At 37.4% G+C, this 144,179-nt stretch overlaps 4 protein-coding genes across 4 annotated transcripts; 2 read left to right on the top strand and 2 right to left on the bottom strand.

Annotated features, from left to right (window-relative positions):
* Positions 1–2,884: 2,884 nt before the first annotated feature.
* On the top strand, positions 2,885–9,678 carry RBP4 (retinol binding protein 4; the record flags this gene model as incomplete). The annotated part of the gene is made up of 5 exons (XM_082486431.1): positions 2,885–3,022; positions 3,671–3,807; positions 3,967–4,073; positions 5,713–5,925; positions 9,665–9,678. Exons 1-5 carry the CDS (start codon positions 2,894–2,896, stop codon positions 9,676–9,678), a joined length of 600 nt encoding a protein of 199 aa, XP_082342557.1. The 5' UTR covers positions 2,885–2,893.
* A 1,241-nt stretch (positions 9,679–10,919) lies between these two features.
* Positions 10,920–16,500, bottom strand: FFAR4 (free fatty acid receptor 4; the record flags this gene model as incomplete). The annotated part of the gene is made up of 3 exons (XM_082486576.1): positions 10,920–11,327; positions 14,994–15,122; positions 15,970–16,500. The coding sequence occupies 3 exons, from the start codon at positions 16,498–16,500 to the stop codon at positions 10,920–10,922; spliced, it is 1,068 nt and encodes a 355-aa protein (XP_082342702.1).
* Positions 16,501–26,958: 10,458 nt separating this feature from the next.
* On the bottom strand, positions 26,959–41,159 carry CEP55 (centrosomal protein 55). Its single transcript, XM_082486676.1, has 9 exons — positions 41,103–41,159; positions 40,715–40,907; positions 38,804–39,088; positions 35,590–35,655; positions 34,270–34,411; positions 31,843–32,159; positions 29,925–29,996; positions 28,948–29,073; positions 26,959–27,378 (listed from the first exon to the last, which is right to left on the bottom strand). The coding sequence occupies exons 2-9, from the start codon at positions 40,895–40,897 to the stop codon at positions 27,172–27,174; spliced, it is 1,398 nt and encodes a 465-aa protein (XP_082342802.1). The 5' UTR covers positions 40,898–40,907; positions 41,103–41,159; the 3' UTR covers positions 26,959–27,171.
* A 1,849-nt stretch (positions 41,160–43,008) lies between these two features.
* MYOF (myoferlin) lies at positions 43,009–114,159 on the top strand. The gene is made up of 54 exons (XM_082486618.1): positions 43,009–43,238; positions 49,249–49,304; positions 50,193–50,284; positions 60,559–60,667; positions 61,948–62,032; positions 64,136–64,296; positions 64,825–64,953; positions 66,411–66,473; positions 66,586–66,636; positions 68,225–68,255; positions 68,724–68,839; positions 70,054–70,180; positions 71,497–71,600; positions 72,543–72,611; positions 72,735–72,778; positions 73,212–73,294; positions 76,373–76,411; positions 78,935–79,059; positions 79,530–79,646; positions 80,017–80,194; positions 81,046–81,170; positions 82,007–82,113; positions 84,337–84,529; positions 85,573–85,728; positions 86,758–86,889; positions 88,264–88,427; positions 89,046–89,160; positions 89,278–89,383; positions 90,303–90,445; positions 90,744–90,917; positions 92,041–92,152; positions 93,567–93,644; positions 95,442–95,623; positions 95,717–95,875; positions 96,042–96,140; positions 96,438–96,599; positions 97,124–97,289; positions 97,914–97,990; positions 101,625–101,636; positions 102,948–103,046; positions 103,701–103,826; positions 104,602–104,757; positions 104,866–104,957; positions 106,306–106,476; positions 107,010–107,158; positions 107,382–107,521; positions 108,503–108,591; positions 108,677–108,772; positions 109,388–109,529; positions 109,844–109,943; positions 110,862–111,055; positions 112,089–112,198; positions 112,557–112,704; positions 113,484–114,159. Exons 1-54 carry the CDS (start codon positions 43,151–43,153, stop codon positions 113,517–113,519), a joined length of 6,177 nt encoding a protein of 2,058 aa, XP_082342744.1. The 5' UTR covers positions 43,009–43,150; the 3' UTR covers positions 113,520–114,159.
* Positions 114,160–144,179: the final 30,020 nt, after the last annotated feature.

Genomic DNA, 144,179 nt, shown 5'->3' with positions numbered 1-144,179 from the left:
AACTGTGACTCAGGTAGGCAGAGTTGGAAGTATAGCTAAACCAGGAGAGACATAGAGCCAAACTTTTATTATGTAACCTTCAATTTGTTCTGACTTGCCCAGGTCCTCTTCTGCAGTTGTTGAAATCGGGCTGGGAAACACTGTAGTTGCGCTCCTACAAATCCACAGTGATTGCCTAGAGTTTGTAGAGATCCCAGACTTGAGAAGCTGAATGAATGAAAAGTCATAATTACTCAGTCTCTGCCAGGCACCTCCACCAGATATGAGTTGCTGAACGTTGTAGAGGTCAGTGGAGGCACACAACTGAAAAAATGCTGTGCCATGGCTAGTACAAAATTAAATGTTTCAGATTTATTTTTGTTGATGACCTCGGATTAATTTAAGAGACTGTGATGGCTCTTGGACATATTTAGAACTGATCTTATTAAAAATTATTAACAGAAATAAATTTTTGTTTCAGTGAAACCCGGATCAGTCTCCTGTCTGTAAAACTGCTGAGGACAACATGCAGTAAGTGTAACGGGACTACTGACCTAGATTTTCAGAGGTGGTCAAATTTAATCTGGTTTTGATTCCTTTGGATGAATGACTGTAGACTCCTTTGAAAACCTCTGCAATAGAATTTTCATGGATAATTATATCATTGACAAAATTTTATAGGAATAGATTTGTTCCTGAAAGAACCTCTCTGGGAATATAAAGCAGTATACAGATTTTTGAAGAGGACAAACTTAGGAGAAATAACAATATTTCACAAATTGGCAGAGAATAAAGAAATAGTTAGGTTTTTTGGTATTAAAGAAATTAATAGATTTTAAAGGTTATAAATTAAGCTATAATTCCTCTTCATACTATCAGTCGTGTGAGACACTGAACAAAAAAAATCCATGTTGATTTTGATTTTGTATGAATTCGTATATTAAGACTAGTGAGTGTTCTGTAAAAGTTTTGTAAAAATGCATATATATATATAACTGGCATCACCATTTCCAGGGGCTGGAGCAAGGTTCTAAAAGCCACCAGAGGGATATAGATTGCTGTTTCTCTTCAGTCTGTGTGGGAATTAGCAAACTTGAAAATCTCAGTTTAAAAATGGAAATGTTGGCTTATTGAAAGACTACTGTTGAAAGTTTCAGAACAATTAATATGCAACAACCTTTCTGGTTACCTGTGTTAAAGATGTTCTTTACTCCAAATAGAAGCTTAATATTAAACACAATGGAATTTTTAGTGTCTGATGTTATCCAGGTAATCAAAGGCTTCAGAGCAGACTTGGAACAGCTGTGAGCATTTGATGCTTGAGAAAGTGAAGAAAAATGTACTTTCTATGCAAAAAGGGTCCAACACAAATAAGAACAGAAAGAAAAAAAAACAGATAAATCAAACAGACTGTGCCACGGTTTACATTACATATGAAAAAGATTGTAAAGGGCAGCAACAGTAAAAAGTTTAATATTTTTATGAATGTATGAAAGGAATAGAAGGCTGAAGTAAATTTCTCGGAAAAGCCAGGCTGAATAAATTGTTTTAATTCTGTACATCAGCTACTGTTGAAGGATCCTTTTATACTACATCAGTACCTCCATATTTAAATTACATTTTTACTTGATTCTTAAAGTAACAAGCACAGACCTTTCAACTAACAAGCTTCTGCCTTTATTCTTTTACAATTGGAAGGTGAAAAAAGTAGGTGATTTGTAACAATCATTCCCGTCCTGCTCTGGTTACATGTCTAGAAAATAATTAACAGGTTTTCTCTAATGCTTCCTAAAGATGTTGAAACTATAGAACAAATATTGACTGAGGGGCAGCAAAACTTGCCTGAACAGGAGAAAACAATAATGGTTTATATAACTGAAAACAGTTTTCCAAAAACAGAATAAAAATTCTGGAAGCTCTGATTTAAAATTGATGTCAAAAGGGATAGATGTGGTGCATACATGCACCCGGGTATTTGCAAGCCACACATATGTCCTGACAACTTTTGCAGTACCCCACAAAAGTGCTCCTTTGCCTTCCTGAAGATTTGCAGGGCCCCAGTTCCTGTCCCTGGGAGCTAATCATGAGACAGTTTGGCACCCAAGCCAGCCTTTGGGAAGCAAGAGGGAACCAGTCACAAGGACCTGAAGAGGTTCTGGCATGACCAGGCTTTCAGAAACGTTAGCAGAAACTTGCAAGTATGATGTTTGCCACTGTTTATCAGGGGAAGAGAGGAAAGGAATTTGGGGAGGAGGTGGAGGAAACAAGTTTGCATCTTGTAAATCGGTTGAGTGCATTGGGAAAGAAGGACTTTGGACTGCAGTGTGTAAAATCATGGAGGAGGTGGAGGCAACTTACTCTCCCCCATGCAAAGATGGGGTGCTTCTCTTTTCCTTTGTTCTCCCCACACATGTGCCCACCCTTTCCCCCAGATGTGAGCTCTGCCTTTGGGTTAGGAAAACCAGAGAGAGGCATTTGCTCCTAGCGCCTGCTGGGCTACAGGTCAGGGTCAAAGACCACCTGAGCCCATGGGTGTTATGCAAGAGGCTGTTGTGAAGGGGCCCCAAGCCTGCAGCATGCATCAACCCGCCTCCCTACTCCCCCTCCGATGCTGGCTTTGTACCTCAGGGGGTTGCGAAAGCCCCAGGACTACATAAAGCATTCCCTGTCTGGGTGCCCCGCCACTGCTATCAACGCTTGGGCTCTCAAGAGGCTACAGGGACCGGTGCTGTCTGTAAGGGACGCTGCTTTGGTGGGATGGGGACAACTGGGTGCCTTCACTGCACATGCATCAGGGAAAGCTGCACGATGCCCTGGGGACCTGTCAGGGCAGCCTTTCTCCCTTACCCACTTGTGTGACAGAGGCTGTTTCTGATGCTGTTCTCTCTCTGTTTGCTGTTGCTGCAGGGACGAGATGGCTCACATGGAGAGAACTCTTCCCTGGCTGCTGCTGCTGGCACTGGCCTTGCTGAGCAGCACCACGGCGGAGCGGGACTGTCGAGTAGGCAGCTTCAAAGTCAAGGAGAACTTCGACAAGACCAGGGTAAATCTTCTTTCTCTCCTGGATCTGTGATGTCTTGCCTAACTTCTCTTCCCATGCTACAAAATCTGACATTCAGTAGCACCAGTGTGTTCACATTTTCATTCAGTCACAGACAGCAATACTGAGAAACAGCAGAAGTATGTGATGTTGCCCACACCTCCACAGATGCTGGATCCTGATGCATCTGATAAAGGAATACTGCAGAAACTGAAGTTTAGCGGACTGGTCTCAAACTGTATGGTCTGAACAGAAAAGGAGTGTAGTGACTCGGTTGTTTCTATGAAAAATTAATACTCTGGTGTTTTCAGACATCATTGCAAGGAAAAAACATTTATATGTAGATCTGTCAATATCTGCCAGTTGTTATGCTCTTCCCACCAAATTTTGTATTCTAAATACTGGAGAACAGCAGATACAAATAAGATGTCAAAAAAATGTCGATTCTTTCACAAACTCTGGCTGCACTAGGACATATTGCTGGGTTTATGCTGTTGGAACAGCTAGATTTGCTTCTTACATACAATTTTGAGGCATGGTGTCAAAGATCTTAATGTTCTCCCCTCTGTCACCTCCCCTAGTTTTTAATGTCTGTTTGTATTATTTTCCATACTTCTAGATCTAACTGCAGCCTTTCTTATTTCCTTGCAGTACAGCGGCACCTGGTATGCCATGGCAAAAAAAGATCCTGAGGGGCTGTTTCTGCAGGACAACGTGGTAGCCCAGTTCACCGTAGATGACAATGGACAAATGACTGCCACTGCAAAGGGCAGAGTCAGACTCTTCAAGTAAGTTGTTTGCAGTCTTCCTCTTGTTCCATTTCACTAAGCTTCTGCTTCACTTACTGGTGCTCTAATCCTACCTGCTGTCCCTGTCCTAGTCATACAGTCACACTGAATGTATGCTGTTAGGTTTGAATGTGATGGTTTCTTTCTCTCTGGCTACAGTAACTGGGATGTATGTGCTGACATGATTGGCTCTTTCACCGACACGGAGGATCCTGCCAAGTTCAAGATGAAGTACTGGGGTGTTGCCTCTTTTCTGCAGAAAGGAAGTGAGTACTTGGCTTTAGAAGATGCAGAACTACTTGGGAACCTAGTTATGCTGTATGTCCATGCTGGGGAAGGGAAAAGTAGTGTTGGATTTCTTAAACACACTCAAAACATGTAATAACTGTCATACAGGAAAGCCTTAATGTGAACAAGGTAATCACTATTTTTTATATGAAACAGCTGGTTGGCTTTCTTTAAACAACTGAAGACCAGGCCTTTGTATATCTTTGTATTTCTTTTGTTTGTTACCCAACAATATAATCAAAGGCCACAGTTTGGAAAGAAATGAAAGGCAGAGGAAGTATTTTAAGTCTTGTTTTAGTTCAGAACTCTGAAAAGTCTAACATCAGACTTGGTCAAGCAGGGAAGAGAACTTTGCAATTGTTTTTTTTGCTTGGTCTGATGTCTGCAAATGTAGAGATTTATCTGTTTTAAGAAACAAATATGATCCAGTATATATAGATTCATATTTTCCCATCATCTGTCACACCCTATGCAAAATTAGTTTATTAAGTCAAGTAGAGATTTAGATACTTGTCGCTCAAGACATTTCCATGGATTGTTTCCAAGAGAAGCAGGTGCAATTTGGAAGTGATTGGAGCTCCATTCTGTCCAAAAACACAGTTACAAAGAATGCTTTGGATGTCAATTGCTTTGAATTGTTGTCAAATCTCCTCACAGCATGCTGCTGAATCATGTTTTCATGGATACTTCAGATTGCTGGCTGACCCCAGACTCTACCTTTCTAAAAACTGTGGTCCCCAACCACAGGAGAGATGGGAAGAGAACATACAGTGTTGCCTTCACCAGCCCAGACATAATGCAAGGGAGGATCTTTTTCTCCAGGAGAGGAAGGTGCAGAGATGACACTTTTTACAGCAAACACCTAGGGTTCACTTCTGTTAGCACAGGGTGTCTGTGTAACCAGGTAATTATCAGATTACGTAGCTAAATAGTTAAGGATTCCTGGAAATTGTCACTGTGTTTTGAGAAGAAGGTTTATGATAGAGCTTGTAGCAAATACACTTCCAACATACATAGCAACTGCATGATAAGTTTTTCCTTAAATATACAATTTAAATAACATCCCTAGTAGGAAAATAGTTATGGTTTTGAGTAATCTGGAGCATGACTAGCATGACCAAGAGCACATTTAGCTTTTCTATTTTTTTTTTTTAACTCTTTTCTGTCTGACTGTTCCCCTTTTTTGGTTAAAATAAGAAAACTTTCTTTGTACTTCATGGTTGCTACTGTAATACATGGTTCTTTTTTGTGTTTGTTGCCACATTTTATAATGATGTTCAGGCATGGATTTGCAGGGCATTTATTAGCACTTCACGCTGCTCTTGTTCTGTGCCCGTGTTAGAGGTGAAGCAGTGGTGCCAATCATTTCCTCTTCTCTCCATCACTGTCCCTGATACATATGCTTATTTTCTTTAAAAAAACTGCTCAAAACACCTTCCCACAAAACATTGAATTAAATATCGGACACAGGAATAAACTAAGAACTAATCTGTTATCATTTATATCAATCTTCACTGTATTATTTTCTTTACAGAGTTATGGCAGCTATCTCTTTAGATTTACTGGATTTGATTTGTGTTTCTAACACCTTTGCTTCTTTGCCGTGGTTTCTTCCAGATGATGATCACTGGGTAGTGGACACAGATTATGATACGTATGCTCTTCATTATTCCTGCCGCCAACTAAATGAAGATGGCACTTGTGCTGATAGCTATTCCTTTGTGTTCTCCCGGGACCCCAAGGGATTGCCTCCAGAGGCACAGAAAATTGTCAGACAAAGGCAGATAGACCTCTGTTTGGACAGAAAATACAGAGTTATTGTTCATAATGGTAAGAACATTTTTTTCTGAAGAATTTTATTTCAGGGTTTAATGTCTAAAGCACTGGGAGTCTCTTGCTCATTAAATAGCAAGTGCATGAATTCTTTTACCTAGCGGTTGTAATATTGTCTTTTGAAAGCCAGAGCTTGTAAGTTATTTATTTCCAACTTTTACTTTCCTTATCTGAAGGAGAGCTAAGGTGTACAGATTTTTAAATAGCATATCACAACAGCTGAAGCAATAATTAGAGGAAGTTGTAAAACAATTAAATCAATGTAGTATGAGTAAACATAGTAAGGATAAACTTCATAGTTGCTGTAAAGAGAAATTGTGTCTCTTTAATCAGAACTCTGACTTTCTCAACGAAATAGTTGTTGAAGGGAATAGAATGTATTTTCAAAAACTTATTTGAAAAATTCTTCATAAAAGGCTTTTGAGTAAAACAGAAGTCTTGGAAAGGATATCTCTGTTCTCACAGGTCCGCATGCCAACCGTTTCACAAAGGGTTGTGGAAGAGGGACATATCCCTCATACTGGAAGTATGACCCTATCTTGCATCATATAGTCAGACTGAGCTTGCAACCCAGGGAAGGATACAGATTAGCTCACTTGTTCTCAAGTATATTAGAAAAGGCCAAATGATAATTTATGCTACTTTAATCAATGATCTAGAAGAAAATGTAATATACTTACTGATAAAGATTACACCCAGAGTGGGGAATAGTAAAGAACGAAGAAGACAGGTCAGAATATTTAGGACAAGTAAAATAGTAGTGTACCCATCCCTACCCTGCCCTTGCATTCTGGAAGACACGCTGTCTACAGAACACTTGACTGGTGAATCAGCTGAATTTGAACTCCCAATGTAATCCTGTGGCTGAAAGAATTAATGTGACTCTTAGACACATAAACCAAGGATGCAAAAGATGAATTTACAGACTCATATGAGACTGTTGTACTTGGCATAGGTCTGCTTGCTATGTCATGTTGGACAATAATCATAACTGGAAAGGGTACTGAGGATGAATTAGAAGTTTCAAAGGAGAACAGAGAAAATGATTGAAAGTTTGTAAAATGTGTCCTCTAATGAGTACTTCAAAGACCGTGATCTTTTCTCATCAGAAAGAGGCTAAAGGCTGGCCTGAGCAAAGTCTCTGCTTGCCCACACAAGCAATGAGAATTGGATAATAAAGGACTTGCAAACATAGGAATAATAAATTAAAATGGATGGAACTTTAAACTGGACACATTCATAGCAGAAATAAATAGCCATTTGTTTAACTCCAAAGGTCATTAACCTTTGGAACAGTTTACCAAGAGTTGTTGTATGCTCTTCATCACTGAAATCTGTAAATCAAGATTAAAGGCTTTTCTAAATGACATGTTAGAATAAACTGGGATTGACTGAAGGAACTTTTGTGTATTATAAAGAAAGTCAGAACAGATGAGCACAGTCAGCTCTTGTGGCTCTATTACCTGTTCATCTGATCTATAAACAGAGAGTTATATATTGCCATGTTGTAAAGTAGGTATGCTGATAACCAGCTGCCTGAAAGATCTGCTAAGGGGGTGGTGTTTAGAATACTGATTAGTGACCTGGAAAAACTGCCTGACAACAACAACAACAAAAAAATTTGTCCCGAATGAGAATTTGGAGACAAGGTAAAAGACAGTTGAGATTGAAGGCAGTCAAGACTAAGAGACATCATAAATGCAAATGAAATTGGCTTCTGTGAATGATGATTGCATAAATGGTAGGATAGAAAAGAAACAATGTCATTATATAAATTGCTGGTACTTTCTTGTTTTGAATGCTGCATTCACTGCTCTTCAAATGAAGTACAGAAAGAATAAAAATTTCTGAAGGTGAGAAAACAAAATAATGAGATGATTAGGGATCGTTTTGGATCAAGTCTAAGATGAAGTGTTGTGCTGTGACTTTGAGAGGTGTGTGTTATGGTGGTTCCTTGCATTTCTGTCAACCCCAAAGTATTATCCAACTGTAAAATCAGGATATTGGGCTAGTCCAAGTAGTGTTCTGATTCAACATGGCTGAATCTGCATTTCTATTATTTCTACACTATATGAGGCTTCCAAGGCAATAAATGTATTGTCAATCTTTGCAAGAAAGTATAAACCAAAAAGAAAAATTGAATATATTCATTTCCTCGTAGTTTGTGATACAACTTTTTCAAATACTTCAGAACTTCTGTATAATACAGTGCTTGTGTTTTTTTCACAGAATATAGAACCAATAGTGTAATTTAAAAATAAAAACTCAGAATGTCTTTTGAAAGTTCAGCCTTAAATATTCTTTGACTTCCTAACCTTAATTTAAAAGTTGATCATACTACCTCATTTGTTATAGAAATATCAAATCTACCAAGTCACACCAAGTGCTATATTCTTTGTCTGCTATCCTTATTTATATTCAGATGTTAGGTGTTAAGTGCAGTGTCTGATAAGACTATGTGAGTTCCATAATGTTTGTAAATGAAAAAGAAACTTAAAGCCAAGAATTTGCATTTTCCCCTTACTGTGCTCAGGTCCTGTAGTTACCATGGTGTTAGTTGATTCTGAATTCTCCAGTGTCATTAAGCCAAAGTTCCTGCAAAGCAAGTACATTTGGAAATGCAAGAATGATTGTGAGCTAAACTGAAAAAGACATTTATTGAAAGCTTTATATCAGAAATTCTTCCAAAATTCCTTATGTGTGGATTGGAAGCCTTGCTACTTTAGTTTTAATTCTGCTATTAAGACCTACAGAATTGGTAGCAAAAAAAAGCCAACTTCAATTGTCTGTACTGCATTCAGTTGTTATTGTGGTAAAATTCTGATTGATGTTAATAGGTCCTACAAGAATAGACTTGTATCTGTTCCTAATTGATTGTGCATACTCTATGAAGTATTTTTTTCCCCAAAGATTTTTCATTAGCTTTTTAAATTAATATTGTACACAAATTAAGTTCCCCCCCAAAGAACTAATAGATGTACTAAGCTTACCATGATGGAAAAAAATGTCTAAAATATCTGTTCTTTGTATACTGGATCTTTAAGGCAAAAGAGAAGCCTAGGAAATTACGAGTTTTTTGGTTGTAACTTACGTTGCATTTCTGATGGCAGCTGCTTTCCAAATATGGATCAGGCTACAATACGCTTAGTCTCTCAGAGTAATAGCTCAAAGTGCTTTAAGTTATGCAATGTGAGTGCGTATATCACAGTGGGACTACTTGTAAGTACAATACGATGTCATGTTAGTAGAGCTGAAAGCTGAATCTGCTGTTTGCATTTACTAAAAGCAAAAATTGTGAATCAGAGAGTGGTATATTCCTTCAGGTAATTTACTATTTCCATTAGACGTTTTGGAGGTGAGGAGATTCTTGTTTTGTTGAAAGACATTCTTAAATTAATAATTTTTAAAAGGCAAATAATTTGAAGGTTGTTAAAGTAAATAAATAACTCTTTTATCACTGATCTATCCAGTACCTTGTTTGCCAAAGTATTAAAATGCTTAGAACAGGTGTAACAGATTGGATGAATTCCTGTCTTGTTCTGAGTTGAAAATTCTTTGGAATTATAAACTGTGGAGCGAGGTATTGGCATTATCATTACAAGTAATAGACTGCTGGACTTAAGAGCATTTTAAAGAAATCAGACATGACTGCATTTTAAATTTGGTGAAAGTTTTTACATTTAATTTTGTCTAGTGTGGTTGAAAAACAAAATTTTGTTTTTTGTGTGTGTTTCAGGATTTTGCTCTTAAGGATATCCAAAACTATGGAAAGAAGCCATGTAACAGCACCATGGATGTAAAGTTAACACATTGATCGGGTGTTCTCTTGAAAACCTTTCGAACGGCTTCATTTAGATTTTGAGTATATTTATCTGAGCTATCTAGCTCACCTTGTTAATAAACCAATGAAAGATTTTAATAAACTTGGATTACAGGGGATGCAAATTGTTTGTATGCACATCTGTACATATGTAGACATTGGTTTTATTAGTAAACCATTACCTTAATGCACTATTTTGAATTGGTGACAGATGGCAGTAACTAAGAATTTAATCTTTTCTTTTTTAGTGGTTTCAATTTCTGACTAAAAGAGTTTTAATTAAAAAAACTAAAATATATGCATTTGCTTTCTAAAACTTTTAATTTATTTTCAAATACAATGTCATCTTTTTTTCTAGGAAATACTGGAAATCGTTCCCAATATCATTTTAGAATGGAGGAAGGAATTTCAGGGACCCTATATGTCACTGATTAACTTTATTATATGACTATTGAAGATATAAAAAAAAATGTATCTTTTTTAAAGAACTATTTTACACACGACAAGTAAACATTTACTTATTTATTCTTTATTTATAAATTAACAGGCATTATGTCCTTATTTTTAATTTGAGATGGAACCACCTTGCTCATTCACTTGATGATAATACATGTTTATCATCTTGTTTCCTACACGATATCGGTTAGTCTGCCCAAATCTATGTTCAGGCAGTCAGTTATCTAAGTGCCTTTTTTTAAATGGGATTGAAAAAAAGAGCAGACATTTTCTGAGGATGCACATTTTCACTAGAAAATTGATCTCACTTACTCAGTAGAAATTAGAGTAAAAATGGATCAGGTGCCCTCTTGATATAGATTCTTTGTATCTTCATTAAAGTTAATGACATTTATGCCAACTGAAAATGTACTCTCATAGAAATTAATTCATCTGGTAAGTACTTATTTCAACTATTTTACATTCACCAAGTTCACAGCCATATTCTTATTTATTTCTGTGTAAGTGGAGAATTCAATCCATTGGATTAAATTGTCCAAATCTTAGTGAGGCAAACCAGTGAAGTCAAGAGAATTTTACCTGCAGGAATTAAAAATACAGATTTAGCTTTTTTACCCCTTCTCTGGCATTTAATACTATAAGACAGTGACCTATTCAACCTGGGATAGTGTAGATATTAACATCCAAAGTGTGGCACAGCTCAAACTTTAAATAATTATCTGGTAATGAAAGACAAATTTGGTTGTTCATGGTTACTTCTTCTTACAGTGGTTTCTGTACCAGCCCCATGCCTTACAGGGTTCCCTGTACAACAGAGAAGAATTTCCTGACATTTACGTCTGAAATGGGCAACATTATACAAAATTGGATTGACAGCCGAGTTGGCAAAAGTGAATAACACTATCCAGAAGAAAACTGATGGCAAAATATTTAAATCTTGTTTGTCTTTCTGGACTAAAATTAAAAAAATTATTATTATAATTGGACTCCACATGATAAAGAAAGAGATCATCAGCAAAAAGAGGGCTCGGAATAGTTTGTAGTCTTGCTGGGAAACACGAATCTGATGACTTTCTGAGTAGGCTAAACCAGCATTTAAACTCCTTCTTGATGCTTTTGTAATCTGCAGTGAAAGAGGTGAAAGAAGAATTATTAACACATTTTTACAAGTGCAAAAGTAAATCTTGCCACATGATGCTTCTGTTTTGAAAAGTGACTACAAAAAAGGCATTGCAGAATTCCATTTTTCCTTCTTGTCAATGGTTCCATTTCAAACATTCTCACTTTATTAGCAATTTTTTTCCTCTGAGCTGTGAACTCACCTCAGTATGAGTCAAGCTGGTTGTTCTCCTCATGGCTCTCTACCAGCCATAAATACTTTTCATCATAAACCAGAACTTTAATGACTCATGAAATCCCATTAACTTCAAATTATGACCTCATTTGTTCTACCTAAATAAACCCATTGATTTTTTTCACAACTGCAAACTGGAACATAGTTAACAATCTTGTTGATGCACAAGACGGAATGCAATCTAATTCTTTTGTGGCCATGCTGATATTATAAGGTAGGTATTAGAAGGAGCAGGAACTTATTACAGTAACTATATCATTATACATTTTAAATTTGAATGGGATTTTACGGTGTTTTGTGTAAACTTCTAGGTTTTCAGTCAGTAATCAGAATTGCCTCCTAAAAACTAACCTGAAATCTTAGGGATCGTTTTGTCACTATGAATATCTATGTCTTGTAAAAGTACTGTCTGATATAATACACCAGACTATGTGTAGTTTGGGAATCTAGTATTCATGGGTGTGAATTATCTGTCATTCAGGGAGAATATGGCTTGCAGACAACTCTAAATCTCATGCTCTGTATCCCTGTCTTCACTGAAGTTTGCATAGCACAGTAAGTCGGTTACATTCACACATCTGAGGCAAATAAAATTAAATATTTAGCAAACATTTAGGCTAAATAATTGAGATGCAATTTTACCCCCCACATGGGTAAAGAAGGGGTACTTTCAAAAGCCTGGATCAATTTGGTGGCTAAGTAGGAAAGTCAAAAGTTGTAAGACTCTTCCTGCTACTTTTATGTGTGACACTTCCCTTTAGCAATAACTAAAGGAAGGATAACTCTAATACTAGTAATACTTAATAGTTTCCTGGTTCAGGTAAGGTTGAAAATAGTTATATATATTGAGCAATTGGTCATTTTTTCTGCAGTTTTCTGAATTTGTCACACAGATAGATGATAAATAAATATTCATTAAGAACCTAGACATCTACCAAAGATTTCAACAGAATGTAGGTGTATAAATCAAAAGCCATGATCCAAAAATGGACTTCTCAGCAGCTGCCGAGCCTGAGAAGGGGGCAGTCTCACTAGCTGCTTCCCTGATTTAAAAGGGGCAGAGAACTGATGTTTTGAACATGTAAAACTATTCCAGCCTGATCCCACTTGGGATCCAGAAACTAGGTTAACTCCTCCAAACAATCTGATCCAAGAGTTGTTCTCAGAAAGCACCTAACCTGCCTTAGTGAGAATGAAGGTTTCATAAAATACAAAGGACTAATAATATCCACTTCTAATATTAAAGTGGGAAAAAGTGGGAAAACCAAGTTCTCTACCCTCCTCGGCCTCCACTGTTCAAAACAGCTACGGAATGTCCTCATCAGATTCTTTTGTATCTGTCCCATATAGGTACCCTCCATCTTTCCTGCTGGAGCTGCACAGCCTAGAATTAAGAATGCAAGAATCACCAGGACTGCAGGAAATAAGATGCAACTGCGTCTTATGGAAGTGCTCAACCGAAATGGGGTGGCAGTTTTGGATCCCTTTTTGGTCTGCCTAGGATAAGGAATCCAGACACCTAATGTGGGCATCTGGACCATGCTCTGAGAACCAGGAACTTAGAAGTCACGTATATACAAGTACATAACTTCCAGAACATGAATGTCTTTACTAGTTCTAGCCTCTTATCTAAGTCTTGCCTGACAGGGGGAACAGTGCAAAACCAAGTAACTTCATTACAAATCAGGGCTTCTAATCTGTTATCTTTGCCAGGGTTCTGGGAAGTACTACGCAAAAATAATACTGTTTCAGATTAAATTGTGAAGGATACATTTCTAGAGTATATTTGTTAACAAATTTGAGGTCTTATATCTGTAGTGAATCTTCATCATCATAGGTGCTGTGTTATTTGAATGCTTTGAACTGCTTCCAGCAGCAGTGAGCATTGTACTCTGTGTGCACTGGCACCATAGAGCCTTCTCACCAAGTGAGAGTGAATCTGCTCTTGGGAATGACTCAGGGATTAAGACATTCTCCAGCTGAGTTCTGGTTGCTTCCTGGAGAACTGTGTGAGAGAGAAGATTCAGTTATAACAGATGGGATCCTGCTATGGGCCTCGTTCGTTTTTCAGTTCAGGAGAAATGGTAACGCATCTTAGCATCTGTCTTATCAAAGTGGAAAAGAAATGTGAGCATGGCAGCATGGGACTGTCTTGTAATCCAGTATTCCAAACACTTTTTTGGGCTCCTAGCTCCCTATGTGCCATTGTGTTTTCTAAATTTACTTCTTGTAATCTGGAGTCTGCAAGGACAAGAGGAACACCGTCCCTGTCCTGCTCTCTGACCAAGGACTGTGCCATTCCTCGGCCTATAGTTTTTTGCAGTTCTTTCAAAGGGCTCAGACTCCCCACTGAGTTACAGTATGTTCTTTGCCTACAGCAAATACGAGGTTGCAAAAGACAAGTGCTTTACTTCACTGGGAGAGGTTTGCCTAATGCATTTACCTCAAGGTTATAACAAGCTTATAGAGCGTACAGAAACTAAGAGCTGATGATTTTGAGTTTAAGCCTGATCAATAGGCAAGTACATGTAGAGCCCCAATCATCAGTTGATTTCCTGTTCAATAATCTGTGTATTTTGAGATTCTTTTCCAAAACCTATAATTTTCCTTATATACAGTATGAGAATTTTAATTACCTAATACCAGAGTCAAGAATCTTTTGGGGACAGTTCCAAAAAACTAGACGTTGGCAGCACCTAGCTTGAAGATTTCTAGCTCTTTCTCATTCTGTGTTGGAAGAGGAAGGGCTACGAAATCAGATGTTTTAAAAGGAATTTAGGTAACTCATATCATGCTTGCTAGAATATAGATTAAAACTCTGTGGCGCCTGGTATCTTGGCTTACATTTCAGCAGTTAAACAACATCCATGCAGAGAGAAAGTGGAAGCAGAGTGTTTAATTTACAGTTTTTGTTCACAAAGTTTGAAATTGTGGAGGAATAAGTGTGATCTAACAAGATCTGTGTACTAAACATACATGGAGAAAATCAGTAGATCTAACAAGGGATGGATATTTTATAGTCCTGCCTCTCTTTGCTTTCTTACAAATCCCTCGTGACTCTGGGGTTTAGGCTCAAAGAAAGCATGATCTAATTTTTAGTTATTTCAAATGCTTGACTCTTTTAGCATTTAGATCGACAGTCTTTAAATACGAATAGCAGACGAATGGAGAAGTGTATTAAATACAATATATAAATGAAGACAAACTTTGTGTGGGGCTTCTGGCAATGTGCTGTTCAAGCATATTTTCAGATGAAATGTACAGGCTGTTATGTACAGGTTGAAGTGCCTCATTTTACATCACATACTTACCATTTACTGAGCAAATGATGTTTATTCCCTTTGGTGTATTTGTATTCAGTGACAAATGTTGTTGCCTAGTGAGTTACTGTATATTTCCCTTTGTTCTACAACAAAATTTAAAGGAAAAACATACCTGTAAGATTTTGGAATAACTGATGACAATGACTATTCCTGGTATTAGAAAGAAAACAATGGCAAAGGTCACATCCCAAACTATTTCTCCTGCAAAGCTGGGCCAAACCAAGGTGCAAATCTGAACCTCCTGTTTACAAATAATAAAGAAGGAAATTAACATTGTACTGTCATTTTTCCTACAAAGTTGTCCGTATCTCCCTCTATGCCTACAGAGAAAATGGCTGCAGACTAAACCAAGCCTGTGAGAACTTTCTACTCAAACAGAGCATCAATTAATGTATTCCTTCATGGTTTCAAAAGCCCATACAACTACAAATAGATGTGTTGTCCACAATCTAAATATTGCCATAAGTTTTATATCACATGCTAACGGCAACTTGAAAATTGAAACTTACAGACCTTCAACTTAATCATGTATCTGAGTGTCATGTTGGATGCACTTTTGTCCACATTTCAAAATACTAGGCAGAAAAATCTGTGCATGGCCATTTCGTCCCGAGGCTGCCGCATGTGCTGGGCAGCCACGCAGCTCTCCCAGGATGCCGATACCTCGACAAGGGGCAAGATTACTGCAAAGGGGATTTCCGAGCTGCACAAGGAACGCAAAAAAAAAAAAAAAAAAAAAAAAAAACCAACCAAAAAAAACCCAAAAAAAACCACCTCAAACCCCAGCCGATCTACCGGAGGGGCCGCCGGGAGAGCGGGACGGGAGGGACGGCAGCGCTGCCCACGGCGGCAGCGGGCGCGGGTCTGCCGGGCTGCGGCGCCGTGGGAGCTCCGGGCGCTCCCCGGGCAAGACGCCACCACCTGCCCGGAGCACAGGGCGCTGCCCGCAGTCTCCCCTCGGCGGCGAAGGCGGACGAGCTCCCCCTCGTCGTCTGGCCCCGCGCCCGCCTCACGGCGCCCGCTCTCCCCCGGCGCCCACCGCCCCGGCCCGGCCCCTGCGGGCCCTCCTCGGCGGCGCTCGCCCTCACCTCGCCGGCGGCGGGCAGCCGCACCACGGTGAAGAAGCAGCAGAGCGGGAGGGTGGCGAGGGCGGCGAAGCCCCAGATGAGGAGGAGGGCGGCGGCCAGCGCCTTGCGGCGGCGGAGGGCGGCGTGGCGCAGCCGGGCGATGCTGACGACGCGCTCCAGGCTGACGGCCGAGAGGGAGAGGATGATGACGGTGCCGCTGAGGCTCACCACGTAGAAGAGCATGTGGCAGACGACGTCGCCCAGCACCCAGGACTCGGTCCAGCGCACGACGGCGATGAAGGGGATGGCGGTGATGAAGAGCAGGTCGGCGCAGAAGAGGTTGAGGACGAGGCAGTTAGCGGCGCGCAGCCGGTGCTGCCGCCGCACCAGCAGGCAGATGCCCCAGATGTTTCCCGCCAAGCCCAGCAGGAAAATGGAGGCCAGGGCGGACGACTCGCCGACGCGCAGGGCCGTCATGTTGTGGCCCCTGAAGTCCGAGAAGAAGGGGAAGTAGGTCACGTTCCCCCCTGGCACGACCCAGGACCCCGGCATGAGGGTGGCCAGTGGGCATGAGAAGGCCCAACCGCCTGAGAGGGCTAGGGGAAGGGCTCCGCTCCCAACCACCACGGCGGCACCCAGGGTGCCCTCCCGGCACGGAGCAGGGGGCTGGCCGCCATCCCCCTCCCTCCTCTTCCTCCTGCTTGTGCTGCTGAGGGCTCAGCTGTGCCAGCCGGGCGGTTTATGGCCTTCGTGCCGGAGTGGAACAAGGAAGTGGGAGGGTAAACACGGTGCAGCTCACACAAAGGCGAGGCCGCCGTGCGTGGGGAGGCAGCGAGGGGCCAGGGGCGAGTGGGGCTGCTTGATGCCTTCCCAGGGAGGGCGTGGGTCAGCAGGCTGCCAGCTCCATGCCGAGGGGCCCAGGCCCAGCCACCTCCTCCAGGGCCGGCCCTGGTCTGCCCTGCTCTGCAGGCAGGGCCCCGGGGTGCCAGTGAGCCGGGGAGGCCGCCCAGGCTGCTACCCTCGGCTGGGGGGCTGTGCATGGCTTAAAGCAAAGGGATGGATGTCAGACTGCTCCGAGAGCTCTTCTCGGGAGCCCGGGGTAACCAGTGCTGCCCTAAGGTAAAAAAGAGGAATTTACCTATTGCTTCATGTCTGGACAGTGCAGAAAAAGCAGTCCTGTGCATTGCCTGTGCTAAACGTGGTCTGGTTTGGAGGGGAAGTGTCACTGTCTTGATTATTGGGATCCATTTACTAATTTGATCCAGAATCTTACTGACCTGTGTTATGAGTTCTTGCTGAAGAAGCCTGGTAAATTAAGACATACTTAGAAAATACCATCTTTTCTCTGGACTTCAGTTCCTGAAAGCCATTGCTCAAATTGTAAATGAAAGGAGGCCTTTCCGCTTACGCTGTTCATTCCAGATGATTTAGAAATGGACTGGGAGTGAAGTGCAAAAATCGTCACAGACGAGCAGATAGTGTCTCATAAAAGAAGATTAAATGTTTTCTTAAAGTATGTAAACAGTTGTATAACTGTAGATGGCTCTGGATTAATTTGTTTGACTCAGTGCCAGTGTAGGTGTTTAAGGGTGCAGTGACAGGCTTGGCAGTATGGGGCTACACCTTTTGATTAGGTGAGAGTTATTCCAAACCGGTGTGCCAATGGGACCAGGTGACCGGGCTCTGCGGTACCCTGGGTGTGACCCTGCCATCAACCACTTACGCAATGGCATTAGTGGGGATTCCAGATTAGTGGAGATTCCAGAAACTCGGTCCTTCTAAGGGACGATCTCCTAATGAGGAATGACAAGAGTGAGATCTTTCCTGGACTGCTTCCCACGTCTTTGCCAGTGCAGAATTTACATTGATTTTAGTTAGCATGTTTTCTCTTGAGCTATAAGTGGTTCTGACTATCTATGCTGTCTCATCAAATAGGGAGTTTGCATGGCAGCTTAAACTGGTGGATGAGGTGCTCCTACTAATTCCTGCTGATTTCTTTGACTGTATGAAAGGTGGGCAGATTTGCTGTTAAGTGGGTGGCTGCTGTGAGCTATGAACTCAAACGAAGACAATAAGAAAACTTGGAAAGATGATTTTTTTGGCAGCCAGCAACACAAGTGACTGGCAAGTGCCTCAAAACACATATTTTGTTCTACATCATTTGCTGGGAGAAAACATTCTGCACCCATATTGCAAAAGTTTCAAAAAATGTAGTAGAACTATTGGGATGATTATTCATATTTATGATCAAAGCTTGACAGATCTAGCCACAATTTATGTTGACTTTGCTATGGACTGTTTCTGTAAAATGATTAGTGAATCTTGAAATATAGCAAAAACCTTCCAGTTGACACAGCCTCACAGGTCTGGGACTTTATACAAGCTGACAAACTAGCCCCGAAGTTCTGGGCAGGTGGCAGTAGCAATGATGTGGTCAGCTCTGAATAGAGGCTGGGATTTGGGAAAGAGCCATCATTAGAAGTCTGGTTGTACCTGTGTGAAAACTTGGAAGGCATTAACAGGGAGGGTGGGGGACAGCTGGAAATGGTAGCACAGGTAGATGCAAATTGTGTTATGAATTAAATCTTTAGCCCTTTTGGCATTAGTGGAAAATGAAATTAGAAACTGGTCCTGTCAATTCAGGGTAACGTAAACACATTTGAAACAGAATGGGGGAAGGAAAGTAGGGAGAGAAACATCCAAAGTAGTATTATTGAGGAAATGAAGATGTTTTCAGTCAGGGAGGAAAGGAATGCCATAGAGGAACAGTAGGTTTGAAAATGAGAGTATGTGTGGAAGTATCTGGATAGACCTGTGATCTTCTTTAGAAAGGATCGCCTTTAGCTTTGCTCCTTAGGTGTGAAAGAGGACCTTCCTTACTTGGCGTAAGCCTGTTGTTTGCTCAGGAGGACCAAAGCAACATGCTGCTTTTGGTATGTTGTTAGGGAGTGAGCTTCACACTGACTTGTGTACAAAATCCTGTGCCTGGGGAGAGCAGAGGTGTGAAGAACCATGCATGTTTCCATGGGGTTTTATCAAATAAATGGTAGCTCCTTGCAGGAACAAAACCAGTCTGATTACTCATGGGCCTAATGGATCCATTATCTAAAAAAGTAGTTTTCTTTTCCCTCCCATGCAGTACAAAAGCTGTATTTGCTGTTGGGTAGCTGCAATCATAGCAACCATCACAACATGCAATCTGAGGAAGGGAGGAATCATAACCTTGATAGAGCTACTCTGGCATTACTGTAATAGGTGGATGCTGTGTGCCGTATATGCTCCACATGTGCTTATGACAAGGAAGTGATTAACAGAATGCTTGGAAACCTGTTACAATTGCTGAACCTATATCATTTCTTCAAGCTATGTACTCTTTTGTGCTCAGAAGTGGTGAAACATGGAGTCAACTCAGACTTCATTGTTCTAAGTTAAATGAAAGTTGCAGGGACCTCTGTGGGGCTGGTTGGGTAGCCTAGCGGGGAAAAATCTTTTTTGCCTTTTTGTGTTTTTTTTTTTTTTTTCATCCTGAATGAAAGCCTGACTTTTTGACTTTTTTTATGGCAGATAAGGGCTGTGTTACCTGATACCGTAAGTCAAGGTCTGTTTTTCAGACTGTTCCCCTGACAATGATGAACTGTCATGACAGAAGGGGATAGTTCCGCTTATTTATTTCTTGGGCATAAGAAATCTTCCCAGAGAGAGGGACCTCCTGAGCTAGGTGATTCTGGGAGATGGGGATTCTTGTTCCATTTAGACATGACCTGGTAAAGGTTTTGCTTTATTTATGCATCCTCTTGCACGTGGGTTGGTGTTTAAGTCTTTGGGTCTATTTCCATGCACCCGTATCACAATGAGTAAATAGTACTGACTTCTGTAACAGATGTATTGCACATTTAACTTTTGCTAAGTGATTTAAATTCATTGCATTGGAAATGTTGACTCTTTGTCTACACAAAAGAGGTTCCAGGCTTGTAGGTGACTCAAGCTGTGTCTATGTAATAGGAGATTTAGCGTAAGTTGCAACCAAGGTGAGCTTTCTATTTTCATTTTTGCTTTTACATACCATACTGCAGCTGTTCTGCTTTCAGACACTATTAATTCTGCACTTACAAGTTATGCCATTCTAAGGTTTGTTTCAAATACAAATCTGTTTTGATTTATTTTGCTTTTTAGTTTTTTAACTGCTCACCCATTGTATATATGAGTGAGCCGAAACATTTACACCAATGTCCAAGGGGCAATTTTAAACTTGTAGTGCAAATATAAATGCATCTGTTTGTCTTCATAAAGTAGCAAGCTCACCCACTCCAGTGTCCACTGACGATGCCAGATGCTTCTGTGGATGTGTGTGATCGTGGCAAGAACTAGTCCCGGTTTCTTCTGGGGAGTCTCGTTGTCCTGTGGTCAGTATCCATCAGAAGCTGGCATGCTTCCTGGGATACGTGCCAGTGACGCTGTAATTTCAAGCTGTAGCAGCAGCATTACTGACCAATGCCTCAGTCAAAATCAGGGCTGCTGATAATACGCTCAGTAGAGGTGCTTTCTAATAAGAGCTGTCATCAAGACCACCAGAACTTTTGCCAAGAGCAACATTGAACAGTTTCCTCATGACTTAAAAAAAGGGAGGGATTTTTCTCTGAACCAAGTGCAAATGTAAGTACATAATCCATGTAAAAGAAAATTCCCCTGGAAGGTCAAGATCAGGGGTTCTTCAGGTCAGAATTGGGATAAAAGCTTTACTTTTAGAATTCAGGTGTTCCTGAAATTAGGTTTACAGAGAGCCTGTCCACTGCAAAGAAAATCTGTCCATGTTGGAAGGCAAGGTTTGTGCTTAGCTAGCATTAACCTAGGGATGGAGAAACAGAAAAATCATCCTTGCAACACCAATAAGTGAGAGATAACACTTTAAATTCTGCTGTAAACCCTTCTGACTTCCCAAGTGTAATGCTAAATCATGTTATTTCCTGCACTGTTCATGTTTTTTCATTATCAGTGACTGTTTGGGGTCTGGTTGCATTATAATTTAACATAACATGATTAGAGAGATGTGACTTAGAGCTTCTCATAAACCATGTCCAGAAAGCGTGGATGTCTAAATTAGGCTGTATAGTTTTCTGTCTTGTTGAATGAGGTAATACTGACCAGATCACACTTGTTACATTGATAAAACTTGTGCTTTTGCTGATGCAGCGTGCTCATTCACTGGTTTTGAGTTGATCAGGGAAATTAAACCTGGTTGCACTTCTATCAAGAAGCCAGCTGAACATCACTATGATAAGGTCCCAGGCTTGGTTTTTACAGGCACCTGATCTTGCTGTCTCTTTTTGAAACTATTAATTCAGTATGAAATACTTAAACTTTTGGGTGGTCAGAGATACTGCAAAATGAGTGTATGTCCCTGACTACTGGTGGGCGGCTCTGTTCCAGGTCTGAAGGGGGACTTGTGTAAGGGGAGGTCTCAGTTCATGGATATGTGTCCTGTTTGAAGTCAGTTTTTTTTTTCAGGAAGACTCCTGTGTAATAGGCAGCCAATGCTAGAGGAGAATTTACATCTGTGAATCCTCAACAGCACCTCCTTTCCACGCACCTCGCCTTTCTTGAGGAGTCATGTTTCTCACTGGCTGGCTTAGGTAGCTCCCACTCAAGACACTGGCTTCCTGAATCCTCTTCCTGGGCACCCTACAGAGGGGAGCCTAAACTCCAAAGCCAAATGCCAAAGAACCGGACACCTGGCACTGTTCATTAAAACGACGTAGGAATGAGGCATTTCCCAACACTAGGGAACATCAAGTTGCACTTGTGTCATTTATCTTGTTTTCCAGTGGGGTTGAGATGCATGAGTGCAAATATTCACTGTAAATGACTTAGTGTGCTCAGACTAGAAGTTTATACACACACAGGAATGCCAATAATTTTCCAGTTGAGAAACTAGGTGAAGTTAAACTATTATATTGACTTCTAGTGCAGTAGCTACTGATTTTGCATGGAGTGAAATAACATGAAGAGTCAGTGCAGAACAACCATTGCATTAACTACTTTTTTATTATTATTATTATTTAAATCTTATGGTGTGTTGTTTGCAGGTCTATACATGTCATTAAAAACAGAGCTTCAAGGGACTGTGAAAAATCATCTGGCTGATGTCCCTGACCCAAGGCAGACTCACCTGTCAGGAATGGTTTAGACAGTTATTTAAGTGTCCCTGTAAATCTCCGGTGGCGGAGATTTTGCAGCCTCTGTAAGCTATGTGTTTCACTGCTTATTCCAACCACCACAAAGATTTTCGTTATGTCAGAATTTCTCCTGTTGCAATTTTGAGCTTGTTACTCCTCTCACTGAGCATAGGAAGAATTTATTTCTTTCCTCTGGATGAAATTTTGTCATTTTTCTTCATTTTTCTAGACTGCATAACCCTCATTCTTTCATGAATTTGATCAGCAATCTGAAAGACTTCTACTACATTCACATTAGCTAAATTGTTCTTGAAGTACAATACTCAAAATTAGATACAGTATTCCAGGTCAAAGTCTCATCTGTATTGACTAGAAATGAAAGCTTACATCTAAAATATGTTAAGAGTCTGTTTATTTATCATTATGTAAATATGTTCCAAAATCATGCAGGTGGGATATTGAGTCATGTTCAAGTTTCTGTTTACTGCAATCCCAAGAAACTTTCTGGAGGAACGGATACACTATCATACTATTTTTTTGGGGGGGTTGGTAGTTCATGTAATACTTCATCCTATTTATTTCAGATCATTGGTGTTGATAAGTTGAAAATTCCTGCTGTCCTCTAAAGAGCTCTCAGTTCCTACCTTGGAGTGTCTCAGATTGTATGTATACTCTAGTAGCATCTGCCTCACCCATGAAAATATAAATAGCTTTGAAATCAGATAGACTAGCATGGAATTGTCTAATACATTATTCTTAGGTAATCATTTCATGTTTTAAAATGGGGTTAAGGGCAGGCTAGAAGAGAAATACATTGAGTGGTACTAACACATGGGAACCATATTTGGCTCTCAAAGCTTGAGATTATTAGAAGGTCCCACGTATGCATCCCCTATCCTTAGGCTAATACTCTAGGCATCCACTTTAGGCTGCTTGTCAGAGACACTTTATGTTCTAGCCATATGGGTCAGAACAAAGATCCATTTTCCACTGCACTTAGGTTCTTAGGGCTATAAATTATTGATACTTAACTAGGTAACGCAGCTTTTCGGCCACTTGTGTCACCCATTGTATAGACTACAGGAAATAACTGTATTTCCTTAGATTGTCGTGAACCTGGCATTTGAAACAAAAGGTCCACATTAATACATCTTTTGCTTTTCCCCTATCTACAGTTCTTGCTTGGTTAAGAAAACTGGGGACATATGACATGGTTCCCACTGCCAGTTCTATGCCAGTGGGTTTTTTCCAGGAATGGAAGTCAGGTTGATTCGGCTAAAATTCTTTGACTTCTCTTTTTCCTTGTTAGACTCCACACTTTTATTTCCTTCCCCACCTTTTAAAATCCCACCTACACTGCAGAATTCTCCCAACGCAATCGCTCACTGTGCAGGTGACTTCAGAGGGGTCCTGCACTGCCCTTCCCTGGGAGATAGGCAGCTGCCTTGCTCCAGGTGGCTGCCTTGAAAAGAACCCAAACAGACCCCCATACTGATGATATGGTCATGTTTTTAAGACCTGGAGACTTTCAGCAGGACACTTACTGTAGGGAGTACCACTTGGCTCCCTAATTTTGTCACATTTTCAAAATTAGAGAAAGAAAAAGATTTAGAAATGCTGCAAGCCGTGTTCGGAGTTGCACAGTCCCACTGTATGCAATGTAGCTTGTATTACTATATATACTGCATTCTTCTTGTATGATAGGAGATAATTGCTTATCATTTTTAAGGTAAAACCATAGCCACAACTGTTACTGTAACCTTAACAGTTCAATCAGATTACAAGACATGGAAACAAATAGATAGGTTGATTGCCAGATTAAAAAGGAAATGCCTAGAGCTCCTCTACTGCTACATTTTCATCGCTTGCAAACTCCCAACCATCTCTGCTTTGTTACAGAGACATCATGAGAGCAATAATCCCCCTAGTTTTCTTGAAGACACCGCACCATTTACCTTAGTGTTCTTTGTCAGGTGAAGAGTGACATCCTGTTTTCTCTAGATATTTGTGCTGTTCAGCATGATTCTTTTACAGCAATAAACAGCACTACGCCTCTCTGCCACTTTTTATCTGCATAGTTAAACATAAGTGTTTTATTGTATAGCTTACCTAAACATCTGTAGTACGGTTATTGACACATGGCAAATAACTGTGTGAAAGATGGTTATCAAAACCAAGAGCAAGAAAGAAAGCTGCACAAGCAAGTAGATGATTAGAAGTTGATCGATTTGATAGAAGAAAAATAACAGTCATCTTTCGGTTGCTATTATTTTACAAGAAGCTCTCCTTGTGTAAAGAACATCATTTGTTACGCACAGTTTAGCTGTCTTTCCAACCACACCACATTGCATCAAACCCACTTAATTCATTTGCTGTTTACAAGGAACACCGTATGTGAAAGCCAGGATTTATAAATATGCTAGTTACTGGTGAATGCTTGTATTAATCCAGAAGATTCTGTAGACCAACATTTTCAAATAACACAGGCTTCACAGCATTTCTGCTAGGTTGAAATCTAATTATTTGAAGTGGACATAACTCAGAAAAAGACTACTGAAATTGTAAATACAAAGTGCTTGAAATAACAGTTGTTTGGTGGTTTTTTTTTTTTAAATTATTTCCTGCCTTACAAAGAACCAAACTTAGAGCTAAATCTTAGCATTAAGATGAGCTCATTAGGCACAAAACTCTCTTTCCTACATGTAACTAGAGCAGCAGACCCTTTTCTTGTTCTTTTATGATTAAAAGTAATTTTCAGTCTTAGATGACTTCTTCGCTTTCAAAAGTAAAAAAAAAAAAAAAAGCAGTGATATGATCTTGCATGCTTTATAGAATTAGCTTTATAGATGGCTTTAGTCACATCTAAGTGATGACAATATTTGTGGTTCTACCTTCAAAATAGGTCTTTTGATGCAAGAGTGCCATTTTGATATTTTTCAACATACACCACACTGATGTTTTGTGTAGATTTATGGGTAAGGGACTTTTGTGCTTAGGTCTAATATTTATCAAGCTGGACTAAATACATTGTTAAAGTTCAGAAAAGGTACAGGAATGAACAGAACTTTTTAATGGTTATCACATTATCAGTGTTATGAGTCTCGCTCTCTACTGTACCAGATTCTAATGAGAAAGTGTTTTTTGCTAATTTAAGAACGCCTCAGAACTACTGAAGACTGCTGACCTGTAGCAGGCAAACCTATTTCATCTATAATACATAAAAGATCAGAATTTTCTTTTGCAGAAACTATGCCAAGTATGCAACTGGGAATAGAATATTAGCTGATTGTTGTTAAAAGACAGCTAACTTAAACTTCCAAAAGTAGCTTAATTAGAGATTAAAATTGTTGGGCTGCAATGAAAAGTGCAGTTACTATCCTGAATTTAAAAGATGTTTAGAAAGACAGACATGAAATTAAGACAATTTCCCTCATAGCAAAATGTTGAGATTCTGAAGCGTAATTTGTTTTACTTATTAGTTCATCATATCTTTGGTCAGAAAACCTGTTGCTACAATTGAGCAAGTTGTCAAACACAACAATTAGCCTGAGACATGGTCAGTGAAATTGAAAAGTAGATAGATAGTATCTAATACAGTAGATTTGGCAAAGATATTTCAGATATAAAGATAATAGCTTTTAACATTTTCTTTCTGTCTCACAAACACTGGATTTAACAGATAACATCACTTGCTATTATAATAGTTATTGAAAAAGCTTGGAAAACATCCTTATATTTAAGAATAATGTTTAACTATCAGAGATTAGGGTCAACATGGTAAAGGCATGCAGTTTTGCAGCAAAGCGTGATGGAAGACCAGCTAGCAATCAGAATCAGTATACCAGAGAAAGATAGACCTTGGGTATTTCACTATCCTCAGCAAACCATAAACTTGTAAAAGAAGCAAATTTTTCTTAACTAGTGTATCTTTGTAAAATTTCCTCATTTAATTTTGTGGAAGGAACTGCTTGTTGGATTTAACTACAGGTGCAAAGAGCAAAATGCTAGCAGCAGATCCAGGTTTACAGTAGGTGGGGAAAATAACACTGTGATTGCAAATCCATAAGGGATTTTTTTGCCAGTTTCTAATTTGTTGCAAGAATTTATTGCTAACTTGTTTTCTGTATCAATACAAAAATACAGTGGCACTTCAAATCCACTACAGCAATTTATTAAAAACTGGACTTTTAAACTGGGACATTTGTCAAATGTAACAGAGTTACATTTCCCAACTTTAACCTCTAAAATACAGAGGTGCAAATGAGTTTACTTCAACATAATTCTACTTCTTTCAGTACCGAGAAAGTTTGTATTTGCTGGGAAGTTTGTTTTCCTAATGACATTTTTTTTGAGAAGAGCTTAAACCTTGGTCAGCATTTTTAGATGAGTTCTAAGTAACCCCTGACTGTGGTTCAGGAAAACAAGCTAGTTATGATTGATATTTTCAACATGAATCTAAAGCAGCAAAGAGCTCTTAACACGACCCTCCTGAGTTTTAATGTATCAAGATGGTGATACATTACACAAGTATGTGAGACATATAATACCCATATATATACACACTATACATGTACACACACACACACCATGTATATATAATACATATATATGGTGCACCTACTAAGCTGCAAAAGATTTTTGGCCTATTACTGTCAGTTAAGGTACAAGCACAATCATCAGGAATCACCAACCAAGAAGTGGATATGCCAAATGTTAAAATAAAGTCTGACACAATAGATGTGCTTTTACTGTTCTTATTTTTAATAGTGAAAAAAAAAAGTCAGTAGTTTACTATTTTAAGGTAATTCTAATTCTAAAAATATTTCCATTTGCAACCAAGAATGCAGTAGCACTTTTTTTTTTCTTTGCAAAAAAGTCAGGTAAAATATTTGAGGCCAAATAAATTACTATAATTTTTTTGTGGAACTGAATTATAGAACAGTAGTCCTTTATACAACCTTAAGAAAAAAGCTTTAAAGAGATCTTTTGCCTTTGTAGAAGAGCATATTGGCAGTGTGTATAAAGCAAATACAATAAGTCCATTTGTAGCTCAAGCTGTACAAAAGTCAATATGTGCTAGTAATTCTCTGTGCTGGCTTGTTGGATACTGCACTTTACATCTGGGGCACTCAAGAAAACTTTCATCAAGAAAGCTTGAATGTTTCAGGGAAGGACTTCTGTCATACGTGGTCAGCTTCTCTTCAAACACAGCTTGCAAGTCTTCTTGTGGTTCCATACGTCCAGATTCCTGGAGTTTCTGGAAAAAGGAGAAGCTTTAGTGTAAGACTGGGGCATACATGTGCTGATCAAACACTGTAGGAAATAACATTAAGGGTTGATGGCACACAAGCCTTCTGTGTGTTACAGCACTAAGGGTAGAATTTTAAAGATGGCTAAATGCAGTTATGCTACTTGTGTGAACAGAGAGCCTGTTGTACAATTCCAAGACCACATTTAAATTAGATTGCATGTAGCTTTTCTGCAGGCTTCTTAAGACAGGTTTCCCCACAACATCTGACTGGGAATCCTTCCCCAGCCATCTTCCTAGCCACTCACACACTCTTTTTCCATAATCTCTGCTGTAATTTTCCCTTCTCCTCCTGATCCCATGCATGAAGTTTCTGTGTGAAGGCTGTCCCTAACTCTAAAAGGCACCCAGCTGTGTATTTGACAGCTACTCCTCCAGCTTCTTAGCACAGAGAAACTCAAAGCTGCAACTTCCCTGCTCTGCCCAAATTTCTGCTCTACTCCCAGCAGACGGAAGGATTTCCAGTGGCCTCCCCTGGCAGCAGCATCAACTGCAGTCCTAGCAAGCAAGGCTCTTCCAGGGGCAATGCATAAATGAAGAACATCAGTGTCTTGGAATTCATTCCATTCCCTTCCTCATCTGAGACAATACCTCCAAGTTGCATACAACTAAAAGGGAGAGCAGTCCAGCAGAGTCACAGAAGAATTGCTCTCATGCAACTTAAGAGCTTTTGTATTTATCTTCTCTGTAAAAAATACAGCAGCCCCAGATCTGATCTAATGAAGGGCACAGGTATTGGGTTTTCATTTTGAACCTCATTTAAGTTCAGAAATGCAGGTTTGACAATCCTATTCAGCTACCACCTAATCTTACAGGATGCCATATTGTGGAGTTCCAGAAGCACCAGTCAAAATGCATTTCTGCTCAAGACCAGGGCAATCCTGGATATGACAGAGCAAACCAGATCAATGGCTTCCTTAATACGTAATCCTTCTCTACAAATTTCTCTATTAAATCTAGGGATCAAATCTAGGTGACTTTCTTCGGGCTTATATAATAAGCAGCAAACAGACCATGGCTCTCACAATACAAATGTCCTTTTTCATTGTAGTAGGGAGCTTGTCTTTTTGGAAATGAAAAACTCAGGTTTCAATGACCCACCCATACTGTATCAGATGGATGTGGAGGAGAAATTCAACTCTTATATTTAAAGATTGTGTTCTGTTCATGTGCAGCAAGTCTGAGTAGAAGCATACTACAGCTTTATCATTGTGCAACAGATAAAGCTACATACACACTGTGACAAAACAATACAGTTATGTTCCCTGCTTGGGAACCTGACCATTCTGGATCTCTTTCTGCAGTACTAGATCTTCATGCATGCTGTAGAGAAAAATGATGTCTAGCTAGGTGACAGCACCTTGGGGGCCACATGCCTAAAGGATGTAAGGGCCTACAGTGAATATCTGATGACATAAACAGAAGACTCACTATGCTTGAAATAAGGTCCCAAAGTGAAGAGATAGATGTTTATGCAAAATCCTGACTAAATTCACTTGCCATTTATTCAGTACTTACCAGAGGTTCTAGACGGGTTATTTGCTCCCTAGCCTTGCGCAGTTCCTTAAGGACTTTATTTAACTGATGCTGCAAGTTCTGGCGATCAAGTTTTTCATTCTCAAAGTCTGTGGTACATATCTGGATCTGGCAGCCATCCAGTGTGAAAATTAAAGAATCAAAGAAAGAGCTGTTAATTGGGAGGAGGGGAAGGGGAAGAGAGAAATGTTTCCCCCTTATATATTTAAAGTCAGTTTTACCTTGCCACCATATTGTAAAATGGAATTTTAAAAAAATAATTTAAAAAGTCACTTATTGCTTTCACTACAGTGAAATTCATACATGCCCAATTATGAAAGTCTCCCTTAGTAGTGGTGGAGTTTGAAGTTCTTTTGGTTGGAGGGTATTTCAAGCTGTCTTGCAGTCTTAAACTGAAGATCTTATAGGAAAGCATGTAGTGCAATTTTCATTAAAAATGCCAGTTTCTACTCCAGAATCTTTCTTGTAGCAAGCCAATTTGAACAGAAACTATGGGTAACACTGTACACCCAAACTTAACAAATAAATGTAACTTTTTTTTCCAATAACATCAATTAGATCTGTGAGAATGTACTTGGAAAAAAAATGACAAAGATGGAAAAGGTGGCAGTGCAATTATCTGTATAACTTTCTCAAGAGTATATTTCATAACTTCAATGAGCTGATTGGTTTTAGGATGTTTCCCACACCTAATTTGAGTCTGTAGAGTTGAACAAGTGATTGTGGAGATAATAGCATCAGGTTTGATCACACTCTGTTATTGGTAAGAGTACTGATTTTCCTCTTGACAGCTGCATCAAAATTTTTAGAAGCATCAAGAGATTATTCACAGTTTAATATTCATATTTAGTATTACTTTATTTAATATACTACTCCTCATTAAATTTGGAAGTTAAGTCTAGAAAGCCTTTGTGTATAATACAGATTAAGTATCACCATCTTAGCATATAATTCAGTACCTGTTGTTCCAATAAAGCTATCCTAGTGTGTTCCTCCTGCTGTTTAAGCAGTGATTTACGAAGAAGTTGCACCTACAAGGCAGAAAAACATTTGCAATAAAGAATTTCATATACAACAGTTAATAAGCTTAATAAATAATGAATCTAAAAAGGAATGGAAGTAAGCCTTTATATTCCAGCACCAACAGAAAAATGTATGCCTGTTATGCAACAGGCAAACCCAATTCAGATATCTCTGCTCTGGGGAAAACCTCAGGGAAACATTATAATTGCATTGAGCAGGTGGAATGCAAGATGATGTTATAGTTCAAAAAAAAAAAAAAAAAAAAAAAAAATCAAGCTGAACTTTCCTAGGTGGTTGCTGAGATGCAGACAAAAATGTACACACAAAACCTATGTTTGCACTAACATTCCATGCTGTTAAAAACACAAGCAATGCAACTTTTTTTTTTAAATAGAACAAGTTTAAGACTCAGATAGTACTATATTAAATTGGATTATATAAATATAAAAAAGTGTAAGTATCCTCTGTTATCAGCATGTGTCAACTTTTATATTGAATGCTGGTTTTCAGCTGAAAAAAAAAAAAAAAATCAACACCTTTTAATTGTTATTAACTAGTGAGAACCAGCCTGTGTTTAGAGAGCTAAACTGTTGTTCTGGTTTTAGCCTACTTTGGTGCCTATTAGATTTTGTTCTCGTACTTCAAATTTCAGTTCTACATTGCTTTGTTATCGATCACAAACTTCTCCCAGTAGCAAGTCTATCTTATTTGGATGCCCTGAGAACACTCCTTCAAAGAGGACTTTGCAGTTTCTCTTCAGTAGATATTTGGTCATGATTTCATGTCCAGAAGAAGAAACAAGAGATTTTTTAATTTTTTTTTTGTTGGCATAACCATGCTGATAGGAATATTCTAAGACACCACTGTAACACTCCGTGTATGGGAAATTCATGAGAATTCTAAACAAAAGGAGGTAAGCACTGAGTATTTTTAAATACAAACACATAGCATGTAGATGTCTTCCCCCGCCTCTGATCAGCCAGAGTCATTAAAGTCATTGGGCTCAAAAAAAGAAGGAAGGAAGAATTAAAAACTTCACATATGAACAGGATTATTTCAGTGAAGTCATGACGATACTCTTTGGGAGATGGGCAAGCCCTATGAACAATTAGAATCTGACAAAGCAACAGAATATATTTGGCAACAGCATAAACCACACATATTGAACAGCCTACCTGGGCTTTATAGGGAATTACAGAACTCTTCTCAGTAGTTTCTACCATAGCTGTTTTCAAGACAGTCACAAATTAAGGTCCATCCCTTCCCTCACTTATCTGGCCATTGCTTTCTAGTCCTCAGGTGTGCCTGCATAGTTCTTACCTATGGCATCAGAGAACCAAATGCAGGAACTGATCTGAATGGAAAAATAAACAAACCAACCCCAGCTGCATGGCCACAATGGTTGGGACACAACTGCTTATCCGGTAAGCATGAAACTACCAGTCCACAGGTATTTGTAGCAGCCAGGTGACAGTTAGGACCACATGATAAAATAGCCCATATGGACTTGAAATTTTACCTTTCCTGTTCCCATTTACTGTTAACACTGAGGATGAACTAGATTAGAATCACTTAACTATTCTCTCACTTCTCCCTCTTGTGTCCAACAAGACCAGGAAAACAAGGGAACAAATAAGTTTCTTGTTTAAACAAGGAAATTTCAAAGTCTGAATGTTGATTCAAACCAATATATTAAAGAAAGAATTCAGTTTTAACTACAAGGACATGAATCTAGATATAAATAAAGAACAGTTACCAGAGCAAGCGAGTGATGATCCATTCTGATTAAGTATGACTTCTCAGCTCTCCTGATTCATTGCTAATGATCTTAAACCTCCAAATGCATGCACTTACCTGACATAAAAGATCTTCAGACTTTTTCATTTCTTCTCTGAGCTGTCCTTTAATAGTTTCATTTTCTTGTTTAAGTCTCTGCAATTTTTCTCCTTTAATTTTATTTTCATTTTCTAGAGTCTTCATTTCAGCAACCTGTTGCGACTGCATTAAAGCATTTAAACTCGTTATTTCTTGTTGCGTTTCTTCATGCTTCTTTCTGAATTCATTAAGTTCGGATCTCAGCTGGGTTACAGTGTGTCTTTCCATCTCAAGATCGCTCTTAGCAGTTAGTAACAGCTGGTCATAATATTTTTTCTTTTCCTCTTGTAGATGACCTTAATGAGTCAGAAATAATTGTGACAGTAATGGGTGGAGGGGTGGGGGGGAAATCACTTAAAAATCAGAACACCAAATCCTTGACAGGATTTTAAGGCATTTTGATAGAAATTGACATTCCAAGCTATTACACAGCTCAGATTGGCAGCAAACTTTAGTTAAAACAGCTTCCAATACTTCTAATGCAGTGAAGTTTCCTTCCCAGTATAGTTACTGGAAAACTGCAGGTTGGCTTGTGTATAGTGTTCTGTGCTACAGCAACTTCCTTCACTAACCCTGACAGCAATATTATATCCTTTGCCCTGACTACACAAATTCCATGAGCCACACATAGTTCTTATATGGCCTCATGCATTAACCCGATGCGTGGGAATCAAGGCCCAAAGACACTTGATTCTCACTTCCAGAGTTAGGCTCCTTCGCCAAGATTCAGGCATTAATGCCTCCCCAGCAATACCCTGGGGATCTGATGGGCTTTTCTTCACCATTGTTGGCCAAAGCCAGACTATCCATTGTCTTTTGCAGACTATCTTCTTCAAGTTGTATGCCATCAGTTATTTCTAAATTGCAAATAAAAGGGACTAGGATAGTCTTATTGATAAAAAAAATGCCTGCTTCTTGGCTAGTGACTGTTACTTAAACCAGAGTTCAGAAAATTTCTGCTTGTTGACCCAAGAAAAGTTTAGTAAGTAAGAAGGAAAAAAAAAAAAAAACCACAAAAGAGGCAGTCTGTAGAAATTCAGTATTAATACAAAATATGCCTAAAAGCAGGAAGAGGAATACAGAATTTCACAGGCTTTGCTGGGTTTTGGCACTGTAAATTTCTTGACTTTGATACTTTTCCTATTGAAGGCTTCCCCTCATTCTTCAAAGTGTAATTTAATAGGGAAAGTTTCTTGCTTGACTGTTCTCCCTCCCCTCGACTATGAGCTAAACCTTACCTTCTCATTAGCTGTACTCCTTTACAGGGTGGCGAGATCTTCAGAGAAATACCAAGTTTTTCCTTGGAAAAAAAGTTGTCATATCTACTTTCAACTTGTATAGCTAGGTTCTTAGAAACTCAGATCTCTGCTACTGTCTAGCTGTCTGAAGAGGGGAACTTTTCTTATACCCTTACTCCTTCTAGCTGCTCTGACAACAAAGCTTTGACTGCAGTAACTCTGAGTTACATTTCCTGGTGACCTACTTCAGTTTGCCTCCCTCTAGAAGTCTATAAACAGTATTTTAAACAGCAGCAAAACAAGATTGTGATATTTTACTGTTTTCCATAAAGATTCAAACAGTAATACAGAAACCAAGTCACTGCACATGAATTACAAAGTGGCAAATATCTGTGGGCATACTCTTAGTCCAGATGATGCTAGTTCTATTTACTGAATTTAACCTTGCAGGTCAGTTGCAGCATATATGAAATTAATAATTTGATAATAAGAAAAGCAAGCCAACTCCTTCTGGTTCTTCCATTCAATGTGATTTTAATTTTATTCCAGATGCTGCTCAAGCACAACTCAAGTCAGTCTGAATGCAAGGTACTGAAAGTGTGCTCATTATTGAGGAGCTACTTAGCACAGAAGTGAGCTAGAGGTGACCAGATCCGTATTATAAAACACTATTCTGGATTGGTGCCAAAACCTACCACAGGTTTTCATGGCCTGTAAGAACTGTTCAGGTGAGTAAAGAACGTGGCATTCTTGAGTCATTTTTATAATATTTATTTTGAAAAAAAAAATAAAAAGCCTGATCCACGCCTAGCTAATAAAATCCTTAGTGCTTCCATTATGCAGGTTGAAAGTGTACTTTGAAGGATGGGAGACAGATGGATATTTGCCTCAACACTTTTGGCAAACAGAGAGGTTGCTAATAGAGAGTCAAGGCTGTTAAAAGCCATCTTTGAAGTAGATAAGAAAATGAAATACTGTCGATCAAGTAACGTAGCTGGGTAACAGGAAGCAAAGAAATTTTACTTAACCAAATTTTACCATTAAGAAACCAAAATATTGAGATGGAAGTCTTGATCTTGTTTAATTGTGCTATAATTTGCTTTCAGAAAACTTATTCTATAGATAATTATGATTTGGGTCACTTGTAGGGAAGAAATAAAGTTGATACCTTCTGAATTGAATTCTTTTGATTCTTGTGGGCTAGCTATTTCCAACTTCTGTTCAAGTTCAAAGATCCTTCCAAGCAATCCCCTGACGTATGCTTCACGTTGCTGGTCATACAGTAGCCACTGTTGGTTTTTCTCAAGAGCCTTCATGAAAAGAAACAGAAGAACAACAAAAAAGCCTCTGGCAGTTTATCACATTTTAAAAGTATTAGTCATCTTAAAAACGTTGAGTTATACAAGATAGTTGGGATTGTTCAGCCTGGAGAAGAGAAGACTTTGGAGAGACCTTATAGCAGCTTTCCAGTATCTGAAGAGGGCCTACAAGAAAGCTGGAAGGGACTTTTTACAAGGGCATGTAGTGATAGGACAAGGGGTAATGGCTTCAAACTGGAAGAGGGGAGATTTAGAATACATATTAGGAAGAAATTTTTCACTCTGAGGGTGGTGAGGCACTGGAACAGGTTGCCCAGGGAAGCTGTGGATGCCCCATCCCTGCAGGTGTTTAAGGCCAGGCTGGATGAGGCTTTAAGCAACCTGGTCTAGTGGGAGGTGTCCCTGCCCATGGCAGGGGGGTTGGAACTAGATGATCTTTAAGGCCCCTTCCAACCCAAACCATTCTATGATTCTATGATATATTATACACTTTAAAGATAAGCTAGTTAATTCTGCTGCAAATTGTAGTAACCTCTCTGTACAATAAATAAAACCCATCTTCATTTGGAAAGATGGGTCAGGTTGTTGAGCATAAGTTAATATTGCAGCAATATTAAACACCGATTGGCTTGTTTCTTGGAATGGAAAGACAAATTAAAAGCAAAGGTTTTCATGAGTCATGCCCAGATTATGAAGAATTAACCTTTCAATCTCAAATAAAATATAAAATAACATCTGAAAATGGAACAAACTAAAACTGTATCATTGCAACTTAAAGTTTGTAAGAACAAGGATGTGGATTTTATATCTGATTGGATCATAGAATTATTCAGGTTGAAAGAGACCTCAGGTTTCTAATCCAGCCTCATGCTATCCCAGGCTGTGTTAGCTCAGAGGCTAGACCAAGTTTCTTGGGGCTCCTGTTTTGTCAGCAACCACTCTGTTCTGATGCTGCAGGCAAGGTTTTTCAAAGATGATGGAAATAGTATCTTTTTTTGCAAGTCTTTTTTAAATTTAAGTTATTGTCTTGTCACAAAATAATTTTAGATGTTATATTTTAGAGGGAAACATACCCTCTGAGGTCCCAAAAATATATATGGTGATAATTTACATTTGTATGCATCTTGATACAAATGATTTATACTTGCAATGTTGTACATTAAACTTACATCTTTCAATTGTTTTTCAACTTCATAAAGATTAGTTGGTGATCCAGTGCTGTTTGTTACAGCTTCCTGCAGACAAAGAACAACCTGTTAGTGTTCGATAAAATAGATGGCTGAAACAGTAAAGCTAGTCCTGTATGACTATTAATGTCACATAAATAGCATGAGTACTTTAAAAATTGAAAATAGATGCATGCATGTGCCTTTTGTGTTTAAAGATCTTTATAGTCTTCCTTTTAAAAAAAAAAAAAAGGATCTAAGTTATGTAGAGAACTATTTCATAAATTTAAAATAAAACCTGGAAGATACAGGACAAGATTTACATTTAATTAATTCTATAACTCTGCAACTCATAGTTATATTAAAACATTTCCCAAGAAGAATATCATGCGTCTTCTGCTGAACTGCTATCTTGGAAGACCTGAAAGGTGCAAGAGAGCTTCTGAAAAATATTATTTAAATACACAAAAAAAGGTGTTTGTTCTATTTTTGTATCCTTGTACATTTGAAAATAAGCTAGACCTCTAAGAGTTGTTGGGGAAAGCTAGAGACCTTGACAACTTCATTGGGATAACAGGAGGATTATAAACATCTGGGAAACCATGCAAGCATGTCTGGACCCATAACATATGATGGGTTTTCTGAGACCTGATCCACAGTAGAGTGCTTAAAGCATGACTTGAAGAGTTGTTTAGACCTATCTAAAATTAAACAGCAGTTAAACAGTTATATTTCTTTCATAATCTGACACATTTATTCACTGTATGTTAGAGAGCTTTTTGAAATTGTGTAGGTATAAGTCAGAGGGAACTTTAAGGAAATAAAGCAGATTACTACCAAAATCCAAGCTACATTTTTCCAAAGGTTTCCTGTGGTTTTTGGAACATGATTTAGAACAAGCTTTACAGCTGAAAAAAAATACAGATCTTAAATTCTCTAACAAAGTTCAAAGTCTCTTGAAAATGAAAATAAACACATTGTATTTAAAGTGGTATTTCCCAAGATATTGCATTACTAGAAGTGATATATATATACGTATTATTATTGAAAATTAGTAGATTAAGGTATTTTGTTACTACTTGGCTAAAGCCACATTTCTAGAAATTACTTAACTTCCCTGTCGCGTATGGGGAACCAGCGCCATCTGCAGGTCAACAGCTGGAAAAGACTTATAGGCACCAACTTCCCTGTCCCCCTTACTGAGATGCTACTGCTTTTTCCGTGGAATATTAGAACAGGTAGGAGTGAAAAACAACTGTAGAAAACTAAATGCACTAGTAAAAAGCTCTTAAGTAGCTGGCACCATACCTATTAATCATTTTAAATGAGAGAAGCAACTCATTATTCCTGTCCTAACTTCTGTCCCATAGAAGTACTTACCATGTGTGATGCCATGTAAAGTACAGGCAACTAGTTTTAACAACTGTGGAGCAAGTGAGGATTCATGAGAGCAAGGAGGAGAAGGATATTCTTATAGAATCATAGAATACTTTGGGCTGCAAGGGACCTTTAAAGGTCAGCTAGTCCAACCACCCTGCAATGAGCAGGGACATCTTCAACTAGATCAGGTTGCTCAGAGCCCTGTCCAACCTGACCTTGAATGTTTCCAGGGATGGGGCATCTACCACCTCTCTGGGCAACCTGGGCCAGTGCTTCAGCACCCTCATAGTAAAAAATTTCTTCCTTATATCTAGTCTATATCTTCCCTCTTTCAGTTTAAAGCCATTAACCTTTGTCCTATCACAACAGGCCCTGCTCAAAAGTTTGTCCCCATCTTTCCTGTAGGCCCCCCTTTAAGTACTGGAAGGGCATCATAAAGTCTCCTTGGAACCTTCTCTTCTCCAGGCTGAACAACCCCAAGCCTCTCAGCCTGTCCTCATAGGAGAGGCGCTCCAGCCCTCTGATCATCTTTTTAGCCCTCCTCTGGACCCACTCCAACAGGTCCATGTCTTTCCTGTGCTGAGGGCTCCAGAGCTGGATGCAGTACACTTCAGGTGGGGTCTCACCACAGTAGAGGAGCAGAATCACCTCCCTCAACCTGCTGGTCACACTTTTTTTGATGTGTCCCAGGATACAGTTGGCTTTCTGGGCTGCAAATGCACATTGTCGGCTCATGTCCAGTTTTTCTTCTGCCAATACCCCAAGTCCTTCTTGACAGGGCTGCTCTCAATCCCTTCATCCCCCCAGCCTGTATCAATACCAGGCGTGTTGTTGAATAGCTTAGCCTTCTCCTTGTCCTTTGTTACCATTTTGCCAGTCTTGCTTATTGGGGGTGTGGAGGGGTGGTGATGTACACTTTTTTTGACCTTCCTTTTCTGGCTGACATACTTATAGTAGGCCTTCTTACTATGTTTTGCATCCCTTGCCAAGTTCAGCTCCACAGCCACGCCTTGGCTTTCCTGACCCCATCCCTACACAACCAGGCAGCATCCCTACACTCTTCCCAGGATACCTGTCCCTGCTTCCACTGCCTGTGCATTTCCTTCTTGCCCTTTAGTTTGACCAGCAGGTCTTTACTCAGCCATGCCAGTCTCTTGCCTTCCTTTCCTGATTTCTGACACCTGGGGATCAAGAGCTCTTGCACTCTGGAAAGCATCCTTAAAAATCTGCCAGCTCTGTTCTGCTCCTTTGTCCCCAAGGGCAGTTTCCCAGGGGGTCCATTGACTAACACCTTGAAGAACTGGAAGTTTGCTTTTCTACAATTCAGCATCCTGACTTTACTCTTCACCTGACCCATATTCCTCAGGACTGCAAACTCCACCAGTGCATGATCACTGCAGCCCAGGCTTCCTCCGATCAGCTTATGACTGAAACTGAATGAGGTGATGAGCACAGTTTGTCTTTATTAATGCCCCGTGTCTCTTACTGCTGCCTTCTCAGTCTGTTTACTCACTGAGCATACAAACTCCGAGAAGGGCAGAATATCTGCTTAAGCAACATTGGTTCATTACATGTAGCACTAGTCCCACCACCTCTGTGTGAGCTTGAAAAAGGGACCTTGCAGTACAGAATTAGAGAATTCCCTCCCCAGCTGCGTTGCCTGAAGTTGTGCTCCCTGACTGTTCTTCATTTAGCATTCAATCTGGATATAATCTCTCTTCATACAATAATATTTCAGCATGCAATGCAACTTAAAAGAAGATTAGAAATCCACCCTATTTTATAACAAATACCAGCACTTAGTGGGCACAAATTCCAGTGTTTCTTCAGTGCTTACCTGGGATGCCTGAGAAGTACCAGCTCTGTTTTCAAGCTCAGAACATTTTGCAGTAACAGTTGATAAATTACATTTTAACCGGTTCATTTCTTCCAATAGAGAAGAAAATAACTGTTCTCTTTTTTCTGCTTCCTTTGTTTTTTCCTCTAGTTGACTTTGTAACAAGGAGACTTCGCTGCTATTGGGTTTGGATCTAAGCTTGTCCTTCAGGTTTTGGATTTCTTTGTCCTTCTCTTCAAGGATATGGTTGTGTTTTTCTTTTTCTTTTTCAAGGGAAAGTATTTTCTAAATGAAACAGAATAAGAAAAGTGACACATATGAATAAGTGTCAGTCTATGCAACAAATGCATTTGCAAGTTTACAACAGTTTGAGGAGATACTCACTTTAAAAGATTCTATCTTAGCCTTTATTTAGCTGAGAATATTACTTTTTACTCAAAACAGACAATACTACAATGATAATCATAATACTACATTGATCATCTGAAATACTTAAAGGGATAGTAAGAACAGTCTGAAATAGATGAAACAAGGAAAGAAAGCAAAGAACCAATTTTCCTAGACTTGGAAGGTACTCTATTTTGTATGTGAATACAGATCACTACAATAAATGAACCTTAAAACACAAGCCGTACAAGAACTCTTGAACACTTCCAGTGAAGAGATACATTTCTTAGTGTTGGTTAGCATATTTAGTAGTTTTTGACAAACACCAGAGCCTTCTTGCAAACTAAATGACAATAAGTGAAATTACAAAAGAGTTATAATAAAGTATTCAGGACAAGGATCCTGTTTTACAAATTATCTGGCCTTTTAGTTTCAAAATGTGCTTTAGTAGATATTTTCAACAGGCACTCTCTTTTCAGTAGGCCTCCAGCACAGGTAATTATTACACAGCACTTATAGTGCATTTGAGATATCTTGGGGCTCTGCGTAAACTTCTGTTAAGGTAGCATTTCATTTTCCATGAGAAAGGTTGATGTTGAAATCCTACATGTTGGTACCAAGTCATTAGAAGATGACAGAGAAACTGAAAGAAATTGAGTTTTAGAGTGCCTCATTTATGGAGCAGTTGAAGACCACACAGTGCTCACTAGAATTAAAATATTGACACCAAGTAGTACCTAGTGTATCTAAACATGCCTGTTATTTTCCAGTTGTAAACTAGGAACACAATATTAAGTAATCAGCACTGAGCAAGCATCAAACTCCACCAGACACAGCAAATATGCTAAGGAATTTAGCAACAACAGAACATGAGCTGTCTAGCCATAGCTGGTACTTGCATTAGCACTTCTCATCTGACATGGCACAGACACAAAAACCTTTATTGTCAAAGAAGCAGCCTAGAAATATTAGTGTGCCTAGTCTCCATGAGTTGTATGCTTTGAAAGGGTCCATTTAAAGTTACCCAGTCCTGCTGGGAAACTAACAGTACATGACTTGGTCACGTACTAAGTCTTCAACTTCTTTCTCTTGCTACTATAGGATTCCCTTGAATGGGCTACAAGGCATAGAAATTGCAGCATCTTAGTTTCTGCTCTTTGGTTATAATGGAAGAATAGCGTGGTGAACTGATTACAGCTTTATTTACCTATAGCTGAGTGGGAGCTTGAGAATATAGTTCAAGCAAATACTCAGCTCTTATTGGCATATTCTTAGGCAGCTGTTTGCAAACACAAGGTTCTTTGCAGGAAACGCTCAAAATAATTCTCTGGGACCAACCCTTCCAAACAGCTGGACATGTGAGGACAGGTCTTAATGTCAAACTAAAACAGTACTGGTATCAAAGTAAGTTTTAAGAGGAAAGGCTGGCACCTTGCTTACGAAGTCAGACATCTTCAGACTCACGTTGACCGTGCACAATTAGGACCTCACAAATGCTACCTCGAGTACCAGCATCCACCTCACCTCTCGGAGCCCGTCCCTTTCCGGGTCAGTCATTTTGCCTTTCCCTTTCACGGCTTCCTCCAAGGATTTTCTCAGGGCTGCGTTCTCCTGCTTGTACTTCTCGAGATCATTCCCAGGTCTGGAGCTACCCGACTTTAAGCCCCACTTGCCACCAATTATGCCTTTAGCGGTCTTGGAATTCATCTTTAAGCACCTATAAAAATACAAACGTCGCGTTAGGGAACAGCAATCCCTCTCACCAGGCAGGACAGGGCTCCTGACACAGTTCTAGTCAAGCACGGGCAGCGCAGGGCTTCCTGGCTCCTGCCGGGAGCTCTCGGACCGGGCCGTGGAGAGCAGGCGGGCCCGTGAGCACCCTGGATTACGGCGGGGGAGCGGGGCACCCTACCCGGCGGCGGCTGCAGCTCCGGCCGGCTCCGGCCCAGCCCCGCTTCCGGGAGTTTGAATCCCGCGGCTCCGGCATCGTCACTTCCGCCCGGGCAGCCTCACAGCCGAAGCGACGGCTACGGCATCTCCGATGGGTCAAACAAGGCGGAGGGAAGGGTTAAAGAGCGCTTCCGCGAAGATGCTGGCTGGAAGGGGCCGGGCCAGCAGGTGTGGGCGGGACTGGAGAGGCACGAGCTGCTCGGCGTCGGCAGCAGTTAAGGGCTGGCGGGGCGCTGCCGACTTCTCCGCGGAACGCCTGAGAGGAGGCCCCCCGTTGGCTAGCGTGGGCGGCCGCGTGACCTGTCTGGCCAATGCCATAGGGCCTTTTATCTCCCCACCTCGTGTTTCTGCTCCAGCGCGTGAGCTGGGCTCCGGCTGCTGTGAGGCGAGGACGGCCCCACCCCGGCGTGGGGCGGCTGGGCTCTTCTGAGCGGGCTGGGGAGGTGTTTGTTTCCCCATTGCGAGGCTGCGATTAATTTTCCCCTTTGAGGAGATTTCTATTTCCGCTTTAAAAGGTAGATGTAGAAGGAGGGGTGGTGGCAGGCAAGCGACCCTTCATGTTGCTTGCTGGTGGGTGGCTCTCCCCACCCCTCTACAAGGTTCCCTTGCCATTCAGGCAGAAAGGGCAGTGGCTACCAGCTGCCTTGGGCAGCAAGCCTGGTCTGTGGCTGGCTGTGCACCAGCTGGGGCACTTGTCTGGGCCTGGGATGAGCAAGGAGAGAATAACCTGCCATGATGCTTAAGCCAAGTCTTCTGGGTCCTTTAAGTGCTTTGTCTTGTCGTGTTTATCCTTGTACCTTCCTGAACGTGTTGGCTTTAGATTACCTTTTCTTCTCTTACCTGGCTCTTACCTGGCCCAGGCTCTTTTCAATGGTTCCCGTGATTCCGTGATTCTCCAGAAATCCTCAGCTACCCAAAATCTGATTGTTTTAGAAAGGAAGCAAGGTCCATCTTGGCTTCAAAAGTAACAAGCTAGGGTAGTTCTTGTGTGACTAGGCTGAACTTTGTCAACATGTGACTCATGTTGTTCCATCTTGCTGGCTTGTTCTCTCATCTCTACCTAAAAACATATTTTGCAGTGGTGCTCTGCACCACTTGGCTTTTTACATCTGGTCAGCAGCTGAGAAAAACTTCTGTGAAGCTGAACACGGGGTAGCTTAGAGCAAAGAGTTCCTTTTTACTTGCTGTGTTAAGTTTTACCTAGTTTCATTTTAGTGGAGTCTACTGCATATATTTATGACAGAACATTTATAGGCGTCCAAACAATACAGAGGGTTTTCTCACTTTTTTTGCGTGTATTTCCTTAATTCTTCTTTATTTTTTACATGTGCATATATGTTTTAATAATTTTTCAAGAGATCATCTAAAATCAGCTTGTTGAATGTGGAACCTGTAGTAGTTATTCTGTGTAAAACGTAGTTGTTCCAGAGCACAACTGAAGGGGGAGCACTTAAACTATTCTTGAAGACCATCGGTATTTTGTGAGTATACACTGACACGGAGGCAAGCTGAAAACATTTACAATGAAGTTCTAAAAATTAAGAGGGAAAAAATATAAGCTGTCGTGAAATTTAATATTTTGGTATACCAAGAGGCAGTTGTGATGTTTCTTTGAGTACAGGAGCTGTGCTTTACGTTCGTGTTGTTTATGCTTATTCTTGCCTTGGTTGCTTACGAGAGACTTACCACACAGTTTACGAATAAAAGCAACAAAAAAAAATCTGCAGTCGTTTGTACACTGTGCCCTTTCTGTTACTGGATTTCACTAGCGAGAGCTCTTTTTATGCAGCAACACAGAACTTGGTGTCAATTTACAGGTACTTCTTTTTTTTCATAGCCTGCAGTAGCTAGTCCGTCATAGATCCACCCATAGACCTTCTTTACTGTAAACCAACTGTTCCCTGCCTCGTCTTCCTGCTAGCATTTCAGTCCAGAAGTTAAGGAGTTTGAAACTTAAGACTTCCTTGAATTGCTTTGGTATCAATCGACATTTAGTCGAGACTGGAAACAATGCTTCGGGTGATTGTGGAATCTGCTAGCAATATCCCTAAAACCAAGTTTGGGAAACCAGATCCTATTGTTTCTGTTATTTTTAAAGGTAAGGCAAACTGTCATAAATGTACTCAGGGAGGAGGTTTTCTGAAGGATTGTGTCCTATTTGAAAATCTGTGAAAACATGTTTTCCTGATGTTACATCTGATGTAACTTTAGGGAAGACTTTTTAATTAGAGAGACAGGAGTTACCTGAATGAAGTTTAAACTGGGTGGAGTGCATTGGTATTTTCTGGCCAGCAGTGCTTTTGTTTCAGGATCCACGTTTTACAAGCTTTTGCAAAGGCTTAGCCCTTTGCTTTAAAAACCCAAATCCAACTGCATAGATCAATACCAGAATTAAAGTGGATTTAAGATTACCTTGTTTTCTTCCATCTGAAAAAATCATTCCTCTGTCTTGATTACTTTGCACAGCCACTGCTCACTGTTACACCAATTTTTATTGTGACTGGTTTATTGTCGTTATTGCCAGCATGCTGAAAAACAGTAGTACCATTACTGAAGGTGTTTAGTTTTGGTTTGTTTTTTTCTTTTTTTACAAACTGAATTGGACTTTAAAATTTTGCCTATTGAGATTATTTAATTTAAAATAAAGATTTAGGAAGGAATTTTATACTGTCATTGCTCATTGGATACCTATAGGAGAAGAAGAAAACTCTGATAAAATTAGCATTTATATGTAAAGCTATTAATATCTTACACTATATTTTACCTGTTTATTTCCTCACTTGGGTAGACTAAAGGAACTTTATTTCACAGGTTATTTTATCTCTAAGGTGCAGAAACCTCCAAGCAATTTCGGACCATGTAATACGTTAAACCAAACTGTGAGAAACAATCATCATAATTCCTGGTGACTTGCTTTCCTAACTGTGCACTGAAATGGAAATGGTATTTCCTAAAGTATGAAAAATCATTGCAGGGGTTTGTCACCTTTAGAAACCAAATCTGAAATCGTGATATTTTACTGGAGACTGGAAAAGGACAAGGCAGTGCATGTACAGTGTCTTAACTTCCAAAATAAAAAGTTTTTGGATACTTTTTCAGCATCAGAAAGATGTGATATCATTCAATTTCATTTCTTTTTCAAGTTGGGTTGTGGGTTTTTTTTTTACCTCCCCGTGTGTTAGGGAAAGTGGCTGACACTGTCTCAGTAGTTTTAGGAACTTTCTAATTCTTAAAATATTATTTTATTTGCCCTGCAAAAAGTGCTGTTACTGGTGTACTGTAATTTCTCTGGTGTGTTACATTTGTTTCTGCTGCTTCTTAAGCATTCATATTCTCTTTTCAGTTCCTTGTCTTTCTCTTTGCATTCCTGTCACAGTTTTGCCTTTGCGTGTTACCTCTGTTCCTACAGTTTCGTACTCGACAGTTGGTTTATCCCTTCACTTCTTTATGCCTTAAGTGTCTGTTTGATTCGTCCTTGCAATCTTTTGTTACTACTGTGTGCTCTAATGCAATTCAGTTTTACCTAGGAAATGCAGGTTATGGATTTATTTTTTGATTCTGCATTGCTGGATTTGTTTCTTAGTCCTTCAGTTATCCAAACACAAGAACTGGGTAACAGACATTAAAGGAATGAGTTTATATTTATCCTTTATATGCTATAACTGGGATTTTTTTAATGTTCACAAACGTGCTTAACCATTGTTTTAAATATAACTTCATAGCTGTAACAGTTTTTTAGTAGGATATTTAATTTCCCATTATACCTGCCACTTCTTTTTATGTGGTTTTACTACATAGTACAGTGTATTTTTTGCTTTCTGTCTGGAGTGATTCAAGGGGGCCAGAAAATATCAGGCTTTTGCCAGCTATTGAGGAGCTCTGCTTTAATTTGTAAGTGGACCTGGTTGTCGTGTGCAAGGGTGCAGGGGTCATATCTGAAATATGTTGAACTTCTGGCTGTTTATTTTTATGGATGTTTTTTATATACAGGCTGTCCACCCTCACCTTGTTAGTGTGTGAAGATGGGAAACCAGTCTTATTTTGGGAAAGGTGTATGTGAAAGAGCAGTACTCTTAAGCTATAGTCCATACCCACTGTAGCTCCTGGGGGACATAAAAAACACAATTGGGAGTTTTATTTTCCAGACTGGGAAAAACTCAGGAATTTGCAGGACTTTGGCCATAGCCCTGCAGTACATTTTCATGTTCTTGTTTGACTCTGGATTATTCTTGGAGGAGTCTTAGAGAACAGCACTCATTTGACAGAAAATTGCTGTGGAAGTTGACATTTCATTAAACAGTGTTTGATTCATTAGTTTTTTCAAACTTTAACTTACATAGCCTTTGCTGATGTCAGGTTCAGTAATTTTAAGACTTCAGTGAAAACACGCAGTATCTCTCAGCAATAGACCTTTACAGCTATGCTGTGAAGAAAAAGACCGTGATCCTACAACTATTGATTTGTAAGTGACTTTGCAAACACTTTATATGTTAACACACATATTTTAGTATAGTTTCATCTATGCATAGAGTAGACTTTGTCAAATTTGTATAACTAAGCTAGTTATAGATGACACAGTACAATTAATATTGTGATATATATTAGGTTCATATTAAGAAGAAATAGGCAGCTGTTTCTGTTGTGATATCTTATTTGCAATAGAGGGTTTTTGTGCAAGCATTCAACTTTTTTTACACATTTATGTTCAGTCCAGTGGGATGGAACTTTTCTTTTATTTACTTTAAGAACAACTCACTGTTCAAAGAGAACTACACCCTGAGAGTAAACCTGTAACTGGGTGCTGTTACTGCAGAATTCTGAGTTTGTTGTCACTCTGTGTGAGACAAATTATTAGCCAAATTAATAGGAAAAACTGTTGCCATTTGTTGAAGTGGCGCTAAGTGGTAATGATTAAACCAGTACAATTCTTATGGTTTGTCAGGTATACCAAGCTGGAGAAAAATGTGTCAGATTCTTGTCTTTGGGTGTAAAAATTGACATAATTGTTTATATGTGCAGTCCGTACTAGGACGTTGAGTGCTTTCATCATTCCCTTTGACTGCCTCATTCAGCTTCATGCATTAATAACTGATGTGAAATGGCATTCAATTTGATTGGCCCAACCCAAATAAAATTTCATTTTCCACTTGTGCTTAATCTAAGAGCTTTCCAGCAGGCCAGCAGTAGTTCATAGCTGTGTTAGTTTATATTTGTTTATATTTCAGTGTGAAAGAAAAGAGTATTAGAGTGTAATTATTCCCTAAATTTATATTTTCTGTTTTGCAGAAAATTAAATTACCCTAACTTTAATTTTCTGGGTTTTGGAGGTCTGCCCAGTTGATCCTGCAGTTGCTGCCGCTGTGCAATCTTAATTCTTCATTCACAAAAGTTTTATGGAAAATGTAGTGAACTAAAATGTGATTCTCTTTTGAATCTTAGACTTAAGACTATTTTAAAAGATAATGTTTGCTTCTGCTATTCTCCAACTGCTAAAATTGATAAAAATGCTAATTGTAATAGAAGAAAAAAAAAAGTTGTATTAGTTGTTTTGCTGTACTGTGATTATCTGACTAATGATGGAACAGTTATTATTTAAACAGCTCATCTTGAATGAATTTTTTTGAACACTGTCATCTCATTGACTGTCACTGAGTTCTTATTACATTCATTTCCAATTGAGAATATTAAACAACTTATGGTAGTATAATGCCTCTATCAAGATAAAGCAAATAATTATTTCTTCTACAATACCAAGGTTATTGTAGTTGTTTTTTAAAGAAATAAGTCATATAGAGTGTCCTACCCGTATCCATTACCATTTCTTACTCTTATTTCTTGGTAAGGCCAAACTAAAAATGATGGCTGTCACTATCTTAGAGTTTATCCTGATGTTGTTTACAGCCTTGGCTACTTACTGTACCTGGATTCATTACCAGTTGAGGAAGGCAGCCTGAGGACCTGAAACTTATATGAGCACCTGGAACAACTGGGCAGTCCGTTTTACCCTGCTTGGCAAAGATTTTTTTTGGTGGGAAGGACAAAGCTTTTTCCCAACAGTTTAAAAAACAAACAAAAAAACCCCCCGAGTGCATTAAAAGAATGATTAAAAGTGTAATAAAAAGAAAGTCAGTAAAGTGAAGAAAATACATGCGAAATGTATGCTTGAGGAATGTGAATGCTACACTCTAAGATTACAACTAAAACGCAATGTAAACTGTTTTCCAGTGTTTTTCATCCAACTTTCACTCAAATGCATAACACAAAAGTATTTTTCTTAGTATAATCTAGAATATGCATAGTGGAATCATAAATCTTACGCTTGTTTTTATGAAAATGGATAGTCCAGAGTGGAAAATTTTACTCCTTGTCAAGAATTGTCTTGACTGTTGTTCAAGCTAGTGATTTCCTTACCTTAGAGTTACATTTGAGCTTAGGCAAGGATCATAAGACTTTTATCCATTAGTTCCATCATGATCAGATCTGTGATTCACTATCTCCTTTACAAACAGCTGCAACTGTTCCTTTTTTTCACCAACACTGAGAACATCTTTTCCCTGACTCCCAGCTCCTATTTGTAGGGTGACTTAGAGTACCAGTGCCAAACCCCAGATACTCTGGCATATTCAGTTTTGAAAATGCTTTGTCTCTTATTAGATAACATGAAGTTGAATTTCTCTTACTAGCATGATAATTAGTTCTTTGTTCCGCAAAATGTAAGTTCCCAGCATGGTATGTTATGAGTGCTCTTTCCTTTGTGGTACTATGTGAGTCAATATCCTGTATAAATTGTAGACAATTCCTGTTACATAAATGTGAGTCAGTTCTCGCAATGTGCAGAATGGGCTGTTTTTTTTACTTTCAGTACATTCCCACTCTTATCCAATAAAAAGAGCCACCACAGGCTACAGCTTCAAGAGTGGATGTATGAACTTGCCCGAGTGGCGTATCTTTACTCTTGCTTCCCAGGCCTTTGCAATATTTTCCTGGCAAAGTAGAGCCATGACTTGCAAATAATAAAAGTGCTATTACCTTTACTGTAGTCCTTAAATACAAGGAGCGTGTCTGAAACTTAGCCTTGTTGTGGTGGCTGAGCATTTGATAGATCAGCAGTCAGTTTACTGACTGTACTTAAATATACTCATTTGTTATGGCTAATAAATTAAATTTCTGTTTCAATAGCTCCTTGTTTTCCATTGTCCTTTTGTGCTTCTGAGTGTCGTGTCAGGACTTGTTCTCCGTTGGAGCTGGATACATATAGTGCAACTAAAAATTAAAAATGAAACCGTGGCAGTTATTTGTTTTGAACCTGTTGTAAGAACAGAATTTTGTTTCCCTTTTTAATAGGTGGCAGGGGCCTGCAAAGGGCCTCAGCAACACTTGAGCTGTGTTATTCCTCTCAGGATAAGGAATCTGAATGCCACACTATATGTAATTTACAACATAGCCCACACTCCCATGATTTGTAGGTTGACCAAATGCAAATTTTACCATGAAGTGTGGTAAATCTGTAATTTTTAGGCTACAATAAATGTCAGTGAAGTGCATAACCATTTTTAAGGAAGGACTGCATTTCCTCTTGTATGCATGTGTATTTCTGCTAATATTTGTTCATTTAAAGCAGAAGGTGCTGACATTGTAAGCCTATAGTCTTAAGATTTTTTTTCAAGTGGTTTTATTTCAGAGCTAAACACTTGTAAGTATTTTGTAACTCGGATATGGTAAATGTATAACACATTTTCTTTACTACTGAACTTCTTCACTTCGAGGTTACTGTTTGGTTTGATGTCTCCAAGCCTTTTAGTCTGTCTTCTTTCATCAGTACTGAAGTTGCAGTCAAGGGTCATAAAAGGTTGAGAAACCTAAACATTAATTTTGCTTTTTGGGAATACATCTAGCTATGCTGAAACAAAACAGAATAAAAAGCCTCAACTACTAAAATTGCCCAGGGGACTTTTTGATTGTAAAATGGGAAGCTACTGGAAGAGGCAAAAAGAATGGAACATTTGGTTTAAAGCTCACATTTTCTTTTGAAAAGTGAAAGGAAAAATTGTTATATTTGTGTAGTGCTGTAGCAAAATCAGATCATCACACTTCGTTTGTATTTGCAGATGAAAAAAAGAAAACAAAGAAAATTGACAGTGAACTTAATCCTTTTTGGAATGAGGTAATTTTGTTTTTAATTAATTCTTGTTCTTTTTTAAGACAAAATGCTTGTAAAATTGTTAAGTCAATTTCTACAGTTGTGGATATTGGTTAGAAACAGGAACTGGTGATATGTGTTCTTACAAAGTGTTAGTAAATGCAGGTGAATGGATTAATCTTGCACCATGTATTACAGTTCATTAAGTAATGTTTTTATGTAAAAGTAGATGGATATCTGGTGAGTTTGCGGCCTGGTTTTATTCCCTCTTACTTCTGGACCAGATGATATTCAGCCATTGCTTAGCCACATGTATGGGAACATAACTGGATCCTTTATTATGTACTAGAAAAAAAAACTACAGAATTAGAATGAATCGTGTATTGAAGATCCTCATGATTTATTTGCAGGACTGGTCCTAATTTGCATCTTAAGTAATGGTTTTCTTAGTGTTTTTTCACAACCAGAAAAGAAAGTTAAAAATTATTCTTACATTTTGTAATTAGAAATACAAAGAAAGGGAACCTGCAAATATTTGTCTAAATTCAACAGCAACTGACCTCAACCAGTATTGCAGGGGAATAGTATCAGAACTTATGAATGATAAGAAAATACTTATGTTAGTATGAGAATGTGGAACTGCAAAAGTATTTTTGCAGTTATATGGCTCAGTATTAAACAATTTAGTTCTTTTTCTGTTATTGTTAATAGTAACTAGAAAATCAAAAATGTGCTATGAGCATGTTCCCAGATTTTTAACTTTGCTTTTGCATGTGTAAGCTGGTCTGGTCTGTCTCTCACAAAATGCAAAATTTATTTCTGAATAATTTTGTTGTATATGCTACTCTGCTGTTAATTAATTTACACATAACTTGTAGTTACAATTTGGGTTTGCTCCATTTTTTTGTTCAGATTCTTGAATTTGACTTGAAAGGAATTGCTCTGGATAATTCATCTTCCCTGACAATTATTGTGAAGGATTTCGAAACAATTGGACAAAACAAGTATGTTCTTTTTTTTTCCTTTTCCAGTATTAAATACAACTTTCAATAAAGAAGTCCAGGGAAAAATGGAACTGATAGTTGCTGGAGACAAATGATGAATGCAACTAGATGGTTTCAGATGTAATACCTACTTGTAGCCTATAAGGCAGTGGGCTTTTCATCCCCCATCAATTGCATTGTTACTCTGAAGCAAAATGTCACCTTTCTTTTTATACTTAATTTTACACATACTGAAGCTAAATTCAAGGAACATTCTATGCATTCAAGGCAGAGTTTGAGTAAAATTTAGATCCCTTCACCTATTACTGTCCTTTGAAAACCACAGCTGCCATATTTCAGTTGGTGCTTACTTGTAATAAAGGTCCTTGTGTAACTAGATTTATGCCACTACAGATACCTGGTGCAGGTTGTCATCTTGCAGAACGGTGCAGGGGGGTACCCGAGACTACAATACATGATAAGTGTCCAGAAAGTAGTTCTGAAGAACTCTTAACTGGCATTCTCAGAGCACAGCTAACACAAACCACCCAAAATTACAAAATGCAGTTAAGGCTCTTAACATCTTTAAAATAATCTCCATGAGTGTCTATATAGTTAAGTCTTGCATAGGAAGAGGGGAAGCCTAAGTTCAATTTCCTATCTTGTCTGGAGGGATTGAAGTCCTAGGCTCATCTCTTGGGAGGCCGACTTAGTCATCAGGATAAATATGCTGGATAAAATACAAAAACTATCTTGGGAATGGAATCTGGGGTTCTGTTTTTTTTTTGGAAGGCCACTGAGAATTGCCTTTTCTGACATTCATTTATTGGAAAGGAAAGGCAGAGACTCTTACTCTCAGTGAAGGATTTAGAGTTTAGGTCTTCAGCAGATTGAAATACCCTTTTTCATGATGCCCCTGACATTCAGGAATTTAAGGCTCTTTCCCTCCTGCACCATTTCTGTTTTGGTTAGTGCTGTTAGTACACATCTATAGGCTCGCATCCTGCTCTCAAAGTCTAAACTCTACCAGTGCAGTATGTACAGCACCTATATACCTAAAATTGGGTTCTGCATTTTTCAGACATCTAAAAATCAAGTATCATGGGATATAACACTGCAGATCTTTTTGCATATTGTCCTTTTTTTTTTTGTCATTTGTGAGAGGTTAAAGGAAAGATTCATTTATGCAGTTGTTTGTTGAGTCCTTAGTGCTCAGACGAAAAATTCATGTAGTTGTTAGAAGCTTACTTTTAACAAAACCAGGTTTTATTATTAATTTTAGAGAACTGAAGATAAACAAACAGTAGCTATGTGCCTGGAAGGATATCACACAAAAAACAAATGCATTTCCTTCAACTAAAAAGTGAAAAATATATCTAGTTTTTGTACATATGAAGTAATTACAGCAGAACAGATGCACAGACTGTATGATTTTCTGGAATTTTTTTTTTTTTTTTTAGTTTAATATTGCTGTTGAAGACACTGAGAAAGCAGTCACTTTGAAATGAGACTTCTATCTTCATATGAAAGGAGAGGACATGACAAAAAGTTTTAGAGTACTGAAATGCTGTTAGGTGTCCATATTGGCATTTAAACATTTTTGTGGGTTTATATGCTTACAGAATAGAAACATGTAATAAGTAAACATATAAGTAATTAATTAAGGTGTCTTGTTAGACTAACTTTTAAGAGTCATCTTTGTATTTTTCAAACTTTTTTTTTTTTCATAAGAATAGATCTGTTCCTGTGAGTTGAGTTGATAGGAACTTGTGACAGTGGCCATTGAAAAAAATTGTTGCTGTGAAAAGTTAAAATGGTGTACATGGGAACACTAGAATTCAATTAATTCACGTTCTATTAAAAAGCATAATATATAAACTTTAGTAAAGCTGGAGGGTACTTTTTGTCATTTTGACCTGGACCTTGAGTTTCCTGCTGTATTTGTGAAGAAACAAACACATAACGCAGGCTCTAACAAGTTTTATGTGGTTCTGAACATTAGATTATAGAGATTTTTTTAAAAAGTGTATCTGGAGTTTTGTAGGATTTAAGCTTTAATTTAATAACAGAATTGGAGGAGTACAGGATACCTTAAAGCAATGCATGCAGATCATTTCAATGAGGAAGACATAAATTATAGGTTGATACTGTTAGCAACCTCTTGTGTTCTGCATGCCATTTGTTTTATGCCTTGTCACACAGAAATAAACCTGGTCCCTAAATCAATTGCAGGAAAAGGGTAAGGTCTTGGGTGGTGGCAAGCTAATTAGAAAGCTTTTCTTTTAGATAATCAGAATCATAGAAAATTGTGGATTGAAAGGGACCTTTAAAGGTCAGTTAGTCCAACCCCCCTGCAATGAGCAACTAGATCAGGTTGCTCAGAGCCCGGTTCAACCTGACCTTGAATGTTTCCAGGGATGGGGCATCTACCACCTCTCTGGGCAACCTGTGCCAGTGTTTCACCACCCCCCATTGCGGTAAAACAGCAGGGATAATCTACAGCAGGGACAAAGTGTATCATTTTGTGTTGAAACATGCTTGTACTAAAAGCTCTGGCAAAGTGTAGGAGTTCTTTCTTAACACAGGTAACAAGATAAAGCTTCATCAATGTGTTTAATCTTTAGCTATACCATAGTGGTTAAGATCTTCTGCCTATCTCTGCTTAAATCATAGGATTTTTTTCTAAAAAGGTAAATACATATATTTGGACAGGTATCACTCATTGAGATTTTTTTAAAATCTATACAGAAAAAAAGAACAGCTTATAAAAAATGCCAGTCCTAGATTTTAAACAAGGATCTGTTTCTCTGCTGTGCTCCTGTGATCTGTCTTTTCTGTCAATGCTAAGTAGTGTTGGCTATTGCTATTTTGAAAGGAAATATGATATCGTCAGCTTCTTTCCTCTTTTTTTTTTTTGTGGCAAATTTGGATATTTTATGACACTGAGCTAGGCATACATTCGTATTTAACGATAGTAGTAGTCCACTTCCATTGTTAGCTTTTCTTTACTACTTTCTGCCTCCTCCCAATATGTGAATTCAGGTTTTTATAATAGTCAACAGCTCTGTTGTAAAATCACTGTGAGTCAAGCCAATTCAAGTCAAGTCAAGCTCATTCTTGAGATTCCTATAGGTCAGTAAAGCAGGGGTATATTGCATGCCTGTGACTTTAGGGAAGTCCCAGAAATCCCAGAACTTGATATAGAAATGCTTGCCAATAATCAGAATTTTGTAATGGATTTTATAACGTTTTGGAAAGTAAAGGAAGTCGCTTATCTGAAGCTCCTAAAATGTTTCAGTCTGTATGTGTGTTCAAAGTTAAGCAGGCATGTGTGGTTGTTTGTTTTTTTTTTCAAACCATATTTTTAAATGTTATTTGGACTCTTACTTGTAGTGCTTAACCCCCAGCTTGTGCAAATGCCTGTTTGTTTTGCTTGGGTTTATGCATTGGAAGTTGTCAGCCACTTACTTATTCTGTGTACAATTTAAAAAGTAAATCAGTAGAATTCTTTGGAAAGTGACTTCCATGTATGGAGTTGTTCAAAAATATATATAGTCCATACCAAAGACAGAGCAACATCTTCAAAGTAATGCTCTTTGAAAATAAATCCTCAATAACCGCCACATATTTGCGGTGTGTGATGTGTTTGGGAGGGCTGTTGGCAGGGAAACAGGATAAGGGGGTGAGAAGTGGGAAACACATGAGTAGGCTTCCTGACCTGTAACAAGATAATAGGAAGTGTCATCTTGGATTTCTTTTAAAGACACAAAGCTCTGTAACAGCAGAAGAGATTTGGTATTAATGAACATTCACATTTAGACAAAGGAGCATATGAAAGAGGAAATGTGGAATAAGTTTCCCACATACTACTTTCATCTACGCGTAACCTGTATTTCTCTACAGTTACTGATACCATTTACTAATACTGAATTTGAGAGAGATTTAGGACTACCATATCATAGTTTTGCCATTCTTTCACAGTATCTTCTTAATACTTAAGAAAAAATCTATAGTTAGATACATGCCTGCAGTGCTGCAGCATTCCAAAAAGGTGCTTGGTGGAAGAGGGTGCAAATGACGCTGCCTTGCTTTGAGTGCATGCGAGTTCAGGACTGGAAAGATGGAGTGCAACACCTACCTAAGGTCCTTACTACTGAGAGCTGTTATAATGACAGTTTAAAAAAAGGGGGGGTGAGAGAGTGAGGGCTGGACAATATTGTATTAATTTTTAGATGTAAATTTGATGGGGTTAACTGAACTGAAGTCTTTCAGAGGTAAAGACTCATTATTTCAGAAATCCAGTGTTTGCCACGTGCTTTTGACGTTATTCATGAGCAGACCCATTAACTTGGGAGGTGTATCTGGTGTTAAGTGGGATTTGAGTCTAAATTGGTAGTCTTTCCTTTAGAGCATCATGTTTTTATATATTTTACTTTAAAGTCTAGATTGAATTGGGATTTAGTTTTTGAGTGTAAAGGGTACATCTAGGGGACTGTGTTGTCCAAGAAAGAGCACTGAGAAGAAACTACACCATGTCTTTGGCTTTATTTTCTCTCCTCTGGAGGAAAGTAAGCAGTGGGTATTGCTATTGTTATTTTCAAGGTAGAGACAACTTCTGCTGAAACATTCTGGCACCATTCTTTGCTGCAGTGTAGGCTAGAAGCAGAACAATGTATTTCTCAGCCCAACTCCCTCTCTCTGGCTGCTCACTCACAAAGCTCCTAGCCAATACACGCTCTGCTATTCCATGCAATGTTACTTCTGACTAGTTCTGGGCACCTGGTCTGTTGCTATACCTAAGAGGTGACTACAGAACCCGTACTCCCCTCTAGAACAATACAGCAGAATATTGCCATATAACCCATTATTTGTTACAGCTCCTAGAAACTGATATAGCTGTTTATCCAGCCCATTCTTACACTGACGTAGGAGGAGGAGCACAGTGGTTGTTATTCTGTTTTTACACTGTGCCAAAATGCTTAACTCATTGCTTTGGCATGTTTCTGTAAATCAAGCCTGAAAGAACATTTGAATCTTTTTTCCGTTTCTTTTTTCCTGGAGATACAATTTACTGCATCATTTACAGAATCACTAAACTTTTGCAGATAGATTAAATGGGTGCTTTGCATGGTAAAAAGACACAGTCATTGGAAAAGATAAATAAAGCAAACCACACTGACATGTATGCAGACAGCCCATCATAGGAATAAACTAGAGAGGACTCATATGATCCATGCCTAGCTATATTTTCCAGCATAAAGATGTTTGAAAAGAGAACACATCTGTTTTCTATTATGTCTAATAGTGTTAGAAAAAATATTTCGAACTCTTAGAAGCCAAATCTTTATGCAGTTAAAAAAACCAACAAAAAAAACCCCAACAGTAACTTCAGTTGTCCCTGTGAAGTTAAGAAAAGAAAATGTTAACAGGAAGTTACAGTTGTGTCTGAGTGAAGTGATTTTCATTCTTTTTGAAAGAGAGTTGGGATTATGTGTTTCCCCGTGTTCTTTGCGTAGTTAGTAACCTAGCGACACAGAGGAAAACCAGATTGGGCACACCCTTTTCTCAAGCAGAAAAACACAGCCACAAATGAACAGTGCAGTAAATTATTTAATCGTGCTTAAGTATTTTCCACAGTTAAATAATTTCTAGATTGTTTGAATCCTCCTCCAGCTGTACCCTTTTGTGTGGATTCTTTTCCATGTCAGAGTGGCTGTGCATAGTTACAGGTTTCCCTTGCACACATTGTATGCAAGGTCCACCCTGGTTAAGATTCAGTTTGAGGGTTTTCTGCCTTGTACAAAACGGTATCAATGCTTTCTTTCTTTTAAAAAGTTTGTTCTTGCAAAAAGTATTATCAAATAACTAGAGAAGATAAAAATAGTTGATTTGCTCTTAAAAAATTTAAAACAGCACGAATAACAGAAGGTGGGTGTTGGGTCTTGTAGCATAGAATCTATACATTCTATACACTGAGAAAGAAAGATTGAGTGTAGCAATTATAACTGCAGTGTGGGATCAAGTTTGCTAGTGTGTATAATCAATACAAACCTGTGCCAAAGTAAACCCTTAAAAAAAAGTCAAAAGAATTTAAATGCTTGACTCTCAGGGGATTAAAATCACTGGGCTTCCAGTAGAAGTAGCATGTAAGCAGCTGGAGGATGTGATATGCTAGACAATTTAGTGTAAATTACTACCTTCAAACAGAGGAGGAGTAATAAAATGGTTGGTATTGTGAGTTAGCATTTCCTGATCCAGGCATGGGTGTGAAGTTTCACTTCTCTTGGTTATTTGGGCAGCTAACAGGAAGTGCTAACCACAGCACTAGCGGACTAATTAGCTTTGGCAGAAATGCAACGCTGTGTTTAATAGTTGGTCATCAGTATTTCATTGATTTTATTATGATGAACCAAATATGTCGCTTTGATTACTGGGGGAGAATATCATAGGCCTAGTACTGATAAGGTCTACTTGAAGTGGTTTAAAATCTGCTTCTAAGTGTGGAATTTGCTTTTATCTTTGGTGTCTTATTCAGTGGTAGACCAGAATCTTTAAACTGTATGTGGCAGGACGGGTTTTTCGCTTTACTACTGCAAAGCTGGAAAAGTTGTAAGAGACCTGGCTACCTGGGCACTACCCATATACAGGTTGTAGGGATGGCCAAAAAGGTGCTTAAGCAGAGTTGTTAAGAAGCAATACTCATTTGTTGTCCACTGACAAAACAGCCGATGAACAAAATGTCAGAGGACATATTGAGCTATTCCAAAAGCAGAAACTATTCCACTTGATGGTGTTAAGAGACCAGTGTGATCTGGAATTAAATGGGCAAATGTTGTCTCCTAAGCAAAAGGAAGAAAGCTGAAATAGCTCCAGCAAGGAGCCATGTCCTTTGAGGATGAATAGGTGACAGTCTTTTCAGCTGTGCTGGAAGGAAAGGACTTCTTGTCACCTTGAAAGTCATGATTTCAGAGGGAGATTGCATGCACTCCTGCCTGCAGGTAAAAAGTCTTCAGAGTTCAAAGGAGCACAGCAACTTCACGGTAGTCATGCAGAGAACTGGGGGTCTAGTTACTTATCAGAAATGAGTACAGTGCATTAAACAGCAATGAACTGCTACTGGACATGGTGTCACAACAACAGCTGCTGCTATCTGACTTAGCTGACTTGGTCTTACCCGACTTAGCCCAAAGATTAGAGACCTGAGAGAAGCATCTCAGGAAAAAGGCTTTCTCCAAGACCTGTGTGAGTGACGAAGACGAGACCTAGCAATGACCTTGAGGCATTCCTTGTTACTTTTGAAAAATATTACTTCAGCTGTTGAGTAGTTGTATGATCAAAACCAGACTGGACATGGTCCTTGACAACCAGTTCTAGCTGACTCTGCTTGAGCAGAGGAGTTGGATTAGATGATCTTGAGTGGTCCCTTTCAACCTACTCAATTCTGTGATTCTGCTAAGGAAGGGTGAAACATCCCAAATCCAGTGAACAGGGGACCACTTCGGGGAAGGCAAAAGACTACCTGCATAAAGTTTAGAATTTATCTAAAGTTGTTTAGAATTTATCTAAAGTTGTTTAGAATTTATCTAAAGTTGTTTAGAATTTATCTAAAGTTGTTTAGAATTTATCTAAAGTTGTTTAGAATTTATCTAAAGTTTAAAAGTAGGCTAAGATAGTATATAGACTGAATATTAGATTTCTCACTCTTGCTAGAGTGGAAAAAGACTGGAGACTATTGTTGCCTAACCTATTAAAGGAGGTGGAAACAAAGGACTTTAGAGGCAGCTGGTAGCAAGTAAGTAGTCTATGTAACTGATTCCATCTTCAGTCTTCTGAAGATGATCAGAATTTTAAAAACTATTACTGTATTCAAATGTGTGCACAGTTACCATTTGCACAGGACAGATGAGGATGTAGAAATGGAAATTTACACTGGAAAATTTCAAAAGCACTACTGTTGAACAGCTGTTACTGAGTTAATGTCACCAGATAGGAGGGTGTGGTTGCTGAAACAGTCATCCAGATGATTTGAGACTGGGTGACTTCTGAACTAAAGTTCTTTTGAGACTTAATGTAAGTCACTCCAGCTCATATCAAATCAAAATAGCAAGCCTACAATTTTTTTCTGCATGTGTACAAAGGAAAAGATTTTCTTTGCCTTTCTTTAGAATCAGATTTGGCCTAGCTGGTTTTGGGTGGTCTTGTTGGGTTTTTCCCTTCTATGATTCCTCAAACTATGTATGTTTCTTTCTGTTATTCTCAAATTGGAAGGCATAGTCACAGTTGAAGTATTTGGGCAAAATAAGGATATTTGGATGTGAAAGTTCTAATTGATTAATTTTGCATTGAAGGAAAACGAGTGAAGAGAAGTTGGTTTCCTTCAGTATCCAGCTGTGTAAATGAAAACAAGAATTTGTTCCTTCCAACTGTAGGAATAGTTTCCCGTTTGCTTATCTTATACTTACTTTCAAAGCTATTAACATGTTAGAAGACAATGTAATAAAGAGAAAAATGCATTAAGCTACCCAATATTTCTCTCTCTTAACTGCTTTGGGATTTGCAGTCCTTAGGGAATGAACTTTTTCTGCTTTACTTTGACTGTTGAGTAGTATTAGTGTCTGTCTGCATGACACGTGCTCTTTACATAGAAAAGTTTTGTCAAATATAGGAGATGTTGTCTTTGGTGTGTAATGTCAGACTTACTTGACTTCTGTATAACACCAGGTTTTGGAATGCTGAAGCCACCAAGGAAAAAATACAGCCTATTTGTGTTGGAGAGAGTTGCTGTTGTTTCCTGAGCTAGGTAGACATCATCAGGATTTGCTGTATCAAATCATAAGCCATGTCACGTAATACTACAGTTGGAGGGATAAACAAGAGCACTGCGTGTATATCTTATGTTCCAAATCTAGGTTTGTCTTGTGGGTTGAATGCAATTTTGGTTGCATAACAGGAGAAATTGCTTCTTAAGCTCCCTAGAGTTGAGAAATGTATGGAGTCAGTGTTTCAGCTAACGTCCAGCTCTGTGCAACAATTTGTAAAAACTGAAAATGTACCTAGGGTTAATCTAATGCTCACTGAAACAACTAGGTATATTTCCATAGTTTTTTAAAGGAGACTGTATCAAGACTACAGTACTGAATCTAGGTGTCTGTTCAGTAAAGGGAGGGGAAGCAAGTGTTAGAAATTACACCAGAGATTCAGTTATGGTCATCTTAAAGGTTAGAACAGCTTCATGCATTTCTTCTGCAGCATGGCCGTGAAAAAGCACTGTAATCTATTCAAAGGGACCACATTTTTTTTCCGCTTTGGCAACAAAGCTGGTATTTTGTTTGTAAAACATGTTCTTTGTAATATTTGCAGGGTGAAATTATCCTTGGTTTTTTTTTTTTCATTGGCAAAAATCTCAGTTATTCCAATAATCCACTTCAGTATAGGAGTGAACTGTTATTACATATTATGGGAATGAAATACAGTGCCAGATATAGTGATACCAATGCCATGCTGTTAGAAACTCTGCCTAAAAGAAGTTTCTCAGGTTAAAAGTGCATGCAGTTCTCACTTTTTTGAAGGATGGGGGTGAAAGATGCAGTCCCAACGTAGGCAGAAGGTGCTCAGGAGAGTCTACTACACCATGTCAAATCTCCTGGGCAACTTCCTTTGGTAGGCCTCTCTAGAGCCATATTGAAACATTCTGAAAATTTAGAGACAAGGAGATGAACCTGTTCCAGAATGTAGAGGATGGGCAAGAAGATTAATTTTATGAAGCCTCTAGTAAGCGCATTGATTGCATTTGTTCTGTTTCATTGTTTTCATTACAGAGATGTGTATATATCTTTTTGTGTCTCTTTCTGTGTAGTGCAAGAGCTGTCATATCTAGCTTTTATATATTCCTTCTCATCTGAGAGTTTGCTAAGCTATATAGGGAAAGAAAGTATTACATCCTTTAGTTTACCAATGAAACTTCAGTGGCTGAAACAAGTGACATTGCTGTTGAAAGTTTTACAGATTATTTTCAAAAATACATATAAAATGTAATTAAATTTATTTTTTTACCTCTTTTAGGTTAAAGCTGTGTCTTCCATAAAGAACACCAGCACATTTAAGTGCAGTGAAGCAGAAAATACAAATTAGCAGTACACAATCACTAGACAAGATTTGCAATGATCTTTTATTGTGTCTTGGGTTCTCAAGTTATGGCTGGAGCTGATGGTTGACTAACAGACATGAGCAAAAGACAAGGGAACTTCTGTTTGATGTATACTTGCATACTAATAATGATTTTTACTTCATTTCAGATTAATTGGCAGTGCATCTGTAGCACTTAAGGATCTTGTAGGTAACCAAAGCAGATCTTTTCCCTTCAAACTCATACCTCTGCTAAATGAAAAGGGACAAGAAACTGGAGTGAGTGGCTTACTTTTCCATATTTTACTGTATTTTTTATCAAAATGCTTCAGCAACAGGGCTAATAATGAAACAAAAATATTTTTACTTTATCAATTAAATGCTTGGAATTTTGTAGAAACAGGTCCAGACGGAGGAATTTATAATGTCTATACCATCTGAGTTGGCTTAATATCTTTTAAATTAGATAAATTGTTGTTTTCTGTGTATGTATTATGTATTTGTATATGTGTTATAAATATTATGTGCCACAGAGTATGCATGGAAATCAGCCTGATGTTGAAAAAGAACATTTTCCTAAGTACCAGAAGGAGTCCCCATATGCACTTTGTTGTGTTCTTTCTAATATCCACTTGTGTCATAGCACTGATTCTAGAAAGCACATAATCATGTACATGTTCACTGACAACTCAGTTTAGAAAGTTACACAAGGACTTCCTTAACTTGGTTTACCACGTTTAAATTTAACAGTTATTCAGTAGCTATTAACTCAGTTATTAATTAATTAGTTTCTAGAAGTGGGACTTTACTGTGTTTGTGCAGTCTAGCTGTTAAGGCACTTCATATTGTACATTCTATTACACTTAATAATAAGAGGATTTAAGGGTAATTTCAGTATCTCATCAGCGGTAGTTTAATATCATGGTTAGTTGGTCACAGGGTTGGGCTTTTTTTGCTGACTCCTCATGTTACTGTGGCAACTAGGAATAATAATGGTTTGTTCAATAACCCAAAACCACAATCAAGCACAAAAAAGACAATTCTATAATTAGAATGGAAAATGACATAGTGTCTTTCTTCCAGGATGGAGGTATGAACAAGCAATTAAAAGAGCCAGATAGGAAATTTTACCTATGGTTCAGAATTGTTATGTTGTTGGTCAATAGTGTTCTCACTGCCTTTGCTTTTCCACCTGCAAATTTAGGATGTCACCTAGTATGCCATGAATATTGTGAAACTAAATAAATTAACATTTGTAGAACATCTTATATACTTGTATTGTGGCAGATTTTTCTAAATATAAACACAGGGATTCCATTTGTTAGGTATTATTTTAGAGCCTATTCCATTAGCTGCAAATTGTGTCATCTTTATTGTTTGTATGTATATATAGCTTAATAACAGTTTATTAATTTAGTAATAGCTGAAATTTTATTATAAAATGTGCTGTGACTATGAATAGTTTACTGTTCATGTACAGTGTTAAAACAATTTACTGCTTTAAATCAATTGTTGTGAATATTGTGTGCTACATGAAAAAAATATGTATTTCTCCATAGGCAACAATAGATTTGGTAGTAGGATATGAGCCACCAGCTGGACCTGCAAATCCAAATGATCCAGGAGGGACCAATACACAAGAAGGTATTTCAGTCCTTTCTCAGAATATTATTATTAAAGGATCATGGAATTATTTAAGATAAGGCAAGAAAGTGATTCAACAGCATTGTTCATCAGGAAAAAAATGTAACCAGAAGCAAGCATGTCAAGACTGCCAGATAGTGATTTTAAAGAAATTAAGGATGATTCAGAACTACAGCTATGAAGAAAATTGGCATTTCTTGACATAAAATGATGTTTAGCATCATTTTCTCCAGTGGAACAAGGTTACAAAAGAATGATGGTGCTCAAAAGATTTTCAAAATGGCTTTTGTTTAGGAAAGAAAGGTTTTTGAATACTCAAGGAAACAGCAGTTATCTGTTGTAATGTTAGGGCTAACCAAAAAAGCAGAGAAGTCACATTTTTTGAAAAATATATTCTATTACTTTCAATATCAGGAAGCTTTGTGAGAAAGTTTTCTTAAATAGTGAAACTTTTCCTGTAGAATAAGTAAGTTTTGAAAGGCACTGTTATATTTTATATTAGGCTTGGTATTTGATTAGCCTATGAAATATTGTGATCAGTAGGGAATATTCTTTGGTCTCTATATATCATATTAACCAGGCTTTTGCTGAGAATGTTTATGAGATACTCTGGTTTTCCAGACTATGCAGTTACAAAAGGTTTTTGCAGTTGACAGACAGATAATTACCCTAATATCCAGGTTGTGTTTGTGCAGAAAGAAGTAAATGTAATAAATGTTATCTGTTTGAGAGGAAATAAATCAGTTTGACCGTTATCTGCTGATAAATAATAACATAAGGAAAAAATTGAAATGAGGATTCTTCTAGGGGGAAATTTTGATTCCACTTACTTGACTGAGAGGTGTTCTTGGGGAGTGGAAGGATAGGTAATGCAAACACAAAAGCTGTGTGTTAAATTACTGCGCTTCAACATGATTTTATAAAAATGTGAACTTGAAGGCTAAAAAGGCAGATTGATTTACATGAGTTTATTTTGATAGCTTTTTCAAAATGTACTTGAACTATACGGTAATACAGGTGAAATAAAACATGGCAGCTTTTTAGCTGGTATCCAGCAACTGCATGAAAATTATTTCAGTGCAAATTATCAAACATATCTTGGTTACTAATTATTGTAAATACCTATTTCCCATGAAATGAAATCACCTCTCCAGCTGAGAATGCTACGGCTCAGTTTCAGTTGCATGGATCCATCCAGGCAGATGGATTTTGAGAGATGTTAGGTAGGTGGGGCCTTCTGGTTATGAAATACCTGGTATGTCAATCTCTGTGTTTTTATGTCTCTTACAAGGATCTCAGAGGACTTCATTATGCAAAATGATTTTCACCCTGTGTTGGCTAATTAATAAAGTTAAGAAACATTCTGTTAATGCTAACTATCAGAGGCACAGCTTGTTCTTTCTGTAGATTTTACCATAGTCACTGTGCTTCAGTTAAAAAAAGAAGCTGGAAACACTAAGGAGTGACACAATTTTGTGGTCTAGATATTTATGGATCCTGTTTTGCAATACTGGAATCTCACTGTATGATCCAGTATTGTAGTGTCATGTGGTTGTAGAACAGTCTTACACAGAGGTATTATAGTGATTTCAGAACTGTTAGGGGCTTACTAAGAAACTTGAGGATTCAGGGTTTTATTTTGGATGGCAGACCCTAAACGTCTTCATGTTTTCAAGATTCTGAAGTAAAACCCAATGCTATGCTATAACGTAGTCTTGCTGCTGAGAAACAGCTTGAACTGGAACAAAATTAGTCACTTCTTGTGTATGGTGAACTAGTCTGGTGACAACTACAGCTGAACTGTACTTTACTAAAACTTCAATTGGTTGGTTCAAAAAAGTGGGGGGGAATTGTATTAGATACTCTGCATCCTGAAGAGGGACAGATCTACAGTTAATTTCAGGATATAAATTTGTTCTTAAGTAGGCTAAAATGACTAGCTTTCAAAAGGAGTTGGAAACGTGGTTAGCAAAAAAAAATTGTCAAAATGAGATAATAATATAATTTTAATGGAACTCTTGGATATCAGACTCTTACTCCTCTAACTTTAACATCAAGCTGTACTATTTGTTTACTAATGGCACTGGTTTTTTACTGCATTAGATGGAGAAGATGATGGAGGTTATGAGGATGGCTTGGATGGTCCTGTTGGTGGTATCACATCAACAGTTCCAAGTGGCACAAAGGAAGCCCAGCTAGCTAAACGCATCACCAAAGGAAAGAAAACACGGAGAATCCTTTCTAACAAACCACAAGATTTCCAGGTAATAGATTTATTATTAAATGTTGCATGTTCCCTTTTTCTGCCTGGCATGATGTTGCTCCTTTCATATAGCCTGAGCATGATTTAATGTCAGATTGTGCAAATCTATTGCATTCTAGAGACAATTGACCTCTTCATTTGAAAGCCTGTATTTCAAAAGTATTCTTCAAATTTGCCTGTTACAGAGATGTCCAATTTTGTACGGTTCTGAATGAAATCTAGATGAACCTTATGTATTATACAGTTGTATAGATTTCAAACTACAATAGCAGCTTTAAAAATAAGTAGTAAAAGCAAGTAAAAAAAATTTCACTGAAATAATTATCCCCAACCTGTCTTGTAAAATTCAAGTAAAACTATACTTGCTATCATAATTAAGTTTGAAAAGTCTGTCCAGTCCATATCTGCCAGCTACTTCAGGTTCTGGCTAACTTTTTTGGTGGTATAGAAAGAAATTGTCATCCCAGGATGATAGATAATATAGGGAAGGAATTAATACAAATATTTGAATTTATTTTTTTTTTTTCAGATTCGTGTTAGAGTCATTGAAGGTCGTCAGTTGCCTGGAAATAACATAAAACCAGTAGTCAAAGTTCATGTTTGCGGTCAGACACACCGAACAAGAATCAAAAGGGGAAACAACCCATATTTTGATGAAGTAAGTGGTGTAAGAACACTGTAGCTGAAATCTTGATGCTATCAAATGTAGAAAAATAGTTATTACAGCTTTCATTACGATCAATGAATAAAAATTTGCTAATATTTAAGGGTGATGATGGCTGATATGCATTTTGCAGTTCCCAGTCCCTTTCTTTATGTATTCACATCACTAAATGCATCTCTGTCACTGGCAGCCTTAGCAGATAAAGGCAGCTATCTAGAAGGAAGTCAGACTTTAGCTGGGACATATGGAACATGTTCTTTGATACAGTTGGCTGTGTGACTTAATAATGACTTTAAATAGTGTGCAGGTTATAAAATCACAGAAAAATTAATTAGGAATCTATGGTGTGTGCAGACAAGCTTTCAATGCAATGCTTTGGGTCAGTAAGACTGCCACACAGAATCTGGAAACGTCATTGACATACTACCCATGATTTGTACTAGATTTCTTTGTCCACACAGGCATCTGTACATCAAACACACCATAATATAGGAGAGAATTCCAAGCCATATAAGGGACACAAGAATGATTCCATGTCTGGAAGACTGATGTTGCAAAGCTTAAGCTCAATAGAGAGAATGCTGAGGGATAACTCTCGTTATCTGGACATGTGTGGAAAATTCAGAAGATACTTGGAACTGGGTGGCAATCATGTTTAACACATGCAGGCAAAACCAAGGGATTTATAACACTTTGAGACTTGAACTAAGCTGTAGGTAGCAGTCAAGAGTTCTGAAGCAGTGGTAAAAAACAGGGAAGGGAGAAAGCCAGTTGCACCTTGCATTGAATCAATTCCTAGGCAGTCTCAGTATCCAGACTGCTAGGCTACAAATGGAATAGGAGGGACCATTCCCTTTTGTTGGATAAAGTACTGACTGGAGTATAGCTGGGCTCAGAGACCAAACTTAGTGAGGCATATACTGTTAATAAAACAAATAAGCTCATAAATAGTATATTTATCTTCATGCTGTCAAACTATCAAATTTATTCCTGTGGCTCTGAATTTCAAAGATGCAAATAATTACAATCACTGTCACCACTAGCCCTAAACAAGACTACTTTGACAGCTACAACAGAGATGGCTAGACCAGGATTGAATGTCCTGGAAAATGAACAAACTTTATAATTCCCAAAGTTGTTCCCCTGAGGAAAATGTGAAGTTAAGAGAAAGGGCAATGCTGAAAGTTTGCAGCACAGCTATGCCTACTGCATTCATTCAAATGGAAGTTGTGATGGTCTTTTATCTATTTTTTACTATGTTTATATAATAAATTTAGGGTTTTGTCAAATGCTAAATTATCATATAATGTGTCCAGCAAGGAGGTGGGGTAAAAGTACTGTAGCAGGCATGCTTCACAAGCCTCTTAAAATAATGTTTTCTCATTATCTGTTCAGATAATTATATGTTTGACATTTTGAGACAGGTTTTTTGTTTGTTTTTACCTTAACAGATATTTTTCTACAACGTCCACATGACTCCTTTAGAGTTGCTTGATGAAACAATTAGCATTCGGGTAAGAAAAAATGGTGCATGTTCAAAAGGCTGCTGGATGCATATAGCATTGTATGGCCATTTCACTATGATGTTTAGGAACATTCCTGTTTCATGCTTGTCTGTCTCTTTAGGTGTATGATTCTTACTCTCTACGAGCAGACTGTCTAATGGGAGAATTTAAGGTAGGTATGAAACAACTTACATATCTTGACTAAATTAAATAAAATGAGAAAATGTTTTTAAGTACTTGTTTTACATGTTTAAATTTATACTACTTTAGCATTGGGGCCAGAGAATTACCTGGTGATGTCTTGCTTCTCATGCTAGAGACCATTTGCTCAAAGCATTAGCAAACAGTTTTCTTATTTGAGTAGAAGATTATTGTGAAAGAAATTGTATGTTTTATATACCAAGTTCTCTAACTTGCATCCAAGAGAAAAAAATATTTACCAAAAGGTAATTTTTTTCCTCAAAAGGTATCAGGGTGATTATTTGGTATGAGGTAGGGTTTGAAGAGATAGTTTTATTAGGTAGCTTATAGGCAGCATAGTGATATGTATGAAGGCATAAAGATACACATTCTCAAGTGTTGTGGAAAGGTGTTCCTTCAGTCAGAAGTATGTTAAGTAAAAGAGATGGTGGAAAAATCTCTTAGTCAAAGTAATTTCTGTGGTTCTGATGATATTAGTGAGATTGTCTAAATTTGTGTTAGTTATGGTAGATACTGGGAGGTAGACATCTGCCTGTTGAAGGTATTCCTAAAGCAATACAGACAAAGAATTCTCATGACAATTGTAACGGCTACTGGGATCCCCTATTATAACATTTCCAATACCAGTGTTGGCTGTATTTTCCGTTTGTTTATTTTGTACTGCATAAATTGAGTATGTCTCTAGACCAGCTTTTCACAAAAAATGTGGGACAGTGCTCTTTTTTAAACGAAATAGTTTCTGCCACAAAGCTGGTTGCTTTTACTTCTCACTGCTTATTACATATGTAATTTCTAGTGATTCAGACAGCGATATATTGGTCTGTGAAGGACTCATCCTTCACTAAGCAGGTGACAGCATGTCATTCAGCTACTTTCTGTTCCTGCAGGCACACATTCCAGGAGAAAACCCCAAGGGTAATTCTCTCTAGAAAATCACCCTTTCAAGACTTTACCTGCAAGGAATACTAGCCCCAGTTGCCATAAGCAAACATACTTACCTTCCTGAACATGTCTGAAATCTGATACAATGAATACAGTCGTGGTATGTGTGCAATCTTGTCCAGATTTGACACAGTGTGTGTGGGGGGAAATTGCCATCATCTTCATAAAAGCAAAAGGAAATTATTAAGAAAACAAGCTTAATTTCTGGAACTGAAGGATGAGATGTTAAGCAGGAAACAGAAACAAGTTCTGAAAAGCCTGTCTGAACATAAAAATAATGGGAGAACATAGGGAATTCAAGAAATAGTAAGCCTACCCCATCTTCTGTCTTTGATAAATGAAAAAGCTGGGGATCTGAGGAAAGAAGAAAGTAACTACAGCTGTTAATTCTAATACATCTTTTCTTGCGTTTTCTTCTTGGCTGCTGTATCCATTCAAAAACCCTCATTTTTCAATATAAAGGCATTTTCTCTTTGTCCTCCCAAGAATATGCTATGTAAACTTTTTGTTTGTGACAAGAGAACAATGTAAGAGTACTCATGAAAAACTTGAGGGGAGTTGCCCCGGGATGTGTTTTGGTATTTCTTTAGAGGTAATACCTTTGATCTTTATTTCAGATTGACATTGGCTATGTTTATGACGAGCCTGGTAAGTAACAGTTACTTCAGAGCTTTTTTCCTAGCTTGAAACTTGAAGTTGAAACATTTCATTACATTTCTAAAGTAAAAGAAGACATTTAATAGAAAGTTATTTGAGATTGCTGCTTTAAATATTAACTTTTAAAAATCCAACAATGTATAACTCCTTTCAGTGGTTTCAGGATGAAGTACAAGCACATAAAATTTGGATATTAGTTTTGGTATCAAAGACCTAAAATATGAGAAATAATGCAAAAATATTTGATAATTATGTCCCAGAATTAGTATATCAAAACATTTTAACACCACTAGATTTCTTGTTTTGAATGGTACTATTGAGACCTGTCTAGGACAGAATAAATTTTAAAAATAATTAGTTTAAGGATAAAGCATGCTTTTGGAACAGTTGATTTTATGATTTCTGCCATTTTGTAATGTATATTACTGGGGGTGGGTGGTGGTGTTTGTTTTACTTTAGGCCATGCAGTCATGAGAAAATGGCTTCTACTGAGTGATCCTGAAGATACAAATTCAGGAGCTAAAGGCTATATGAAAGTAAGCATGTTTGTCCTGGGAACTGGAGATGAGCCACCAGTAAGTTTCATTTAAATGTTTTTCTTCCCCTCTACACCCCACAGATATTCATGTCCCCTCGTCATTTTTTCAATACTGTGTAATTCACTCTGCGAGCAATATTTAAAAGTAAGACAAGATTTACAAGTTGTTTCAAGGGCATTCAGTGCTAAGTAGCTAAGTCAAAGCTTATTTTGTCATCCTGTCCAATTAAGCAGCTCTGGGTGTGTTAATCTACCATTTGTAGATACTTCTTCGCATCCTGGAAGAAATAGAGATGTGTTAGCCTGATGTTGCATGCAAAAGCTAGTATGTAATTCTCCTTAGCATGGCTAATCAGGCTGAGAAACATATCGATACCAGTTCCAGGACTAAGTCAGAAATGTCTCCCTACTACGTAATGTAGAACAGCCCATAGAGAAACCTGAGTACCAGAAACCGCCAAATACTAGGTGAAAATCAGACCCATCAATAACTACAAGTTAGGCACAAATAATTTGATGCATATGAAAGCAGTAGGTAGTTTTAACAATCCAATCCTTAACTGTCTGCTGTTCTGTCAAGGTAATAAAAGGCCTTCTTTTCTGTGTGACGTTTTTCTTACTTGACCATTGTCTGTAGTTTAAGTTCTGCTGTTCCTCCTGCCTGAGATTTTTGCATACTGCTACTCCTTAGTTAAATATAATATGGTCCCCAGAACCATGGAAGATCTCCTTCTTGTTCCATATTAACTCTTCCTTTCTGCTATCCTCATGATTCTTGAAATCACAAGGATACGTCTAGTTATTTGTGGTGAAATCTTTTATTTCCCATTTATTTTTAGAGGAGGAATCAGTAAATTCTGGTAAATTATATCAGAGTTGTATGTATTTCCTAATTGCAGTAAGCTGCCTTACCATAATATTAATCTTGAGATAAGTATGACAATTGTATGAAGTTGATGTTGTACAAGTACCAAAATCATCATCATCATCTGATGATGATGATTTTAAAAGTGTGATTATAATGGGCTTCTGCAATTGAGTACTTTAGAGATAAAAATGTAAGTAAAATGGTTTAGGTACAATTAATTTTTGTGGCTTGATAATTTGATTAAATTTCATTCTTTATAATGCAACTGACAGCAGTATTCTATCTGAAGAGTATTGTGGGCACCAGTTTAACTAATCACCTTAATTCTGTATGTTACTCTGTCTTATATACCAGATACTGTGTACCACTGTAACTCCCAACAGGTTGAAAAAAGGGAAAGAGATAATGAAAGCGATGATGTGGAGAGCAATCTGTTATTACCTGCTGGAATTGCACTTCGATGGGTCACTTTCCTTCTCAAAATCTACAGAGCTGAGGACATTCCGCAAAGTATGTAGCTTCTTACTATTTGTCCATTGATGTATTTGATCACCATTAGAAATATTTGTTAGCTGTTCGGAAACATTCCTTGAACATAAAACATTCCTGAGTGTTTTACATTGTTACTTGAGCCAATAATTATGTGATGGTTTAGGTAGCCCGTTTCAAGTCTTTTGGTAATGCTCAGTTAAGTCTACTTAATTCTTGTAATGGATAATCTGATGTGTTATCCATTAGATTAGTAATGTTCATCTGTTGCTGAGTAGACCACACAGCTTCTGCTAGTGGGAAAGGGTCATCTTTATTAGCCCTTCTCCAATCACATAAGTTACATGCAAGTAACTAACATTCCAGTACAGCTGATCTGCAGATAAGCTGGATGTTCTGTGCATGTCTACCTCAAGAATACAGTGCATGTGTCAACTTCCTGTTGGATCCCAATCCCTGCCCACTTTCGAGAGGTTATCAAACAGCTGGTTGCCTGCGGCCCTCTTTTCCAAGGCCATTTAAATCCTAGTAGATAAGTAGTAATGCTGATGGCCCCCTGCACCTTCCTCTTCCCAGCAATCCGTTAATTCTTCTTCGTAGGTGCTCATAGCTGCAGCTATTTTGCAATGAGTGGAAGGCCACAGGACTGCTGAAATCAGTCAGCCGCTGCTGTGATGGCCAAGGCAGTCTGTATTGCCAGCAGCCTGCTCCTGAGTGGCCAGAGGAAACAAATAACTAGGGACTGTCCGTATCCCAGAAAGCTGCATGCAGTTTGTGGGCTGTAAGTTGAGCACTATAAGCTTAAATACACAACCTTGGAGGCTTGGGGAGCTTGTAAGCAGTTTGACTTTAACTTGTTTAGTGAAACTTTACTTGTGCCAACACTCTATTGCTGAGAAAAAGGCTATTTCTCTCATTATATTCCATATTCATTCATTATATTCCATAAGCGTTTTCTGATAGAATATGTTGGCTTTTTGTCCCTTCTTAGCATAATTTCTCATTTATATCTGTGACAACAAATGGCAATGTCTACAGGTACATGGATAATGTTTTTCAAATACAGCCATGCCTCTAAATTCAGGAGCCATCAGCACTCCTTATGATGTTTTAGAAATTTATATTCTTGAAATTGCTCCTCAGCCTAAATTCTCCAATTTTACTAGCAACACTGATCAGAATTTTGTTTATCAGATTAAGACTTTACACTACCTAGATCGGTAAGCTGGTTGATTTCGGTGGGGTTGCTGTGGGCAATTTATTATTTAGGCTGAATAAATAAATTAAATAATACTAAAAAAGCATAAACCTTAATTTATTCTTTGACACGTCTCCAGTGGATGATGCTTTTGCACAGACTGTCAAGGAAATATTTGGAGGAGAAGCAGACAAGAAAAACCTGGTAGATCCGTTTGTAGAAGTTTCTTTTGCTGGGAAAAAGGTAATTTAGTAAATATCTGAATCTTTGCATTCTAATCATAGTCCTGAGAACAGATTTCATATGCCAATATAAATTCTTACGTTTACTGAAATTATGGAAATAAAAAAGCATTAGTCCTAAAGTTCACTTCATAAAATGAGGACAAAATACAAAGTACAGTAGAATGGGTGTAAAGCTGATGACTAATAAAAAGGAATGTATGACTAAATGCTGGGAACTGATGCATGCCAGATGGCTTGCCTACTGATTGTTCCTGATTGCTTTTTGTAACTGATGGTACAGATCTTTCTAGACAGGTTAACACCATTTGTAAATTTTTTTACTAATGTGTTCCTTAGAATACCAAATCTGAGCTGAAGCACAATTGCACAACTTATATATTCATTGCTCACCAATCTTTTTTCTTTTTTTTTTTTTTAAGAAGAAAAATGTCAGTCCTTTATTATAGTCAGGTTACCACGTGCAGTAATGTAGAGTATCTTCAGTAGGCATGCCTAGCAAATAATATAGGTTCTCCCATAGAATATATTCTTCACCTAACCTCAAATCTGCATAAACCAAGCTGGAATCAAGTAATTCCTTTGTTTTGTTTGTCTGCTGTGATAAAAGAGATCAGTACTACTGTGAAAGCACATTAAAATGTGGTTAGTGGAAATAACAAGCTTTTTCCTGTAGGGTATCTCCAGTCTCAGGTTTAAACACTGTTTCAAAATTTTCTTTTTCCTCCAGTAGTCATTGATGTTGCATATGCAGATCGGTTTAGCAGTGTTTACCAATTGAAAACTAATGGCTTGTTGCAGCATAAACCACTCAGGATTCATCATTAACTACTACCCCTCATCTTACCAAACAGAATATGGTTTATCCCAAATCATAGCTAGTATATGCTTTTTTGTCTGTTTTATCTTTGATGTACTGTATAGTCAATTTCATTTTTTGCAGGTTTGCACAAATATAATTGAGAAAAATGCTAATCCAGAGTGGAACCAAATTATTTACCTTCAAATCAAGGTCAGGTTTTTTTTTTTTCTTTTTTTCTGTAGAAAACAGCTGTCCTTCTGGAACTCAAGGCATTAAGATTACAGAGATGAAATAAGTAATGGGTTATTTTATTTTAATTGCTTCTTTTTTCAGTTTCCCTCAATGTGTGAGAAAATAAAACTTGCAGTTGTTGACTGGTGAGTTATGACTTTTAATCAAAGTACTAGACAAGGTAAATTATATTAAGTGAAGAAAAGCCTGGTTCTGTAGATGTCAGGTATTTTTACAGTCTATGAGAGAATTCAAACAAGTGTTTAAGTAGGTTCCTTTATGGGTTCTTTACAAGAGGCCTGATTACTGTAACATGGGAGTGTTGTTAATTTTGTGCAGTGAGCACTGCACGCTATCGCTATTTTGGTGTAAAAGTCAGGTGACTTCTTAATGATACAACCCACTTTTGTAACCATTTTGTAACCCATTACCATCTCTTTCAGTAATATTAAAACATTCCAGGAGATTTAAAATGTGCGTACACTGTCTTGGAGTGCATTTAGTCACTGGTAACTTGCTTCTGTGTAGGATGACCAGCATTATATTTAAATAAAATCTTTCTTTTTTTTCTTCTTGTAGGGATCGCCTTACAAAAAATGATGTAGTAGGAACAACATATTTAAGTCTCTCAAAAATTGCTTCTTCTGGAGGAGAAGTTGAAGGTAACTGATTGAGCAGTATGTAACTTACTAACTTCTCTTGTGTTACGAGGCATAGCAAAGATCGGTGTTCTAAGAACCTATATTTTCCTATAGTTCCTCAATTCTGTGGCAACAAGATTATCTGTTTCTGGAGTTTTGAAAACAATGCTCCTAGAAGAGATACTGTGGGACTTTTCAAAGTAAAGTATTAAAATTTTAATGTTTAAACCACATCATCATGGAAATATCAGTAACTAATTAAAAATTAAGTTCTCTTATACAAAGTTAATGAATTAATTAAATTTTTGAGTACTTTCCCAACTTCAGAAAACTGTGAAAAAAACAATCTATCATAAGTAAGATATGCAAATTTACTAAGATACTTAATTAGACATTTAATTTTAAAACTATCTGAAGTCACTGTTTCAGAATCACTACGTTGGGTACTACTAGACAGGACTTCTTTTGCCACCTTATGAACAGACGTGTCTTATGAACAGGCATGTCTCTTCTTTCTCTGGGAAGAGAACCTAAAAGCTGGGGAATGTTCCTGAGTAGTTAGCCTACAGGAATGATCAAGAACCACCTGCTCATTTCCTGGATACTACCAGGTTGCTTTCAGATGCTGGGGGGAATTGGATCAGTCTCAGCTCTGATCAGTAGCTAACTAGAAATGGGCACTTCATCTACTAGAAATGGGCACTTCATCTCATTGCATAAGTGCTCCAAATTACTACTTAGTAACCCTTATTTTAGTAGCTTCAACAAATGAAGATTTTAATTGCAAAGCCTTGATTGCAGACAATTAACTTACGTGCTTCAATCACTATAGGTGACTAGATATGTAATTTCATAAAAACTAAAACCCAAAAATTATTAACTGCAAGGAAACAAATTTAGTTAGGGGGTATCAAGTTTGTAACATCTTGTCTCTATTGAACAATACCTTTTTGATAAAACTCTTCTTTACAATATTATAAGAAACATTTTTTGTGCCAAGATTTGGGGAAATATTTTTAAAAATCCTGTTACATTTATGTTCTAATACAATATTTTGATTATTGATTATTTCTTTGTGATCTATATCTATAATCTCCTCTTCTTTTTATAGCAAGATCTTTCATACAGTTGAGCCAGCTCCATGACAAGGATTCTGTGTTAATTTGCTAGAAAAAGTCTTATCTTTTTAATGAACATAGTATGGCATATTAGTTGTCCATACAGAATTGTAAAGTTCATGGTTAAGTAGGCTTAACATTTATTTATCTATCTGTCTACACTAGGCTGAAGGACACTGACTCAAAACCATTTCTACCACTGCCACAATAAGAATTGGATCAATGGGCTGAAGCCAATAATATGAGCTTCAACAAGGCCAAGTGCCGGGTCCTGCACTTGGGCCACAACAACCCCATCTAGCACTGCAGGACTGGGGAGGAGTGGCTGGAAAGCTGCCTGGCAAAAAAGAACCTGGGAGTGTTGATTGATAGCCGGCTGAACATGAGCCAGGAGTGTGCCCAGGTGGCCAAGGCCAACAGCATCCAGGCCTGCATCAGGAATAGTGTAGCGAGCAGGGCTAGAGAAGTGATTGTCCCACTGTGCTTGGCACTGGTGAGGCCGCACCTTGAATACTGTGTTCAGTTTTGGGCGCCGCAGTATAAGAAGGACATTGAGGTGCTGGAGAGGGTCCAGAGAAAGGCAACAAAGCTGGTGAAGGGTCTTGAGAATAAGTCTTATGAGGAGTGGCTGTGGGACTTGGGGTTGTTTAGTCTGAAGAAAAGGAGGCTGAGGGGAAACTTTATTGCTCTCTACAACTACCTGAAAGGAGGTTGTACAGAGGTGAGCGTTGGTCTCCTCTCACAAGTTACAACCAATAGGACAAGAGGAAATGGTGTCAAGTTGCGCCAGGGGAGGTTTAGGTTAGACATCAGGAAAAACTTCTTCAGTGACTGGAACAGGCTGCCAAGGGAAGTGGTTGAATCGCCATCTTCAGGTGTATTTAAAAGCCATCTAGATACGGTGCTCAGGGACATGGTTTAGAAGTGGGCCTGGTGGAGTTAGGTAACAGTTGGACTTGATGATCTTAAAGATCTTTTCCAGCCATAACGATTCTATGATTCTATGAATCTAAATTACTATTTTTTTCTGTTGTGTTTATGAAACCTATGTGATATGTACTTGTCTGAGACCAGACCGGTTGTCTTTAAGTTGGTAGCTATGTCAGGAGTTTAAAAACAAGATTAGTGGCTCCAATCCTGTAGTGACTTGAGCCAAGTATTTATCTTATCAGATGGAACTGTATTTTCAGTCACATAACTTCAAGCTTATAACCCAGTCCTCTTAGAAGTGCTGCTGTTGAAGTAAGACTTTGCAAACATGCTTTTTGTATAGCCCACACACAATGAGAGGCAAAAGAAAGGGTTATGGAAAAAGGCAATGGGAAATCAAAGACAGAAGGGCTGGGCTGTTTGGGAAAGTTCAGCTCTGGAGAGGTCACTTGTACTGCCCACATAAGTATGTAACTTGAACTGCTGCTGAGTCACAGCTCATTTATACTTCAAATCCAGGCACTTAGTAACAGAAGATCTTATTTGAATTCTCTCTCTACTGAGGTACTGGCATTGGAATAGCCATTTCCACATAAAATCACAGATTATTTACCCATGAGGTTAATGCCATGCCTGAAGCCTGTTCTGGCTTCTAAAGGATTGGGAAACTGAACTAGTCTATGGTCTTCAGTAAACGAAGATATCCTAATGGGCCCTGAAATGTAGTGGTTTTCTTAAATGTTCTTAAGATTTTTAAATAATTTTAAAGATAAATTTTTACTTTGTGGGGAAGAGAACTATACAAAGCTGAAAAGGAAGCATCAAAACAATCTATCTTGTCAGCTACGTGCTTTTTAATTTTTTCTTTGGAATTTGTAGAGGAAGAGTAATACCTTCCTATTTTAATCACAAAGAAAAATTCTAGCCCACATGAACTTTATTTTTTCTCAGGCCTTCAACTATATTTTAAAAGCAGACTGCTTTATGATGTATTTGTTTTTAAAATGCTATTGTCACTTGTCATGTAACTTCTTCTCTTTTCATAATATAGAATTTTCATCTTCAGGGACAGGGGCTTCATCATATGAAGGTTTATATCTTCATCTGTTACTGATTTTGCTTTCCATTGCCCAAACTGAGAAGTATTGCCTAAGAAAATCTATCATCTTAAAAAATATTTTTTAATAATTACTTGCCTAAAAGACTTCATCTTCATGATTAAAGAGTATCAAACATAACTGTATAAAACAGTTTTGGCACTGGAACTGGTTTGCAACTATTTCTGTTTGGCTGGTGCTTCAAGCTGTGTTTTAGAGTTTAGCATGCAGTTGCTTCAATTATAAAGCGCTTAGTCTAACGATGGCTTGCAATTTTTAACTTAGCTATGAGACCGCAACTGCACTTGAAGCTGCAGAGCCCTGCAGAAGTAAATAACTGCCTAAAATAATCAGTGGCTGTTTTGCTTATGCTTATAAAAATGCATATATAAATAAAGTCTGAAAAATGAAATCTGATTCTGTTAAAACCTGGAGAGATGGCTTTTTACATAACTGTCTGGGCTGACATTCAGTTTTGAAGGACTTTGTGATAAATACATATAGTGAGAAATAAATACAGTTGGACTGCAGTTGAAAGGTAACAAACATTCATCCACACTAATACTTCATTTACTCTTTCTTTCTTAACGTAATATCAAGTTAAAGGCTGAAATAATTTTTCAGAATCGCTTTCTGTAAGTTCATCAGCCTTCTAATCATAAACAATTGAATTTTAAATGTAAATAAAGACAAAAAAATATTTTAATGCTAAGTTTGTAAAAGGGTTTTGGGGTTTGTTTCTTTCTTTCTTTCTTTTATTTTTAAATTTATATTCTATTTAATTTATTAGCATCAGTAAATAGTGAATGTATTAATTCACCACAGATCTGTACCTTAAATCTAGTCATATGGAGTTCTGATGTGAACAGTTCAGTGTTAGAATTTTAAAAAAATTGGACAGTATTCCAACAAGAGTCTGAATTCTTTTTCATTCAAATTTTTATCTGTTTCCGATTCAGATGTAAGGATGTGAAAGTATCCAAATGCAAAATAGAGAAGTGCAAATCTTTATTTTATATTTTGCAGATTTTATATGACTTTGTGTTGATAGGAAATTACATCAAGACATCCCATTCATTTTTATTATCCATTTGTGTCACTCAGTAGTTGCATTGGCAAAGTCATACAAGGTGTAACCCTTTATTTTCACTTTCTTATCTCAGCCATCCTTGCCTGTGATAAATGCATCCTTTGTGCTGCAGATCACCTGTTGCAAGGTTTAGAATCCTATTCTCATCTCTTCTTATACCAGGATCATTTGTTCAGAGACAAAAGCTAGGATACAAGGAGGAGAAGAATATAGACCCTTTCTTGTTCACTCAAAACTATGCAGTGTTTTTCTGCATGTGTGTTGCTTACCTTGTTCTAATTCTCTTTGCACTACTTACCAAATTTATCAATCAGTAGCCTTGGCATGTGTTTGATTGTTACTGAAAGAAGAACTACCTACCTTAAGTATAGATTTTTACTGGCTCCAAAAAGAGCTTTTTAGAATCTCATTCATCTAATAAATCTGCAAGGCATGAATGCAAACTCAAAAGGTAACAGTAATAATAGAACTAAGGCTTCCATATATATTTTTCTTCTAAGAAACAGAACACAGTTCAAAAATACAAAGTTATGACAGTAAGCATTAGCACTGGAAATACCTTTTCAAGTTCTTAGTTATCTTAAATATCTGAAAATAAACAATAGCTTTGGTGTGCGGTTTCCTAACTTAGCTATTAAAACTGACAAGATCTAATTCCATATTAATTTATTTATTTTTTTTTTTAGCTAGATTAAGACATTGGGAATTTTTAATTTGGTAGTCGTGGAATCAGAATAGTATACAAATTAGAGTTTATTGTCATCAGAATTAACTGAGAATTAACTGAGTTTGCAGACTTTTGGTCTTGTATGAATTTCAGCTTACTGAAAAGGGAGTTTGTGAGAAATAATGCACTGTAGTAGGAGTTACGATTCTAGTTTGCAGTAGTCTGGTTTTTACCCTGAAATATAACCACAGAAAAATTATACTAAAAATTAGAACAGTAGGATTAACTATGCTAAACAGTAGGGGTTTTTCTGCTATGATGTGCATCATTTTTGTAGCTGTTTAGCTATAACAATGGCCTATGCATTTAAATGATTGCACGTTGTTTTACTCGGTTTCATTTATTTCTAGAAAATATGTTTTCTCTTAACATCAGGATGTATTACTCTTTCACATAAATGAAAACCTGATATTTGGATTGGGGCAGAAGTTCTGTTTATTCTGTGGGGTTTTTACTGCATGAAGTAGTATCTAGTAAGTATTGTACAATGAAGAAGGAGGTTAGGAACAAGTACAGTCACTGGCATAATTACTTTAAATTCATATAGTATACCCAGAGAGTAAAGTGTCCTTACTTTACTAATAACTAATACCTAACTAATATCTAACATTTGTTCTACTGGGTTTGGTAGTAATGTTAATTGTTTTTCCGGCTCTGAATGATAATTAACAAAAATACAATGGTAATGTTTTCTGTTAGTAAACAGTGGAGAAACTGAAGTTGGCTTTTTACCAACATTTGGGCCTTGTTACCTAAACTTTTATGGAAGCCCAAGAGAATACACTGGATTCCCAGACCCATATGATGAATTAAACTTTGGAAAGGTGAGTTTCTTTATTCATTGTTATTAATAAAAGGATTAACCCCAATTACTTTTAATCAATGAATGAATTCATTTTGATATTTTTTTTGTTTCATATTACACTCCCTTTGGTGTTTCTTTTTGAATATTTTATATTTGTGATCAATAAGGAAGTACGATAGTAGTTTTGATTCTTACCTGTTTTCGTTTGAAAGTTGTTTTTGTAGGAACAGCTGTGTTTTTGATGATTTTCACTATTTGCATCTCTACATGCATTTGTATTTTATATCCTTGTTTTCGTAAATATTTTTTTCACTTCTAGCATTAATTAAAGCCAACTGCTTTATTTCATTTGTTCAAATACATACATCCAAGCCTCTGCAGAATTTTTGGGAACACTTCAGTGAAGCCAGAATTGCATACAGCTACAGAATGCGTATGCTACTTTAGAAGAAATATGTAAATTGGATTCAATGTGTGATTGTGTTACAGGGAGAAGGAGTTGCTTATAGAGGGAGAATTCTGGTTGAACTATCTACAATACTTGAAAGCAAACCTGTTAATAAAAAGTTAGAGATGATTCCTAATGATGACTTACTGGTTGTTGAGGTAAATCCTTGTTTTATTGTCAGTGTTCGTAATGGAGATGTGCCTTGGCTGGTTATTTTTCGAGAATGATCTAACTTACTGAAATTGAAATAATTGAGTTGAATCTCAGAATTATGAGATGTGGTTATTGATGGTGTTGCTACAAAAATGTCATACCCTCGTAGCATGAAATGTTAATTTGAAACATTTTTATAATCTCAAATACAGTCGTTTACTATACACGCATTATATTTTTTTGGTTGCTTCTCAGAAACTAGTAAAAATATTAAAATCATTATTTCCATTATTGTAAGAAATTGCTATTGTTTTCTATAACTGTGGATCCTGTTTTACAAATATTGAAATACATCTAAAAAGGTTCTTCTTGTAGAAATACCAGCGCAGGCGAAAGTTCTGCTTGGCTGCTGTGTTTCATTCTGCTACCATGCTGCAAGACACTGGTGAGCCTATCCAGTTTGAAGTTAGCATTGGTAACTATGGCAACAAGTTTGATACCACCTGTAAACCTTTGGCATCAACAACTCAGTACAGTCGTGCTGTTTTTGATGGTAAGGATGCTGCTGGTATGGGATAAAATCATGTAAAATACTCTTTTTGAGGTGCTATTTTATAGCTTTGGAATGACAGCCCTAACTGCACTAAAAACTTATAGGAAATGTGACAGAAAGAACGTGTAGCTCTTTACAGCCTTTGAGATGAAGTTACATTTATGGAATACATGCTGCAAAGCCTACTGAGGTTATTAAAGAAATTTTCACAGAATTCAGTAAAAACTTTTGACCATGTACTAGATGCACGCAGGAAAATTGGCAAGAAAAAAAATCACATTATTTTACAGATATCTTAAAAACTAGGGATTAAATAGGGAAAATACCCGTTGAACATTCTGATTTAGAATAAACTAAAAACTTGTTTTTAAACCAGGTGTTAAGCAGCCTAGAACAAAACAACCTAGCTAGAACACAGGAAAATAGATTTTGGCTGTAACTTTTTTTTATTAACTGCAAACAGTAGTTCTTTTTTTCTGTGTATTAAATGAAGCATTCAGGTTTACTCTGGAAAATAATTATTTGAATATTTTATTTCGGAGATACACTTATATTAATGTGCTATCTACATCAGTAAGTTATGTGAAAGAATAATGAATATGTTAACAGATAATTTATTGAAAACATGCACTGAATTTTGAAGCAATTTGAAGTAAAAGTTTACCATCCAGCAGACTGAAAAACACAAATCCAGTGGCTGAAAAATACAAGTCCTCTGATAAGTTTGGACAAACTTATGTGTTCTTAATGAAATGTAGTACATAAGTGAAATAAATATAGCAACTTGTGCAGTGTACAGTATGTATTCCTGCCATTAATTCTAACTCTAACATACAAATGTTTTGTGCCAGGTAATTATTATTACTACTTGCCATGGGCAAACACAAAGCCAGTTGTAACGCTGACTTCCTTTTGGGAGGACATAAGTCATAGATTGGACCCTGTGAATGTAATCCTAAACATGGCTGAAAGACTGGTAAGACACCTGAAGATCTTTCTTTTGCTGATACACTTTTCATTTTTACTTTTTTTGATTTAGAGGTATATTCAAAAAGTGCCATTTTGAGCAAATTATGGAACAGTTTTCTGACACTTTTCCCTCCTTTTTTCCTATTTAAAATTAAACATAGCTCAGTGTAACAAATGGCACTGCTAATCATAGGACTGTATTCTGGCAAGGCCCAACACACTCCTGCTTGAATCTGACACTGTAGAGAGGTTGGTGCTGGTCTCTTCTCACAGGTAATTACTGACAGAACAAGAGGGAATGGCTTCAAGCTCCAACAGGGTAGGTTTAGACTGAACATTAGGAAAGAATTTTTCACAGAAAGGATGGTCGGGCATTGGGATAGACTGCCCAGGGAGGTGGTTGAGTGACCATCCCTGGATGTGTTTAAGAGACGTTTAGATGTGGTTTTGGGGGATATGCTGTAGGGGAGAACTTTGTAGAGTAGGGTAGATGTTTGGACTCGATGATCCCAAGGGTCTCTTCCATCCTAGGCAATTCTGTGATTCTATGATTCTATGAATTCACACAGGAAGGAAGCATCCTCGGTGTTGGTTAGGGGCATGTTAAGTCTTAGAGTTGTTATTTGCTTTGGAAGTTAGGTGCAGTATCATTTATTGTTAAATACAGTGAGAAAGAACATAGGAATAGTCCTGTTAAATATGAATCAAGTTTGAACATCTAAGTCTTTTTTTAATTAGGCTTTATACATACAAATAAATAAGAATAAAGTCTTGAAACTCATACTGACCATGAATCACAATGGAAGTTTATAAGTGCAAATCCTTTTCTTTTAAATTCCTCAGCAATCCAACTTAGCCACCTTAAAATCAGGAATGCAGGCTAAAATTTCTGAAAACCGATTAGCTGAGATGTGGTTGAAGCTGATTGATGAGCTTGCAGAAGATATAAGGTAAAAGTACCTTTTTTATCTCTTACGTTATCATTCTAGGCCTGCTCAGAATCTTAGCTATCACCTGTACTAAATCAGAAAACAAATTCTAAGGACTATAAAACTGATTAACCCTATGAACTGACTTGAGAACTGGAATTCCAAAAGTCTCTGAAAATAGTAAAACAGCCTGGATATTGCCAATGAAGTCATCCATCTAGATTTGTAATTCTTCTTTATCTTAGACACTGATGGTAATAAAACAGCATCTCTTGAAAAAATCTAAGGCAGAACTGCTCTGAAAATGTGAAATTGTGGATCTCTGCTGCCTTTCTACCATCTTGCCTTCTTTAGAATTCCTCATGTGCCTTTTGTTTACCTGTGTTTCAATGTTGTTTCTGAAACTGAAAAGGGAAGAAATTCCATGATTTACTGGTAGGTCCAAAATAAAAAAAATAAAAGCTATTTACAGCTTAAGGGACATAAAGATGATACTTTTGAATAAGCCTTTAGTCAACATGTCTGTAATTATGTGTTCAGAGAAGGCAATAAGAGTCAGCGCCTAGGGTTTTGAAGGAGAACAAATTCCAAATAGAGAGGAAGGAATTGTATGAGAAAGCAACATTAATGGAAGGAGACATTGAGGTGGGGAGAGACGATTTAAAAACATTAAACATGTGGGTGATGAAACAGCACAGGAGAGGGAAAGGGAGAATGAGAGAATAATTATTATCCGTTAGAGGAAATAACAGAGAACATGAAATGAGAGAACAAATTCATCATGCTGTAGAGCCAATATAAAAGTGAACAGAGGAAAAAGCAAACAGTGTAGATCAGTATATATAGCAAAGAATTTTATGATAGAAAGCTTATGTCAAAATATAAACTAGTAACTTCAAAGAATACCTGCTGTGACCTGGAAGAAAATAGAGAGAAAGAACCAACATACTTTCGGAAAGCAAAATGTGAAGGGCAAACTGTTGTCACATGGATACATCTAGTGAGTGGTGTAGGAATTTCAGGTTTTATATCAGTTATGTCAGCACATCCTCCGGACACACATCTGCGCTGTTATTAATTCAGTCCATTATTTTATAAAATACCTTATTACTTAATAATTATGGAGCAATAGCACCTAGGGATATCAACCAAATGAGCTTCCTGTTGTTCATAGGATACAATGCTCTTTACGATTTTTTTCAGCAAACTCGTGAAAACTGTGTCAAAGACATAATTTCTTGTGTTGAATTCATAGAACAATTTTCCTTGCCATGCTAAAGTTTAGATTAATTAGGAGTTTGAGAGAGTTTTCAGTGCACTGTTTAAACCTAAAATTAGGTGACTTTCTGGAGTTCTGATCTGGTACATTTGATTCGTGTGTAAGTACTTGCACGCAGGGCAGGCAGCACTTGCATTCAGATTAGTAGAACTAACTGTAGTGGAAGGCACAATAGCCAGTATCCAGGTTTTGCAGAATCAAAGCCCTTAGAAGTCCATGGCGTGGCATTAAAAATAGATCAGAGAAGAGTTAGTCTTTTCAAACTTGGCAGAGTCTTTGGAAACACTTTTTTAAAGTATCATATTAAGCATAGGTATATAGTCATTGGTCTTTGAAAAGCTGCCTTTTCCTCAAACTTCCACCAACGCTAAAAAGCATATTTTTCCTGGGCTCTACTGTGATGCCATAGGATTTCTTGGTTCCATTGAATAGTTACTCTGCCCTCTGGTGACTCAGAAGTTGTGTGTCATGGACTTCTTCTGGAGTACTTGGAGGTTTTCATGTCAGAAGGTTAGATAACTCTAGTCACAGACACGCAAGCTGTATTTGCTTATTGAGATTCTGAGAATTTACAGTTTCCAGTGAAGGAAAGGAACCTAATCTTCATCTGAAAGCACGGATTTATTCTTTGAGATGTACGTTCTGAGACAATAATTTTCTAGTTCGAATATACAGGAAAAAGGATTTTGCTTGGTTTGGTTAGCAGTAATTACATTAAAGCATATGCCTCGAGCTATTCTACATTGGTGCTTTTTATGTAAGCACAGCATTTCCCTTGCTTACTGTAAACACTTTGTCAGGTGGAAATCTCTGCATAAATAGATGCTATAGCACTGTTCAGGTGGTTTTCGATCACAGGAAATAATGGCACTCCATCTGTTGCTCCTGTATGCATGTCCATATTTAGTGTGTGGCTAAATAAAATCCACTTATATTATTAACCATAAGAAATATTCTCTTTTCAGTAAACCATTTCCCCTCATAGAAGGCAAATCTAATATTACAGTCCTTGACACTCAGATAGAAAAACTGCGCCTCAAGTCTCTCAAACAGATTGGAGAAGCAGCAGCAAGGATGAGAAATGAAGCTACTGATGTGAAAGCCACTCTGACAGAAATTGAGGATTGGTTGGATAAATTACTGCAACTGAGTGAAGAGGTTAGTACTCCACAATACCAGTGATTCAGTTATTTTAGAAACAGCTGTCTAACACAAACTGGTGTAACGTTCACTGCTGATCAAGCAATATCCATTCTCCTTAGAATAGTAATTTTAGATGCTGTGAAAGTAAATGTGTTCCCCCCCCCGTAATTAAGATTTACTTAAATATAATGTTCTAGTTTATTAGTTGTCTTCACTGAGAACGTGTGTTGGGAAATAAGCACCATGATTTGTAGAACAGACTTTATTCTGCTTAAAGTGACAGTATTTTGTCCTTTCCTTTCTTCCAGAATTGCAAGTCACATTGCTGGTTCAGGGACTGCAGGATATATGTTGCACTTCTGCAGCTTGTTAGTCATAGTAATCAACTTCTAGCAGAGTTAAACCTGTTTGTTTCTGTGGGGTTTTTTAAATTTTCAACAACATCTTTCGGTTCTCTTGTAATTGGTTTTAATAAAATTGTAGAACTTTTTTTTCTTTGTCACTTCTGCTTTGAAATGTTACTGATTTTTTTTTTTTTTTTTTTTTTTTTAAAGAGCAGTTAATTTGGCAGACTTGTAGCTAGCATAAAGGTGTGCACAAAACTGAAAAAAAAGATAGGCTGTTTCTCTCTTCTGCTAAAAGTCTTATGATAATATATGCTTAATGTGGAAGCATTACAAGCACGTAAATATACAGCAGGACAATCCAAAGCATTAGCATTTGGGATCAGTCACTACAGTCAGCGTAAAGAAACTGAGACGCAAAACATCTCTAGGAAAAATTGAAAAAGATATAGGAACTGTTTTTTAATGAAACTTACTTGCTTTCCAACAACCTCAATGGTATTTTTAATGATTGTTTCAGAACTATATATTGTGTTACTTGCAAAGTAAAACAATTTCCTCTATTTATCATAAACTCATGTTAATTATTGATTCTAAGTAATAAACCCTTTGACATAAATCCTAATTTATGTTTCTGTTGTCTGAGCATTAGATTAGTTTAACATTCTATTAATTATCATTTTTACCTTTCTTTTCCCCACAAATAATCCACAGCCACAAAACAGTATGCCTGATATAATCATATGGATGATCCGAGGGGAGAAAAGACTGGCTTACGCTCGTGTTCCTGCACACCAAGTACTGTATTCCACAACGAGCCCTGAATCCTCTGGCAAATATTGTGGAAAGACCCAATCAATCTTCTTAAAGGTACTTTTTTTTTTTTTTTTTTTTCCCCCTTAAAGAATAATTAACTTTAACTCCCTAAACTGTGATGCCTTCTGACATGAGCACGAAACATGCAAACAAATTATGAACAATGAGGTGTCAAAACACAGGACAGATTGAAAGCCAGCTATTTATAGCTTCTTCAAAATATCACAGAAATTGTAATGTAAAGTTCATCATAAGCCAGTTAGAACCAGCATCAGCCCCTAACTCTGAGGCTTTTCTGAAAGAGCTCAAAATTGTGATAGGACTTCTAAAGTGTTATAGGGGTAGGTGTGAATAGATACTTTCAGAGGGAATAACTAGTGTAAGTTAGAGAAGTTCCAAAAACCTATTCAAAGTTTTGGATGGTTTTGTGCAAGTAATTTAGAGCATGTCTACACCCAGATGTTCCCTAGTATGTCTCTCTGTCTTGAGTCTTACTCTTGGATGGGAATGACTTTCTCCATTTAAGTTTATATTCTCTTTAACTGGAATAAACTTAACCAGAAAAAAGGTAATCTGTCTGTAAAACAACAGCATTTACAGAGTTTGTCAGTGTACTAGTACTTATATTAATGCTTCAATGCAGACAAGTCTATATCTTCATGTTTTTATGCACACCCCCTCATCATGCATGTTATGATGCATTGTTTCTACATTTAATGAACCATTCTGACTAACCTCGGCGTTTCCAGAGTGTCCTGATGAGAAACACTAAAATCAACATTAAAGTTTTAAGTTCTTGTCATAATTAAAAACTCATTGCTGGATGAAACTTCGGAGAGAATATACAGAACAGGGATGATACTGCTGTTACTGTGTTTGGTTTTTACGTGCCTAGGCAGGTGCCATTTAATGAATGTTTCCTTCCTGAACTATCTATTACTGGCTTTTGAGGAAATGCGGTATAGGAAGAGATAAATAAATCATGTATTATTACTCATATCTCTATGTTCTTCTGTATATTTTACTGACAGCTACAATACCGGCATAACATAACAAGAATAACTTTTTTTGTTCATGTGCCAGTACCCACAGGACAAGACGAAAGATGTCAAAATGCCTGTGGAGTTGCGAATTAACATTTGGCTTGGGCTCAGTGCAGTTGAAAAGAAGTTTAATAGCTTTGCAGAGGGAACGTTCAGTGTTTTTGCAGAAATGGTATGTCTGTCATTGCTTTCTTACTTTAAACTTAGACGTGAGTGTTAGGAATTCAGTGAAACTGGAGCTCTGCTGATTATTTTTTTTTTGCATGCCAGGCAGAAAGTAGTAGTATTTATTATACTGAAACAAGTAGACCCCATTCAAGACAATTAATGATCAAGTCCATTATGTCTACCAGATGAACTTCAGCAGACCACATTCTGAACTGGTTAATCAGGTAAAAATCTGGTTAACTCCGGTGATTTCAAAGAAAGACATTTATTTTAGATTTTTATCAGTGTAATTAAGATTGGGATCTAGATCATTATGTTTTGGCATGTGAATAACCCTTTTATTTTAATTGCTTCTTCACTTTTACAAATGATACTTGGATACAAGTGGTTTTGCTTAATAATGGTTCCTTTGTAGCAGTAGAAAATTTACTGTTACAGGAAGAACTGATCAAAACCAGTAGTTTTTGTTGACAAAAGGTTCTAATATGATAACACTTCAATGGTAACAAATTTGGAATAAAAATGCTTGAAATAGTCCCACGGCATATAATAGAGATTTTGAATGATAATGGTAAGTGGCAGGTGTCTTTTATATGTCACATCATCTAATGGTGCATATAATCCAATAATCAGCATAATAGCTAATGAAACAAGACATCTTTACAGAGGTTTGTGTCACCATTGCACCTATGCTTAAATATTTAGTAGTGCTGTAGTAAGTCACCTAAAATAGTCAATGGATTTTCAAAGCCATTATTTAAGTATGGAGTTTAAGAGGCTATTGAATATCTCATTTTTTGCTCTTAATACAGCAATCTAACAATTTTACAGGAATAAGAACAGAAAAATCAAGGCCATCAAATAATCTGATTAGCTTAAAGGGAAATATACTACATAAACTGGGCTGACATCAGAATCATGTCCCTGGTAGCTTCCATGATGAGACTAGAATTCAGTTTTACATGTTATGAAAGAAGAGATTATAAATAGGATATTTGCGATGGAAAAGAATGAGAGGATCATGCATTTAGGGAACAGAAGAAACTTGTTTGAATAACATAATGGAATTCTATTTAATAAAGCTTTAATTTGGAGGAAGTTTAACTGTAATTGTAGAGAGGCATTAAATTGAGAAGATGATAGTTTAGCAGTGGAATCGCTGTTTACCAGGCAGCATAGAAGAAAATGAATGCAAGAAATTAATGACAATATTGTAGAGTAATGTGGGAAGGGAGAATTTAATTTCAGAGTAGGGAAACATATAGTAGAATGTTTCAGTTAGAACAGTTGCATAAATTTATTTTTTTTTTTTCTTCCCCCCATCCTAAAAGCTTTTTATTATTCCTAAAGTACTGATTTTTTCTTTCTTCTCAAACAGTATGAAAATCAGGCTCTTCTTTTTGGAAAGTGGGGTACCTCAGGCCTTGTTGGTCGCCACAAGTTTTCCGATGTCACAGGAAAAATCAAACTGAAAAGAGAGTACTTTCTACCCCCAAAGGGCTGGGAGTGGGAAGGAGAATGGATGGTTGATCCTGAAAGAAGGTCAGATTTTTTTAATTTTATGCAGCCAGGAATAAAGGAGTTTAATCTCAGGTTGTAGAGTAAAAGCTCTTCTCTATTTTCTTGGCTGAGAAAGAAATTTTAAGATGAACTTTCTAGGACTTGCATCTACTTTTATTGAAAACAATCTGCATAGCTTTATTTGACCGGCAGATGGCATTTTAGAACATAATTCAGTGCTTTCTGAATCACAGTTAATCACAAGTAGGAATCAAGGCTATTTTGTCTGATTTTAATGTTCTCTTTATTTCTTTTACTTGCAAGTTAGACAAATATTAACCAACTGATGACTTGCATTGTCAAGTAATTGTCTTTTTCCAAGAGAAAATGTTGAAAGCAGATCCTGAATAACACAGCGGTTAAAACACTCTTGCTAGTCACTCATTCTTATGAGTAATGTTCCTCCTATTGCTTACTATTACTGGAGTTGCTTCAGTTTTAGGAAGACATTCTAAGGAAGTAAGTAACCCTCATATAGATGAGGGATATACTGTACTCTATTAATAAACAGAACTTCACAAAAAATGGACAATCCAGAATTCCAGCACGTGTGCACATTCTGTACGTTGGTTTAGTATTATATTTGCTTTGGACTTGCAGTTTGTTGACTGAAGCTGATGCTGGTCATACTGAGTTTACTGATGAAGTATATGAAAATGAGAGTCGCTATCCTGGAGGAGAATGGAAAGCAGCTGAAGAAGGTTACACAGATGTGGTGAGACATATTTTTCACTGGATAAGTCAAGGTTTAAGAGGAAGGCTTCTAGGATTTGCTACACAATGTATTTCATCTATTAATGCACAGAACTTTTGTGTTTTCCCTACATAAAAGAATGGAGAAAAAGCTCCACCACCACGTGAGTTCACATGTCCTCTTGGATGGATGTGGGAAGATGATGCTTGGAAATCCGATTTAAATCGAGCAGTGGATGAGCACGGTAGGATTCACTCATTATCTGCTGATTATAAGGACAATGTATCATAGTCTACAGTGAAGGAGGATGCGTGTCAAGACTGTGGCAATGTCCTGAGCACAACAGTGGCTGCCCTATGGAAAAACGTCAGGAAATATTTGGATAGCAGTTGGTTAAGGAATCAGATAAAATGACATTGAGAAAGTGTTCACTTCTACATCTGTTTCTATTTCCATTTTAATCACTGTTCCATCAAACTCACTGTTCTCATTGAGCCTTTCTTGGATCAAAAGGGACCGTGTATGTAATAAATGCATTTATAATTGCCTACTAGAGAGAGAATCACGTAATCTGGAAGCTGTACCTTGGTCTTAACTGCAGCAGCAGATGACAATTTTGAGCCAAAAGCTTTGACAAATTAAAAAAAAAAAAAAAAGAAGGCTAATGCAAACAACAATTTACTAACATTTTATAACCTGGCAACTGAATTATAAAACGTAGACCCAAAATACAGTAATAGGTTTACCAATTCTTAAAGTTTTATGTTCAGAGTTCAAATAGTTGGTGTTCCTTTAAAAGCCAAGCTTCTAGAGTTGCAAGAGTACATGGGACATTCCACTCTTAACTTAATTTTAAGTTTTCCCTGTGGAAGAGTATGAAAATGTGATATCAATACACCTAACATTTGAAAAAAACAGGAATGCAAAGAAAAGAACTTGAAATGTATTATATATGTTTTAATGTTGAGATTTTTTTTGTCATATATATCATATAACATAACATCGTCATAATATGTCATCAATTGCCCCCTAGCTATTGGGCATTTAGGGTGACTAAAGCTTCGTCCTCTGTAGGTACAATAACTTATATTTCCCATGCTTTTCTTCTTTGTGTCTTGCTTGTGTTTCTGGAAATATACCAACTATAATCAATTCTGATTTAGGATGGGAGTATGGAATTACTATTCCTCCAGACAGTAAACCAAAGTCATGGGTTGCTGCAGAGAAAATGTACCATACACACCGACGACGAAGGCTGGTGCGGAAGCGTAAGAGGGATCCAGCTCAAACAATAACAGCAGGAAGGGTAAGCAGAAGAGAGATGCAGTCAGAGACTTGCACATTGTAACAGATTGAGTTTCTTTTTTGTTTTTTAAATCCACATAAGATTACTCATTTCCTGAATAAAGGAAAAATTTAATACCAAGCAAAAAAATCTAGAACAATCTTGTATGTTTTCATTATATTCCTTTGCTTTGTATGTTTGTAAATTGATATTTCCGGCTTTGGTTTATGAGGCGATTATTATGCCTGCCAGAGCAGGTGCCAGTTTTTTTCATTATATTCATACAACACTGTGGATAACAAGGATTTATGTCTTCCAGGGAATGTCATCATACGAAGATCAAGAAGGATGGGAATACGCTTCTTTGATTGGCTGGAAATTTCACTGGAAACAACGCAGTTCTGATACTTTCCGCCGAAGACGATGGAGACGAAAAATGGCTCCCTCAGAGACACATGGTGCAGCAGCTATCTTTAAACTTGAAGGTGCTTTGGTAAGGGACAGATTATCAAAAAGGTCTTTAAAAATTCAATCTGTTAATTTACAGTAAATAAACAATTAAGTAGGTCGGTTATTTTAGTCCCTGAATTGTTAGATATGTAACTGAGAAACTAATACAGTTTATATTGTTTAAATGGTTCAAAGTCTGAAAGGGGCCATTAAAGTTGGAGTAGAGACTCTTGCATAACATGCTTATTATTTTTCAAATTCTCTTTATTATTACATTACGTAAGGTTTAGAGCAAAAGGCCAAATTACTAGATGAGCCTTCTGTAAGTAAAGTGAAAAGATAGCTCAAGCTTTTTTATGCACATAATTTAGATGTATTAACATCAGGACAAGAAACAACAGGCACTGAAATAGCTGCCCCTGATAAATATTTGCGTGTATACACAACCAAACACAAGAAAGGACAGCAAAGTATTGGGGACGGCAAAATGTCATGTCGCAAATAGATCATCAAAATGTAATTCTTCCTTAAATTTTCAGGTTAACACAGCTTCATAGATAAGCTCTATTTACCAAAATACAAATTGGAGCAAATAATGTGAGAAGGCTACTTGTTTCTCTAAAATCATGATTCTCAGTCTGCTTGCATAGCATTAACAAAAGTTTGCTTTTTTTCTTGGTTTGTTTCTCTTTTTTGCACCAAATGTTGACCCATGATTCATTGATAGCATTTTCTTCCTCCATTTCATTTGGTTCCCTAGAGTTTAAAAATTCCTGTTTCAGTTTCTCTTTTGACTATACTTCTTGGGATATTGCCAGGATAAAACCGTAGAGCAGTTCTCTGTAACAGTACAGTGTGGAAGACCTACAACCTCTCCTTCAGTAAGAGCTAATGGGTAGCTAGCTAGTGTATCTCCAGAAATACGACATTCTGGAAAGTAAGATGAGATGACTGGATCCGATTTCTGCACAGCTTCAATGGCAGCAAAAAATGACCATCAGACATGAGTAAACATCTTTTAAAGTACATTTAGTCAGAAAAGTAAATTTCTCCTTGTCCTGGAGAAGAGACCGAAACCCGTATATTCCCCCACATAGTCCACTTTTATCAGGTTCCTTCTATGTTTGTAAATATGCAGTAACTTTTTTTTCTATATATAACTTCAGGGAGCAGACACTAGTGTCGATGACGGAGAAGGGAAGAGTTCAGACAAAACCAAGGAGTCAGCTACAAAGGTGTTTGGTGCCAATACACCACTTGTTTCCTGCTACTTTGACAGTAGGTTCTTTAACAATTCCTGTCTTATAAATCATGTCTGTTTCTCCCTGGTCTCAAATAGAACTGACATTCTTTGTGTTTTACATCTAGGTTTATACACCTTCTGTTATAATTACCATTCAATCCTTGATTGGGCCCTACTTAGGCTAATAAAAGAAAAATTACAGTTAGTCATTTTGATACTTCAGTCCACTGTCAAGCAGACATTTTTAAAACCTGTATGGAACAGGAATTCTAAAGCTAATTATTGCAGCACCTGAATTTTAGGCTGTCTTAAGTGATGCAGTTTTAGCATTGGGGTCCGTCCATAACAATGCAAGGAGATAGGCCAGCAGAGATGTACGCACAGTTAATTTTTTGCTGGTTTAGCTCACTTAAACAGCTCAATGCAGGGTCAGACTTATGCCTGACCCAGAGGAAGCAATAGGACCATGTAGTTGAGCTGACAACGTGAATGAAACTATAACTTTGCCAACCTAGGCTGGCTTTAAATGCCTTGGAATCACTGTAATGGGATTCACAAAAGCAGGGACACTGAGATGGAAGCCACTAGTGTTAGTTAATAGGAATAGAGGCCAATCCTATCCACTCCTAAGACTCCTTTTTGAGGGTCTTTGACTGGAACACTTGTCTTTATTTGGACTCCAGAACTTGATGTCCTGGCTGGGAATGGGTGCCTAAATCTTCAATCTTGTCTTTCAGAAGAAGATTATTGCTGCTGCTTTTAAATAATGACCACAATAGGATGAAAGTGGCCGGAGTTCAGAGGTTTCTGTTCATTGAGGCTATGAGTGACTCAGATTTTTCCAAGGGCTGAAAGGGTTAGAGCTGACATCTTCTAAAGAAAAGCTGTAGTAACTTCCCCCATGCTGTCTTGGGTTTGGGCCTTTCTCACATCTTCCTTTTAAGCTTATTCCACCTTGCCAGCAATGATTCTTTTTTTTTTTTTTAATCTTAACCAAAGAGACAGAGTTGCAATTGGAGTAATTTTCTAGATTTAATAGCTAAAAATGTGAAACTCCCAGGTCCCTGCAAGTGCTGTAGTTAATACTTAAATTAAGCACAGGAATACCCACTTCTTGATTCTTTTTGGAGGAGCTAGATTATCACACCGTTTCAAACAGAAATTTTTGAATAGAAGGATTTTTAGATGATCATATGGTAAAAAAAGTCCAAATAACACTAGTGGCTATCTTTCATTTTGTCATTAAGTTGTGTTGGAAAAAATGTTCTCAGGTGCTAGCTCATTGGTATTAGTAGTACACTTGTCACTAGGAAAGAAAAGCAGAAATGTTACTACAGTGCTTGTGCTTGAGTTAAAATGCATAAGGCATTTTTATAAACCCAAAATACCTTCAATACAGAAAAGAAGCCTGCATAATGTAATTGAACTGTATTTATTTATTTGTTACAGGAGTATATACTTACCACCTTCGCTGTTATGTCTACCAGGCAAGAAATCTTATGGCTTTAGACAAAGACAGTTTTTCAGGTATGGAAAAATTCTGCTAATCCTGGGTGCAGAAAACCCACTTCTGCAACAAAGTAGTAACTTGATTTAGCTATAGAATATCTAAACCCCTTAAATTCTGTGCATAGGTCCCAGCTACTGAAACTATGCCATAAAGGAAGTCTCAGCTTCATTACAGTATGATCCAGATTTGGTTAGTACTGCCCAGAAGATGCCAAAAAAGAAGTGCTCTGAATGTGCAGCACCTGCTGCCAACGAATTCTCAGTGAGGGAATAGGAATTCAAATAAGGTCTGAATTTCCCGTGACCAGTCCCTTCCCTATGCCTTAGCTTCTCCTTCTAGCCAGAGCCTACTAGAAGTTCGTAAGCTGGGCTGCAGGAAACTCGCCCAAAAGCAAGGGTGAAGAAAGCTGGATGGCTGTTATGTCACAGCTACCTGTCAGTGTTCAATATTTTATATTAACTGATTACTGAGATTAACTTGTAGAAAACTACGCTGTGCCTTACTAATAAGCATGGATTTTGTTTGCTTATACAAGTGTACCTGTTGCCTATTATTTCCAGCTCTTAGGTACTCCAACAGTGTTGTAGCCATTTGGCATCTTTGTAGTCAGGCTAATTCAATACTCAGGTTACTAAGTATTTAGTTTTTGCTAATTAGAGTTAAAATTCCACTGGGAAGACAGAGAACAAATTGAAATTAGATTCTGTAAGAGTATGACTTTACAATTCCTTTAAATAAGTTTCATCTTTATCATAAGATGGAATGTGCAGCTTAGAATTCTCGTTCCTCATCAATCTCCATTTGCATCCTTCTTTTTCTCCCTGGTTTAATTAATAATTGAGTAAGTGTAATGCATTTGTTAATTCATTACAGAAGATATAGAGCTATAGATATTTTAGTGCTGTTTCCTGAAATGAGGGTGTTCTTTACAGCTGTCTGTGTATTTGGTCTTATTTCAATATGCAGCACTTAAAAGCAATATAAATCAACAATAATAAGTGCCTCTAATTTGCATATGTAGAATTCAAGATACGTACCTCAGATGCAGTCATATATAAACTAGCATATCTACATTTTATTTTCCGTTAAAACTAGTTTGAAGAGTTAGTCAAATTTTGTGAAACTCTGATCAGGTACCCAGCCAGAAGCTGTTGACACCGACCTAAAGATAACCTTTAAAATAGCCGGTAGTCCTTAGTAATGGCAATCTGTACAGGAAATGTTAATGACCATCAGATATCTTCTACAGGGCTCTTGATGATTTAAAGACCTGCGAAACACTGGGCGTAAACCACTTTAATCATTCAGCTGTTTCACAAGAAGAGATTACTATAAATAAGCGTGTTTGAAACCAAAGCTTGATCTGAGCAATACAGCCTGGGAGAATTTGTTGTTTGGCAACCAGTCAGAACTAGAATTATTTCTTTGTATTATTTATGAGGCTGTACAGTTGTAGATCAATAAAAAAAATATTCTACAGACAATATTTAAGAGGCAATTAATAGAACCACTGTTTCATTTTAGTTTTCAGCTTCTCTTTCTGATTTGCAAGTTGTTTTACCATTTTCATTTATTAGCCTGTTAATCAAGACTTGTAAAAAGGAAGCTATCTAGTAATCAAATTGAATTTGCTCTATTAAATGGAAATTATGTGTATGTGTGGGCTTTTGTCTTATGTAGACTGGCTTACAGAACTGGTAATGACAGAAGAAAAATAACATACATTTGATAAAAATTGTGCTTGTGTGCCTTATAGCTTGATGGGGCTTTGTTTGTCTGTAACTTATGCTTTTAATCTTTGTATGATATTTCAGATCCGTATGCTCATGTTTCTTTCCTCCATCAAAGCAAAACAACTGAGATCATTCATTCAACTCTCAATCCTACATGGGACCAAACTCTAATATTTAATGAAATTGAGATCTATGGGGACCCACAGACAGTAGTGCAAAACCCACCTAATGTTGTTGTTGAACTTTTTGACAGTGACCAAGTGGTAGGTGAATGCTTTTTACTCTGATTGCTTTTTTATTTATTTATATTAATTAAGAATAACATTAATGGCTATGATTGCCATTTTTGCTTGCAGGGTAAAGATGAATTCCTTGGAAGAAGTGTTTGTTCCCCCATGGTCAAGTTAGTCCCAGAAGAGGACATCGCACCAAAACTGCTCTGGTATCCTGTAACAAACAATGGCAAAGCTAGTGGAGACATTCTTTTTGCTGCAGAACTTATTTTGAGGGACAAGGTATATATTTCTTGTATACACACACACACACACAAAATATATATAATATAATATGATATATTATATATCCTTTCACGGTGAGTCATAATGTGAAGAATTAATACTTGAAAGGTATTTCATTTAAGGAAGATGAGAAAAACTAATACTCATGTTTATGTCTTAATAGGGTGGCGCCAACCTTCCAATTCTTCCTTCACAAAGAGCACCAAAGCTTTACATGGTTCCTCAAGGAATCAGACCAGTAGTTCAACTCACTGCTGTTGAGGTATAGTTTATTCTTAAACCAAGTGAATACAAGTCCAGTCATCTCATCCTCTAGATATTAAGTTTGTGTATTTGCTAGCATGTGTTTCATAGTGAGAAATATGGCGGATTCTTTTCTTCAAGTATTTTTGAGTTTCATTTTTTTCCCATTAACTTTCCTAACAACAACCTTGAAATATTTTGACAGGCACATTTTATTATTGAAAAGACTTAATTTCTTCATTCCTACTTTTTGTGTATCATATTAAGCATATTGATGTCTCTCCCACTTTTGCTTATATGAGATTTTATTTTACAGATTCTGGCTTGGGGGTTGCGGAACATGAAAAACTACCAACTGGCACCTGTTATGTCTCCAAGTCTCATTGTGGAATGTGGGGGTGAAATGGTGGAATCTGTGGTGATCAAAAACCTCAAAAAGACACCAAATTTTCCATCTTCTGTTCTATTCATGAAAGTTGTACGTGGTAAAAAAATATATACCAGCTATCTATACCAAAATCAGTTATCCCATACTTTTAAGGGTCAAGGATTTGTTATGTGAGAATGAACAGAAAAACTTGCACATTCTTTTTTGACTTAACATAAGCAATTTACTGAGCCTGAAAATTCTAACAAAGGTCATGTGAACACATCTGTACAGTTGTTGATAAATTATACAATTTTATATGCACAATGCAGTGCAGTATATATACATTTATTTGAAAAGGCATCGATTTACCTGTAGATGTGTGGCTACTTTCCTACTACTAGGACAGGAGCTGTGCAAGAATCAAGAAAATTCAAGATTTGAGGCAATTAAAATTATTCTTACTGACTTCTATTGAATCATAATATAAGGTTAGAAATTTTCATTCACCATACAGACATAGAACATAGTAGTTCAATATTGAATAAATAACAGCTCTAATTTAGGGGGGAAATCTTTATTCTTCATTTTCCTTCTGTTTGCATTACAAACAAACTCTAACCTTTCATTTTTAGCTTTTGCCAAAAGAGGAGCTATACAGTCCATCTCTTGTTATTAAAGTAATAGACCACAGACCATTTGGACGGAAGCCCATTGTGGGACAGTGTACTATTGATTTACTGGAAAGCTTTCGCTGTGACCCCTACACTACTAAAGAAGACATTGCACCACAACTGAAAGGTAGATAGCTGGAAAATGAAAAGTTCTACTTTCTTATGAGATGCTAGAATAACCTGTCTTTGGTGTTTACTCTTCATAGTGTACTGATGAATAGCCATCTCGTGTTGCGTACATATTTGGAGATAATGTTATCTGAAAGAAAAAAAAAACAAACATCTAACTAAGAGTATTAATTAGTGCAATATTCTGTGGAGTATAAAAGGACACAGTACAAAGGCAAGTCCGCTCCCAGACTGAGAGTACTGGTTCCCTGAAGTTCCTCTTTAGTATCAACTTGGAATTTAACTACCTGTAGATCACTCCTGCTCCAAGTACCAAAGTAATGATCTAGTATTACAGCAAGAATTCTCTGAATACAATGCTGACATTTTCCTCTATATTTTTTCCAAGTTTTACTCTTTTTTTTAATTCTAAATATCTGAGAACTGCTTGCATATCCTGCACAAAAATATATGTGTATTTTTAGCAAAAAATGGCAACTAATTGCTTTCTTTAGAGGATAAACATACAGCCAATGAATTATTTTACATCTTCTGTAACTGTCTGGATTTCAAATCTGATGGAAATGTTTAGTAAGATTTTTTTTCTACACCATATTGCCTTAATAAAATCTTTGGCTTACAGTTAGTCTACTTTCTGCTGGGCCTCGCCAGGATACGATAATTGAAATGGAAGACACACAGCCACTGCTAGCAGCTCAGGTAATCTTTGAAATTTGATGCTGGACTTTCTTCTTCAGATCTGTGATTTCTGAGAAACTATCTAGACAGCAAATTTGTCAGAAACATATGCAACCTTCTGGAAAGCCAGATGGAACAAAGTTACTTTGTGACAGGAAAGCAAAGCAAATATGTTAATCATTTTAACCTCTGTTTTTATATAGTAAACATCAAACTATAGCTTTTTGTGCATGTTCACCCAGTAGCTTAAGAATGAGTTCATTTGTTCAACAGCTACTGAAAGTATATGGTAGAACGTTACCCAGTTGTCCACTGGTGATATTTACAGCAGCCTGATCTTGCACAGACTGAGCAGCTCTAAATAAAGGAGCCAGAAGTAGGTGTAGGCTTTGTACATAACCAAAGAGTACAGAATCAAAGCCATGGTAACCCAGACCTTCAGCTGTTCATTTTATCACAGTCATAGCTTTGCCTCTCCTACCATGAAATCATCCAAAACCCGATACCACCGAAACAATTTTTTTCTGCATGAACACCTCTTTTCTTTCCTTTTCTGTTGTTCCTTGTGAATTTGTCTACTGCTCCAACCACCGCAATACAATTTTATTTTCCAGGTAAAAAATAATTCAGCTTGCAGAGTTTTACTCTTGAGTTGAAACATGAGTGAAGACAAATTCCAGAAAGTACATTTTCAAGGACAAATTTTCAATTAATTTAGGACTGTAAAATGTTCCCCTTACCTAGAAGGCTTTTTCATAAATTTCTAATGGCATGTTATTTTAAAGGAAGCACAAAAGTTATGCCCTTTAATATAGTAATTTTTCAGGCTCTTAATCTACAACCTTGATTTTTCAAAAATGCAGAATTTTTTATTTTGTTACAGAGGTCCCAAAGTAAATACTACTGAATTTAAACTTTCAAACTCTCACTGCTGGTTGAGCATGTTATTAATTGAATAGTTCTTCCTTCACTACTTCTTCTGTATCTTAATGTCATTATATTCAGACCCTCACATACCATGTTCTTCATTTACTTTCAGCATACATGTAAATGGTCCTTAATATTTCATTTAGACAGTCTCTAACTTTTATCTGAATTAGGCCTTCTGTTATAATATAAATGCTTTATAGCTGGGACAGAGAATTTTTATTTCCTTTAAAAATTTAAAAAAAGAGATTAAAAAAAAAGAAAGAAAACTTAGCACTTTGAACCCACTGGCAAAACTGATTGAATTTGTGTATTTGATTTCAACTATAAAGGGAAAATTTTAAATGCTATATAAACAAATTATTATAGCAGTGGTTAGAGTGATAGCATCCATATGAGAAAGGAAAGAATATTCAAAACAATTTAAAGTGAAGTAAGTACAACTGTGGAAAGTGTAAGTGATATGCAGACAACACCGTGAGGACACACAATGCCAAAATTTCATCAATTACATTCCAATTTCCAGTGTTTAAGCAGTATGTCAACAGCACTCAGCAAAATGGCTTCTCCAACAACAGTGCATGTATGTATATACCAGAACGGGGTTGGATGGGAGAAGAATGCTCATGTGATGTGGTCATGAGGCTGTACTTCTCTTGGCAATTATTCCATGGAGAGATTTTGGAGATGATGGTCATAATTCTAGTATGATTAGTTCATAATATTAAGGTACCCTTCTTCTGAAAGCCTTACGAGGTATGTACAGTATGTATGAAGTATTAAAAAATTTTTGTGTGTCAGTTTATTTGGACTAAAAGCACAAAAATCAACAGGAGTTATTTAACCACGCTATTAATATTTAAACTTTGTTTAAAAGTCTACTTTCTGGAGAATAGAATAAGTCTATAGTAAATAAAATTCTAACTTTTCTATATCCACTATCCACTATATCTCTTAATTTTTATTTCCAGAATTTCAGGGTATTCAAAAAGCTATTCAGTGCTAGCATCTTGAAAACTTCATGTATAACAATCTACAGTGAAGTCACATTAAAGAAAGGACAGTAACCATTACATGTTCTTTACCTTGTGAATATTTCACTCCAAAATCTCAAATTTATCATATGGCATTTTATTCTGTGTTTTGGCATTCTGTGATCACAGCCTGCTTACCAGTTTTGGTAACAATAATATTTCCAAATATTGTAGAGTCAGTATTTGCTTTGGGAATTTTTAAAGGTCTTAAGGTCTTGATTTTTTTTTTTTTTTTTTCTTAACCTCTTCTTCCTAAAGCTACAAAGTGCATTATTTGAAGAGACATTTGAAGGTATATCAAGGGGAAAATAAACAAAACACCCCCCCCCCCCAATTTAAAGTCTTCCAACAGTATGCTTTGATGAAAGATTCAGTTCTACACAATATATTATGTGAAAAGGCTCTAAATTGGGAGTTTAAATTATTACTGCATAGTTATGCAAGCTACCCTTTATGTTGTCAACATTCCAAACATTATGTTTAAACATTGTGTTTAAACAGAGTCAAATTTAAATATGGCAAAGTATTCAAAATTACCTCATGAATTCTGCCTGTAAGTTTTGCAAAGCACTAATGATATGGTTTCTGAGAATAAATCACTCCCATTGCCTACAGAAAATCTGACAGTCCCATGCAAATCTGAAAAAAATTATGCTGCATTTCTGATTTGAAGTTAGACAAGACCACTAAAATACAACAGACCCAAACATCCCAGCAATATAATTACTTACAGAATAGAAATGGGAGTAAATTAGTATGATATACCAAAGTGATGTCCTGACTTATTGATACATTTGGCTTGTCCTCATAAAATGTTTTGCATATTTCTTCTGCTTTGTACAAAAAATTATGGATTATGCCTTTAAATTAAAACACAAGCTATGGTATATAAACACTGGCATAAATCACACTTGCTAATCATAGCTTCCAAATGGGATGCATGATGCTTGCTCTTAATGGACTATCTGGTCATAATTACGGTATCTATGATTTAACAGGTGAAGCATTTTGGATTGTGCAGATTGTTATTACACATACAGGGATAAATCTATAGACACTTATAATGGCTGTTACTGTACTTTATAATTCTTTACATTTTTTTTCAGACTCCTGAAAATCCACAGCCTTTAAACAATTGAGAAACGATAGGACAAGGAAAAGGGAGAAGGCTGTTCAGCATTAGCAAATTGTTTTATAAAGAATTAAATATTCAGAAAGTGCAAAAAAAAAAAAATCACTTTAATATTATGTATGTGAAATTTGTTTGGAAAAGAATCTCTGGAATAGATTCAATTTTGTAAGTGCTCTTAAAAACATTTGCAATGCAAATGCAATGATACAATAAGAAAACCAAGTTTCTCTCAGTTTTGCTTTGTTATGTGAAGAACAAAGCACAGGGTGATAACATCTTACAATCCTGAAATGTTGCTTTTTAAAATTTATATATATATATATGCTCCAGTTTAATATGCAGGACATACTGACAGCTGGGCAAAAAAAAGTTAAACACATGGTGTCTGAATATGCTTCAAAGGTACTTATAAATTATTGATGTTAAGAACTTACTTTACGTACATACTATATACAAAATTGTTAACTTTTAAAGCCTATTTAACTGTATAAAATACTACAAATCATATCCTTACCCTTGCTTTTATTTTGCTCTTTTTTTATGAATTGATCCCCATGAGCAGCTTACAGAAAAGGTAATGTATACTACATTTAAAAATATACACATCATTGCTTTCTTGCAAATGAGATCTCCAACTGAAAATCAATATATCATACTGCCTCCTAAATTAGGATTTTAAGCGTATGGATGAGAACAGTAATCTCTGAAAATGTTTGACATAAAACCTACAACTAATTGGTAAAATGGTAAATTTAGGAAAAATATGCAAGACTAACAAAAATAACCCCTAAATATTAAAAAAAAAAAAAAAAAAAAAAGCCCAAACCCTCACATTTGGTGATCTATATAATCCTTTAAGACTCTCTTTAAATCCAAACAGTATTAAAGATTTTTATTTTTTTTATAGTTACACAGTGAATGAATACTATTCATTACCAATTGAAGTATGTTTCCAGGGGCAAATAATTATATTATGCAATCCCTATCAATAAATATAGAAAATAGCACTCTGTTGACCAAAGTGATTACCAGGCTTAAATAAGTAAAAATGTAAAAAAAAAAAAAAAAAACACAGAAATAGCCTTAGTGGAACGTATAGATTGCTAGCATCTGGGGTTTCATGAGGCTTATTGAAGTATTATTTTTAAGAGGGTAAGACTCACTGCTCCTTCTTTTCAGCTGCACTGGGTAAACATTAAGGTCGATCTCCAACTGCAAGATTTTGTCATGATACAGACCATCTCCACTGGTTTTAATGGAATGATAAACAGTTAGAGCAGTTACAGGTCTGTCCCAGCAACAATTTTGAAATAAATGGGAATGCTGAAAGGAAATTAGCACATTTATCTCTCAGGAAACAGTTTGCAATGTGTTCACTGTAGTTTTTACAGTCATGCAGTTCCTGGTAGTGAATACCACCAGGCATGATGGTGTTTGTTCTTAACAGCTGAAACAATGACTGCACCAGCTAAGTGTATATTCACTTCCTCTGACTTAAGTAATGTAGAGCTAGGAGGCCAGGCTGTGCTGCCCTGCCAGAAAATGGAGGAGAGAAATGCACACACCTCCTGAAACCAGTCCTTTGAGATGGGTATCTAGATACCACGAATTAATTGCTTGCTTGGAGATGGCTGGCTGTTGACTATCAACACAGCTGGATTATAGACTAGATACTTAAACCTGCGTAAGAGAAATTCCATCTTTTTAGCCTTAATATTTACATTCTAATTCTCTTTCAGATGAACCTTTTATATTACTTTACTGATAAGTTTTAGAGTATACTATTTTTTAATATACTTAACTGTTCATTGTTTCTGCTGTACCGTATGGTATAAAAGAGGCTTTATCTCCCAATAAAAGACTTTTTTATTTGCTTTTCTCTAAGGAGGAAGAAATTGTTGACTGGTGGAGCAAATTTTATGCTTCAGTAGGAGAACATGAAAAATGTGGACAGTATATTAAAAAAGGATATGACACTTTAAAGGTATTGCTCGGGATAAAGTAAATTAACATATCTCAATGCTTACAGGCCCCAAACCTGGTCAGAGCTGGGCCCTTTGTTTTTTAAAAAGCTCTTCAAAATTTAACAGTACATGATTTCCTGTAAAAGTCCAATGCTAATTCACATGGTGAAATGAAGGTTTTAAGAAAAGATATCTTTGCTTCTTTTCTACCTAGCTACACTTATTAAGAGATGTATTCAGAGTTTAATCTAACCTTCAGTCAAATGGAATTTTACTCTTGACTTCTTTGGGTGCCAGGCAGATCCTAAATAAACTTACACATTGAGAAAGTATAAACACAGAGGCTCAGTACTTTTACTGTGTGTTGGTTAAAAGTTGAACCCAGACCACTTTCATTTCTCATCTAATACACCTAATGAAGAAAGTAAAAATGAACTTGTGAAATGCTATTTGCTCTGGTTTTAACAAGGCTTAAATGAAGCTTGATAGCAAGTTCTCCAAACATTGCATTTGCTTCCACTTTGATGTAAAAGTAAAAATAGTTCCAAATGCTTTGGTTCCTTAAGGTATTCCATCAAACATACAATACGCTTTGCAATGCCACAATGTTGGAGCTGGTATGTATGATAATTTCTGAACTGCATTTTTTTCATTTTCCTTTTTCTTTTTTTAAGGTGTATGACTGTGAATTGGAAAAAGTACCTGAATTTAATAGCTTGACAGACTTCTGTGATACATTTAAACTATACAGAGGCAAATCTGAGGACAGTGATGATCCGTCAGTGGTTGGGGAATTCAAGGTAAATTTCAAATAATGGGCAACAACCAAATGCTAGATACAGTCTTTTGTATGTGAACCACGACAGTAGGTATCGTTAAAGTAAGTCCAAATGCAAGCATTTCCATTTAAGTATGGATGCAGGCGTTACAGGGGCAACAGATGCTCATAACTGCTTAGGTACAGGCCCTTCTTTTTAAAGGAAGGTACAGCTACACATCGCTCACACTAAATGTGATACATGTTAATTGAAAAAAAAAATCTCATTCCTGCTAATGTGTTCTTCCCTGGTACCTGTGCAACAGAACCTTCCCAGATAACCTCTTGAAGAGGGCTAAAATTTCACCTGCAGATGTTCTGAATGAAATACATTTTTAGAATGAATTTAGAAAAAGTATTTTGTACTATTTCTGTGACTCTGACTTTCAAAGATTACAATAATGTTAACGTATGTAAAGGAAAAAAAAAATCCAAACATTAAACAGTGCTTTTGGAGACGGAAACAAATGTGAAATATGTGTTGTGTATTCTCAGCTGGAACAAACTGAGTAATTGTGTTGAAATCAAGAGCTATATTGATTTAAATCAGCTAAGGATATAACCTTGCCTTTGTAGTAAATCTTATGCAAAACCCCATAAAGTAAACCACAGGACTTCTAAGTGACTGTGGATCAGGCTATAATTTTGCTCTTCCTCTATAAAACAGAGTGTGTATTATAGTATAAATAAGAAAAAACAAACCTAGCAGAGTGACTTTTCTATATTTATCTTGACCAAGTCTTTATATTATTTTTTAGGGATCCTTTAAAATCTATGCATTACCTGATGATCCCACTATTCCGGCTCCTCCTCGCCAGTTCCGTGAGCTACCAGACAGTGGGCCTCAGGAGTGTATTGTGCGAATTTATATTGTTCGAGCTTTGCAGCTTCAACCCCAGGATAATAACGGGCTGGTGAGACTTTTTGCTTTTGGAATGTCTGTGAGCTAAATCTGCTGTAGTATATTTTAAATAGTTAGTCTTGAAAACTATTTCTTAATATTTTTTTCTTATTTTAAATAGTGTGATCCGTATATAAAAATATCCCTAAGTAAAAAAGTAATTGAAGACAGAGATCATTATGTCCCTAATACTCTCAACCCAATTTTTGGCAGGTAAGAAACTTTTTTGTATTTCCAATTTACTATATTTTAGAATGTTTTCCTATTTTTTACGATAAACCATTATTTGAAATATCCAATGCTCATATTTATAGTTCTATATTGACAGTTAATTGTGAGTGAAGTTGCATAAGGCATTTCCCTTTGAGATCCTTGGACAACACAGGTGTTTGGCTAGCCTATAGACTTTCTGTATCACATGGGTAAATTGCACAAATTCAAACAATGTATATATCTTAAAACCACCCTGTGTTATGCATACAAGAATAACAAAATATGCTCATAGAATACAGAAAAGTTTTAACTCTGAAAACTACTTGGACGTCTTGGTGAGTAATCAGCTTAACATGTATTCCCAGTACACTGGTCTTTCCTTCAAAGGCTAATGATATCTTTGAAATACAGGAATAGAAGAATGCTAATTAGGAATGGAGAGGTGGCATAATCTTTTTAACTACTGGGTCTGGTTTGGTGTCCAAAGTTAGAGGAGGATTTTGATAAATTAGAAATTTAGGAGAGGAGGACTAGAAGGATTACCATTTGGAAATCCCACTTTGCAATGACAGGCTACAGGATTTCAGTTGATCAGGTTATCCAAAGAAGTAGACTGCAAAGAGACGTGATTACAGATACACAGTACCTTCAAAATTCCAAGTTTTTCCAGAATGATTCTGGAAGTCAAAGTTAAAAAGTTAGACTAGAAATAAAACAAAGAAACAAAAAGATGCAGAGAATAATTAACCATGGAATACTTCACCTCAAGAGTAATGGATTCAGCAGCTGTAGAAACCATGAGGCTGCATATCTTGAAAGTAAATTCAGAGAATTGAGAGAACTCTAGTCTGTTTTGTGTAGGACAGCTAGATGACAGAATAATCCCTTCTGGTCATAGAAGCTAAACATTTGGACCGTATTTTCTTAAGGTTCCAACCGTGTTTGTATTGTAGTAAAAAAATTAAGGATTTCTAATCATACAGAAACTATGGACTGAACAACCATACTTTTTACAGAGTGGCTGGCAGACCCACACTAGTTTCTTTCTCAGTCCCAATTTAAGCTGCTGCCCAGAAAACGTCTAAGTAATACATTCTGGAGAAATGAAGGATGCAATATCCATAGGACTACAAATGGAATTATTAATAAGTGCAAATAGAAATTGGAGCATGAGTGGTAACTACTGCTAGATTTATCAGCACTGGAAGTATCCCTTTCGTATCTTACAAAGGCTATTGCTCAAAAATGAACCAAAAAGTGTTTTATTTAAGGGTGGTGGTGGTAAGTTTAAAAAGAAAAAGCATTGCTCAGAAGCGCAATAGCGTTAACTGGACATTTTTATGTTTAGGATGTATGAACTCAGCTGCTTCTTGCCTCAGGAAAAGGATCTGAAAATTTCAGTCTATGACTATGACACATTGACTCGTGATGAAAAAGTGGGTGAAACCATAATTGATCTTGAGAACAGATTCCTTTCTCGTTATGGATCTCACTGTGGCATCCCACAGCAGTATTGCATGTAAGTCATTTTGTCTATTGAAAATTTTTACCTGTAAGATCTAGTACCCAGTCTCTGTAAAAAAAATCTTGGCTTCCTTCATCTTAATTATATGGTTAAAAAACAATGCTATGGCTTCTTATGGGTATTTGTTGTACTCACTCTATCATCTGAATTCCAAGTTAAGCTGCAAAGACTTCAGAAGAGCCTTGACTGAAAATCATGTCAGGCATTTTAATATTCTCTTTATATGGTAACGTGTGTTACTTTTGTCTACGTAACACACACTTAACAGAATTTTCTGACCTACTCATGGAAATAAATATGAAGGCATCTGTTAGTGTAAATTATTTTGATGTGTAAAGAAAAACACACTCTGTCTTGGAAGGTGATTGAGCTGGTACAAAATTACATCACTCAAACTCAAGTGGCCTCAATCTAGGCAGTTACAGTGCTGCTCTTTCCAAATTAGTTTAGTAAGTACATTTTACATGATGTGTAAATGCCCTGAATTGTGAATAAGTTAAGGATGTGTTTCTGTTGCTTTCCTAAAGTTCAGGTGTGAATACCTGGCGTGATCAACTAAAACCAACCCAGTTATTGCAAAATGTAGCCAGGTTTAAAGGCTATGCTCCTCCTGTCCTCTCTGAGAATGGTAGAAAGATTAACTACGGTGGACGAGACTACACTTTGGAGGAAGCTGGTGAGCTTGTGCACTTATTTTATATTTCTGTCTTAATTTCATATTGATACAAATATAAAATTTTTCTAATTTTCCATAAATAAATGAAAAAGTATTTGATTTTTTAAATGTTGAGCACAGTTTTCTGCTCAGTTTTAAGTATCTGGTTTTAATTTTTTTAAAAACTTCAAATTCAAATTCTGGTTCATGAGTGCCTGTTCTTTTTCCATTTCTTTTATTTCAGAAGCTAACAAAATTTTGCATCAGCATCTTGGTCCAGGTGAGGAGCGGCTAGCTCTTCATATCCTCAGAACCCAGGGTTTGGTACCTGAACATGTGGAGACGAGGACCTTATATAGCACTTTCCAGCCCAACATCTCTCAGGTACTATGAACTGGTTTACTTCTGGTTTCTTCAATGCAGAAATGGAACATTCCTGGATTTATATTATGTTGTCAATAGAGTGGCATCACTCAGGGGGAAGAGGCTACAAATTAATATTACTTGGCTAAGAAACTAAAGCAGGTTAGTCTAAAAACAATAAAACGCAGTTATGTTTTGCCATTAAGGCCCCCAAATAACACTTTAAACACTGACAGAGTGGAAACTGGGAAAGATTTATTTATTACTTTGTTAGTGAAATAAACTGGAATGTGTGTTTTTTACCTCACCAGCAATAAAGGAGACAGCCTGTCTCAAGAGCTTCCTAACTACATTCAATAAAGGAGACCAAACTTGTCATTTCTCTACAAGGTCCAGAGATGCTAGTTTAAACAAAGTCTTATACTGGACTGGACCTCTCTGTTGGAGAGGAACAAAGGATAACATTTGTTTTCTAGCATTTACTAACTCACCAGTGTTTTTTTTTTTTAAGAAAGCTTCTGCAGCAACCAGAAAACTTAACTGCAAAACCAAAGGGGCTTGCATTTGAAATAAAGTATAAAATCTGCAATGGTTGCCTTACTTTGGAGACTAGTTAAGGGGACTGATCATCTACACTGGATAGGTCACTAGCTGCAAACTATCAACCACATGTATGACACTGTACTTAATACTACCTGTGAGAGAACAGAAACTCGGACCTACAGAATGAGAACTATTTAGGCACCTAACTTGCGCTGCATTCACTAGGAATTACCATCTTCTGAATTCTTGGCATTGTTGATTTGAAGAAGCTTATATAGCATGAGGGATTGGGCTTGCTCCTGTCTGAAGTCTGTAGAAGTTCTGACATTGGTAACATGAGCGAGCTCTGCTCTGTGGCTAAAATTAGTACTAAGCATGTTAATACGTAGTTCCATGGAATTACCATGACAAATCTGTATGCAACAAACATTCCCTCATCCATCTTCTCCACTGCTACAGGGAAAGCTCCAGATGTGGGTTGATATTTTCCCCAAAAGCTTAGGACCTCCAGGCCCTCCCTTCAACATCACACCCCGAAAAGCCAAGAAGTGAGTATACGTATATACTACACACCATCTGGCAGCCCTGACAAAAGCAATTCAATTCTCTTTCCCCAAACATCTTCCCTCTTAGATATATCTTGCGGGTGATTGTCTGGAACACCAAGGATGTCCTGCTGGATGAAAAGAGCATCACAGGGGAAGAAATGAGTGACATTTACGTGAAGGGGTAGGAGCACCTTGTCATGTAACACTTACAAATGAATGATGTTCAGAATGTCCTGGGAATGCCTAGACCATGAGTTTCAAAGATGACTTGGTTCAGCCAAGTCAATGCGCACTACAGCCTCTGAAATAGTGCTAACCTCAGAGAAGTACAGAAGTATTAGGAGATAAAGCATGACCAGTTAATGTGCAGTGAAAGATCCCAGAAGTTCATCTCTTGAGATGGGAAGCAACTGGAAAGACAGTGAGTTAGCTTTGGCGCTGCATAACTTGGATTCTTACTTTTTACATTTCATAGTCTTAATGTAAAAAATTAAATAGAAATCAGAGAAATATACTAGTAAGCTATTAATCTAATTTCTCCTAAAAAAGAAATTTAAAAAACCCAGCCAACAACTCACCACTGATATCGTACTGGTCTTAGCAGATCAGAAATTCAGTTCCAATGCTCATATTTACAGTGCGAAACTGGAAGCAGACTGAGAATGGGTGTAAAGACTCTCCAGCCCTCTGTGAGCAACTCCTACAGCTTGTTTGCAACCACTTAGTGACATGGTTACAGTACAAACAAGCACCAGTGTAATCCCACTGCAAACAACAGGCACATCTCTATTTTCAGATGGATGCCTGGTAATGAAGAAAATAAGCAGAAAACCGATGTTCACTACCGATCATTGGATGGTGACGGGAACTTTAACTGGAGATTTGTTTTTCCTTTTGACTATCTCCCAGCAGAGCAACTCTGTGTAGTTTCCAAAAAGGTAAGTATTTCTAAAGATTTCAATACTTAGAATACAGATTGTAACTAGTCTGATAATTTTGTTCCTACATATTGAAAGAGACAGTTTGGCTTAGTTCTGCATACTCAAACTGCTACTGTGAACAGATTCAATTTTGCCTTTGAGCCAGGAACAACACACTGGGAACAACAGCAGTCTCCTCTTAGCAAGGGCAAGATTAGATCTTTAATACTTTCACCAACCCCAGAATTCACAACTGTACTAACAGACCACAGCTTTGAGTTTTCATAAGTAATTTTAAAAAGTTGCTTGGGTTTTGTTTTTTACAATTTTAGGAACATTTCTGGAGTCTTGACAAGACAGAATTCAGAATCCCACCCAAACTGATCATTCAAATATGGGATAATGACAAATTCTCTTTGGATGACTATCTGGGTAAGACTTCTAAGAAAAGAATTATTGTTGTCTCAAAAAGAGATAGAAACGAACAATTTTAAACCACTGCATAAGGATTGTGTTTACAAAGTGAGCCACTGAGCTTGCAGATACACTCCTGCTTTCCCGCACAGTACAGGGTTACTGTGCTCATGAATAAGTGAATATTCACTCAGAGTAAAGGCCTGCTTGCAGGTAAACCAAGATACATTTTGTTCAGGTAAGCCCTATCACAAAGTGCATAAAATGATAATGTGCATGAAAACTTACTTTGCGTCTTTCTTGAAGTAAAATTACTGAACACAAGACTACTTCAACTCTAAGTAGGAGTATTGACATAAGGCTGTAATTTAGGTTAAGCAATCTACTTCATACCACTATTAATTCTACTTCACACCATTATTAATCCCTACTTTTTGTAGAGATACCGCTTTGCAGAAGATTCTCTGCCTGTATTAAGACAGCTCCAAAGTCTTAGTTTACATGCAAACCATATAGGCCTCAAAATCTGAAAACAAATAATTGATTTCTAAACATCATTAAAGTTAGCTAACTCTTGTATTTAACTATCAGAAATTACATTAGTATTACATTGCTGTGTTTGGTTATCTTCTATTTATGTGTTTTGGGAAAAAAACTCTATTAAAAATTAAGTGATCTTGCGTTAAAAAGGGGGAAGAGAGCTTGCTAAGTTCAATTATCAACACCAGCACTTTCAACAGCAGCAAGATGGGAATAAACACTGCCTGATCCGTCCCACTTCCCTGCCTCACATCCTTAGACAAACAAGAATGCAATGTGTACGTTGATTGTTTTTCCTGTATAACACGTTTAGAGATAGGAAAGGTTGATGTTGAATCACTATGCTGTATGGTTGCTTGTGTTATACAGTGTTTATTTTTTTTATCCATCTCCTAGGTTTTGTGGAACTTGATTTACATAAAACAATCGTTCCAGCAAAAGTTCCAGAGAAGTGCAATATAGACATGATTCCAGAATACAAGACAGACAGTTCTCAGAAGGCTCCCAGGACCACCTCTCTCTTTGAACAGAAATCCATGAAAGGATGGTGGCCATGTTATGTTGAAAAGGATGGCTCCCGTATTTTAGCGGTATGATTGATTGTTACCTCTTTTAAAAATACTTAAAATGTGCTCACTTTGCTTTTCAAATTATAAAGAAAGACTGTAAAGGGTCACCCGCTTAGCTGCTAGCTTTCAGTGGATAGACAGAGGAATAAATAGAATATTCCATGCACAAGTTCAGGAATTTTGCTCCATCAATATTTTTTTGTTTTGAAGTATGAGTTTAATACCTAAATTTATTTATTTTGGTTTTAACCCTGTTTAACTTGAAAGACCCTGGCACCAGGCTGAGTCACTTTATCTTGCCAAAGCAGCCAATAGAGTTACTGTGTGAATGAATTTATCATGTTATTGCTTAGGAGAAACACGAGACACCCTAAATGCATTGCAGACTACAGAAGAAAGTTTAAATCCAAAGCATATTTGTACACAGCAAATATAATTTATATATTGAGAACCCAGACTAGCTTTGAGAGTATGAGGGCAATGAGAAGACCTAAAGCATTTTAACCTCTTCTATGAAGAATATAAATGCGTATTTATGACTTGCTAGCATATTAAACCTTTCAAGTGTGTCTATTTCTTCTTTCTAATGTTTTTGCCACTAAACTTTATTACTGAAATTTAATAAATGAGGGAGAATATTCAGAAACATCTATCAGCCACAGCAATATAAATGAGATGCTTAATCATTTGGAAAAGATGCAGTCCTTGGTTTGCTCTCGAAAGGAGAGAAGAACTGGGGTTTTTTGCTCTTGAAAGAAGAGAACTTTATTTGTTTTGCTAAATCGGAAAAAAAAATGTATAGCTTAAAACAGAACTACAAATTAATTAGCAGAACCATTTTATGTATTGCAATTTTTTGTTTTCTAGTTGTCATTCTCTGATACTGTGTTGTGGCCCTGTCATAGTGCAGAAATAAGTATATTTTGAGAAGGAAATGGAAAACACACAGGTGCACATAATAAGCTGACCCCAAACTGTGCTGTATAAGTACCAAACAAGTACTATTAGTGCTATTTCAATAAGATGTTTGTCTCGTGCTACATGTTTTCTCAAGGGTAAAGTTGAAATGACATTGGAAGTTGTCAATGAAAAAGAAGCCGAGGAAAGGCCAGCTGGTAAAGGAAGAGATGAACCCAACATGAACCCCAAACTAGATCTACCAAAGTAAGATATTTTTCTCTCACTGGCCTGAGAAATGTATATCATCTAGCTACTATGATGTTCTTGACAAAATCTGCATGCAGTAAAGGATCTATTAGACATCAATTATCCTTTGCAAAACTTCATTTATAAAAGCCAGTCTTGTTTCCTTCTGCGAGCATTAGGATAAAATGCAAGGAGGTTTCTGTCATAATGGTACATGTTTACTATCTTACATTACATTAATGGCACACTGCTATCTTCCATTACAAAACTGTTTTCTTCAAACTCCGAACCAGAGTGTTTTAATATTTTATACTCTCATGCTTAAGTATTCCCTGTTTTTATAGTATGAGTAATATTTGTTTCTTTCAAAATGCAGCCGACCAGATACTTCCTTCCTTTGGTTTACAAATCCCTGCAAGACAATGAAATTTATTGTGTGGCGCAGGTTTAAATGGCTCTTTCTAGGCCTTATCGTCTTGCTGATTTTACTCTTGTTTGTAGCAGTACTCCTGTATTCATTGCCGGTAAGAATTTTTAAATGTTCTTCAGCTGTGGTACGAAGCTAGCTTATATATGAGTCATCAACAGGATACACTCCTTAGTCAGCCAAGAGATTATATCAACTCAGTTTTAGCAGGGAGATAGAATTATCATAGAATCATAGAATAGTTTGGGCTGCAGGGGACATTTGAAGGTCATCCAGTCTAACTCCCCCTGCAATGAGGAGGGACATCTTCAACTAGATCAGGTTGCTCAGTGCCCCATCCAACCTGACCTTGAATGTTTCCAGGGATGGGGCATCTACCACCTCTCTGGGCAACCTGTGCCAGGGTTTCACCACCCTCAGTGTAAAAAATTTCTTCCTTATATCTAATGTAAATCCACCCTCCTTTAGTTTAAAGCCATTACCCCTGGTCCTGTCGCAACACGCCCTGCTAAAGATAACACAGGCCCCCCTAAAAGATACGGATGATATCCTTATAGCTACAACAATTTCAACTTATTTTTATTGAGAAAAAAATTAGAATTCACATTAAAATTAACCTATTAACGAAAGATGGAGCAAATGAATGCTTTAGAAGTGTTAATAACCTGCACAGTTAATAGATGGTCTGGAGTCTAGATTTCAGTCTACTTTAATTGGAAATATAGTACTCAGTTTTACTGTAGTTTAACCGAAATCACCGTACCCTGAATACATTCTGATCCATTTTAATATCTTAAATGTCTTTTACAAAACTACACTGAAGTATTTTGTGTACATCTTTTTACCTCTATTGTTTCTTCCCTTCTCCCCCAACAGAACTATTTGTCAATGAAGATCGTGAAACCAATTTGAAGAAGAGTTTCTTACCTCATCTTTTTAAATAGTAATGAGGTTTCACCTCAGGCTGTGGACCAAATTCAGCAAAGCTCTCCATCCTTTTTATCTGCTCGTACTTGGAACTGTAAAATAGATAAGTAGGAATTTAACCAAAGTTAGCCAAGGTTCAAGGGGTCATTACAGGTGTTTTTAGAAACAAAGGATAAACCCCCTCATGTTTCATGTACTTTTTTTTTTTTATTTCAGTAGTATCTACACATGGTAAAATTCTGACTTCCTTGCTTTTAAAATAGATTTTTCATAAAAATCACTCAGGAGGCTGCGTGCTATTGCTATCTCCATTATATTTTTAATGGATACTCCCTTTTGAGAATTCCTTTCTATTGGGCATGCTTTGAAAATTTGCATTTTAACTTAATGAAAAACAAGCACTACTTATAATTATGTATACCAAAGAAACCTCACAGTGCAATCAAAGAAGGGTCAGACATTGTTTCTAGAAAAGTTTTCAGCATCATGCTGCTTAAAATTCTTAGTTACTGCACTGTAGACTTGACAACACTATATATGTATCTTGACAATAACTGCATGCGTATAGAAATTAATAATATACTGTTTACTTAGTATAATTTACAAATGTCTAAATAAACATATCCACAAGTAAAATGCAAGTCTCCAGTTTTCTTTATCTATTGCAAAACTACAATGCATTAGGTGTTGTATAGTGTCTTTCAGAGGATGTCATGCCACAAATCTGGAGTTTAAGGTATTTTACTTTACAGTGAAGAATAAGGAAATACATTTGCACAAAGTTTTAATGAATTTCTTCATTAATTAGGAAATTAATAAAGAAATGAAGTTTGTTGAATAGTTTCATTATACTCCTTGGATTTAGAGATGATCTGGAATCAAAACATAAGAGGATACACAACCCAGATTCAACCCTTGTTTGAAATCTGATCTGCACGTAGGAAGTATTTCATTTAGCCCGTTTCCTCTCCCTAGGCACAGTAAAATATAATCTCCGTTAAAAATCAGGTTATAGTCTGGGACTCCACCTCCCTTTTATGGGAAGCCCAATCAGAAGCACATCTCTGAACATTCTCTGGTGCTTGAAATGTAGGAAATCTGCAGCAGAACCTGAAATCAGCATGTTGAATGACTGCCACGCTCTTGACTGCATAAAGACTTCAGCTGTCTTTAAAAAGATGACAAACACAACTGCAAGAATGAATTAGTCTTGAACAATCTCTGTAATTGTATTTAGTGGTAGATAAGACTTTCTTATAACACAGCACTATAAAATAAGCATGCACTTATCAGGCAAAATAAGTAAATTATACTGACTTAATTCTGTTGAACAAGCTAGAGTAAAGGTATTACATGAAATAATTTCCAGAGTGTGAAGTCCTAGTGGCTAGAGCAGAGCAAGCAGCAGTCATCCTGTCAAAAAGATAACAACGCCCTTATTTTTTAGTTAAGAACCCTATCTTGACCTATGAACAAGAGCTCAGCACTGGAACTAATCACCATCCAGATGGATTGTCCCTTCACTAATGACAAAATAGCAAATAGCACTCCAGAAATAACTGGCAATTTGCATGAGCTAATGTTTGATCATCCGCTATTAAAATCTGTGTCCACCAATGCCATAAATCTCACATACAGTAAAAATCACAGCAACCTTATTTTCATTGTAAGACAAGAAAGTGTGTTGCTTGTAAGGATTGTAATTAGAAAGCATTTAACTTGAAAGAGCATTCCCCAGAAAACAATTCTGAAATGGAGCTGAGATCGGAGCAAGCCCATTCACTTAGCATTTACAGAGGGGCAGGTACTGCCCTTCTGAGTTGAGTTCACCCTCTTCCAGATGCCTTTTTGTCCAAGCATGAGTAGGCTTGATAGTTTCGCTACAATTAGGCAATGCTATTAAAAACATAACTGAAAAGTCTGAGAAGCCATTCTGTCTCCCAGCCTGCTCCAGTAACAAACAAAAGAAAACACATGGTCACAGGAAAGAAAATGTGATCATTAACATTTACATACATTGCTAGTCAAATATATAATCTCTGGTGCAGCTGCTGTGCATGACTCCAACATACAATAGCTTTTTGCCTAGTTCAAACAGCAAAAATTTAGCCCTGTGTAGGGACCAACTTTATGCTGCTCCCGTTCGACACTGACTTTGGTCAGGACAGCTCTGTACTGCTCCAGCTGCCAGCAACTGAGGCAAACATCCTTTGAGGCCACAGAAAAAAAGGGCAGAATGTAGATGTGCCTGATACACTCTTCCTTTTAACAGGAAATTACTTAACCCCAGGAATTCCTCCTTCTATGCGTTTGCTTTGCCTACACTGATAAGCTGACATATATTTTGGCCCGTGAGCTGATGGGGCCAGTTCAGCTGCACTCCAGTCACTAAATCCCCAGTACACAGATTATTTTTTTTCGTGCTTCACAGAAAAGATTATATGGGTCTAAAATGACTTCTCTGTTCTGGGAAAAGGAAATGTTTGATGAGGCTACTTTCTCTGCACCCGTGTGTCATTCAACATGAGATGCTTGCTGGCTGAAACAGCCAGGGAAAAGCTAAAGTTAAACAGAAAGTGCTTTTAACAAAAACAAAAAAACAACTAAGTAATAGCAGTATGTCAGAGTACTACTGTCTCTGACATCACGGAAGTTCAAACAACAGCAGCTGCATACTCAGGTATCCAAGCAGCATGTTGACTTCCTATCAGTTGCTTGCTGTAGTCACCCCAAACCCTGACTACTGGAATGGTCTGTATGGAGGCTAAGAGCTACAGTCATGTACTTTACAACTAGACAGACTGTACAAGAAAGAATCGTCATGTAGCTCAAGAAAAAAAATTTGCACCTAAACCAGCTCAGTGTAAGATAAAGAGGCAATAAACTCATTAACACCTACAAGCTGTTCTTGCATTTCTTTGAACAACCACAAGATGACATCCCAAGTCTCATGTGTTCACAAATTCCTTCCAGTACTTCTGTTTTATCCTATCCTAAATACATCTCACATATGGAGATGAACAACAAGATATATTTAATAGTTAAGGGAAGACACAGTCCTGTGAAAACCCATTGCTTCTCGTGTATTTGGGAAGCACAGCTGTAAGTGGCTTTGGCACCTGCCTATTATATACAAACAGAAAGTGACTACTCACTGGCTTTAATGCTGTTGTAGAAGTAAGATTTCCACTCCATGCCACTAGATGCCTAAGTAGCTATTTAGCAACTGGAAAGCAGTACCACAGTGTGAGATGGCAGCATTCAGTGCTGAATCTTGTGTCAATGTTAGCTCAGCTAGTAAACAGCACCCAGCTTTTTACACAGTATTTTCCATTGCTCAGAGTTGTGTGTGTGTCATGTATACAGGCAGAGACTTGAATTAGACAGACAGTTCTCTATAGAAGGAAAACTACAAAGTTCTTTAAAAAGTCATACATAGAAAAGAAATGGGAATACACATTATGTCTGCCAAATCTGACCACAGTCTGACCACAAAGCTACCCTTCAAAAAAGTTTGTCTCCTTTGTAACCTTTGCTGTGGCTACAAGATGAAATCCATTGACAAGTGCAAGATGAGGAACACAGTAGGAAAAAAACATACTTCCCTGAAGCCACCAAAAAACTCTGAATGCATTGTAATTGCTTATGAAAGACTCCAAGGCAGTTCTGTTCCTTTCCCAGATCTACAAGATGTCAGGACTAGCAGCAAAAAAGCACCAGGGCATTCAGAACACAGCAGGAGGTGCACAGACACCCTGAAGGGACCACTGAGATCACCGCTCACCTCAAAGGGATCCTCAAGTGCCAGGCCAGAGGAGAGGCACTCGCTCAATTCTTTCAGAGGAGCTACCTCGAGATGGTCAGTGAGAGACAATGAGCCTACAGCATGTCTTACACAAGCCTGAGTGTATGCCTTACCCCTCACAGCTCAGAGCTGCAGCAGGGTGCCAGCATCCATGTGGGATCTGCAAACCACCTCCCCTCCATTGCCTTCTGCCACAGTGCTGCTACCGTAACAGGAGTGCTGGAAAGTGTTCCCACCAACACTGCATCAGTAATGGCATGCTCAGCCAGGCAGCAGATTTTTGTTAAAACCTTTCTGGCAGAGAAGGGACCTGAACCTGCACTTCCAGTCTCCTGTGTAATTCCTATCACTGTTAAGTAATTATGGTAAAACAACAGAAGACACAATCGCTGCCATCTTCTAAAAGAAAGCGTGGGCATTCAGCACCACAGCCAGTCGTACTCTCAGACTGCCTACTGCCTCCAGCCCAGGCCTTCAGAGATACTGAAACTTTTGGTCACAATGAAGATGTACCAAAAATGGGGATGAGCATTGCAAACGTGACAACTCATCAGTAAAGATAGAGAATCCTTTAAGAAGCCCAACACTTACTCTAAATATAAAAGACAGATATTAATAAATGCTGGAACAATGAAAGCTCCAGCTAGTAGCAAAATGTTAAGACATCACTATCTTGAAGAAAAGCATCAGGCTTCTGCAGCAAAATTCCAGATTTCTTAACGCTCCTTTCCCTGATTTCAAGGGGAGAAACTGTGCAGAAGTATTTTGTATATGAATCTGCTCTACTTTTACTCTCGGACACATGAAGCTTTTCTTTTAATTAACATAGTTAACAAATGTTTTGTTCAGATAGCTATCTGACTGAGAACTGATAGCACAGTTAATTAGCACCTTCACTTCAGCTTTACGCCCTTCTCGGGTGCAAGAAACACACACTGGCTTCCAAAGGCTACTTGTGGCCTCGGCACCTCTGGGACTCCAGCGAGGAGCTCCTGCTCTGGCCCTCGGATGCTCCCTGGCCTGGCAGAAGAGAACGATTTCAGTGGGCTTTTTTCAAAGCTAAAAAGTTTCTGGTTTGAAGCGGGAGCCAGCCAATTAAACTTTTAAAACTAATCCCACAAACGTTACGTCAGCATAGCCCAAAATATACACATTCTACCACATAATCCAGCTGCCCTCATGCAAAGCTTGTACTGTATATGCACAATACATGTATACCTCCTCCTGTTAGAATATTAAGAAAGGGAAAAAAAAAATACTAAGACAAGTATTTATGCAAGAAAGAAAGGAACCAGAAGACCTAGCAAGATCTTCATCTGGTGTTGCCATACAGGGGGGCTCTGTTATTGGGGACCTAATCCAGTTTTTGGTTCTGTTTCTTGCCTTAAAAAATCCTGAAACAAAATGGAATGGTCCCACTGTGCTGTGAACTTAAACAAACAAACAAACAAAAAGTAGTCAGGTAGAAGCAATCAGCTCTGAGAAAGGATTTACTTTTACTTCAATTGCACAAGTATATGTGTGTGTGGTTTTAATTAGAAATAAGATGTCTCCACTCATCTTGCTCTGATCCATGCTGTGCCAACTTAAACCCTGCCAATGAATCTGAATAGTCAAACAAACCTCTGTCCCTCCCCAAACATCCACCATTCACATTAAATAAAACACATATCAATGGAGGAAAAATAGACCTGAAAAGAGCTTATTTCCAAATGTAAAGGTCTAACCTGAGGATAGCTATTTTCATGTAAATCTGAATTCTTCTTGCTCATATACATGGACCAAGAATTATCTGTTCACTTAACACTCTAAGCTTCTCTTATGCGATTAACAGGGAGGAGCAAATTAAAGGAAAATGGAATGGAAATCCCCCAAAGCAATGAAAGAGAACCGTACCTCCCCTGCTCCTAAACTAGCAAAAGACCCTGACAACAAACGTGCACTCAGGGCAACACGGAGGGAAGACAATGGGTTGGAACCCCAAATCCATCTTGCACAGCAAAAGCCAGGCCAGCTTGCAAAATCATGGGAGACTTCTGCTGTTAGCATCAGTTCGAACGACGCATCTGCTCTTTGTCCCTTTTGGACACGTGGAAAAACGTTTTCATTTCAGCCAGCCACCAAATCAGTCTTACCTTTGCAAAGCTCACGCACCTTCCCACAGCAATTGTTCAGCATATCGCCACCTGCTCTGCAAAACTTCAACTATATTATACATATCCACTGCTGCATGTCACTATTGGCTCAAAAGCTGAGTTTCCAGTTTGGAAACTGGAAATACAAAATTTCACCCCCAATATTTTTTTTATCTGAATGCAATGAAAACAAAATGCTGTGAAAGCAATTAAAAAGGGGTAAAGAAAAAAAATGCATTGCCCATCTGTGAAAACAGCATGCTTCTTGGTTTTACCATGAATAGCAATTTCAATAAAAAGCCAAAAAAACCTACCAGAATTGCCTGTGGTAGCAGTAGCCACATCTAAACTGGGCAGAGGAACCTACAAGGCCGATGCAGTGCTGGAGCTGTTACAGGCTCTCAGGAATACAGGCCAGGCTGTAATAGACCCTTGTCCCTGTATCTGCAAAAGATGAACAAACCCACAACACCTCAACTGAAATTTCAAGCTCAATGAGCTTACGTTTTCCTTTTATGCATAATGAAGAAATTACATTTTACCCTGCTTATCTGAATCAGAAATGGTCTCTCTACTGGTGGCTCCAACCAAATAAGCCGCTCCAACCAAATAAGCCACTCCAACCCTTGCTCAAGGTAGAAACTATTTCTATTAACTCACAGAGGCAAGGCCAGGTGAATTAGCTACTAATTTTAGTCCTTTATTATTATTATTACTATTATTAATTTTTTTTCATTGTTCAGGAGTACGTCCGGGATTAAGGCAGGACTATAAATTTTCGATGGTATGTATATAAAAAACCTGACCCACACTAACACTCACAAGGATTAAATAAGTTACTGTAATTTTAACCAGAAAATCACCTAGACCTTACGAGAATGAGATGAAACACTAGTCAGAATATCATGAACTGGTCTGGTCTAACATGTCCTGCACTACTCCAGTCATAAGATAATAGTGAAAAACCATATGGAAATGGCTGGCAGACGCAACACCATAGAATGCACTCTGATGTGAATGCCAAGTGCTAACATGAAGACACCAGCTCCAGAGACCTCGGTGAACTGTAGTCTTATCAGGTTGGCATTTTTCATATGCACTATTTATAAACGTATTTCATCTTTGTCTGCATTAAATAAGCAAAGAATGAGTAACAGGGAAGGAATCGAAGCAGAGACACAAATTAGCAGTACATTGAATTATGCCATATGAGCCACTGCCTTGTAATAATGCGGCTTTACAGAATTTTCATGCTTTGTGATGCCAGTAAGAAGATATATTAGGAAAAACACCAATGTTCCTGGAGGAAAAAAAAAAAAAACAAAAAAAAGAAAAACAAAAACAAAAACCACCACTGGAAAGCAGTGATCTGGTGAGGATAACATTATTCAGTGAACATGACTGCTTCTGTGGGCTGCTATCATAGAATCATAGAATAGTTTGGGCTGCAGGGGACTTGTAAAGGTCATCTACTCCAATCTCCCCTGCAACGAACAGGGACATCAACTAGATCAGGTTGCTCAGAGCCTCATCCAGCCTGACCTTGAATGCTTACAGGGATGGGGCATCTACCACCCCTCTGGACAACCTGTGCCAGTGTTCTACTGCCCTCATTGTAAAAAATTTCTTCCTTATATCTAGTCTAAATCCACCCTCTTTTAGTTTAAAGCCATTATCCCTTGTCCTATCACAACAGGCCCTGCTACAATGTTTGTACCAATCTTTCTTATAAGCCCCCTTTTAAGTACTGAAAGGCTGAAATAAGGTCTCCCTGAAGCCTTCTCTTCTCTGGGCTGAACAACCCCAGGTCTCTCAGCCTGTCTTCATAGGAGAGGTGCTCCAGCCCTCTGATAATTTTTATGGCCCTCCTCTGGATCCACTCCAAGTCCATCAAAGGACTCTTTCTCAAAAATCTTATTTTCCAAAAATGAACATTACTCATCCATGACTATTAAAAAAGAAAGATCACAGCACACCAAGTTTCTCACAAATGCAACACTATTTTGACACAGTTACACCAAGGAGGACCCTATCTCCTCTTTACGTACAATGCGTTACTCATTGCAAAGCAGATCTACCCACACAGATGTCAGTGAATCTTCCTACCTACCACTTTTATTGTGGTATTGGATAATCTGCTATTAATAATACCTGACAGTCAAAAATAAAACCCCCAAACCTAAACTTCTGCTGATGTTTCTTAATTCCTTCAGGTAAGTACATCTCTCTGGCAGATTTACATCTGACAAAGATGAGTATTTTTAACCAATTTCAGGGCAAAATGGTATGTCTCAAAGAGAACTCAATTCTAAACTCATTTATCTTAACTCATAACTCAGAATTACCCAATTAAAATAAATTATTTGGCATAGGACATAGAATCAGTAAGCAGCTCAAGGAAGGATGTAGGGTTTGGGGAGGATTTGAGGGAGAGGAAGAGTTTCTATAACAAGCATCAGCCTGTGGTATTACAGAAGAACATTCATGAACAATGGTGCCCTTACAATACCTGAGAAAATAAATGAAGTTAGCATTTGTAAAAGGTGCTATTAATTTCCAATTTTTTTTTTCTGTTTATTTCACAGAAAAGAATTTCTAACAATGCATAAAACTAGGGCAAAAAAGGTCTAAGGAGGATGTAATTATGCTAAGAGAGTGGACAGTCAGGGTTAGGAGAATATAAGATCCGATACACACGTGTTAAAAAAAGGAGAGAGGAAGAACAGCTCCTGACCAGGTTCCCTCATGATTGTGCTTGCCTCAGCAGCCTCAGCTCCCATGCAACTCTTCATCCACACACTACTCTGACAATGTGCAGAGCCTCCACTTCCCAACACAGTCTTTGAACAACAATTCTGGTGCGTAAGATGCAAAGAACAACGGTGATAGCATGATACATACGCAAAAGAGCCGCATGGCTAAATTTAATCAGCATTTCCTCCAAAGGTGTCAAACAATCCTATGCTTTCATTGTGTAAACCACCTACAGAAAGAAGTGCCACAGCAGGTAAGGAATTTGTTAAATATGTTTCAAAGTTATTAGTAGATATTACCTCTACTACACTACTTCCTTTTTCCCATGTTATAGCAAGCAAGGTTACTTCAAAATGTAGTTCACTTACCTACAGAAATTCTTCCTTCACTTCTCTGCACTCTGACACAATGACTGAAAGGGTCCCCTTCATAATAAAGACAGTATATGCTAAGTCAACATCCTTGTGTAATACCTCTCAAAATTTATTAACACCTGAATTGTGACCTTATCTAAAATTATTCAGAAAATAATTTACTCTACAAAAAAACAAAGCCAGTGAAAAATTTCGGACACCTACTTTTACTATGGATTATCTTGCCTCCTGAAAAAAAATTGCAACAAAAGAACTAAAAGGGGTAAACTACATTCATTAGTTCTCCTAGGTGGACATCTGTTGAGTTTGGAAAGGGACTTTTTATTAATTCAGAATTCGGCCTGTGAAAAGGCCAGAAGGGACTCTTGGGATCTGTTGGTTTTTGTCCTGCACTCAAACCCCCAAGGAGACTGTCCCAATAGCAAACTGATATTCAAGCATTTTAGCTTTTTGTCCCCAGGCTCCACCTAGAAGCACAGTTCCTTTGGTCTGGAAGACTGGATCATTGGACCCATTATTATCAGTCAGGTCTTCTCTTATGGTCCAGCTACCTCAAGATAAAAGCCTTGCTGTTGAAAATCTAATCAGCATCCTGTTTGCATTATGCACAGTAAATCTCCACCGAGCTCAGCCTGCATGCAGTGAAGAGGGTCTGAACTCCAATTACTACAAAAAGCAGTTTGATACTTACTAGTACTTATTATGGCATATAAGCAAGTACTCATCTCAGAGGATATATCATTCAGACTGTGGATTCATCAGCTCGTACCTCCCCTCAGTAAAACTTGGCTGCAGCCTCACCCTTGAGCATGTCACACAGAGCCCATGATGCTTCACTAAGCTTGGAAGATCCTGGGAAATCCTCACGAACAATTGCCTATAGCAAGCAAAGGCTCATCTGCTAATTTTGTTCCTTCAATATAAACGTTGTCTATGATTTCTGTTACACATAGAATATCCTCTCTGCACTCTGGATTTTAGAAAGCTAACAGTAATTCCATTTTGCCATGAGGGAAAGGAAAGGAAAGCCTCGTTATTAGACTGTGCTAAGTGCTCTGCTAACAGGTAACTGCAGGCTTGATCTAGCTGGCAGTGGAAATGGGTAAGACCCTCCTAGATAGCATTGATAAATGCTTTTATACGTGTGTTTTAAAACAGTATCTCCAGACTATAAAAGCACTGTTTATCCAATGAAATATATTATGCTTAAGAATTCCATTAAATGCATTGTAAAGGAAAGAAATTTCACTGCAGCAAATATACTACTAAAATGTTTCTGAGGCACAAATATGTCATCCACAGTTCTTTCAGAAACTGCAAACAAATAATTAGCCCTTTTGAACTCCAGAGTCTGTAGCCTATAGTTAATGTGATGTTACTAATGCATTTATAAACACCAGGCTCCAAAGCTAACACTTAGATATTCCATCATAATTTAGATCTCTCATTAACTTCACCACCCTGACCAACATGCTGTCACTGGCAGAGCGTTTGACAGTTTACATTACCTGCAGACATGAGTTCGTGTCAATTCAATTAAGAAAGATTCATTCCAGAACTGACAATGCATAAATATTTTTAAATTACACCTGGCCTTGTTGGCAGTGCTTACTCCAAGACTGACTTTAGAAGAGAGAACATGTCTTTAGCCTGCTGGGCAGAAAGGGAAACTAGAAGGAAGGTGAAAGAAAGAATTTATTATGAATTCAGTATTCCATCATACTGTACGAAGTCTATCTTTTTTAATCCCCCCCGCCCTCCCCTCCCAATAATTAAGCAAGCTTATCTCTCACTGTCTGTTACAGAATGAAAGGAAACAGGAAAGATTTGATCCAAACAGCCACTGCCAGAAAATTGTCAGTGACATCTTTATGATGATCATTTGCTGACTGGTTTAGGTCTAATTTGTGTACATTATTGCTTTGGAAGGCATTCAGATACCATGGTGATAGACACCATATGAGAATGTAGATAGATAACATTTGACATTTATCTTCATGAGCAAAGATCTGGGTAACTCCCCACTGATTGCACTTCTGATGAGTTAAGATAAATGTCACATCAGACTAAGCCATCTTGTATTCTAGTGAAGCACTCTTACTCTTGGCTCTGGTGTGTAAAAATAACTAGCTTCAGTGCATATGAACAGGGTTAACGAAGTAAGCATCAAGCACAGGGTGATAAAATGATTTGCTCGCTGTTGTCAAATAGGTCAGCAGTCAGAGGAGCCAGATTTATTAAATTCTGGTCCAAGGTTTAATCTACTAGAAAAAACTTTCTCTGAGATTTCAATGTAACAATTACACAGCCATTGCCTGAAAAGAGCATTTTAACAAGCAAAAACTACCACTATAGCCAAATCAGTGCCATACCCACACAAATAAACTGTGTTGAGAAAGAGCGCAGTCCCACCTAAGTATCACTTGAATCCTGCTTTCAGAACCAAAGAGAAATCCAAAAAAAACCAAACAAATAAAAGCCACAAAGAAAATAAAGAAATTGGTCTCAAGTGCCACCAAGGCAGCATCTAAGTCTTTTCACATATTCGACCTCACACCCCCCAAAATAACCTAATGGAGGGGAGGGGGAGACACTAGTCCATGTGTGACTACAATAGTGGGCCTCTGTATAAACCAGAGATGCTTAGAATGTCTGGAAAACAAACTATATACACATACATTACAATTCTCACTTAATCCAATCAAGCTTTACTATAACATACTACATTTGACCTGGTCACTACACATATTCAAAGCTATTTTCACCTGACTGTTATCCTGTCTAACAAAGGCACACACCTATGGGTTTCCTGCTTGTGGTGGATATAGACTTGGCCTTTTGAGCACTGCAATTCATTAATCTTAGCAAAGCGGAGAGAACTACAGCTGAATAAAATTTCTTTGTAGGTCCCTCATTGGAGCAAGATTTAATGCATTTGTATTCTTAATTCCAGAAGTGCACTAAAGAAACCTGGACTTACTGAAATTTTATGAAAATAAATTTGAAAACAAGAGCACCTACACCAATAGACAGTGCCAAGTCATTAGAAATATGTAGCTATAGTAGAGCAGAAAAACAGAATTGAAAACATCGTTGTGATTGTAGGAACTGCTGACGTTCCATGGAAATGATGTCTCTATGTGCATCGGGAAAAGACAGTCACAAACCACAAGGACAATGCTTCAGCTGCATGGAAGTTATGAGCCCAGAGAGGCACACTGCAGGACAACAGGTGACATTTCCTGTGAGACTTTTTAGTTCAGTCACCTATTAAATAGTTTCCTATTCTTTCATCTAATCTCCTCGTTTAACAGAACAATTACTTCACAATCAGCACTAAATTATGTTGAATTTCAAGTGTCTCTAAAAAACCAATTTGTAAACTACGTGTTGCTATTTTCTCCCATCTCAGCTTTGGAGATGTGTTTCAGATTGAATAAAATTTTGTTGATACTCATTGATTAAATATTTTGGCTTATTTTTAGTGGGTAGGTTTGGGTTGGGGTTTTTTTGCCTGGTTTTGTTTTGTTTTTTTAACTAGAGGACTTTCTTTTTCTTTTTCTTTTTTTTTAAAGCCAGGTTTTTTTTCAAACAATAAGCTTGGGGTCCAATGGAAAAACTGTTGAGGAAATTTTAGGGGGAAGTCAGAATAAATCTATAAAAAAACTGTATTAAAATAACAAATTTTATTTTTATGTGAGAAAATATTCTCTTCTCACCTTTTCTTCCTTTCTAACATAGCCATTTTTAGACAGCTGACTGGCTTAGCTATGCTATCTTTCCCTGGAATATTGCCTTAGCTGGAGGAGAGCCAGCATCATCACTTGATGTCTCAGGAAAGTGAGGGGGGTTTACACTACAATTTCTGTCAAGGATCAACAACAAGGCAAAACTTGCATCTTTAGGTAGTGGAAAACCTGCTGTTCTAAGCTTTGTGCCAGAAGTCTTGACTCATATCAAATTTGTCCTACTGCTAGTAATGTAGAATAGCTGATAAATCTCTTCCATGATTTAAAATCTTGTTAAGTGGGGTTTTTTTAAGGACTTCTGAGTTCCAAACCCTTTTGCATGCAGTTTCCACTCATACTGCTCCCTCCACTACATAGTCTGTTTTTTTCAAACAGAAAATAGGTGACTAAAATAAAAATTAAAAAAAAAAAAAAACCAAAACACCACATAAAAACAGCATGAGTGCAGTAGCAGAAAATTATGTCAAAGCCTTTGGATTTAAGCCAGTTCACAGATCTTGAATTTAAGAGCTGAAATACGACTTCCCCAGCCTAGCTCTTTGGTTCATTCAGTAATTGTTCTGAATTGTATGAATGTTCACTTCATTAACAGCTTGATAATTTTCAGAATAGTGGGATTTTTATGAAGTGGGGACAATGAAAAAAAAAAAAAAAAAAAAAAAGGTTTTTTTGAGAGTCCATTCAGTGAGATTATGAAATAAACCATGAGTAGCCACTGAAGAACATTGCAGTGCCTGTTAGCTTTGGGTCCAGCTATCAGTATTTCTTGATATACTACATTATTTTTTTAATTGGATTAGCTATAGAGACACATGGCAGCTAACATAACAAGAACAGAATGACTTCTCTTACATTCTACTCCTCTGCAAATAATCTGCCCCTTTAAGATGTTTGAATTGCAAAAGCTAGTGGCTGCATTCTTCTTCAGCTTCTCTGTAACCACGGAGGAGATAGAAGTCCACTGTGCTCTCCTTCTTAGGGTCAACAGCATCCTGATGTTGGGAGCAACTGGCTGTGTTTGCGTTTGTGGACACACATGTGCCAGTCACACTGTTACTGTTCTTGCAACCAAGTGAAAGATGCTCCAGACTGCAATATCCAGGGGCAAGCAAGCAGAGTAGATTAGGAGGAGTAAAGACAGCGTAGTTTTCATTATTTCTTCAGGACTATCTTTCATGACCACAAAGGAGATACCCAGTGGCTCTAGCATAGCAAGATCACTAGCAGACTAATTAGCATTTTTAACATGTGCTAGAGAAAGATTCCCCTGAAGGCCTGGGACAACCAAACAGTTTGAAGCAGAATACAAATAAATTATGTTTTACAGCTGAAAGAAACGTTTGTACACAAGTGTGAAAACAGAAGAAAGCTAAAAGGAAATAGAAAAACTCATAAAAGTTGCATGATAGATTAAGAAAGGGTTAGACAGGAGACAAGAAGACACGTGTTTATAATTAAATACCCAATAGCTACAGAAAGCAGCTAGAAAATAAGAGTAGCTACATAAAGCAGAAGAACAGGGAAACAAAATAATAAAAAAGGCAAGCAGAAATAAATAAAAAATGTCCTTCCTCCCTTTGTATTCCATTTCTTTAACTTTAGGCACAGTCCTACCTTCTTATGTGTTTCTAACACCTGTAGCACAAACTTTCAGACACTACAGAAATAAGTAAATACTTCAAGAGAATCACAGTGTAGCATGTGGCAGATGGTGCAGTATCAGAACAAAGAAGGCACTGAATGGCTAGTAAACTTAAGGTATCTTATATTTTGGTTTTGGTCATGGAGAGCTGGTTTTGTTCTGACTCTCTTTGAAAAAGAATATAATCTATGTTACTACATGAGCAGCCTCTGCACTGGGAAACAGAAGACCTCCCTCTGAGATCTTTAGACCCCTCTATGTTTTCCTGAGTCAATCCAATATGACCACAGGGGAATCTAAGTTCCCTAAAAGGGAGGCAATGAATGACATCAAACAGCATACTTCATTGCTAGCTTTGAAACCAGCTATTTAAATTCTGTATGGGCTTTATCCTAATATTAGGGTTTGGTACATTTTTTTTTTCTTTTTTTACTGTTAACAAATAGACTGTGGATAACTTGTTGCATTTACCAGTTTTTAAAATCTCAAAATATTAATAAGTCCTTTAAATTAATACTGTCCCTGTACCAGTTTCTCGTCTGCATGAGCCATATCTAAATAGCATCTTCCAAACACATATGATCTCTGTCATTTTTCAAAAAGTCTTTTCTAGGCTATGTTAAGATAACCAATTTTTGTTGTTTTTTTAAGAATAAGGAGGAAAATAAGTCTACTTTGTTTCCTGTATTTTCAGTTTTGCATAATTTGCTTTTAAACTGCAGACTTTTTGTGCGTTTCTAAAACATGCTGGAGCAACAGTCAGATGTAAATAGCTACATTAAAATATCACGCTGATTAAATAACGCCAAAAGACCTGGCCTAAAATGAAATAGGCAGGAAATTAAAAGTTATATCTGACACTTCATCTTTAACTCAAACCACTGAAAAAAGGTTAAAATTACGAAGATTCTTTTACCTATGAAATTCATCAGAGAGACTGAAGAGTGAGACAGAGTGGCAGACTGTCTGCAAGTTGTGCCATCACATAGTCACCTATGGACAGACAAGAGAATGCACAGGACAATCCAGGATGCTGTAAGCCATGGAAACAGGTTCAGCAGGTGGCACTACTCCCACCAGGTGCTCCCTTTGGCTTTGGAGCATTTTATTCACACTGTGGACAATTTTATTCATTCTTCTACTCTCCTTATAGCTCCACAGAGTGCACATTCTTCGTTCCCTTTCTTGGAAATGGCATGACTCCATTTTAGGAGCAGATGAAGTGATTTCAAATTAATTTATAAATCTCTTCCAACTGAAAAATATTGTCCTAACCCATCTCTGCAGTAATTTCTCAGTCTGATGTATTTCAGTGTTGTTGAAAGGTACTTCCAAAAACTGCTAAGTTTCACCTGTTCTTAGAGAAGCAAAAATAATAATTAGAAAATACAAGAAGATTGGCAGACCTAAGACCTGTTCTGTGTAGAACAGCCCAAGAGAGATTCTGAAATTAGCTGGAGCTCTCTGAAACACCACCAGGTCATCCTTAGATTCAGTGAACTAGGGATTTGGAAAGCAGTGATGACCAATGAGCTTGTGCTCAACGAATATCAGAAAGGTCTGGTAATTATCCAATCACACCAGTACCAAGAGAGATGCTCACTTATCAAAAGAATCTAAGCAATTTGGGTCCCTACCTTAACAGTAAGATTGCTTAGACACTTCCAGCCGAGCAGATATCCAAAAAAGAAACCAGTCTCCCCTGTGGAAAGCCGATACACTTTGCTGACTCAATTCATAGTCAGGTGACAACAGGATGTAATAAACCACAAGATATTGCCTTGAACCGTAAAAGCTTTATTAAGTGGAAGTACTGCCCTAACAGTTAATGGACCATGAAGAAATATCCAAGAGGTTATGGGTGAACTTGGCTTTCTCCTTAAGTGGAAGACAGAGATCACTAAGTCTTCATCTGCCTTTGCTCTTTTTCTTCTGTAGGAGTTCCTCACCCAGAAATCAAGAAGATTACAGACACATCGATGACATTAAGCAGTGGATCCAATGGACACATTTCTGTGGGGATGAACAAGGAGGCACAGGGCTGAAATCAAGAGTATCCATAGCTCTTTTTACTTTGGCGGCCAGAGGAGCTTGATCATTGCTGGGTATGGTCAGTGCTGAATGGTGTCACCTCTAGCAGGGCCAAAAATCATGTGACGCTGCTGAGACCTGTGGAACTCAGCATACCTGAGAAGCAGATAGTGCCATTCTGGGCCAGAAACACATCTACCTCAAAAGCAAAGCATGTGGACTTACCTTCACCAAAAATGAACTAAGATGACTTCAACAGATTACTGATGCAAGAGAAGATTGACAACCAAAGCCATTCACAGAATTTGCCCCAGGTTTTGTGTTATTTTTTTCCTAGCAGGCATTTACATGGGCTGAAGATTGATGATAAAACAGCAGCAAACAACAGTAGGACCAAAATCTTCATGATTTCTCTACAGCAGAATGTTTTATCCCCCAGGCAGCTGAGAGGAAGTGAAATTGTGCTAGACACGCTCGACCTGCACTGAGCACGAGGGACAGCAGAGCATGAACACACACCTTCCATGTGAAGGCAAAAAACAGGTCAGTCTCAGGAGCAACAGCACTGCACACTTGCAGTGTAAACGTACTTGCAGGCTATCACTTCAAAAAGAAAACAGTTGGGTCCAAATCAGACATGATATATAGGAGCCTGTATTACACTCAAGGTAGACATACTTAGCTAATGACCATAATACCACTTACTAATAGTTAAAAAGATGAAATCTAAAATATTATCACTCTTACAGGAAATATGCAATGAGTGACCAGACAGGAAACCAAACCAGAAATTCTGTCTTGAAAGTAGAGAAGTCAGAAGTTCAAAAGCAGAGAAGAAGAAAGGCTCATTAAGAGTAAAAACACAACAAAGAGAGGGCACAACTATAAGGAGTGAGAGTCCAGCAGCTAAATGAAAACAGGTAGAGACCAACTGAAAACAGGATACATGCAACATGTGAAAGATATTTGTCCCTAAGAGTCCAGACAGAGAAGAGCAGTCATATTTTGCAACAGACAGCTATGGTCTGTGTTAAGCATGACTCCATGTTGTACTGTATATTCACAGCTAAGCAGCTCCTCAGTCTTCCTCCCTCCTTTCCTCTTTCTTCTCTGCTCAGATTATGGCTGATTTGAACCAGGAGGGCAATAGCTTAAGCAGAAAGAGTTAAAAAAAAAAAAAAAAAAAAAAAGTCTAGTCTAGTGGGATTCTGACGTCTCCCATGAGTGACTCCAGGTAAGGCTCCTTGATCCTCTGGCAAGCAGGCATGAGTAATCTAATGGAGTAGCAGGGTGATGGGATCATACCAAACAGAGAAATTAGTAAAACTGATGTGAAAGTTAGGTGGTTTCCTCCTAGCTTCTTTATGGAGAGGCAGGGGACAGACCTGGACAAAGATGACATGGAGTTCTACTGAGCAGGGAAGAAGACACTGCATGTAATGCACACATTATGAGCGAAGAAAATACAACAAATTTAAGAAAATACTTCCGAGACACCTAAAGTTTTAGCTTTTCAATTGCCTTCCCTCAAAATGACACTTCAACAGAAGTGCTTTTTGATTTCCCAACATCAAAGATTAGGCAGTTTAAACAAACCTCATCTTTGGTAAAAAAAAAAAAACAACTCCCCAAATCTATGGGTAAAGGAAATCGACAAGTTTTATGCAGATTAATAATGACAGTCAAACACCACAAGTGCTCCAATGGGTGAATAAGGCATAAGGAAAACTATGTATCAATGGAAGATAGTATCAATTTATCTCAAAACAGCATTACACATCTCCAGCCAGCAGGTTTCTCAGCACAGAACAGGGTTTGGGTTTTTTTCCTTTTTCTTTTTCCTTTTTTGCCTAGCAATTTCTTAAGACACTTCCATAACACATTTTAAAAGCCCAGAGATACATTCCCATTACCGAGTTTTTACATCCCCACAAGAAAGTTAGTTCAGAATGAAAAAAAAAAAATGTCTGACCACAGTTATAATATGAGGAAGAATTAAAGTTTACTGAAAATGTATCATTAATATTGCTACTACTTGATGCATATGGTATTTCACTTTGAGTCACATTTTTTTTGCCCCAGATCTGTGAAATTAAATGTATTGTGGCAAACAGACACACATTCGTAAAGAATCTCCTATTTGTACTTGATCATGAAATCTTAGAAACTTTGCATAGCACTCCAGTAAATGCTAAAAGATCTTATCTTTAAGTCTCATTATATGGGTCATGAATAATATTAGAAAGGATTGTTGTGTCTCAAAATTGGACAACAACAAACAAGGGAGCTACAGAAAAGGGATAACAAACACAATAGACCAAAAGAGAGAAACATACATCCAAGGCACTATGTCACTGCCCTACTTCATTTATAAAAGAGCTGGCTAGTAATGAGCATTAATTTAGTTTACATTTTTTAATGGTATGACATTACTCTAGACATACATCTTCAGTCAAAACAGAGTAGCAGCACATTAGCTTACTTTTGTTAGTTTTACGTCCAATATAATTTCAAAATTAACTAAAAAGCAAAGCCATTTAAGAAAGATATGAAACTCAAATAGGTCACACACAAGGGAAATCTGGTTTAATCACATGATTTACCCCAGAAGAAGTGTAAAATCAATATAAATAGGTCCATTTTCATCTTGACTCTCTGTAAATGTTTAATGTGAAAAAATGTGATAATTAACGTTTCTATACTCTTATGCTTAAGGAGTCATTACAATCAGCCTTTGTTTGCTACAGAGTTGGCAGCACAGACCTGCTGCATTTGAGAAGGGAATGTTTTAGGGTCATTTAACATTATATCACTCTTGGTGATCCAAGAGCTGCTATAATTCTGCCAAAGAGTATAGAGGGTTTCCCAGTCAAGTTTCATCCTGATTTTGATTATTGTTTATCTCTAGTCCACGTCTGAATAGTTGTAGTAAAATAGAGGAAGTTTTACTCCTGAATTTGAGGTCAGCTTGTAATGAACCATGGTTTCAATCGCATGAACAGCTGCTTCTTTTATAAGCAAAAAGGGTTCACTTACAGTTCAGGGTAACACAGTAATAATTTAAGGAACAAGGAAGCTTCTATTCATTTCTTTATTTTTTATATGGTTTTGAAACATTTTGACATCTGAGTGCCTATAGTGGACTTGTCTGAATAGTATGTAATATTGACACTATTCTGCTTTACAAAAAAAAAATGAACAAAGTGAATTTTAAAACCAGAAATACAGTAGATCTATCAATCATTCTATAAAAGCCTTTTTCATTGAGAACTTCATTTTTCATAGCAAGAAAAACTATTATTGAACTTCTAAAACTTTTAAACTCAAGTTAAAAGGGACATAGTAAATCAGGTATGCTCTCTGAAAACATGATTAAAAATATCTGGAAATGACAACAAACCAAAAGGGGAAAACATCCAAAAACCCAAGACATTACTAAAGTCAGTGGGACATAAAATTTCTTAGAACTAACCAAGACCTGAACAGAAATAAAAGGGTTTGGTGTCCACCCCCCTTTTCCCCCCCCAATTTGCAAATGTTCTTCTGGATGAGCAGGAATAATTTCTATGAATTACAGAATTAACTAAATAAAAGATAAACAAGGAATTTTACATTTGTTCTCTTTTCCTCATTTGTCCAACTAAGATTTGTTGAAGTACTTGTAAGTTAAATGATTTTAAGAGGTGAATTTAAATGCCTTTTGGCATTTGTCATCTCAAACATATTATGGCTTGCTATTTTTGCCAAAATCCATGTTGATGCTTTTTCGTTAATCACCCTGTTTGCTTTTGGCAGTGCATAAGCCACTGGACTGGAAGCCAAGAGACCTAGGCTGTATTCCTGGCACAGCCATTAACTTGTCACATGATCCTAGGTAAATCTTTGTGGATTTTTCTGCTCCCTGGGCTTTGCCCGCTCTGTCAGTGGCTGTCACTCCCATTCTCATAACCTACTGTCAACACTGCTTTCTTGCCTCCAGTCTACTCATTCCAAATCATGCACAGGGATCCTCTGCATCCCAGTAGTGTTTGTGTCCCAATAATAATAAAGTCCCAATAGGAAGTGCAGCACTGATTACAGGGAACACCGATTATAGGAAGGCAATTAACAAGGAGCAAGGAATAGAAGCATAATTGACAACAGAAGTGTATCTGGCATTCAGATCCACTCCAGAGGTCACTGATGACAAGGATGAGGCTGCTGGCCATCAGCCAGTACCACTTGATGTTCAGAAGTCCAAAACTGGGAATGCATTTGAGATGTTGAGAATTACTATGTAATATTTAAGATCACCCAGTGTCCACCAGAGACATCCCTATAGCAACACAGAAAACACATTGCTGGGCAGACACAGGATTAAGCCATTGCCCCCACTCACAGTTGTCCTGAAGAGAACTTTACCAGTTCTCCCTCTTAACCTTTACAGAAGCCTTTACCCTCTTTGCTCCTGCCACTGTGACTTCAATTTAGCTTGGATTTCTCCAAGCTATTCCATATCTATGCAACTCTGTTCGGTAGACCTGCTTCTTATTTACAGAACTGAAAAGGTGAAGAGAACTTGGTTACCTGAGTCATTTCATTACTAAGCCATATGCACCCATTTTTCCAGTGTTATTTTTACTGACACAGTAAGTGACTTGATTTCCACTAGTCCTTTTAAACAAGATTTTACTTGCCAATGTCAGCACACCCACTCACACCAGGCTCTCCCACTTACAGGCATTCATTTAAGTGTATCCAATTGCTTTGCAAAGCACTTTAATTTCTTTTTATTTCTCTTCTTTCTTTAGCAAGTAGCCATCATCAAGTACGAATGTTGCTAGCAGTGATTTCAGAGATTACCAAAGGTTCAATAAAATTTAGTGGTGTTGGAGTTGGTCTCTTTGTGATGTATTTTAGAGTGGTGATAGCAAGGCAAATCCAAATGCAATTGTCTGAGTTTTATTTTACATAGGAGACAAAGCTATGGCAACTTCCAACTCACCCAAAGGAAGACTGTCACAAGGACTTCTAAAACCTAAACCCAATTCTAAATGGGCCAATGTCCTGAATTTAGAGGTAAATGGTTTCTTTACCTCTCAGGAAATACTCAGCTGTTCACAGGAGAACTAGCTGATGGCGCAGGAAACCCAGGAGGAAAGGAATGAGAATATTAAACATAGGAAAGGGTACTATCAGGCTGCGCCTTTAGTTCTCTCCCATGGTTGAGCCGTTACTTGTCTGATAACTCCAACAGGCTCTTGGCTCCTTTCTGAAGTGGCTGAGGTAGGGATGATCAAATTCAGCATTTTATATGACCTAATTCAGAAAATATGCAGCTATTCCACTACAGCATGCACTGTTCTGCAAAGTTATTTTATTCATGTCTATGTACCTCTAAGGCTTTGGAACACTTGGAAACTTACATTTCTGAAAACTGCTGCTCTCCACATGTCCTCCTCCTTCCCCAACACTTGCTGTAATTCACCTCTCTAACAGATGAAAAAGTAACTGATTGGTCAGGGTACACTAACCTCAGATTCCTTGTTGGATCAGCCATTTTTAAAATGTCACAGAAGAATGGCAGGACACACTTCCTACCTTACATTCAATGGCACAGCACATTACAAAGAATCAATAGCATGACAAAAGCAATCACTCCAGGTCTCCTATCCTAGCAACAATTCTTGCCAATTCTTGGAGCACACACTTGGGGCCACTGGATTAATTCAAGTTCCATATTTGAAATCTTTTTTATTCCTTCATTTTCAATGGAGAAAAAGCCTTATGGAATCTTGATGTTTCTAACTCATACTGTTGCTTCTTTTCATGCCCAGTTAGATTTGTTTCCATTACTCTTCTTCCTAGCCTCTCATTTTTCTCTTTTTGATGCTTCCTAAAATAAGGATAACTTCCTGAAGCAGAAGCATGACCAGCAAAGCAATACTGCTCATAATGCCCCTTCATGTTTGTACTATACATTACAAATTTTCTTTCCTTTCTTGCTATACCAAACTAAGATATCTTGGTAAGGTACACGCTCCATCCCACAGGTCTATATGTGTCCTTTTATTTAAAATTTAGCTTTGGGATTCTTATTTTGAAATTAAGCAGTATTTGCTTGCATACATTTGCCCTGCTCAAACTATAAGGCATACAAATAATCTTTAAGTGCAAATAATGATTTATGTAACAGAAGTTTTTAACCTATTACTTTACCTACAAAAAGAGATTAAGAATTAGAGATATTTTACTTTGTCAGCCTTAAACACACAAAAGTATTTCGTATTGTCTCCATAAGGTACAGAGCCTTTTTCTGAAGCCGAAACATTCTCAAAATGCTTTCTAGTTATTTGAAGTTACTAATTATTAAAAGAAAAAAAGGAATGCTCTGGCAAAAACAAACAAAAAAACCCCACCCCTTTAAGAGCAAATTCTATCCTTTTCTTAAAGCCTGTGGAATATATAATTCCCAATCCCAACTCACATACAGCAATGAAGAGACTATTTATATAAAAATAGATTGTTATGGATTATAGAAACATATTAAATGCTAATTTTAAGGTCATACATCATCTAACTTGTACACAAAAAGATCTTTGAAATGTATATTAACATATGAAAACTGAAATATAATTTTAAACAAAGCTTTAAAATTGTGTAAGATTTATGTAGGCTATGCTACAGGTGATGGCGTTTTTCTGAAATAGCACCCATAAAATTTTGTCCCATACTATGCAGAGCTTCCCAGACTTGATTAAAAGAGCTCTTGATTTTTTTTTTTGCATCTCTGTCCGCCTTCTCTAGTAGTGCAACATGGATAAGAACCAAATGCAAGCTTATAGTTAAGCATCTGCATCAAATTTGTTTATTTTTTCCCATGAAGAAAGACTGATCTACAACTTGGCCTACAATTTCAGACTACAGCCTTGTGAAGGAGACAGAGAAGGAGGAGGTGGAAAAAAGGAAGGCTGCTCTGAGCCTGATGGTCCCTTCTGATTCTGGCCTAGTAGCGTTCCATGAGCATAACTCAAGGAACTGGCTTCACACTGTTCCTTTTTGTCTCAAAGGCAAGCAGAGAGGAGAAAAAACAACACCAACAGTAAGAAGGTAACAGGAAATTACCAAGCTCAGAAACATTTTTCTGATTAAAGTTTTGGGAGTCTCTCTAAGTGCATTCATCTGCTTCAAGCTTCAAATTAACTCCTGGGTTTTGATAAAAAGAGCCATTATTTGGAAGGAAGCATTTAAAAGTTTCCAACATATACAGAAGAAGGTTCCAAAAGTAAGCTTTTCTTTGATTATATGGCAAACTGTATACAAACATATATGCCATGTTTTTCAGTTTCTGCTAGCGGAAGATCATTATACACAAATTATCAGATCAGCAGAACTACAACCATCATCCCTGGTTAAATATCTCTTCAGGAAGTTAGACTTATGATCAAGAACAGTAACAGAACTTGAATTAAATTTAAAATGTAAAAGAAAAAAAAATATGAATGAAGCGCATTGTACCAGCCAAGCTATGGAACAAAAAGCTTGCAGCCAAAAAAAGACAGCAGATTAGAAATAGAGACCTAAAGAGGAGGTAACCTGCTGACTACCAAAAAATGTGTATTTATTTAATGGATGTTATTAACAGCTCTACATTAGCAAGCTCTACAAAGCTGGTCAAACCCCTAAAAGAAGTAATTCATAACCAATTATAAGCCAACCAAGAGAGAACTAAGCACTAACTAAAGTTATTACCCAAACAGGCCTACTTTGTAGTGTGAAACACAGTAGACTCCATTTTTAAGGTTTCTAAATGAAGTAAGAGAAAATTGCACCTGTGGCAAAGGCACACTAGGTGCCAGACTCCTTTAGAGGCTTTATAAGATTTCGGCACATGTATTTCTTAAGCCTTTGAGAGCCTCCTTCACAATTTGGTTGACAAACCACTCCGTGACATCTCCAGCTGTATTAAAAACCTTTCTACCTCTGTGTTTCCATCAAGAAATAAATTCAAGATAACAGGTGAAGCTAGTGGGTGTGAGCAATTCTCTAGGAATACTGAAAAGAAATTAATCACATTTTATGATTTGCTGCCTCCTTGTAAGCATGCTACCTGTACTTCAGGAGATCATTGCTTTTAGGCAGCAAAGCCATGCCCTATGTTCAGTTCACATATAGCAATCAACTTCTAATAATATTCTGAAAAGGAAAAATACAGAAAACACATCTAAGATGAGATCTACCTATTAAATACAAGTAACATTTTAATTAATAAAAGGACTGTTTATTTTTCAAAGTCAAATAAAAACAGCATACTACAAGCAAGCAAAAAAATCTCCCGTTTTTATTTCCACCTTGAATCAGTCTGCATTTTTGAGCTAGGTGAAATCTTCATGTGCTTGTAATGATTCCTGCTAATACAGCTCATCTGACAGAGAAAAACACCTCTGCAGGTAGTTACTAATCATGGTTCACTACTTAGCAGAACTAATTTGAGAGTTATAAAAACCAGTGAATCTACCACTTTACCAGCTGGCATTACTTCATTCCATTTAGGTGTTTTAATAGCAAGTCATTAGCTAAAACTGTATCTATTACATTAACCCAAAACAGTATTAAGACTCATCACTTGTTCTTCTCTGTTAGCTACTAGGCTTGCTACTGTCTTTAGTTCTTCTACTTTCATTACCATTTGCTTTTCATATTAATAGTAGTTTTGTTTAGCATTCCTCTGAAGGTCTGGTTTTGCTAAGATAGTGCTGAGGTAGATATCTGTTATTTTGAGGATGCAATTTATAATCAGGGATAATGAATCATGCAAGGGGACAAAGCAAGTAAGCCTGAAGAAAACAGAATGCAAGCTGACCAAAAAAGGGGAATATTGTTGATGGATTAGTAATATAAAGTGACAGAAGGCTATTACAGGTAACCAGAATAAAACACACAAGACAAATTTCAGGTTCCAAAATGGTACAATTGGACCCTATACTGTGAACTCTGATGCTGGAATTCAGACAGCGTCACTGTGTTCTGCTCTCAAAGCATGTGGTAAGATATCAAGCACGAGATGCACGTATCTGACAGAGCAGGGATAGTTTTTTAAACTAACCATAGCACATCAAACAATGTTTAGACACTAAATACAATCACAAAGGAAAAACAGCAATGCTAAAATGTAAGGGTGAAAAGGGTGTAAGGGTGAACATTTAACAATGTTCTATGTGCATAATAAGAAAGAGTGTCAAGTATGGCACTTCCATATCATGCCAAATATAGATTCCTCAGGATTTTTAAGAAATGAACAGCAAACATACACTCACATTCAAACATGAGAATGTTTTAATCACTTACAAAGGTGGAGACTTAAAGAAATAGGTGCTAAAGTCTCAAACTTAATGCAGTGAGTGAAAAAATAACTACTGTGCTCAGGGTTTGCTTTCTTTGGTTTCTAACATTGGATGGCTCCATCCTGGTTACAACAAGCAAATCCAACTACCATTTCTGTTAAACCAAGGAAACAGCAGGTCACTGAATTTCCAACTTGAAATCCACAGGAGACTTAAGAGGAGTCACAGCAGCCAAGATTCTGGTACCTTTTGTCATGCTGTTTAGTCCTATGAAAAAACAATTTAAAAACAAGCAAACAAACAAAGAAGACACAGGCAACAAAACTTTCAAGTATTATAGAGGTTAGCTTTCTTACTGGACCAATGTGAACATGCAGCCCACTCTTGGCCCAGTATAAACATTTTTCAGTCAGATGATGTTTCATTTATATGCCTCACTAAAGAGAAGTTTCCTTTATACAGATAAGACTGTAGCACGCACACATTTGTATGTGTGCATATGCACAATGGAATGTGTCTCGACCATGGAAATCCCATCAGACTACAAAGGTTTATGAATAAAATCCAGAGGCCCCATAGAATGCCATCAATGTTGAGCCATTTTATAGACTGGGAAATAACAACAAGACTTTAAAAAAAAATGGAATCCATACCCAGAGACACACTAATGTAAAACAGACCACTTCTTGAATTGCACACTTGATAGAACCATTCTGAAACATTCTCTCGATAGAACCACTGTCCACAAACTATGCTTAAGGATCTGCACTACTGTTTAGAAAATCAAATCAGCTCTAGATACAGCAGTAACTGCCAGCATGCCATTATGAAGCTATTACAGTTAAAAAAAAAAAAAAGTATACCAGAAGTACTGGTATTGCCATACTTTGCCCTCCCAACCTGCCTAATCTCATAAAACTAAACTATGAGCAAAAGATGACAGTTTTACTTCTGTGGATGCACATAGGTTATCCAGACCCAGCTTTCTGCCAACATATTTCAGTAACTATTGTGTAAATTCAAGAATTGTCCCGTCACTCTGATCTGTTTTAGAAATACAAAATTACTAAACCAGGACTCACTACAACTTTCTTTAGGGTTGTCAAGTTACATAAGGAGGAATAGAGACACTTGATGTAACTAAATACTAGCTGAAATAAATGGCAAGCTTCTTTGTTTAAACAGGTCAAATCCCATGGTCAGCATTCAGAAAAATTCAGAGTGAAGTTAATGGAATTCCTCCCTAGACAATTACAGCAAATTGGCCCCTGTGATAACAAAAAGAAATTAATTATGTAATTTCAAAGACTTGAAGCAGATTGGAACAACTAGAATACGTTTCTATATTTCCATCTTAATATATGGATGATCAGATTATATTTAGAGGATGACTGTTTCTTCAAGGCTCTTTCTCAAAGTTAGAGCAAAACATGGTAACATTCACTCGTTTCAGTCACTAGTCACGCTACTTTATTCTACATTATTTACTGGATCACAATGATCATATCCTTCTTTTGACCCCAAACCTTGAAAAAATACCACAGACTGTTAAAATACTTACAGTAAAAGCATCCATCTAACCTTTCTACTCGAGCAAAACAGTGTGCTCTATCAGGAATGAAAAACTGGTTTCACTGAGGCTCACTTGACATAGGAATGAACCCACTGAGTATGGAAGGTAAAGACAAAGGGTGTTAAAATAGGAGTGAAATGTTGCAAGCAGCGTTTCCCCTTAATGAATTACTGGGAGATTTGTAGCAGGCCAGCCAGGGTAAGTCTTTCAGCATGTGTATCCAGAAGTGTCATGGACTTGCTGCACTATATCGTTGCTGCCCTTTCCATGAACTGGGCAGTTTCCTTTCACCAGTTTATTTTCACTTCTATTCTGGCAGCTGTCTACAGCAGTAGGCATTTATCTTAAATAATTTGCTACTTGTTGAAGAATTCATTGGGGGCGGTGGGGGTGGGAAGAGGGAAATAGCCATTCTTGGTGCACCATGTCATAACTGATTAAAAAGAAAATTCAATAAAGATAAAACAGATTTCCCACAGTTTTTCCTCCACTTCAGAGGGGATCTTATGCATATAGGTTATAGGTACCTTTCCCCTCCCCCAAGGAAACCACCACCAGGACTTGCTGAATTTAACTTTCCAATTATTGTAAGTAGCAAAATTTGTGGAAGCTGTTTGCTTTTACTTCAATCCTCCAAAGGATTTTCCTTACAGAAAAAAGCTCAGTGATGACTGCAGTAAAAAATAAATCTACTAATAAAAAAAAGTGAGGGTTAGGGCTTTTCCTTTCTTTTTCACACTACTAAACTTTTGCACTAATGAGGTAGAGCCTTTGATGCAAACTACCTGTTCCTATGTTCAGCAACTAACCTCAAGAGCAGAGTTTCTGGAACAAAAAGACAGGACAGTGGAAATTCAAAAGGTAAGAGCAGCATTTAATGGGGATTTTTGCCAAAATATACTGTACATTACCTTAATTTCTGTGTCATGAGCAAAATGATCATTTGCCCAGTTTGTAGAGTACTATGGAAGAACGAAGAAAGGTCAGTGTCAAGTGCTATTGGCAATATAAAGGGCTGTTCCAAGAAGGAAAAAAAAAATGAGAAAAAAGAAAAAAGTAAACATTTCCATTCTCCTTACTGGCTACAGTTATGAGGGGGCTGGCATAGAACATTGCAAAGTAGACCTTACAAAGTGTTTGGTAATTTTTATTAAATAGGAATGAAAGCAAAATGGGAAAGAGTGAAAGTAAAATTACATTCTTGTGTTGCACATATGAAACCCAAGGGAGCAACTGGTATTCCAAGCACCGGTTGTTACAAATGATTTGATGAAAGACCAGTAGCTGTTAAACTTTAATGCTTTTCTAGGCTTTATACAAATTCTATGAAGTCAGAAGTTCACTGCAGCAGGTGAAAAACCCGGCAAGCCTCCCTAGCCTTCAATTTCTTTCATTTCAATGCAACAGTTTACTGCAAGTTTGCATACTATAGCCCCACAATAAAGTAAGCAGAACTGTAATTTGCTATTTAGAGTAGTTCATCTTTCCGGACTGAGCTAGCACTAAAACTAACCATTTTGCAGTTGCAGAGCAAAAAAGAAAAAAAAAGAATCCATTGCTTACATAACACTTTCATTACATTTACAAAACGCATACTGTTCCTGTTCCACTATCTCAGAAAAGTTTCAAAAGCAGAAAAACAACAGATAATGATGGAAAACAAAATATTTCCTTTTCACCATAAAGTCTGAGTAATAACTAACTGGCATTCTCCAAATGGAGATTAACAATTTTGCACCAGATGTTCTCCATTTCACAAGTGTCTACGTCTCAAAAATACCCAAGACAGATATCCTTTGGAAAATCCCACCTCCAGAGTTCAAATTCAAGCTTAAACAAAACAAAACCAACCTGAAGCAACGCCCTCTTCCCCTCTTGCAACCTCCACAGCATACGACACTTCCTCATGCTGTGTGTATCAGTATAAACTGATAAACAAAATGAGTTAAAAAAGTTATGTGAAGTCTGTTAGACACGAGTTATAATCAGAACCTCAACCATAATGCTCTGATTCACCTAACATTTCAGCAAAAAATTAACTTCAGCTATGCGAGTCAGTCTCCTTGAAGTTATCCAACACTGAACCAACAGCTTTGACTCCAGTTAAAATCAAAACCAGACAGATTTGCTCCAGTTCTAGTCTGTCAGGAGTTGGTTGAAATTTTCATGAGAATATGAATTTCCATGAGGACTGAATTTCAAAGAGCAGACAACTTATAAGAATTACTAACCTTGAAATATTTCCCCTGGAATCTTATGGCATGTGAATGCCATTTCATCTGTGCCCATTTTTTCAATGCAACCTTAAATTACACTGGACCTAAACCTATTTGCTCAATATTTTTAGGGAAGCATCAGGGAGAGTACCACCTGTATTTCCCCCTGTACAGAGGCTTACAAGACTATTCAAATTTTAAACTCAAATTTAAATTTAAACCTAGCAAGCTGGTTAATTTGCTTGTGTGGTGGAAGGGTCTCAGATCTGCTACAGCTATGTTTACCTAAGAGGGAGACTCTAAAGGGAAACAAACATGAGTACTGTTTTATAAATTCTAAAGGTCATCAAAAACATTTGGCATAGGAACCAGTCACCTCTGGTATCTGCTTAGCTGACTGAAAGCAGTGTGACATCATCACACATACAGAAGCTCATCTAGTTTTGAAAGTATTTTAAATATCCAGCAAAGGACTACATAATGTATCTTCAGGAGTGCTGTTATCATTGGTTTACAGTAATACAGATATGCAAGTCAAAGCGCTGATGAGAGATTTACCAGTATTCTAGGATTAAAAGTGAATTTAGCCCTAATTACATATGAGGTGACAAAGAAGGATGCGTCAGCCAGGGGCTTGTATGTTATTCAAAAGAAAATAGGAAATACAAAGTCGGAGCACAGGTACCTTGCAAAATTAGTGCAGTCTATCTGTCAAGTTTTGCTTTCTCAACTCAGCCTGATGGCTGTATTGATAACGTAACAGAGGCTCTTGCCAAACCAACATGCTATTGTCAGCTTCATTCAATCCACAGCTGATTCAGCCAAAGCTAAGGTTATCCAATATTCTGCATTATAAAAGTCTCTTTTCAAGTGCCTATAATTTTGTGACTCTCCAACGATTAATCTGAACATTCCCATTCCTCTTGTGTACCCTGGGATAGTCCTCTGGATACCTTCACTGCAATTGTACCACTGCTCCCTGAAATGAGAGTAACTTTGCCCCGTCAATACCTTCAGATGATAATGCCTAGCACTGTAACACT

This window comes from Vanellus vanellus, assembly GCF_965231255.1.
Source record: "Vanellus vanellus genome assembly, chromosome: 7".
NCBI classification, from domain to species: Eukaryota; Metazoa; Chordata; class Aves; order Charadriiformes; family Charadriidae; genus Vanellus; species Vanellus vanellus.
This window is presented reverse-complemented; position numbering and strand designations above follow the sequence as displayed.

Bases quoted from the DNA above. Each gene is read 5' to 3' on its own strand.
- CEP55 (XM_082486676.1), bottom strand. From the start codon at position 40,897: ATGAATTCCAAGACCGCTAAAGGCATAATTGGTGGCAAGTGGGGCTTA. The intron at 39,089-40,714 runs GTGAGGTGGATG...TGTTTCATTTAG, and splicing joins AAAGGGACGGGCTCCGAGAG to AAAATACTTTCCCTTGAAAA. The intron at 34,412-35,589 runs GTAAGTTTAATG...CTTTTCATGAAG, and splicing joins TTGAAAAACAATTGAAAGAT to GCTCTTGAGAAAAACCAACA.
- MYOF (XM_082486618.1), top strand. From the start codon at position 43,151: ATGCTTCGGGTGATTGTGGAATCTGCTAGCAATATCCCTAAAACCAAG. The intron at 82,114-84,336 runs GTAAAAGTACCT...TTCTCTTTTCAG, and splicing joins GAGCTTGCAGAAGATATAAG to TAAACCATTTCCCCTCATAG. The intron at 85,729-86,757 runs GTACTTTTTTTT...TTCATGTGCCAG, and splicing joins CCCAATCAATCTTCTTAAAG to TACCCACAGGACAAGACGAA.